This window comes from Dipodomys spectabilis, unplaced genomic scaffold (genome assembly GCF_019054845.1).
Source record: "Dipodomys spectabilis isolate Male_0828 unplaced genomic scaffold, ASM1905484v1 ptg000009l, whole genome shotgun sequence".
NCBI classification, from domain to species: domain Eukaryota; kingdom Metazoa; phylum Chordata; class Mammalia; order Rodentia; family Heteromyidae; genus Dipodomys; species Dipodomys spectabilis.
In genome coordinates, this window is record NW_024870686.1 from 9,026,984 (window position 1) to 9,137,393 (window position 110,410).

General features: G+C 40.3%; 1 protein-coding gene across 2 annotated transcripts; it reads left to right on the forward strand.

Annotated features, from left to right (window-relative positions):
- The first annotated feature begins 36,088 nt into the window (after positions 1-36,088).
- Positions 36,089-76,378, forward strand: Trmt9b (tRNA methyltransferase 9B (putative)). 2 transcript variants are annotated; one of them, XM_042699508.1, is made up of 5 exons: positions 36,089-36,148; positions 53,519-53,711; positions 61,459-61,613; positions 70,330-70,503; positions 74,861-76,378. In XM_042699508.1, the coding sequence occupies exons 3-5, from the start codon at positions 61,460-61,462 to the stop codon at positions 75,880-75,882; spliced, it is 1,350 nt and encodes a 449-aa protein (XP_042555442.1). In that variant the 5' UTR covers positions 36,089-36,148; positions 53,519-53,711; position 61,459; the 3' UTR covers positions 75,883-76,378. The 2 variants fall into 2 exon arrangements, with proteins under 2 accessions (XP_042555442.1, XP_042555448.1); XM_042699514.1 differs by lacking the exons at positions 36,089-36,148; positions 53,519-53,711; positions 61,459-61,613 and having other exon boundaries at positions 70,350-70,439.
- The last annotated feature ends 34,032 nt before the right edge of the window (positions 76,379-110,410 follow it).

Consider the following 110,410-nt stretch of genomic DNA (forward strand, 5'->3'; position numbering starts at 1 on the left):
CTACACTGGTATCAAAGGAAGACCACATATGATTTATCCTACATATCTCAAACTGACAACCTACCCATCAATAGAAAAATATAGGCTTTGGTATATTCATAAATTGAATCTAATAACACATTGATTAAAATGTGTGACATGGTTTAATCTCAGAGACAAAAATACTGAGGGAAAACATCTCGTCTAAACAACTATGTCCTATATGGTTCCACTTATATGGAGCTTGAACTTAGGCAGGAGGGTAAGAAAGAATCTCTTTCTGAAGCTCTGGAAATTTCCTTTACTTTTATCCAAAAACTAGTTAACTAAAAGTGTCCATCTGTTAAAATATAAGATGTTTATTAACTTAAGTACATTTAAGATTTGTGCAAATATGTACATTCTACCTGATGAAAGTATATATTTGAAAAGCAAGAATAGAAAACAAGGCAGAGTATCAAGTTGGAGGAACAATGGGAATATACTACATTATACAGACTGGAATAGTATTAATATCGAGGAAACTAATATTAAAACAGAGAATTAGAGTGGCTAAGAGTGTGGCTCACGTGTTGAAACACCTGCTTGGGAAAAAAAGTTTGAAATGTATGGTGCTAAATATGCCTCATCCAAACAGAAAATTACATAGCCTTGTAAGTTTCCAGTATTCAATTGTTCTTAACATATTTAAATAACATCCCCAATTCCCTTGCAAATTAAAAGGACTGCTTCACTTATGTAACTTGATTTCAGGAACGTTCTCACTTCCATAATGTCATTCCAAAATAAAATCTGCACCTCTTCCCTTCATAATTTTCACTTCATTAATTAACACCTAATTTATAGGCACATTGGCAACAGAAGCGTTCTCACATATAGGGCAAATGAAAATAAGTACAGAAAAATTTGAACATCTTGACATGTGAACAGTAGGCTTTCCCTGTCCATTTAATCATTTCAAAATCTCTTCCTCTGTGAAGACTTCAAGGCTTATGGAATCACAAGCAATCAGTCCATTCTTCATACTCCTGTAACATTTTGTTCTAACCTTTATCCTGGTACTTGCGTTTTAATAAATAGTACTTGTTAAACTGAGTTCGTTAAGGACAAAGAATGAACTTTATTAATGTGTGCTTGCCTTTTGCCTTGTATACTGTGAGCATTCAACAAATGTTTGTTGAAAGACTATATTAAAAAATACTTCTCAGAAATTCTATCTCAAAATTTAGGATATGCTCACCAACCTCGGAAACAAAGATTATACCACCTGGGCATTAGTGCCTAGAATCGGTTCCCAGTATCCCTTCTGTCTCAAATGTCTTTATTTACAAAGGCTTTCCTTCTGGTGTTCCCTTGGTTAAAGTCTCTTCAGAAGTTTAATTTACTGTTGGATTCATAAATTGAACAGACTAGGGAGAGGTGGTGGAAGGTAGCACCTACCTAGTTGGAGGCAGTGGATGGCTGTATGCACATTGTGGGCCACTTCCTGTACTTCGCTCTGCTTCCTGGCTACCTTGAGGTGAGTAGCTTTCCTTCACTATGGCTTGCCGCCATGATGTTTCTGCTTTGCCACAGGTAGAAATGAAGCCAGTGGGCTATGGACTGAGACTTCTAAAACAATGAGTCAAGATAAATCTTTTCTCCTTTAAATTGTTTTCTTCTGGTGTTTTGTCACAGTGACAAAGAAAACTAACACAGTCACCTACTTCTTAGGGGAGAATTGCTAGTGTAGCGTACCTTAACACAGGCTCATTTAGTACTGCATCTTCCTACTTATGCCCCTAGGGAAAAGAGACCCTCATGCCTCAGCTTTGGACCTCCTTGAGGTCAATGTAATGTAGACTATATTCCTTCACTCTGCCCACCCTTTGTGTCTGTTACACTAGCACAGGGCTTGAGCCTGTGACCTGAATCCAGGGCTCTGATCATCACTAGCAAGTTTCACAATTAGGTGGGAGACTGTCTCAGATAAAATGACAGGCTTCTCACAGATCTGTGACATGTTGTGGGTGCCAGAGTTAGTGAACAATCTTCGGACTGCCTCTTTGTTTACCACCCAGTACAAGCTAAGCTGTGGTACTGGTCCTGTGGGGAATAGATTCACCACTGTCCTAGGAGGGTTGGGGTGGTGGATGTGGACAATGGTTTGCAAAGTTACTGCAAAGCTGAAGACGAGGATGGTTATGTTCAAATGTTATCAAGCTTACTGCTTTGAATCATATACAGCCATTTTTCTTGAATAAAAGCCACCAAAGTTCCTGCAAGTCAATTCTGATCATTTTGCCAGTTTTCTCATTGTTTTTATGAAGAAGAAGAAATGGCATGGTGAATTGAAACTCTTTTGTACAGCTACTTAAAGATAGTGTTTTGAAAATTTAAAAGAGAACATTTGACAGCCTTTACTTTGTCCTTTCAACCTGGTCTTTGTTTTCATTTTTCCTTTCTTACCATTTTAAAGTTTAATGGTCAGTTTTTAAAAGAATACCACGGTAATGGCTATGTAATAGGAAAAAGGGGTTTAACTAGTTAAATCTTGGCTTTGGATGGGATCAAATATCTCTCTTTTATTTTGGGGGGCACTATGTAGGCCAGGCTGGCTTCGGCTCACAATCCTCTTGTCTCAGCCTCCTAAGTGCTAGGATTATAGTTGTATACCACCATACTCAGCTTCAATCTCTGTCTTGTTGAATCTGAGTGCTCTTAGGGTAGAAATCCTGGAGTGTGAAAACAGCCAGACAGAAGCTTGTTCAGATTTCATTCACCATTTGCCAACAGACCAGAGAAAGGTGGGCTCTTCTCCCAAGATCACACTGCAGGCTGGTGAGGGCCAACGCAAGAAAGCAGGCTTCTCACCCCCACTCACATCTTTTCCATGCTCTGTGTTATAGTTAGGGTTCATTATTTACATCAGGTTATTTGTAATGGGATGGCTGAAGTCATAAGAGTTGTCAACGAATATCCTTTTTTCAATAATTGTTCTTCCTTGGTAAGAAAATTCACTGATATTACCGACTCCTTCCAATATTGCTACCTGCTTGGCTTCATCAACCCTCATTGCAACTGGGTAAAAACTCCCAAAGGCATGAGGTAATATCAGTATGTGATATCTCTGCCATTCTACTCTTTCCTATAAGCTAATATGCTTTGAGGTAAGTGTAATTCTTAATCTAATTTTAAAATATGTTATGTTCAGACATGACTAGAAAATATTTCAGAGTGCTTTATTGTTGCCTATGTACAAGTCTTACTCTGCAAATGACTGACAAAGGAGAAATAAATAAACTTTGTGTACCTAGATGAATAGGTTAGCTCAACCAAATCAAATTAAATGGGTGACCATTTGTTGAACAGTTAATATAACCACGTCATATAGAAAAAATAAATTAAAAATGGAGAAATGCAAACCCATAAGCTACTTATGAATCTTGAGAATGTCCCTGCTTTTGGGCCTTTGGTTTCCTTAGGTCATCCTACTTTGATTTAAAAACTTGATCCTACCCCTAAATGAAAGAAATAGTAATTGGCCATATAAATAAACAAATTAAAACTCATCTTCTCTGTTGTCTGGAACAATCATCACATGATCTTACCAATGTCATGAGCTAGGGAAAGACCTTCCTAACTGCAGGAGGGGAAGAGGAGATGAAGTCTGGTTTTGCCAGGGAGCTGTTCTGGTGAACAGGCACGTGGGACCCTTGAAACTCTGCGCTCCATCCTTTTTGAACAGTGATTTTCCTGGGAAGGCAAAGCAATGGGCCTGGAGTGCAGCTCAGCCATCTCCTACCCTCCAGATACACAGGAGGCTCTAGGGATTTATGAAAGAAAGAGGCCAACCACTAGGCAAGAGAACTTTGCATGCCTCTCTTCCTCTCCAGCTGACCCACAGTGGGATTCATCTGCAGGACCTGTGAGTCAGAGAACCAAGCTCATTATTTTTGCTCTATAAAAATCTCTCCTGAATCCTGGTTATTTTTGTCAAGCTTTTGTACAGTCTAACATAAAATGTCTAAAGTGATCTAAACCTACGTAAGTTCTAAATGCTAAGTGGACTCACTTAATATACAAAAATTAGCAAGGCTACTTCATAGCTCAAGCCTATAATGAGAAGTTCAATGTCAAGGTCGAGAATGAGTAATTAAGGAAAACTAAATGTGTAAATTTAATTAGTATCATCAACAAATCCACCGTGTCCTAGGTAGCATAAACAAGAGAATAAATAAATCACAACCAAAACAGCCTATCAACCAGCCAACCAGTCAACAAAACAGAACACAAGAAAGGATCACAGCACTATTTTAACAGATAGTTGTTAGAGCCAGTGTTCTGTAACACAGTTATGAAATGAAGCTATTTGAAAAATATAATCCCCGCCTGTAAAAACATTTCTAACAGAATGGTTCAGGATGTAATGCTTGCAAATTTAATCAATAAAGTTGGTTATGAAATGCAAGTCGATACATTTTTCATATTCTCCTTAAAATTGCTAATTGATATTTTTCTTATTCTCTTTGAATTGCAGAGTTGAATTCTTTCTTCATTTAATGATGCCCTGGACAGCCCTTACTCGGAGTTCCTGATGAAGAAACCTGGCCATACTGTTCATGTAGAGCACTTAAAAATCAGAGTCCAATGCTTGAAATATGGATCTAGCTGTTCCATTAGTTGTAACTTTGAACTATTTATCTCACTTTTTTAAGCTTGGGTGCTTTCATCTGTAAAATTATAGGATGCTTTTAGAACATCTAAAGATAACCTTAAAATTACTCTCAAATAGCCTCATTCTGTGTTACACAGAGGTAACATCAAAACTCTCCATAATGATAGTATAATACTCTGGGCACTAGAGAAACTCTATTAATGGTCTTTGGACACCAGGCAACAATCTGGCACATCTCAATGACCAAATGCAGTCAATCAAACACATGAGTCTAAGTATCAGCAGTCACTACTAGTGATTATTATTTTGCCAAAATGTAGATATACAACCTAATTATTTCTAAAAAGTGATAATGATAACCATAAATATAAAGCTTGTAGGACTTTTCATTAACATTAAAAAAGGAAATAAGCTCTTTTTAGTATAGAAATATCAACACATTTTTTTCTGGCAAAATAATCATTCCTAGATGACACCTCTCAGCTTATTCCAAGTTAAATTGTCATGGCTAAGCTCAATATCTGCTCATTATAAAGTAAACAAAACCTACAAATTCATTTATAAATAATTATAAAATGAAATTAATATTTGAAAGTTGGTTATCTTTTAGGATCATTAACAGAATAAGTTTGAAGAAATTATATCTGACAGCATAAAAGTAATCCTCTTCTTTTTTTTTTTTTTTGCCAGTCGTGGGGCCTGGGTGCTTCAGCTCAAAGCCAGTGCTCTACCACTTGAGCCACAGTGCCACTTCCAGCTTTTTCTGCTTATGTGGTGCTGAGGAATCGAACCCAGGGCCTTATGCATGCAAGACAAACACTCTACCACTGAGCCACCTTCCCAGTCCCAGTAATTCTCTTATTAATATTTTCTTTAATAGGAACTTAAAAAATCACTTGAATAAGTAATATGTTAAGAATTACTTTCCTGTCAATGACTAACTTTGTGTTCAGAGGAACTTAGCGAAGATCTGATAATTCCCCATCTATGAATAACCTTAGGGGAAATACTCTCTTCCATGGGGTCTTTTCTATCCCTGCTCCTTTACCAGCGGCGGCAGACACTGCATCTCATTAGATGTCATGTCAACCTTCAGACAGAAATTTCAACTCATTTGAAAACATCCGAGATGCAAATGCATTCAACATCTATCTATGCTTTATTTTTACATATATAATAACTTATGTTACAGAGTATAGAAGTTCACAGATACCAGTCTGATAGAGACTTTGTAATTCTTTTTTGTTTAAGACCTAAGGAGCAAGAGCTAATTTATACCATCTGTGTTTACAATAGATGCTAAGGAAAAATATTCACTTTGGTAGCTTGTTTACACACCAAACACCACATCATGTGTGCCTTTTCTTTTTTCTTTTCTTTTCTTTTCGTCCTCAAGCTTGAACTCAGAGCCTGGGCGCTGTCCCTGGGTTCTTCAGCTCAAGGTTAACACTCTACCACTTTGAGCCACAGCCCACGTCTAGTTTTCTGGTGGTTATTTAGAGATAAGAGTCTCATAGACTTTTCTGCCTGGGGTGGCTTTGAACCGTGATCCTCAGATCTCAGCTTCCAGAATAGCTAGGATTACAGACGTGAGCTGCTCTTTGCTGTATAGGTAGACCATTCATAGATGTCCAGGAAGTCTATGAAGGCAGGAATGGTAAAGGACTGAGATTACAATGTAGCTCTCTTTGCCTCCCAAGCCCATTGAATGAATGCAACAGCTTCAGACCAGCAGGGGTGAATTTAATAATGCTGTACTGTGTTCCTTACTTAAATTATAATCAGCGATCCTTCCCAGTATTGATGAGTTATCTCATTACACTAATGATGGAAAGGAATGGGACGGAGCTCGTGTAGCAAAGGCTTATATTTAGAAGTAATTTCTGAGTTTTGGATTAAACATAAATCATAAAAGAGAAACCATCAACATATTAAAGTTGTCTTTTTTCAAAAATGCAAAAATGTGAGTAGGATTGAAAATTTCCTTTACTTCTTTTTGAAGCAAGTCCCAACTCTAATCTAAATCCTCGCTCCTTCTCTTCATCTCTCAGGCATTTCATATGAGCAAGAAATAGACTCCTATGAAACAACCCAATTTGAGGGTTGGTGTGTTGTGACAGCTATCCTTCCAAAATGAATATGGAAATTGGCATCTTCTAATGCATTGACAGAAACCAAAAAGTTTGACTTGGAGTTTAGACAGCATGAGGTGAAGACCTGAGAAGAGAGGCTGCCAGGCTAGAGATTCCTGTCACGCAGGCCCAAAACATCACAGGCGCTGCCTGTGATGACTTGGGAACAGTCTACCAGCCCACTGAGGCTGAGATTTGGAAAACCACATTGTTAGCACCAACTGTTGCTTGTTACAGGCTGCAATGAGCATCACAGTAGAAGAAAGAGGTGATTTGCTCATTTTTCTTTTTGGTCAGTCGTGGGGCTTGAACTCTGGGCCTGGGCGCTGTCCTTGCACTCTTCAGCTCAAGGTGAGTGCTCTACCACTTGAGCTCAAGCTCCGCTTACAGTTTTCTGGTGGTTAACTGGAGATAAGAGTCTCATGGACTTTACTGCCCCGGCTGGCTTTGAACTGTGATCCTCAGAGCTCAGCCTCCTGAGTAGCTAGGATTACAGGTGTGAGACATCGGCGCCTGGCATAAATTGCCAATTTTTAAAAAGGAATGAAAGAGAATAGTCTAGAAGTGTAGGGCCCTGCAGGAATGGAAAAGCTAAATGCTTCTAGGTTTCAAACAGAAAAAGCTGAAACTGAGAAAGAGTCTTCATTATAAAGGCTCAGTGATGCCTAAATCCTGGACTTTATTTTTAGTTTGTATTTAATTTTTATTTAATGAACCAGTAGCAGGATTTGAACTCATGGATTCATGTTTTTGCCCAACTTTCTTACTCACAGTTGGAGCAAGATGACGACATAAAGGCATTATTACCACAGAAAGTAAAGTAACTATGTAAGAAGATGACCCTGGTAATAATAATGCTGTGTAGGCATGTGTGTGTATATACTCCACACACATATATATACACACATCACATACATGTGTATATATGTGTATGTGTATCACATATGTATAATGCATAATTATACATATTATATTGTAAATAGGTATGTACATGTATATATCTCAAAACATCATGCCATATACTTTACATACAGATATTGTTGCTGTTTCAAAAAGTCACTTCCAATAGACCCCAATTTCCCTAGGAGGAAAAAGTACATTTGTCATATGATCCAAGGCATCCAGGCTGTATGTACTGTGTTTCTTAGCCTCTCAGATCTCCTACCTGTTGTCCTCTGAGGACATTCTTCCCCAGGGATCAATTGGGCTAACTCTCACCTCAAAGTCATGGCTCTTATTTTACCTCCACAATGCCTCCGCCAATTACTGGAGCTAAAATGCAGCTTAAGCTGGGCATCAGTGGCTCATTCTTGTAATCCTAGCTACTCAGGAAGCTGAGATCTGAGGATTATGATGGCTTAAAGCCACCCCAGTCAGGAAAGTCTCCAAAACTCTGATCTTCAAGTAACCACCAAAAAGCCAGAAATGGAGCTGTGGCTAGCTTTGAGGGAAAAAAAAAAAGCTCAGGGATAGACTTCAGGCTCTGAGTTCAAGCCCCAAGCCCAACACAATAAATAAATAAGAAAAATGTGAATTTTACCTCAATAAGTTATATTTTAGTTATATAAGTGAAATAGAACTAGATATTGAGAACATATTTAATGCAATGCTAAGGCCAGAAATCAGGTGCAAAGTTTACTTAAAATTTGTTCACATGTTTCAGCATGGCTTTTTCCATTCATTAGAATTATGTCAAGGAGAAATGGTTTAACCTATTTTAGTTGAGTGCTTTAAACACCAGGTACTTTAAAAGGAGGAAAAGAGGTCAATTTATTGGGTTAAGTGGATAGTGAAAGAAAAGAAGGAAGCTGGAGGAGAGGAGACTCATGCATTATCTATGTATTTTCCTATCCCTTTCCTAAAGAGGGCAGTGTGCATAGGCTCAGCTTGTTACTACAATGGTGAATGTGCTGGATATGATGAGACATTAGGGTGCCTTCTAGCAGGACTCCTATCTTACATTACATGTTACACACACACACACACACACACACACACACACACACACACACACACACACACACACACACACACACACACACACACACACACCACTCCTGTGTCATTTTGAAGTCATTTAAGGTCATTCCAATTAGTCCAAAGCCTTAAGACCAAGCTGGAGGTTTGCCAGGGAAAGAATATTGATTCCAGACTTCAATATAGAAAATCTGCCTGCATTTCCAGGCTTCAGACTAAAGATGATAATATTAACTCTTACCTGAATTTTCAGTTTCGGAGTTGACTAGAGAAACCCCACGGCAGACAGTTCTTGAAGACAAAAATCTCATGATGGCTTGCTAGTTAAATAGATACCCTAGTATGTCTCGATTCTGTGGATAACTCTGATCAACACAATCTCTTCATACTGCCTTCCTTACACTGATCTCGGTCACTGCTCCTGGATAATAAAAAAAAAAAAGGACCACTGATATCTTTTCGATAACTGTATCATAACACATTATCAGAAATAAAGGATTCTCCCTGAGATTGAATTACTCTCAGAGAAAGCTGCTTGCCCAGATAAAGTAAGAGTTCATTTGTCTCTCTCATTCACTTAGCAAGACATAGTTAAATAATATCAAAACTCACAGACCAACCCTCAAAAACAGAATGAAATGATGGTACACTATAATTTGATTTTCAATCAAATTATATTCCATGGCTAAACATATTCAATGTACATTCCTCAAAGAAAATAAAAACTACTGCAACATTTAGAAGGAAGACCTTGACAACCCTTCTCTTGTCATTATCTCTCGAGATGAGACAATAATCAGTTTTAATTATCCCACATTTAGCCCCAATGAAATGAATTTAGAAAAGGTCAGAGTTTCATTGAATCTTTTTTTCCAGGGAGACAGGGGATGTATCACATAAACATGGAGGACAAAGAGCAAATGAATCCTCATTAGAGAGCAAGAAGGTGAGGGATATGATTAGTTTAGTTCTCTGTGTGTGTGTGTGTGTGTGTGTGTGTGTGTGTATGCTGGTACTGGGGCTTGAATTTAGGGCCTCATTCTTATTTGGATTTTTTTAAATTTTTTGCTCAAGGCTGGCACTCTTATCATTTGAGTCACAATTCTACTTCAAATTTTTTTGTATTTCATTAGAGATAAGAGACTAGATTTTTTTTCTGCTCAGGCTGGCTTTAAACCACAATCCTCAGACATCAGCCCCCTGAGTAGCTAGGACTATAAGAACTACTGGCACTCAGTTTAGTTCTTATAAAATCTGACAGGGAATCATTTTGTCTGAGATGTTCATTGTTATTAGCCAAAGAAATAGAAATTGGAAGAATAATAAAATCATCACTCCTCAGATTTATCAAAATTAAAATATCATAATCCCCTCTACTAATGAATAATGAAGTGAAACTTGGTTGTATGACACTTTTGCACATTGCTGATATTAGTTTCAATAGCTGAAACATTTTTAAAAAGAAAGCTATCACATATATATCTATGTTAATAGATACATATGTTTGTATAAGATGTATGTTATATATCTATTAACATGCTATTTGCATAGATATATCAATCCCATTGGAAAATAACAACATAGGACCCCTTTACCTCATCTACAAGGATTCATATCAAGCATATGTCCAGTTATTTAAAGTAAAGCAACACATCTGAAAATAGCCACCATGTCTTCTGTAAAGGGAGAATGGTTGAATAGATTAGGACACTAGTCCTATAAAATATGAGTTATCTATTAAGAATGAAGATTATGTGTCATTTGCAGGGAAATGGATGGAATTAGAACAAATCATGCTAAGTGAAGTAAGCCAAGATCAGAGAGGTAAATGAAGCATGTTCTCTCTGGTATGTGAAAGTCAGATCTAAAACATACCGGGATATGACAAATTACACAGAATTCTAGATATTCACATACATGAGACCAAAAGAGAACAGTCTCAAGAGAGAATCACGAAGGTACAATGCCTAAGTGTCTCTTTGTGTTTATATTTAAGTGTGTGTGTGTGTGTGCGCGCGCGAGCGCGTGCGTGTGTGTACTCGAAGAAACTACTAAGATATGGAAACAAAACACTTTAAATTTTTTTCTCTATTTCTGATGATTGCCTTCTTTACCTTATTTATGATGTATTCACATGTATATCTTTGGGAGGGTATGGGGGAAGGTATGGAGGAGGGCACAGAACTTGAGGAAAAAGTGTGAAAAAATGCATCAGTGAAACACACTGAACATTGATGAAAGTGAACTATACAACCTGTGGATGGAGAAGGGAAGGAGGGATTGCGAGAGAATGAAGGACTAGATGACCGAGTACAAAAGGAAACGTACTCATCATCTGACTCATATAACCCCTCTGTACATCACCTCTATAATAACAACAAAGTAAACATTTTAAACTGTAGAGAAAGAATACAAGGAAGACGGGAGTTATAATTTAAACTTTATTGGAAAATGTTTAATCCTTCTGCACAGATCGAGGATATAGACATAAAAAGCAGGCTAGACACCAGGGTACTTCTCAGATTTCACAATGACAATCAAATCTACTGATGTGTCAAAAAAAAAAACAGTTGACTAAGAAGGAGTGACATTGTCCAAAAAGAAATGTACTCATTACCTTACTTATGTCACTGAAACCCCTCTATACAACACCTTGACAATAAAAAATGATTTAAAAAATATGACTAAAGACAAATGAAACAGCCCAGTGGATCCTTGTGGGGCCAACCACATATCACCATCATATCCTAACCCCAAGGCCAGTCTGAGAAGGGCCATTATCATCCTCATGGTCCTTATCCTATCATTCTCCACCACTGGCCCCTCCTATTTATATTTAGTCTTCTATGTCAGCTAATAGTCAAGACGAGTCAGAAACTCCTGTGATCTGTAACTCATCTGCAGGGCCATACACATTTTATTTCTTTTATTACTGCACAAATAAATCCTGATGTTTTGGACATGACGTGGAGGAACACAGTGAGAAAAAGACTGGAGAGCAAGGCACACCCATCCCTCCATCTGAGCGTAGAAAATGCTGGCTTTGCCTCAGTACTTAGGGGCACAGGTTTGAAACTACTACACGCTGTCTGTTCACATAGGCAGAAACACCAGTGTGTATGAAAGAAGGGAGAATAAGTCAGTGAGAGTAGCCACAGAAAACCATGGAGGCCTCTCCCAAGAATACTCACCACTCTGCTGGGTCCTCTTCACCAAGTCATTGACACATAACACTTTGATTAGAAGTGGGAGATGTGGGTGGCGATGTTTAATTTTAGCCTCTCAGACTTTACTTTTAATATGATTCAGCCTGTTTGCTTTTGAGCTTTTGGCTTCATTTTAGGAAGCAGATGTTTAACCTCCTGTTCCTTGAGCTAGTAATCTCTATAATTAAGAGTTTTGAGAGAATATTGGAAGTGGTACAACCCAGTTTTTGGAGAAATTTATATCTGTGCGTGGGAAATGTATTTCCTTCCGATTACTTTAATTATCATCTTAAGCATCTGTTGCATTTAAATTTTAACAACAGAACTTCCCTTGGAAAAGACTGGAGATTCTTGAATGACTTCTTTCAAATTAACCTTCTAATTTTACTTCCATAGTTGCAATAGTGAGTTTTCATGGACTATTTTCAAGTTTTCAATGCATAACTCATACTAAGCTTAGACTGACTTGGCTCTACTACATGAATGACTAAACCCTAAAATCTCAGTGGGTTTAAATCAATAACAGTTTCGTACAAAGTCAGGTAATCAGCTGGCTTTTCTCCATGTTGAAGTGATGCCATTTGGATCATGAGGTCTCACAAGTCACCTTGACAGGAAAACAGAATATACAAGGAGAATGGGGATCAGAATGTAGGGTAATATGTTGCATTTCCCCCTGTATTTTTATTTTTATTTTTTATTTTTTTGTGTCCAGTCATGGGGCCTGAACTCTGGGCCTGGGCGCTGTGCCTCAGCTCTTCAGCTCAAGGCTAGCGCTCTTCCATTTGAGCCACGGCGCCACTTCTGGCTTTTTTCTTTTTGCTTATGTGGTGCTGAGGAATCGAACCCAGGGCCTCAGGCATGCAAGGCAAGCGCTCTACCACTGAGCCACCTTCCCGGCCCCAACACCCTGTATTTTTATGGATAGAATAAAAACCACTGCCTGATGTAACTGTAGGAGAAGCTAGGGCAGGTAGAGAACTCGATGGGTATTTGGTAAGAACCATCACCTTCTGCACTAGACAGTTGTTTAAAACAAGTCCACAGAATAGAAAAACAAAGGAGCAAGAGAATTATTTTAATAGTGTGACTGTTCTGTTCCCTTGAAATGGCATTGGCACTGCAAACTAGAATCTACTAAGGACGCTGAAGGATGGACACAAAATGGGCAGTAGGGTTAGAGTATGAAAGAGAGAACAATACTAGAGTAGGTGGCATTTCTGAAAGGGACAGGAATGGCTAGATTTTTTGATGTCAGAAACTTTCCTTCACATATCAGTTCCTCCTTCATTCTCCTTATTTGGGATTACTTCAAAATTCCTTTTCCCAGTTACCTGCTTCCTCTACTTCTGCTAACATCACAATTGGAAAAAGAATTGAAAATTAAATACACAGGGGAAAATGACAACAACAAACAAGTCTTTGGATTCAAGGTAGACTAATCTTACCCTTTGTAAGGAGAAAATGAGTATGTCCAGAGACCTCAGAATGCCGAGCCTGAAGTTCACCTCTGTCATGAAGGATGTCAAGATAAATCAAGTATTTCCCCAAAGTAGCTCACAACTGGGAAAAAGGAAATGAAGTGTAAATGTTATATACTATGACATGGGACATAAAGGCTCTAAGTACAAAGTACAATGGAAAATTTAAATCACAGCAAGTATGATTGCCTCAGGGAGATGAGGAATGGATCACCGAAGTGATATTTGAATGTATCCCTCAAAACAAGACACATACAAAAATCAAAGAAAACTACATTTCCATTATGTGTTCAATGAATGGACAAGGTGTTGGTCAAAGTCAGTTCTTTGCTGGAGGCTTGGGGAAAATGCACTACAGTGCTCATGCTTTATTGTTGGTAGAATTCAGCTTATTTGTTGCTGCAAACTAAAATTCCCCTCTTCCTTTATGAGTGTCATCTCCTCGTTATCCCCTTCACTTAGTGGTCTTAAGGAGGGTTGTTCTCGGCCATGTTTGATCCTTTCCACGGAGTCTCACAGTATGAATTTGCTTTTTTCTAAAGCAGCCAGAGCACATCTCCACATTCCCTTTCATACCCTTAGCTTTTTAAAAGCTCAAGACTGGTATTCTACCACTTGAACCAAAGCATCACTTTCAATTTTTTGCTGGTTAATTGGAGATAAAAGTCTTACAGACTTTCCTGCCCCAGCAGGCTTAGAGTTGCAATCCTCAGATCTCATCTCCTCTTGTGTAGCTAGGATTACAGGCAAAACTTGGAAAATGGTAGCTATTGGTGGTGAAAAAGTCCCATCCACTCAAAGACACCAGAGATCCAAGATTTCATATTAGCCTGAATAAAATGTATTTCTGAGTTATTTATGAATCCTTTTCTAAACAAATTCAAAAAGGATAAAACGAATGTATATGCACTATAAATTTCAGAAAGATACACAGTTTTAAAAAAAAGGAAATTGAGGTTAGCATGGATCCTCACAAGTTGTTTTCTACATCCATCAAGGTAGAGTCAAATCACCAGGAACTTATTTTCCAAACTGGGAAAGTTTCTCAAGTGACACCAATCAAGATGCACTGTACTTATAAACTGCCATGTTGAATTTAAACACCTTTATACAACTATTTAAAGCCAAGAAAATAAATTTAGTGATAAATAAATAAAAATTAATATATCACATCAATAATCCCAGCTACTTAGGAGGCTGGGATCTGAGGGCCATGGGTCACAAAGGTAGCCCAAGCAAGAAAATCTGTGAGACTCTTATCTCTAATTTAACCACCAAAAACTCAATAGTGGAGCTGTGGCTTAAGAGGTAGAGTGCTATCCTTGAGCTAAAAAGCTTAAGGACAGCACCCAGACCCTCAGTCCAAGCCCCAGTACTGGCAACGAAAGATAATTCATTAAGTAATACACATAATTTTCTTAAATAAAAGAGGTACATGTCATAGTTGCACCTGGATAATGAGCACAAATCAAACTATTCTGACAAACCTAAAGGTAAGTCACTCTACATAGATACATGTCTTATTCTCAACACAAATTAGATAGGATCCAAATGTGCTGCTATTTTTCATCCGTTTCCCCATTTAGCCTTCCTCATCAGAACAGGGAAGTCTGTCTCACCTTACCCTTTCCAACGACTGTATATTTCATGGTGTACTGCATTCTATTTAAATAGTCTATTATTGACAAGAATGACTTTTTAAAATAACTTTAGCCTAGTTCTTTTGCATGCATCTAGTAGAAGTTTTTTTTTTAATCAAACCATTTAGAAGCCTCTGAAATGGGAAGCTAGAATGTCCTCATCTGGCTCCATCCTCTGAAATAATCAGTATTACCAGCTCCCAGTTGACAGTGCTTCTGGTAGTTAATTTCATAATCTAAAATAATATATCCATTTATTGATTTCCTGGACTAAAAATTTAGTGTCTACATGAAAGATGAGAAATATAATGCATTTAGACTACCTCCCACAAGCTCTTCCTGACTCCGAAACCTCATTATATGGAGAAATTAAAGTGATTAGAATAAGTCCCACTGATGCGTCAGTGACTACAGACTCTCAGAGCTCTCTGCACTTAAAATGTTTCCATGTAAACTAATTTCTACCTGGTAGAAAATTTTTAAAACTATCACATGGAATTTTTGGACAGATCGATATCCAATAGGGAAAGCCCTTTCTTTAGAGCCACCATGAAAACCTTTCTTTATCGTCCACCATGAAAACCATTTTTCCCGCCTTCCTCTAAGACCTCTCATCACAAGGTATCCTTTCTAAGATGTTCTCTCTAGCCTCAGTGGGCTACTGACTTATATGAATTTGTTTTGTTTGTCACTTGGGAACTCTCTTACTTATCAATGTTTATCAGCTTATCCAATTGCAGAGAGTATGAGGCGTGAGAAGGTAAGATTGTCTCTTCAGTTCTTACAGCTAATGTACACCTGTAGGTATTAACCTGCTTCTACAGCATCCACTTTGCTGCAGTCTAAACCTGAGAGCCCTATTGATGGCTTCTCATTCCCCAGGGGAGGACACTGCCTAAGGAAAAACTTCACTGTCAGGTAAGAATGACTCAGACCCTAAGCTTGTCACTGTAATTACATTTACAAATGAATGACTGCATTAAAAGGATTACAAGTCTTTTCAATTATCTTGATTTAATTTCTTCTATTAACTTAATAGAAATCTTGGTCAGATGTACCAACCAGGAATACTATATCATTTGCTAATGACAAAATTGCATCAAAGCAACAAGAAGGCTAGGACCCAGAATGTTCCTTGCACAGTTAAGTCTTATTACTTGTTTCCTATGGAAGGAAGGAAGGAAAGAAGGAAGGAAGGAAGGAAGGAAGGAAGGAAGGAAGGAAGGAAGGAAGGAAGGAAGGAAGGAAGGAAGGAAGGAAGGAAGGAAAGACCAATAACAGGATTTTTTGCTATCAAACTGCTGACTAGCACAATCCTCACTTAATCTACCTCTGTGTGTGCGTGTGTGCATGTGTGCATGTGTGTGTGTGTGTGTGTGTGTGTGTGTGTGTGTGTGTGTGTGCTTGAACCCAGGGCCTCTGGCTCTTGCTGGGCTTTTTCTACATAAGACTGGCACTCTACCACTTGAGCCACAACTCCACTTCCAGCTTTCTGATGGTTACTTGTAGATAAGTGTCTCAGGGATTATTCTGTCCCAGATGACTTCAAATCTTGATCTTCAGCCCTCCTTACTCAGTAGCTGGGATTACAGACATGAGCTACTAGGGCCTGTCTTAATCCAGTCTTTAGTTTAGTTTTTTAATGAAAGTGCATTACAGTGTAATATCCTAGACAATGTAAGACTTCACTGTCCAAACTCTATGACCCTATTGTTTATATCCTATTAGGCCTGTGTTCACATGTAGAATTTGAGTAATGGGCCAAAGAACATTTTACCCAGGCTGAGTTTCCTTACTGAGACAATGTTATCAGTTCATGTCCCTTGATCCAAAATGTGTAGATCCTGAACCCAGAGAGAAGTATTTTAATTTGGGTAAGCTGATGCTTAAGAAGCATAGTAGAGATCCCTGAAGATGAGGCCATGTTTAGAATTGATCAAACGAGTCTCCAAGGACACTTTGTTTTCCTAATGAGAAAACAAAATAGTTTAGGGGAAAATAATCCATGTATTGGTACTTGAAGAGCTTCAGTTTGCTTCCACAGACAAAAAACCTAAGTGCATTAGTATCTTTTCAAAGTTGTAAACAACTTCAGTAGACTCCAAATTCTAGATCAACAACTTTTTTCTACTATGTGTAAAGCATTGTGCTTTGCTTTATTGGGGTTAAGAAAATAGACATGGCAGAAGCCCCAAGTTCAAAGAGAGTGTTGAAAGAGATCTGACATGAAAGAAAGACAGCAACGTTTGGGGTAATTGCTGATGAGCCAGAGGTGTGCAGAGTGATGGCTGAATATGGCTTATCAAGCGAAACTTTCACTTGGAACTATAATAGGTGGGGACAGCTTTTAAATATCATCTCCTCATTTGATTCTTCATTGAGTGTTTTTCCCAGATCTAGGGGTAGAAGAGCAGATGAAGCGGTAAAGTTAATTTTTAAATCCATTGCAATGTCTGGCTTACATGCACCAAGTCCTGCCAAGAACTGTCAATCCCTTGAATCAATAGCTAACTTCCATCTCTGTGGCATATAAGTGCTCCAAATGTCAGAAATTAAAAGCTCAGGATGAATCTCTCCAATGACTAGTTTTCATTTCAAGGTCTTCTCAGACAGATGAGATAAATAGATTTTAATATGTCCTTGCTGGAAATCATTTGACAAAAGTTCTGTGAAATTCCTGGAACCATAGAGCAGTAGACTTAAATATTTTACTTTCCTCGGGCTGGAAAGCTCTTAGAACATTGAATTTAGGCTAGAACATTAAGCTTTTCAATATTTTAGGTATTGGGTGGAAACTGGTTGATAAGAACAGTGAGGTGGAAATAAAAATCCACCTAAGCCGTCTCCAGACCTTGTTCCATTGCGCTTTGATTCATCAGATGTTCCCTTTCGTTTGGCTCCCAAGGCAACCAATGTAAGTAATCAGAACACACTGTGCGTCTTTATGAACTGATATGAACTGACCACTACTCTGTGCCTGTGAACTGAGAGAGCCAGGGACACCAGGATGGGTAAGGATGCTGCTTATTTGGGAATGGCTTCCTTCATAATTAGCTGTTTTCCATGATTGTCTTTAAAGAAAGATTAATAAATCATAGAAACACAGAAATGGAGGGACAGAGGCTGAACCAACTGCAGCAGTGGTACTTACTAGACACTATGTTGAAAATGAACTATATGACTTGTAGGTAGGGATGGGAAGGAAAAACTGGAGGAGACCAAGGGAAGAAGTGACATTGTCCAAAAAAATATTTTACGTTTCAGGACCTAATTTGGGGCCATCTGGCGAAAACAGCAAGGTGAATATTTTTATGCTAAGGTATGTTTTCTGAAATCAGATTTATACTTTGGGTAGTGAGTGTATACTTAATTAATTCACTAGGTAATATTTTACCACTATACCTGCTTCCATGTTACAAATAATAGATAAGTATTTTATATTTACTTTTCTACTTATAGGATTAAAATTAATCCAGTAAAATAGAGTTAATTAACATTGTCAGCTCCAGAATTTCTTCCTAAATAATTATATACTGTTTTTCTACTTACATACAAGCATAAATTTGTGACTCATTATAGAAAGCAGAATGGCAAAGAACTATATGTAATATATTGTATAAGACCCTATCCTTCCAGAAATAATGCAGCAGTATCGGTTTAGAGCTGTTGAATTATGATCATCCCTTCTGTAAATACATCAAGCTGACAGAAATAGTTTCTTCCTGTTCCAAAGTGCTGTAGCTGTCGGGCGAATAAGAATCATAGAAGACATGAAATTGCTACAAAATAAATTTAGCTCAAATTTAAAGATAAATTTTTCATCTGTGGTAGTTTATAAATACTTGAAGAATCACAAAACCGTGATGAACATCTATCATTTAAAATAAAACAAAACCAAAAAACCCTCCATCACCACCAATAGCACATTAGTCCTTGCACAAATATTGTTTGAGTGTCTATCTTGTGCCAAATTATGTGCCTGCTGTTGGAAGTATAAAGATGAATGAGACATGATCGTTCACACAAGGAATTCATCAACCTGTGAGAGAAATAAAGTGTATCCATTCATTTATTCATTTGTTCAGTAAGTTGAGTATTATTGATTGCTCACAAATGCCTGTCATTCCACATCAGAGACACAATAGTAACCAACTCTCAACATGAAAGTGTAATAAGGGAATAACATTCTGTGCCTGGTCAGAGTGAAACAAGATAATCTACCTGTGGTATGAAACCTTCACACAAAGAGCATTTGTACTGCAATCCTTTGGTTGAAGGGATTGTAGAAGCAAAAGGAATATGGCAGTAGATGTGTGTTGGTGAAGTGCTTAATTCATAGCTAAAACTTCATACATAGCAAACATACACGGTGCTAGTTGCTGTAACAAACAAATCCTAGATTGCAATACCTCACATCATTGACAAATTTCATTTTCAGTAGGTAGTTTTTCACATAGAGTTTATAGGTCTATAAACCTAGTAATTCAGTTTTCTTTTCTAAATCTGTGTTCAGGGGGAGAGAGAGAGAGACAGACAGAAACAGAGAGACAGAGACACAGACACAAGACAGACAGACACAGACATAAACACAAAGACACAGAAATGCAGAGGGAATTAAGTTCCTACTACAGAAAGTCTGTGGGAAGTGATGGCCAGAATTGGAAGAACACATTCTATTCCTTCTCACAGTATCTTGGCCACACAAATTGTGTAGATATGGTCAAAGTGGCCTGTCTAGCATCCCAATATCCCAGGCCATGGAGACTCATGTACAGAGGAGCTAAGTGAACCTGATTTATTGATCACAGTATTATTTCTGTCACTAGGACAAGATCATCTAAAATGCTAGTTCACTTTGAATGACTATTTATTGCTTAATATTTAAATATTTAGCACAGAAGTATTGATGCATTGAACATAATCGCTGTTACATATTTTGCAAGCAAGAAATGCTGTAAGGTAGACTGAAGTATCTTTCACTTTGCAGAAGGACCAAGGCCTACATGAATTGAGAGAAATGATACTTTGTTGTGGCATATGTGCAAAATTCAGAACATTTATAGTTTGAAGTACAGAGACAAATATACAGCTGTACACAAATCAGAGCTGTGAAAAGAAAACTAAAGAAGCTGATAGTATATTTTGCTTTCTGGTGATTTTTCAATATGCCTCTGAAGGAAGTTCTTCTATCTCCCAATAACTTAAGTTTTTGTCTATTTACCTTTTTCATATAGAGATGGTTTATTATAATCCTTAAGGATATTGACATTAGAATGAAACACAATGCTTTTCAAATCATAGCTCAGTCATTTTTTATTCATAGCTTTGAGCAAGTTGCTAAAACTTACATTAACCTTAGTTTCTCAAGTTGTAAAAAAATTATAAAGGATAACAATAACACTAATTCTGCCTTGGACTTTCCTGAGGATTGCATGAGCTAGTGCATTGTTGAATTTTGTCTACCATCTGGCACATGATAGACATTTTTTAATTAAATATTGTGATGATATTAAAGCCAATGATTTTAGACTATTTAATGACATGCTATTTTGCCCAAAGATACAGCTTGAAATAAAATTAAATATAATGTAATCCCAATTTTGATTTAAAAATACTAAATAGAGACAAATAGGAAGGAGAAACAACATGTTTGTGAGGTACAATTGTGGGTTTTTAATCCCTCTGTCACCCAGTTAGGACTCTTCAGATGTTCTGAGAGTAAAGATTTGTTTTTGCATGCACTCTTTCCCTCTCTTTAGTAAGAGGAGAAACATTTATACGATCTGAAAAGAAACCAGAGTATTCTTTCCCTCTCTTAAACTTGGTTTGCACACATAATTGTTTTATTAACATGATATGACTTACATATTATTTTCTCATAAAGACAAGACTTCCCTAAGGAACCTTCGCTTTGCTCTTTCTTGGCTTAGAATAATTGGCCAGCAGCATTAAAAATTAATCTCCTGAGAAGCAAATAGTGTTCTTTTGCTCCTAGGTATTTTTTTTCACTCTTACTCATGAGTAGGAATCTGAAATATCTTTGTGAGACTTTGTTTCTCTCCTTTCTTATCTACATGTACTTGGGTCCTGAATCAATACATGGAACAATTACAAATAATTTCTAATGTAAGGTTTTTATCAACAGTTGAACATGATAACCAGTGAGTAAAACTCTAGACCCCCAAGTCACTCCAGATTTTCTTTGAAACTGAAGCTAAAATATACTCATTTGTACACTTATGGTGGTTTACAAATTTAGACATAATTGAAATTTTGAAAATATTTGTTTTTGTTTCTACATACCACATCTTTTCTTTGGTATGAACATATCTTGGATCAAGGTATGGAACAGTCTTCTTCTGAAGTGTATTCAGTTTGGAAACATGAAACTAGTACTTGGCATTTTTCTTGAATTGCTCACATCTGGTTATACTAGTTTGATTAATGTTGGGAAAAACTTGAGCTCCTGAGGGAAGGCTACCTATATGACTTTATACCTGTCTGTACATGGCCAGGGTCACAAATGTAACAAAGTTTTTTTTCTGTGGAGAATGGAAAAGCCAAATTAATGGATGAGTTCTCTCCTTCAATGTAAAAAATGTCTAGTTTATTGTTTTCTTACTGACACTTACTTTAACCTCTGCCATTTCACCTGAAGTCTTCCTTAAAAGATGTTATTCACTTCTGTCTTGTTATTTGTCTTGTCTGATGGCTATTTCTTTTCCTTTTGGGAAAAAAATTTTATCTGGCCTTTTCTGAGTGCTTTATTTGCTCCGTGAATTTTCATGCCTTTAATCATTTTCTTACTGGTTATCTTTATTTGCTTATTTAATTTCCTTTTTTCATGTTAAATGAGAAAAAAGGTGTACAACTTCCAGATCAATAGGTATAAACACAGTCTAATGCTAAAACTAGGATTCTGTTTCCCCCTGATTCTGTGTGTACAAGGTTCTTTATGCTTTTCAAGGAAGAATTCTTGATGTAGAATCAACAGAATCCCTTAAATAATGAGACAAACCCAATCTTGGCAACTTTTTTCTATTTAGCATCTACCTGATTACTGTTTACAAATATAACTAGTTTCTTTGGCACCATAGAAGATAATGACACTAGGGGCAAGAAAACAAAACAAGAGCTTCAAAAGTCACATTGTGAAATCATCAGACTTCTTCTCTGTCCAAATACTGAAGTGCATCTATCAATGTCCTTTGTCAGTATCACATCAAAGAAACTCAGCTGCATTCGTGAAGCTATTTTTTTTTTGGTCCCCACAAGTAAACACCTAAAATAAACAACTTAAAGGGAAAAGTTATCTAATATGGTTCACAGTTTCAGAGGTGTTAATCCATTATGGCCAGGAAGCAGTGGAGTAGAGCAGTTCACATCATAGCTGATGGGAAATAGAGTACAGCCCTCATAGAAAGGGTCTATGGAAAAACGGAGACCAAGGACCTACTTCCTGAAACTAGGCTCCAGCTCTGACTTCTAACCGCCTCCTAATAATGCTGTCATATGATGAATCTATCAAGAGATTAATCTGTTGATTAAGGTATCGCTCTCCAGACCAAATTATTTCCCCAAAACCCATTAGCAGCTAACTGTACCTTTAATACATTAGCCAGTGTGGGACATTTCATATTCAAATCATAATAAGCCCCAGAAAGGACATGGAGGTCTCTCATATGAGCTCCTCTCTGATGGATAGATTCTCTTTGAAAATATCAACAATGTGAATAGGCTCTGCTCATCCAAGAGACTTAGAGTCATATCTCTTAATGGCGTCCCCACTACCAGACACTTGGAGCTTTAAATATCTCTGTCTTCTTGAGTCTAAATGTCTTTCCTGATAATTTACATTCTCTGTCCAAGTCTGCCCTCTGGAGCCTCCAAAATTCCTCAAATTAATTAACCAGAAAGTACTACTGATTATTAGCTCAACGTCTAGTCCTCTGAATTCACATTGGCCAGCAGAAACTTTAAAATCAGTATGATGAAGGAATGGAGTTGGACTTGGCGCACATATATGCACCAAATACTAAGGAGCTATTTGGTAGAGTGAAGTATTCATATGGTACACTCAAATACTAAGGAAGTGAGGCAAGATTGGGCAAAGTTACTAATGAGACTCTATCTCATAAACAAAAGTGCCAAGGACATAGTTCAAGGGGGTCAACTACAGCATGAGGTCCTGAGTTCAACCTCTAGTACTACACACACACACACACACACACACACACACACACACACACACACACACAGAAGTACCAACTCTCCTCCTTTAAAAAATGGTTTTATAACTTACCAAGCCCAGCCAAAATGCTTTTAACTCTTAAGACCTGTGAGAGACCTCCGTGATTATCTAACTCATCTCTCACTTTTCAGAGAAATAACTTGAGACCCAGAGGTCAAACCTGAACTGAAGGTCATAGAGTGTTGATTTCTAGAACTCTGGCGTGACTGTAGTGGAGGAATTTTGCCTAATGTATTCTCAGAAGACACACTTCAATGACCATAGATCCATTCTCTAACAAAATGTTTTTATTATACAGTTTTCTGGAACCATATTGTGTGAGCTAACTTCCATTAGCACACATTAGTATCTAGTCTGGGATATTAACTTATTCTAACTTTTTCAAAAGTTATACCCTTAAAAATTCTAAAAATATCTTTGCGGGGGGGGGGGGTGGGGAGAAGACCTACTTTCTCAAAATTCTCTTCAGTTTTCCCTCAGAATAGAGTCTCTGAGTACAGCACGTGCTTATACACTTTTGAACACATAAGCAAGTGCACATACACACACACACATATACACACAAATGGCTGACTTTGCTATAGATCCAATATTACCATTACCAACAGATAATCAATATCTTTAGTGAGGATGTTTTCCAAGTGAAGTGACTTTACTTAGAAAACAGGATGTAAAGCTGTTATAATCCTGATGGTACATATGTGGTTGATAACATCCGCATTGCCATAAGTAGCTCCTCACAGAGAATGCTGGGGTAATTGTGACTGATGTACTTCAAAAAATGCTGTGGCCCTTGAGAGTCTAAGATAATAAAAAGGAACAAGATGACATGTTGACACTGCTTCTCACATGCTTGACGAGTCACAGAAGGAATGCAGTGTTAGGCAACTCCATGAGGAAAGAGTTATTGCTTATAAATCTGGAGTATGTTTTGCTCCAAAACTATGATTAGTCCTTCTTCCCTTAAAAATACAGCAAGAAGACAGGTGCTGGTGGCACATGCCTGTAATCCTAGCTACTCAGAAGACTGAGAATCACATTCAAAGCCAGTCCAGTCAGGAAAGTCCGTGAGACTCTTATTTCCAATAAACCACTCAGAAAACCAGAAGTGGCACTGTGGCTTAAGTGGTAGAGCACTCGCCTTGAGCTGAAGAGCTGGGGACAGCACCCAAGTCCAGAGTTCAATCCCCACGACTGACAACAACAACAAAAAATATGGAAAGAATACAAAAATTTTATCACTCAGAGAAAACTGCTAGTAATAGTTTGGTGTACTTGTCCAGAATTTTTCTTATATATACATGGAAACATACAATATTTTCAAGTCTTGAACCAAAATCCTTTTCACTTAACATTGTGGTATATTTCCAGGTCACTAAATTATCTGCACAATCATGGCTCTCTATTTTTCTCTGTGTAAACACTCCATTATTTATATAGCACATTCTCTACTGGAGGAATTTATTTTTCTGCAGTCATTCTTTCCCTATTATGTCACTTAAGGTCACCTTTCCCATGCCTTGTTCCTTCTAAGCTACAAATAAAACACATACAAAGCAGGCCAAAAATTCTGTCTCTCTGTGTGCTGCTTGAAAGAATTATGCAATGGCTCTGAAACAAAATAGAGCTAACATAAAGCAAGAGAGATGTGTCATTCATGATTTTAACAAAAAGCCTATTCCAGAAATTGCAGGACCACAAAAAAGTAGATGATGGAAAAGCAGCATGACAGAAAATAGGAGAGAAAGAATGTCAAAGTGATTACCAAACAGCTTCAGAGATGGACAGGAAGAGGGTGAATGACACAGAGGACAGCTGAAAGTTGACCCATTTTCCATATTAAAAAAAAGGTTGTTCTACATCAACAACATTGTGAACTTTGAGGAAGAGGGATCATGGGCTGGTGTTGGTGATAACAGCAATTTATTGAAGGGAACAACAGAACTTTTTACCATGAAGAATGTCCTCAATGATGAAACTGGGACAAAGAGCATCCCATGGGGTCATGCTGGCAAAGAAAACAGGGTAGATTTGGGGATAGTTGTTCCGTGGTAGTGAGGGGAACACAAACTAACAGCTTCAGTGGTGGAGTGCTGGGCTCTGCATTTGAGAACTGACCTGCTATAGATTTTATTGAATATTGTGCTGTATAGAAAAAGGTGAGGCAGGCACTTCTACGTCAGAGTAGAGGAATATGTTCCTTCAACCAAACTTCCTAATATCTCCACAGGCACAGATGTAGGTTGCACTTGGAGAACACAGAGAGAAGCATCAGCTGTCTCCTCATTAGATGACAGGCCAATCTCCCCTTCAAGGTATTTGTTTCAGCTTAAGGCCACACATTTCCATTGGGATCTGTGTGTTCTTGTTTATTATTCCAATGCTCTATGAGCACCATAGCCAGAAGGATTTTATATATTTTGCTCTCCATTGTTTTCCTACTACAGTCCCTGGCACATAGATGTCCAATGATTATTTGTTCAATGAAAGAATAAATAAGTGAATGAATGCTTTTAGGCATGAATGAATGCTTTTAGGGGTGATTAAAAAATGGATAAAAATAAAGAACAACTAGATTCTCAAGACAGATGAAATCAAGAAAATAAAGACTAAAAGGTTTTGTGGGAAAAAATAGCTTTAAAAATTGAGATGTAAGATTAAGCATAGAAAATGTACTCATTATCTTACTCATGTAACTGTAACCCCTCTGTACAGTATCTTTACAATAAGCTATATATTAAAAATAGTAAGCAAATGCTATAATCACTTAGCTGAGAAGTAATGGAACATACACAAATGAGGTAGAAACAAGTGAGTAAAGTAGGTAAATAAAATCATCACAGAGATAAAATTGGCAGGTGATGGTGTTGTTAAAGAAAAGGAAAGGGCAGGAAGAGAGGAATTCCTTAGAATCTCAGTTGCCAGGCAAATTACAGACTTGATATCCACTTGAGGGGAAAAAAGGTTAAAAAAAAAAAAGTGCTCCAGTGGAACTCACTGGACACTGGTGAAAGTGAACTATGGGTGGAGGTGTGAGTTAAGGCCTAGGAGAGAGTAATGGTAGGAAGACACTATAGGAAGGGAAATGTACTCATTACCTGACTCTTGTAATTGTAACCTCTCTGTACATCACCTTAATAATAACAATAAAGTAAAACACAAAGAACCCCACAGGTGCACTGAAGATACTGTGTAAAATTAACTTCAGGCTATGTATACAAGGTGAGTTTCAAATATAAATGAGGTTAATGATTAGACTTGGGTTCCAACCCCAACATATCTCCTTATGTATATGCAAAGACTCCAAATTTTTTTTTAAAAAAATCCAAACATCTGTAGAAGGATTTATTTACCCGTCTTGCTCTTTTTCTTGCTTCTCTCCTCCTGAATTAGGATGCATATATTAAAAAAAGGAGAAAAGAAAAGAAAGAAAGAAAAAGAAATCCACTCCAAAAAAAATACAACAACATTTTGAGCCAGGAACCAGTAAACCACTTGTCACACTTGTAAACCTAGCTACTTGGGAGGTAGAGTTTGGGAAGACAGAGGTTCGAAGCTAGTCCTGGCAAAACATTTGTAAGACTCATCTCAACTAATATGGTATCCTGATACTGTTATTCCAACCTTGTGAGAGGAGGAGATCAGAATCAAAGCAGTTTCAAACCAGCACAGGAACAAAAGAGTTTTCAAGAGTCTATCTCAACTGAAAAAGGCTGGGTGTGGTAATGTGCATCTGTCTGTTGTCCCAGTTACAGCAGAAAGTATATACACAAAGGTCACAGACCAATAGGTGTTTCACAAAAGGAGAGTCTCCCAAAGTAGTTTAGCAAAGACTTATTTTAGTATGTCATCAGGATAATGTAGGGAGAAACAACAAAGAAAAACAACTCTCTCTTTTTTTACAGGAGATGATGGACATTCAGAAGAGTGGTTATCTGTTGTAATTCTTTAATTTCTTGGCTAGATCCTGGTCACAGTATCCCATAACCCCTAGACATTTTGCTGTTTCCAAACCAACACAATGGGTTAGAATAGCATCCAAAACATAGTCAACAGGTCCTGTTCACTATTGAGAAGCATGGAGAAAAATGGTGTAGGCTTAACCAAACACCGGACAATAATTGTGTGAGTTTTGGAACTTACTGCCAGACATCAGACATGCCCTTTATTTTTTCTCTCTAGGGAGATAATTGGGAGGATAGCTTGCTGCCCTGAGTTTTCAGTTTGACTTCCTGGATCTGGTTTAATTCCTGACTTTACCCTTTTTGTTATTATTTGTTTTAATTTTTAATTCCTTGTCACCTCATCCATCTGTCCTGTCTCAGTGGCTACCAGTGGAATATAAAGAGCAAAGAGAAGCAATGTGCTGGTAACTTGGAGAACACAGATTCATAGAAGAGAGGCAACGGCTGTTCTCTGGGTTCGGTCCACAGAGAGCACTGGAGTTCAGTTTCCAATGCACTGAGTCGCCCTGATAGAGATGTCTCACAAGGCTTTGGCACTGTGGGTCTGTAGGTTTGTTGGTCTACTTCCAAGATACAGAGTTTTGAGGCATTTGCACAATCTCACTTTGCAGTGGATGAAGTTGTCCAGGGAAAGACTGTGAGAGGAGAGGAAAAAGCAGGGGATCAGGACAGGTGCCTCAGAGATGCTGAGGCTTGATGGGTCTCTGTTTCATATAATTCAGGAAGGCAGAGAGGCAACAGGTTGTTTCTCTTCTTGGCTTACAAAACCTTGTCAGATAAGAAATCCGTTTATCCTCCCCACTGGAAAACCCCACTGCTCACAGCAGCAGGCCTTCCAGCTTTCAAAGGTGTGGGGAACACCAGTTCCTTTGGGTCAAGGTAGCAGCCACAGACTCTCTGGAAATGAAAGAAGTGAAGGGCTCAGGTAGAGGGCACACTCCCAAATGCCAAGGTCATGTCTGGTCAGCGCTTGGATTTCTAACTTGTGCTGATTCACATTATAAACAGAAGAGAACGCTTTGATCCACAGACTGGTTCGACCAGTTCTGTTGTGAGGAACCCTTTAAAAGTAGGAGGCCCTGAAGGTTGAGCTTTGTCTATCTGCTCTGGGGAGGGAGAACAGTGGGGGGAGGGAGGTTCAGGACACCCCAGTTTCTTCCTGCCATTCCACCTAGTGAGAGGTTCCACTTCCTCAAGTACCATTATGGTATCTAGCTAAATTTACTCAAGAATGGGCAGTAGCTCTGAAAGGCAAAGATTGTGTCTAAATAATGTAACTTTAGTTTTTTTTTAAGTCTCCATCATATTAATAATAGAAAAGCATCCAAAGAGGCTAGTAGCTAGTTATTAGACCAGGGCCTTGAATACAGTAGGCTGTCAAAGAAAAATGATTAAATGGTGACTTACACACCATTTAGCCCATGTTTAGGGCTTATGGCAATCTATGCAAACAGGTAGTGAGGAAGAACCCCATTAGTAATGGTGGAGAGCTTTAGGACAAGAACTTGCATAAATTCCTTGCACAAATGCTATACTTCAAGAAGCTGGAGGTGTGGCACTTACAGCTCCAACGAATGCAGAAATTTCAAGATCTTTACTGGACTCAGGCATGTGGGGTGCTGCTTCCCTAGATGGAATTCGCCATGTCTGAAGAAGTGGTCATGAATCTGATGCAGAAAGGCAATAAAATAAGTTAGCTTTAATGTTTATTGATTACATTTGTATTCCATGTTTTCATTATATCAATGCTTTAAAATAATGGTGAAGGAAGAGTTCTAGGTTATGAGCCCAATCCCAGTACATCCATCTGTCAGGCCTAACCATTCACCCCCAAATGACAAAGCTATGAGGCAGAGAAAGGAGGTTTATCAGATAGTATGGGCAGCCACAAGAAGCCCACCTTCAGCCATCTTCTGGGGATGCAGACAGGAGCTTCAGGTATAAATAGGCAAAGAATTAGGCGGAGAGGGAGAATATACATAGTTAACCTGTTCCAATCACTGATGTAACCTGGTTGGCCTTTATCCTCAGACTCTTCCCTGGAGGTGTTCCAGGGAAGTTGTTGTCCTTTCTAACATTTAAAGGGAGAATTGGAGAAATCAGGTCAGGTTAAGTTAGTCCTCGTGGCTTGGTGGGTTGTCTGTCTTGGGAGGCTTTGCTATTCCTGTCCTTCCTAGAAGTTTCCTCCATTATTCTTTGTAAAGATGTTATTGATTAGTCTTGTCCTTCCTGGATTCCCAGGTAGCTACACAGGCAATGACTCACAAATGAAAAAAGATATGAAAATGGATGTGGAGATGCCAAGCTTATTCCTGCCTTTAGTTCATTCTAGGGCCCAAGCAAGCAGTTAGTACTTCTCAGTGAAAGCAGTTTAGGTACTGTAACAGTGCAATAGTTGCTAAATCCTGGATAAAATTTTTCATAATGATTCAGAAAGAAAAGTTTGTGGATACATATTTAGCTTACTAATTTTAAAAAGTCAATTGGAATACATTACTTGATTTGCAGGATTTTTTAAAAAATAACATCTCTAAGAAGAAGCTATGCTTTCTGTTTTTATGAAGGAAAGCAGTTAGGAATGGTAGAGCATACCTGTAATCACAGCTATCATGAGGTAGAAATTGGGAAGATTATAGTTCAACTCCAAGCCAGGCAAAAAGTTATTGAGATCCCATCTCAATTAATATACCAGACATGATAGTTCACGAATGTCATCTGCTAATGGGAGTGGTTATAGGTAGAAGGATCTTAGTCCTAACAACAAAGGAGATCCTATCTGAAAAATAGACTCAAGCAAAAAAAAATGGACTGAAGTTATGGATTAAATGGCACAGCATTTGTCTAGCAATGGGGAAGCCCCAGCTTCATCTCTAATAGAGTCCCTCATCAAAAGAAAAAGAAAGGAAAGGAGAGAGAGAGAGAGAGAGAGGAGGGAGAAAGAGAGGGAGAAAAAGGAGGAAGAGAAAGAGCGGGAGAGGGAGAAGAAGAGAGAGGGAGAGAGGGAGAAAGAGAGAGATCAACTACTACAAAGAATGAATCCATGAAGCCACAATCACAGCTCTATTTCCTGTTCTGACAGTATTATGGGCTATCAACAGATTATATGGTTGGGTCAGTGCAAGTCATAAAGAATAGAAACAGGCTATCTGCACTGATATTACTTCATTATTAAGCCACATGAGGAAGGAAGGAAGAACAAGCAATAGCTCCACAAGGTGAACAGCCATCTAGGAGGAAGCAGCTTTCCCCGGAAGCACAAGAGGGCTAGCCCTTCCATTGCCAAGGCACCCATGGTTTACTGCAGTGTGACCTAGTCACACACAAGTCTCAGTTTAACTTTGCCTCTGCTCTTCCTGAGGCAGAGAACAAAATGGTTAAGAGCACAGGCTCTGGCCCATTCCATGATGAAGTTTAAATCTCGGCCTTGTTTTGGAGGTTGCCATAGAAAAGAAGCCTGACCATTTTCATTGTCACACTCCAATATAGCGCACACCTTTGTGGTAAACTTCCAGGGTGATTGCCTCCTGTGCCACAGGGCAAGCTAGATGGTTCCTTTTGGTAAATACCAACCCTTGATTGAATTAGTCATGTAATGGATAGTCCAGTTCACTGTGGCTGACTTCTCAGTAAAGAGAAGCCAGCAAAGCTTAGAGGATCCTGGCACTGCTATCTGCTACCATGAAGTAGGTGGCAGACCCAAAGAGTCAATTAATCCAAATAAAAATGAGCTAATTAAACAATGTAATAATAATGAACATAATAATGTATCATAAACACGAGTCATTATATATATAGTATATCATATACAATTATTTAGTGTCCTAATAAAGGAATTTGGTTGAGAAAGCAATAGAACATGAAGTCAAGTTCAAGTCTAGAAAGAAATAGGAAACATTATGGCCAACACACATCATAATTCATTCTAAGAGAAAATCTGTTTATATAGTCTTTACTTATTAATAACAATGTTATGTGCAGGATCCACTGGCATCTTTATATCATTTTCTTTTTCCTTCCGTTTTTATATACATACTCTAACAATCCAAGCTAGGAAATTCTGCAGGATTGTTTACAGTTACCCAAGAGTAAAAATTCTTTAAAATCTTTTTCATAAAAATGTATCCATCATCACAAGCAATGACACAATGATACAATAGCCCTCCATGGACCCTCATCCATCTTTGGTAACTGTCAACATTTAAGCATTCCTATTTTGTCTGTCTCTTCTCTCTGTGGCTGTGATCCTCTAGCACAGAAAGAACATAAATTGGTTTTTTTTTTAAGTACAGCTGTATTTATCTGCTTGAAAAATTTTCTTTTTAGCACACTCTTCTTTTCATTTCTACAGCCATTGCACAAATTCTGCTGATGGCCAGAAAGTACTTGCTTCTTATCAACCGGAATAACCTCCTTTCCTTCCTACTCCGGAACAAGGCACTGGTCACTTAAACCCACACTCTGTATTCCATAGACCTGTTTCAACCAGTTTGTGAGCTGCCAGAAAACACATGAAAATATCATCACATTTGTTGGTTATTTATTTATGTATTTATGCAGTATTGAGGTTTGAATGCAGAGCACTTGTCAGGTATTAGCTCTACCACTTGAGTTACACCTTCATCCCTTTTTGCTTTAGTTTCCTTTGAATAGGGTCTCACTTATCTGGCCTGTGAGCCTCCTATTTATGTTTTCTGCTTAACAGGCCACCTCACCCAGCGTTTATTAGCTGAGATAGGGTCTTTCAAACATTTTGTGGAAGCTAGCCTTGAACCATAGTCCTCTCAAGTAGCTAGGGTTCAGGCGTGAACCACTGTGCCCAGCCTCTTTTACTTTAGGGACCTATTCCTTATACCAGATTAAGTACCTAGCAACTATGAATCTCAAAATCACATCAGACACACTCTCTCACTCCCATCCTTTTGCTAATTATTCATACCCAAGCCCTGTTCCTTCCACCGCAACTTTAGGATGCTTTCCTGCTTAAGTCACCTGTCACTGAGTTTTTCCATATTTACCTGCAAAATTTAGATCAGGCCACTTTCCTGTCACATTGTTGAGATCTCATTCACTCGACAGCTATTTATTAGGCATTGTGCCAGGCACGGTGCTATTTAGGTGTGCTTTGTCTGGGACTGTTAGAGGAGACAAGGAACACTACAATACCTAATACTATCTGGACAGTTACACTTGTAGGTCTCTTGAATGGAGACTAAAACGAATAGTCAATGGTCTTTCTGTGAAATGGCATTCAACTGAAGAACATGGAAAATCTGGCTTTTTTTTTTTTTTACACATTTACAGAGTAAAGAAATAAGGAAATGCTTATTTGCTTATGTTTGGCACAGTGATAGAGGCCCCAGCCAAAATTCCTCCTGACTCCATCCTAATATACGAAGCATTACTAGAACATGATTCCACAAGCTGATTTTCTTCAGCCTTTTTCATTAACACCCTAACTAGACCAGTGTCTATGCGAGACGCACAAGACCCTGGCTGCAAAACTAAGAAGTCAGATATGATGACCCCCGTCCTAGGAACAGTAGACAAAGGGCACTGGAACAGCTACAGCACGGGCTGTCTTTTCTCTGTTGAGACCATGCATTTTAAAAAAGCACGTAGATTCTTGACGCTGTTTACTGACAGAGGTTAAGATTATTAGCTAAGGGCCTGAGAGAAAGCAGCTAATCCTATTTATTACTCGTCATGACTGGGGTGAGTCTCATGTTAGGCAAAAACGTCTAAGTCCCATCCTATCCTCTTGCTACTTGCTACCTACCCAAGAGGGGGGGCTCGTTCTCACAAAACTCTTGAGAGTGAACCATGCTGTTAATTTGGTGAAGATTCCCAGCCAGCAGACATCCTGGATCCTGGAGTGAGATCTTGGGGTGGCCCCAGGATGAGATCTTGGGGTATCCCAAGCACTCAGGTACCCCAGTGGAGTCAGTTCCGCTGGCTGATGCTATAGGTAGGTGGCTGGCTGCAAGGATCAAAGGACGAGAGAGGGCATCATGGTGTTGCCGACCAGGTGCGCAGGACGGGGGAGAAGGAGAGGGGAGGAGGCAGGAAGGTCACCTCCATCCCCACGCTCCACTTCTCTGGCACGTTCGGGAGGGGCGATCCAGGAGGAGGAGGCCGGGGAAGTGATCTCCTCCGCACCCTGCGCCACCCCGCTGAGTCTACCCGCCCTCGGGGCCTCGGTTTCGGGAGAGGTGAGGGCGTGTCCAGGAGGCGAGGGTGGCCTTTGGGACCGGGATCGGGGGCGGGTCGGGAGCCCCCATTGTGGCACTGCCAGCGCAGGGCGCGCGGCGTCTAGGCTCGGTCGGAGCCTGGACTCAGGTGGTGGCAGGGGCCGGGAGGTGGCGGGAGGTGGCGGGAGGTCGGTACCCTGGCGAGGATCGGCGCCCGAGGCCTCCCGGCCGCGCTCCAACTTCTCGGCCGCCGGCCGCACTCCCGCCCGGCCGCGTGCGCGCGCGCTCCCCAAGGCCGCGCGCGCCCCCGCACCCCGCGCGCTCTGTCTACTCCCCCCACCGCCCCCCCCACCTCGCTCCTTCCACTCTCACGTTCCAAAATAGGTCGAAAGGGTGGAAGTTCCATCTCATACAGCCCACGTCCCCGACCCCCGGGCTCTGGTGCCAAAGAGCTTCTTCCACCTCCAGTTCCAGGCAGCACCGCAACTCCGAGGCTGTGCACGGCTTCCCGCCCGGGTTCCCGGAGGAAAGCGCGGCGACCCGAGTGCCGAGGATGGGCTGCAGCGGGGAGCGGCGGCGGCCAGCGTCGAGTCCGCCCTAGTTCTGCTGGCTCTGCACCGGCAGCGAGGACAGGGCGCGACAGGTCGCCCGGCGCGCGCTCCGGGCCCGCGGCCGGTGGGGGGGGCTGCTGCCTGGGTGAGTGCCCGTCCTTCCCCGGCCGGCGGAATGTTCTCGTCGCTCTGGGTGACTTGTTTACCTTGCAAACTTCAGATCAAAGCTGGGGAGCCCATCCTGAGATGGGGGCGGGCTGGGGGCTGCGGGACGGGCTTGGGGGGCGAGCCCTGACATCCTAGCTCAGGGCTGGATGGAGGCTGAGCGTGCTGCGGCGCAGAGGTGCCGCGGATTTGTATTCGGGTAGCGTGCACGTGTGGCTTTCCCCTTAACAGACATCACTTGGGAAATGATTATTTTTTTTGAACTAACGGGAGGCGGAGTCCTAAGATAACTTGAAGCCATAAAAGTTTTCAAAGCTGATGATGAGAATATAAAATTCTAGGAAGGAAAGCTAAAACAGCCTAGCAGGATTTGCAGAGGACATGCTCTGTGGGGTTTTTAAAAACAATTCTTTATAGGAATTGAGTTGTTTGTGAGTATATAAACACACCGTGCTTTTATATAGAAAGATGGTCAGACATCTGCGTGCAAAGCTTTGGGTCGGTGGGCGTGCATGCATTTAAATGTACATTGGGAATTTTGTAGGGGAAAGGAGTTGAGATATAATCGATGTCGTTTTGAGGCTAAAGTTATTGGCATTAGGGCAGGTAGCGGTTGGTATTTAACCCTTTAGTTCAGCAGCTAAAACCACTGCTATTCCTGTGACTTGTGGGCAAATCGAATCCTCCGTCCTCCAATGTCATGCATGATTCATCTGTTTGGAAGTTTAGTGAAAGGAGAGTTCTAGGTTTTCTGTTTGTGATGCCTGCAATGTAAAACAACAGTGGTGTTGTGCGGGTTCCTTAGGGTGCCTTGGAGATGCTCCCAGGGGAGGGTGGCTGGAGAGGAAGCCAGTCAGCCCTCTGATGCCTTTGTTGGCATGGAACTTTAAAGGAGACCTTTAAGAAGTATTTGGTCACTGAGGAAACTGCTCCGTCCGTTTGGTTAGGTTTGAAAAGCAAGCACTCTAAGGAAGCTTTTCCTAACTCAAAACCAGTAATATTGCTAGAAAGATTCAACTACTGTAATGGTGTGCTTTGGATCTAGTTTGGCCTTTAGTGTGTGTATCTTAACATAGCTAATGCACCATGGTATTAATAACATTTTCCTTACCAGGAGGATGTGACATGGACAGTGCTTTGTCTGTATAGTTAAGTGACCTAACAGTGCCTTCAATTGAAGAGGGAATTCCCCGGAAATCTTAAATCTGTTTTCATAAGCCATATTTTATTTGGGATTGAAAGGACCATAAGAAGAGGTTGTTATCATAAGTGTTATTATTGATAGATATGCAAATACTTAAAATGCATTTTATTTCTCATCAAAGAATGTATTATCTATACATATATGTATATAAACATATATATACACATATATGTATATATATATATATATGTACTCCTTTAAAGAACCAAGCTCTGACCTTTGAAGCACATGCTAGACCTGCTTGGCAAGACACTAGATCTTAACATTGAGAGAAAAAAAATGCAACTAAATCCTTGTTTTTGTTTCATGTTGACGGTCCAGTTTACATTTTTTCATGGGAGTTGAGTGAAAGCCGTCCCTCAGAGAAGCCCATGGTATAATGAATTGTTGAAACTAGACTGTCAGTCCTTGTCCGTGAGAACTTTTTTAAAACTCATAGATAAATTGGACAATGCTCTGTAAAGAGAGACATAAAAATATGGATATGACTGGAGGATGGACTAAAGACGGAAGAAGTTCATTATTGAGCCTGATTCTGGTTCAAAGAATAGTGATGCTAACATGGCCAGTTGAATGTCCTTGGCCTAATAGAAGACATTGCCAAGGAACTTGCTAGAGGCCTTAATGTCATTCATTTTGGGTATCTCTTACATGGAGAAAAGTCATTTTGAGCTTGAACAAGATCACTTGGAGTGATGCCCACCTGAAAGCCGCTTTTTCATCTGTGGAATGGGGACCATGATTCCCCCCAGGTGAGTGTGAGGAGCAACTGAACAATGTGTGTAAAGCTATATACTGCCTCAGTCATGAAAGATGGGTCCAATGGGAGGTGGAAAGAAGTATGTTGATTGGCCAGATCTCCAGAGATGTTGCTGCCTAGTTGACTCTCAGTTGACCATTTGAGTAAATGCATCTTAAGTGGTGTTTTTCCCCCGCACATGTGCCTTTATGCATTTTGTTTCTCTCTGTCCCTTCTCTCTTTGGGGGTGCCCATAAGCCATTGTCAGCCTTTATGATTAGGTTTTAGTCTCCTTGATGATTGAGCCTATGACTTGGTTCTCCTGTGTGTAACTCTATGTCAGAAGGACACACAGTCTTTCCCATTCACAGCGTTCCCAAGGCCTTCTTTATCATCTTGGCATGTCAGATGCTTTCATCTCTCCCTTCTCTTTCATGTGTCACCCAGAAAACTGGTCTCGTAGCTCTGAGCAGAAAGGAACTTAGGTTAGATGTTCACCAGAAGGTTAGGAAGGAAAGTTGCCCTGCAAGGGGAGGAATTTGTCTCTTTTGAGCCCAGGGAGATGACCCCAAGCAGTTCCATAGAACTGGCAACAGATTGATGCCATCACTGCCACAGGCTAGAGGTGGATCAGAAGAAAACAGAGCCACCACTATAGGAATGCTGCTAACATCAAGAACTCACCATCTGACTGTGTCCTAGTGATCAGAGTTGCTGCTACAAAGTGCTCTCCATCCCAGATAATTAGACACTGGACATTCTGGGAAATGTAGTTTATAGGTTTCTAATTTGTCAATCTATTGCATATATTTTCTTAAGCTGACTTCAGAGCCTTGTGCTTGGTAGGTAGGTACTATACCACTTGAGTCACAACATCAACCCTTTTGGGCTTCAGTTACTTTTTAGGTAAGGTCTCACATTTTTTGCCTGAGGTCTTAGACTCAGTCTTCCTACCTACAGCCTTTGATGTGTGTAGATGAAAACAAATCTACTGTTTTGCCATTTGTTTCGCCTTCATTCCTCCCTTTTTCTAACTTCAAGTGCCAGAGGCAAAACCAAGAGGATTTTATTCCATAATGGACTACTCCTAGATGTATTCATGTAGTTCCTAAGTACAAATAAACCCATAATTTATTACTTAGTAATAGAGGAAATCCAATCATATCTGCTTTCCTGGTTTGCAAAAAAAAAAAGGAGTCTGGTTAAGTGCCAGGGTCTAAAATCAGTGGTATAAGTTCAAGTGTACTCTAATTTTACAGTCTTTAAAAAGAGCACTTCGGAAGTTACAGAGCAAGGAAAGTTTCAGGAAAAATATAAGTGCACAGATAACTTAGCTAGTAAACAAACCAGCCAGTCACCGGGCTATCATTATAGTCAGCACTGAATTCTGAGCTTTCGGGGAAAGAACCATTTTAAAAATCATTGATTTTTCCTTTAAAAAAATGTGGTAAAATATAAAGTAGGAAATTTTAACCACTTTTGAGGTATCTGCCAACCACTATTGTACCTTCTTGACAAAAGAATTTAACTCTTCAGAGAATCTTATATGATTGAATCTTATGTGATTTCATATTGTGATGCCATATTGTGACATAATTCATTCAGCATAATGTCTTCACAATTCATTTATGATGTTCCAGACACCACATTAATGCCTGCATAAGGTGACTAACACTCTATTGTATGAATATGCCATATTTTTGTATGTGCATTCCTCTGGGGTTGGACACACCATTGATTTCCATCTTTTGGCTGTAGTACGAATTCATGAAATTGGGCATACAAATAGCTCTGATTTCAATTCATGTGGTGTTTTTTTGTTTTTTGTTTTTTTGTCGGTCGTGGGGCTTGAACTCTGGGCCTGGGCACTGTCCTTCAGCTCTTCAGCTCAAGGCGAGTGCTCTACCACTTGAGCTACAGCGCCACTTCCGGTTTTCTGGTGGTTTATTGGAGATAGGAGTCTCACAGTCTTTCCTGCCCAGGCTGGCTTTGAACCATGATCCGGAGATCTCAGCCTCCTGAGTAGCTAGGATTACAGGCGTGAGCCACCAGCGCCCGGCTTCATGTGGTGTTTTTGTTCCCTTGTTTTTAGTGGGTTTGAACTCAGGGCCTCAAACTTATAAATTTCCTGTCTGAGCTTCTCAGGGCTTTCAATTATTTTGATATATACTCACGGCATTAATTTTTATATGGAGAGATTAAAAATAGAGGGGAAAGGAAACATTCTCTTCGATGAGATCTTTCTGATCATAATCTTTAACATTAATGCTTCAAGGTAGCTGGAGTCCAGCTCTTCCTTTGTAGAATTCATCAGAAAACAAAACAGAACAACAGCAAAGCAGTTGATACAGCTAATCTAAAGAAAATACCCACTGAAAAGAGTACCCCATGCTCTCAAATGTTACACACACACACACACACACACACACACACACACACACACACACACACACACAAAGATATTTTTCTGTCACAATTACCATGATTTATTAATCATAGATGCTTCTGGGGATAGGGAATGTTACTGAGAATTTTAGATCTGAATGCAGACTTTAGCAATACAAAGAATCAGCAGAGCAGCTGCGGTGGGGGGGGAGACACGGGGGGGGGGGGGGGGGATGGGGCGGGGAATGGAAGACTGAATGACAGAATAATCTATATGGCCAGGATCTTTAAAGTCTTCATAGGGAACTATGAAATTCCTCAGAAAAGCAGAACAGAACTCTTTACTGAAATTGGAATTGAAATGAAAGAAGATAGACAAAAGAAAGAAAGAAGATAGATGAAAGAAGGTGGACCTTCTGGGTAGAGAAAAGTATTCTACCTTTGGCTATAGGTGTGGATATCACAATGCCAATGTCCAACACATTACTTCATCTGATCTCATTTTAGCCTATCCCTTTATGGAAGTAAAGGCCCCCAAATGGGAGGAAATACCAGTCCTGAAGCTTCAAAACTATCTGGTGTCATGTCCCCTCTAAACCTACTACTTTACCTACTGCAGAACTGGATTATATTCTCAGTGCAGCTTTCTTCTGCAGAAAGCTCTTCAGGTTCTGCATCTATCTGGCTGAACTATAGCCCTGTTTCTGCCCTATTTTGTCATTTTCCTAAGAAAGAATATTATTATTGCTACATAAGCATAGAAAGAGGCTAGATCATACATGTACCATTCTGTTAAAAAAAAAAGTTGTATAGACTCTCATGTTGAAACTTGTGAGCAGAATGTTGAAGTAGGTACTTACAAAGATCTTTTTCTCAGCCAAAGCAATTGATAATCTCTTGTCTGGGAGTTTGTCCATCCATTTTACAAACTATTTTTAACAAGTTAAAATATGGGCTGTTAAAATTATATTGGCAGAGCTCACAGAAGCTTTTATTCTCAGTGAGATGTTGTATTGGCTTTATGTGTAGTATATTCTGTAAGGATAAAAGTAATCTTCGAAACACGAAGGTCCTAGAAATCTAATACTGATAGTGCTGAAGCCGACTATTTCATACTGTGGCTGTGTTTTGCCATCAGCAAAACTCACCTTGCCAACTATATTGTCAAGTTACCAACACCGTAGTGTTGAGCTTTGAATTATTCCCACTGCTCGATGTATTATGATCCATCCATTAAAGCAGGAAATGGAAGACTTGTTGAATAATAAAAAATTGAAATTTGACTTGGAAACTTTTACTGCATGTAAATACGAATCACTGAAACATTTATACCAATTACTGGGTTCTTTGTGTAACATCTATTTTAGTTAAGAATGTGCCTGAAGACCACCCCTTTTTCTGTTGGATAAGTAGATATAGTCTTATCGAGTAAAAAACAAAAAAACATGGATTACAGTCCTTTGTCCTAAAGAAATTAGTCACTTAACTTTCATATATTAATTAATTCTCATTGGTTTTGACTGATTCTCATACTCATTGATTCTTATTGAATCTATATAATTTATAAATAATGCCAATTATATCCACTTTGATTTTACATTCATTTGCCTTTTTTTGTTTATTTTTGGCTTTTTTTGGTGCTGGTACTGAAGTTTATGTTCAGAGCCTGAGTGCTACCCCTGAGCTTTTTTTGCTCAAGGCTAGCACTATACTACTTGAGGCACACCTCCATTTCCAGCTTTTTAGTGATTAATTGGACGTTAGAGTTTCCTGCCCAAGCTGGCTTCAAGCCATGATCCTCATCAGATCTCAACCTCCTGAGTAGCATGAGCCACCAATCTGGTTCCATTTTCTTTTTTCAGGTCTGATTTTCTTTTTTCATGTGTCAGCTAACAATGACTCATTTTCTAACAATTTAAAGGACTATAAGGCTGTAGAAAGACTATAAGGCATTTCTAAACAAACTTTGAAAGACTCTCATCATTATTATATTATTTCTGTTAGTTTAAAGCTAGTTTTACAATAATTTATTCTATTATTAAAAATATTGCTTCACATCTCCACATTATTGGCATGGGGTTGGGGAAGCTCAAATTTGAAAGCCTTAGATGCCACTCTCTCAGCAGTAAATTAAACAATTGTGCAAGTAACAAAACAGATGGTATTCTAGCTGCTGTGAATGTATCTATGTTCCAAATGATTTTTTGTACGCCCCAAGAATTTCAGGTTGAATGTTTATTCATTAAAAAAATTAATTTAGAGCCAGAATTCTATCTTCTTATTTAATTTGTTTTTAGTTTTTAAAGTAGACTATGACGGAACCCATTGAGGGTTTAAAAAAATAAAATAATTTGTCATTATAAATTTGAAATAATAAACTGTATTCTAATACGTGGGTTTCTCTTTGAGGAAACAAATGCAATCATAAAATGGAACATAGAAAAAGAAAAAAAATATTAAACTTTCCAAAACAGTCTGGTTTATTCTGAGCACAGACTTAATAACTCCTGCTGCTAGGAGAAGTGCAATTTACAGTCACAGGAAAGCTTAAAATGTCAAACACATTCTTATAAAACACAATGCAAGCTGCCTGCAAATGAGACCCATTCTTTCAACTGGCGTCTTTCCTAGTCTGTGCAGCTTGCATAATTGCAGCATTTACTCAGAACTGAAAGTCTCTCTGTGTGATGTAAACATTCAGCGCGTGCCTCACACTGGTTTCCGCAGGTACGAAGTAGGTGTAGATTGCTGCAGACAGTGGAGCAAAGTAAAAGACCAGCTTTGGAAGGGCTGGGTATGAAGGTGAGAAGTAGCATGGAAGTGAATGAGAATACTGGAATCAGCCTGGAAGGCTGGCCGTCAGAGGGCCAGCACCCAAGGACTTGACACAGGTCACAGGTCCAGCCAACCTGTCCCTGCATCCCTATGACAATCCAGAGTCAAGGCAACTTGTGAGCAGTCAATACAGATGCCACCAAAGGTGACATCTCTGCTCACCTGAAAGTCTTTTTCTTTATATTTTAGATAGGATCCCAGCAGATGCTGTTATGTGTTTTGAGCCCAAAGCAGACAAAGGCAACAAGCTAGGGAGTGAAGGAGTTCACGAGGGACAACATAAAAAGCAAGAAGTGCTGACAACAAGGCAGGACTGAATGAAGATTGAGAAGTACAATTGTTTTTCAGTATCCAAGGCTCCTGCATCCATAGATGCAGCCAGTCAAGTACCAAAAGTAGATGAAAAAAATATTGTCTATCCAAGACATGTATAGACCTTTTTCTTTATCATTACAAAACCAGAGTTTTAGGTCCCAGGCCCAGACTCCCAGGGGTTCACATGGTAGATTTTTCTGTTTGTTCCAACATGCCACATAAAGAGCTGAGTAGTGATAAAAGCAGAGAAAGATTTATTATGAAATAAGGGCAGCTGCAGGAAGAAAGCATTTCAGCCCATCTTCAGCCATTTTTCATGATACAGGCATGAGCTTTCAGTTTAAACAGACAAAGAAATAGGGCAGGAGGTAAAAGGTATGCGTAAATAGTCCCAGCCACGGGTTTGGCCTGGTTGGTCTTTATCTCAGTCCTAGTTTGGGGAGGACTTCTGAAGAAATTATTATCCTTGTCTTCACTAAGGAAACCAATCTGCGCAGGTTAAACAGGTCATTGTTGTGTTGTGGGTGGTCTGTCCCACCAATTTGGGGGAGTTTTCTCCATTTCTTTTTGAAAACCTGTCATCAATAAATCCCATCTTCCCTGGCTACAAGGTGAAAGACTCAGCACAGAGATATAAACTGGAAGTGAGGATGCCAACCATTCTTGCTTTTATTTAATTCAAGGGGCTGCTGGTAGTTAGAACTTTTCAACACAGGCAGTTTAATTTTGGTACAAATATTCCTTAAATAATACAGTATAACAATTATTGACATGGCATTCGCATTGTTATTAGGCATTATAAATATCCTGGTGATGATTAAAGTGTATAGGAGAGTCATGCACATTATATAAATGATTTGAGCATCCTGTAGACTTTGATATCCAAAGATGGGGTGGGGGGTTGGAGTGAACCCTATGCAGATACCAAGATCCTACCCTTAAAACAGATGAAGGCCAAGTAAAAAGTCATTGAGCCAGGCACTGGTGGCTCATGCCTATAATCCTAGCTACACAGTAGGCTGAGATCTGAGGATTGTGGTTCGAAGCCAGCCCAGGTAGAAAAGTCTGTGAAGCTCCTATCTCCAATAACTCATAAAAAGCTGGAAGTGGCACAGAGAGACTCAAGGATAGTGCCCAGGTCCTGAGTTCAAGCCCCACGACTGGCAAACAATAGCAAAAAGCTAAAGCCATTTAATGGCTTTACTTAATGGTGAAAAGCTAAAGCCATTTTCTCTAAATTCAGGAATGAGACAAGGATGTCCGCTCTCTCCACTCCTCTTTGATATAGTATTAGAATGCCTTGCTAGAGCAATAAGGCAAGATGCAAATATAAAGGGGATCCAAATAGGGAAAGATGAAGTAAAACTCTCCCTCTTTGCAGATGACATAATCCTATAATTAAAGAAACACACGGACTCCATTCCCAAGTTACTCAAGCTGATCAGAAAGTTTGGCAAAGAATCAGGATATGAAATTAACCCTCAAAAATTAATGGCTTTTCTGTATGCCAATAATGAGAAGAGTGCAAATCAAAAAAGCAACTTCTTTTGTAATAGCCCAATAAAATACCTAGGCAGTAACTTAACCAAAGAAGTGAAGGACCTCTGTGATGGAAACTTTAAAAACCTGTAAAAGAAAATTAAAGCAGAACTAAGGAAGTGGAAAAACCTCCCATGCTCCTGGATTGAGAGAATTAACATCATGAAAATGGCAATACTTACCAAAGGCTATATACAAATTCAGTGCAATACCTGTCATTATCCCAACATCTTTCTTTAATGAAGGAAGCAAACCAAAGATTCATATGGAATAATAAAAGACCCTGACTAGCAAAAACAATCCTTAGCAGAAAGAACAATGCTGGAGGAATATCAATACCAAACTTTAAACTCTATTACAAAGCTATAGTAATGAAAACAGCTTGATACTAGCACTAGAACAGGCCTGAGGACCAATAGAATAGTTCTGAAGACCTAGATATGAACTTGCAGACCTATGGCCACCTTATCTTTGATAAGGGAGCCAAAAAAATAGGATGGAAGAATAGGATGGCAAAACTGGTTAAATGCCCATAGAAAACTAAAGTTAGATCCTTATATATCAGCTGTACCAAAATCAATTCCAAATGGATAAAAAGACCTCAAGGTAAAGCAGACACCCTGAAAACATTACAGGAAGGAAGAAACATGAGGGCACCTTGGCAAAGGTCAAAATTGTCTTAATAAAGACCCAGAAACACAACAAATCATAGAAAGATTAGACAAATGGGATTGCATGAAACTACAGATCTGCATGGCAAAGGACATAATTAGCAAGATCAATAGAAAGCCCACACATTGGGAGAAGATCTTCATTAGCTATACAACAGAGAAAGGGCCTCATATCTAAAATATACGTAGAACTCAAAAAATTAACCCCCCCCCGAAATAAATCCTCAAAGAAACAACCATCCATTAATAAGTGGGCTAAAGACTTCTCTGAAGAGGAAATAAGAATGGCTAATAGCTACATGAAGAAATACTCAATATCTATGGCCATAAAAGAAATGCAAATCAAACAACATTGAGATTCTACCTCACCCCAGTTAGAATGGCCATTATCAAGAAATTTAATAACCACAGATGCTGGTGGGGATGTGGCCAAAAGGGAATTCTATTACACTGTTGGTGGCAGTGTCAATGTGTTCAACCATTCTAGAAAGCAGGTTAAGCAGTGTTAAGGAGGTTCTTAAAAGACTACACATAGAGCTCCCATTGACCCACCCAGCAATCCTACTCCTGGACTTTTACCCAAATGACCACAAACAGGGCCATACTAAAGCTACCAGCACAACCATGTTTATTGCAGCATGATTTACCATACCTAAGAAATGGATCCAACCCAGATGTCCCTCAGTAGATGAATGGATCAAGAAACTGTGGTATTTATACACAATGGAATTCTATGCTTCCATCAGAAAGAATGGCATTGCCCCATTCATAGGGAATGGAAAGGCTTGGGAAAAATCATATTGAGTGAAGGAAGTCAGACCCAAAGAAACATAGATCCCATGGTTTCCCTCACTTGTAATAATTAGTGTATGCCTAGGATAATTTTAGCAGAAAGCAGAATAGCTCAATAGCTTTATACATGACTATATAAGATGCTGCTAAGCTAAATGAACTCCAAGACATGGAACAACATGTTTTTTCTTTGTGATTTTTGTTTTTAATGTACTATGTGATTTCTTTTTTCTTTTGTGTTTTTTTCCCCCTATGGTTTATACCCTGTGGCTAGTGTATTTGATTTTGGTACCCTGGGTATTGCAGATACATTTATCTGAATTAGGATAGGGAACAGGAACAACAAAATGGTGAAACAAAGGACAAAATGTGAACCAAGGGAACAGCGATACTCAAAAGACAGTATGTTGGACATGAACTGTACAACTTTCGGGGGAGGGGAGGTTCTAGAGGAAAGGGAAACTGAGAGAAAAATGAGGGAAGGGATAACAAGTTGGATAAGAAATGTACTCACTACCTTACATATGTAGCTGTAGCCCCGCTGCACATCACCTTGACAATAAAATTAAACATAAATAAATAAATAACTATTCACTGAACATTGTAGGAATGTTTATCAGTCTGGAACCTTGAGTCTCCTATTCTTAATTCTACTATATAGCTTCCACATAGAGTCCCAACCCATTAGACCTCAGTGGAGTTAGAGGGAAGGTGACAACTGTTGTTTTACCTGGAGTTTATGTGTGGGTGCACATGTGTTTACATGTATGTGCATTTGTGTATGTTAAAGGTGCCATTAAAAAGAGTTATTTATTCCTATTAGCATTTGATCAGCTCCCTTTCTCTCCATTCAGATTGTTTGGAACTTTTCCTCATCACTGTACTATAACTATAGACATCCTTTCTAATTAAAGCTGCTCTTTGAAAATGGCAAACCTCCTTCATTTTCCATGTTTCTTTTTAAGTAGCTATTCACTTTCCTACTGGAATTTCAATCACCGTTCCATTTAGAAAGCCAGGAGAATTATTAAAAAATATTTTTCACATCAGGCGCCAGTGGCTCACATCTGTAATCCTAGCTGCTCAGGAGGCTGAGATCTGAGGATCGTGGTTCAAAGCCAGCCCGAGCAGGAAAAGTCCGTGAGACTCTTATCTCCAATAAATCACTCAGGAAACTGGAAGTGGTGCTGTGGCTCAAGTGGTAGAGCACTAGTCTTGAGCTGAAGAGCTGAGGGACAGCACCCAGGCCCAGAGTTCAAGCCCCATGACCAACAAAAAATATATATTTTTTTCACAAGAAATCATTAAATATATTTTTCAGAACATTAGGGATCACATAATGTAATTGCCAATATTAGTGTAGTAATGAGCCTATGCCTGTAGTGTTGTTGTAATGTCGTTATTGTTTGTGCATAGACTGAATTGCCCTATTATATAGCTGCTCAAAAGGTAATATATACTATTTAAGTTCAAAATAAAATATGAATCATATTGTGAAAGATGTTCATAGCAAGGGACTGTAAATGTTTGTTCAAGTCCATGACTTTTCTCTGGGATTTGGCCTTTGGTAAGAATGAGGTTACCTTCCTTCCTTCCTTTTCCTTCCTCCTCTTCCTTCCTCTTCTTCCTTTCTTCCTTTCTTGCAAGGAATTGATCCTGTGGCTTTCTTCTACTGGGCTATATCCTCAAGCCTTGGCAGACTTTATTTTACAGTTTATTCTCCATTGGCAACGTGATGATAATGAGAATACCTTTCTGGCAATTACAGTCCACCTCTTACTGTCCCATGCTTTCAGTTCACGTTCACAGCCTGGCCTTGGCTTCAGAGCTCCCCTTAGGGAGCATGCGCTCCAATCTTGTGCAGCTGCCTCCTGCCTGTCTGATCCTTTTATGTGTCAATGAGATGACTCCCTGTCCGGGACTGAGCTTTTCATGTACTCCATTGTGTTTGATGGTTAATGCAGCTGTCACTATTGATACCACTCTACAGACTATGATCTTACAAATATCCAGACAGGTTTAAATTTTTTTGATGCAGAAAATTATAGTTTCTTTTACCAGTGGAAATCAGAATTTGCATGGAGGCTTTTTTATTGGACTGCTTACATCCTGTCAGTCACTTTGCTTTGCCTGTTCTCAGTCCCTAGGTCTGTGTGGAGAAGTGGGTTGTGAGGTAAAGAAATTGGAGTCTGTGTATTGGCTATCAATATTTATAAGTTGTTTTGTACACATGGGATGTTAAAGAACATGAAAAATCCATGTTTACAATGAGAAAGGAGGCAGGCACTGGTAGCTCACACCTGTAATCCAAACTACTAGGCTGAGATCTGAGGATTGTGGTTCAAGGACAACCTAGGCAGGCAAATCCAAGAGTCTTTTATGTTCCATACCAGAAGTGGAGGTGTGATTCAAGTGGTTGAATTCTAGCTTCAAGCAAAGTAAATAAGAGAAATGACTGAGAGTAAGTGGCTCGAAATTCAAGCCTAGTAACACGCACGCGCACACAGACACACAGACACAGAAGAGGACAGGCCCTTAAGAAATTACCTGTACTTCTTTATTTGTAAGAAGGTGAAGTAGCAGATAACCTAGGAAGGCTCGATGACTTTCCCAACATCACAGGTGAGCCACAAACCTGGCCTTACCACCTCTGGGTCATCCTAGCATAGCAGCTTTCCATCGTACTGAAATGTTGTGAGTTATACTTTGGAAATTGTGTGATTGTGTGTGTTTGTATGTATGTATGTGTTTATTTTCAAATTGTTTATTGGCTAAATTTACGACGAACTTATTTATTAGAGCATCTAGCACAATCATCAGTATGTGGTTGAGATTTACTATTGATTGGTAGTATTGATAATAGACCTTAATGAAAAAGAAAAATACAAAGAAATTCCCACTGACAAAAGTTATTGAACAAAAAATGGAAAAATAAAGATCAGAAAATGGCTTTTGCTAAGACATTTTGAAAACTTTTGTGCAGTTCAGCTACTTACCTTCATGCTATGTATAGTTTCATAATAATTCTTTTAAAGCTTTAAGCTAAACATGTCCTATTCATTTATTGGTGAATATGATTGAGCATTTGCTATGGCCAAACTCTGTTCCATGTGCTGGGTGGGTAAAAATGTAGATATATCTATATCTCTCTATATAGATGTGTATATATATATATATATGCACCAACAAAATAACAGGATACTAAATGTCATGGTGCTTATAGTGCTTATGGTTGAAAGATACAGGAAGTAAGTAACTGTTTCAGCATGCTGAAGGGGAGACTTCTTTTCCTTTATTTTTATTTTGATAGCATGAGGGAGTTCATTGTGTTAACTCCACATATGCATGCAATGAACTTTGGACAATTTCACCCCTCCTTCCTATTTCCTGCTTCCTCTTTTCCCCCATTATTAAAGGGGTTTTGGTAGGACTCATTATGCTGTAGATGAATATATAATATTGAAGCAAAATTCTTCTTTGCTTTCAGTAGTATCCAGAGCTTATTCAGGGAGATGGAATTTGTACTAGTTATGTAAACAGAGAGAATCTGATATAAGGAATTGGTTAAATAGCTATTTGAGGCTTAGATTAGGACAAAGCAACATAAATAGGTTGGGAAGCAAGAGTAACTGCAGGAAGCAGCTGGACTGATCAGCACCCAGAGGCTCTGAGGAAAGTCAGACTTTGGGATGTTGGAGGGACATCATGAGTCATGAGACCTCTCCAGGGAGGAGCCTGGGCCTGCTGGTGCTGTACTTGCAGATCTTAGAATGGGGAGCCTGTGGCCTAAGACATAGATCTCTTGGGAGGGATCCTGGTTGGCTGGTGCCAGCCCTCCTATGAGAGCAAAGAGGTTGATTCTGGGAGAGCAAATGCAAAAAGCTGGAACTCATCCACTACTCTAGAATCAAACACTGCTACAAGGAAGGGCTGTTGCTGGGCAACTGGCAGGAACAGGAAACCAACAGGGGCTGGTTGCTTCTGTGCCTTTTGCCCTCTAGGCTCCATATGGCTTTGATTGTGACAGAGTCACCTGGCAGGGAAGAAATGTTTGTAGAGTCCCCACCCTCACACCAAAGCTGTGGGCAGAAGGGAGAGGCTGAAGTGAAGAGACAGTTATTTGGTAACAACATTATTTCCTGTTAGGCCATGACTCCCACTGTCTGAGGCTGGTTGGTGTCAGATCATAGGGATGTTTATATGGCGTACCAAGATACTTGGGAGATTCTTGAAAGCAAGGGGAGGATCTTCAGGATGGTGAGGCAGAAGATGAACATCGGGACCTGGAGCTTTGAAGAAGGCAGAAAGCCTAGGGTATTTGAAGATCACAGTAGTAAGATTCTTCCTCAGACTCACTTCTTTATTCTTGTATTGTTTTGTGACAATGCTTTCATCAATTTATAGTGTGATCAGTTTTCATAAAGCTAAACTTTATTCCGTTTTAAAAGGTTCTCCTTTGAAATCATGGCCTTCCAACTTGTCCCTTTGTCTGTGCAATTCTGACAGGCTTTAAACCATCTACACTCATCTAATCTGATTCTATCTATCTGTCTATCTATCTATCTATCTATCTATCATCTATCATCTATCACCATCTATCTATCCTAGCTTTCAAATGAAGATGAAGAGAGCTATTCTTTCTTATTCTGCACCTTTGGTGTTTTTCTTTCTGTATTGTAAAACCCACAAAAATAAGAACAAGACCCCAGGCTGAGGAAGTAAATAGAAGAAGGAGAGACACAGAAGAGGAGCAAATCATACTATAACACCATTGGGTGATATACCAGACTGTCCACATTTATACTATGTACACATATGGCCTCTTCCTGAATCTCAAATACATCATCAGGCTATTTCTTTCAGCAACAAATCTCTGCAGTGCCTATCTTGGGATCAGTAAATATAAATGTAAATGTATATGTATTACATATTTATATTTGTTTATATATTTCATGTCAATACTACTCAGAGCCTTGGGCTCTCACTTGGATTTTTTTTTGTTCTACCACTTGAGCAATACTCTACTTCTGTTTTTTTTTCTGGTTAATTTGAGATAAGAGTCTCTTGGATTTGTCCAGCCAGGCTGGCTTAAAATCTTGAACCTCAGGTTTCAGCCTCCTAAGTAGCTAGGATTACAGGTGTGAGCCACCAACACTCAGCATACAAATATATTTTATGAAAGACACTAATGTATCATTCATCTTCATATTTCCTCCTTAATTTCTTCCTTAGTAAATCATTACTCCGTTTATAGTTTCGTTGAGCACAGTGACCTTTACTGAAAAGCCCTTTCTGGAACAGCTGTTTGCTGGCACAATGACTAGGGGATTCCTCCCCCTATCCTTCGCTGTCCTTCCTGAGAGGAAAGTGGAGGGATAATGAATGTTTTGCTCCTCCTCTGATATTGCCTTTTAGAATGTCAGAGTGTTCTCCTTGCTAGCAGCTGTTCAGATAGCCTATTCCTTTTATCTCATCACAGACGTAGAACTAGTTTTGTTAAATTGACACCAGCAGCGAATGCCTAGGGGAAGCCAGGTGCTGTATTTTCATTTCCTTAAATCTCATATTTGATTTTCATGGTTTTTTAACATCCTCTCTACTACCAAATCAAAATGACATACAGTTACAACAAAAACAGCCTAGTGATTGCCTGTGGAGGATACTGGTAGTGAACTGGTGATCAATATTACGTTGCGGGGTTTTGTTTTTTTATTTTTATGTCATTCTTCTTTAAAAACAGACCTGCACATGCGTACGGGCATGTGCAGACACACACACACACACACACACACACACACACACACACACACACACACACACACACACACACACACACACACACACACACTCAGTTTCCCATCCACATAGTATCAGATCCATTTCAATTTTGGGGATCATATCCTTCTCCAGCATGAAATACATTTGTGAAATTTTTCAAGAAAAGCAAACTGATCTTAGGGTGTATTAAGTCTCTCTCCCTTAAAAAAATCTGCTCCCTCTTGTTGTCTATTTTCTTTCCACTTATTGTTCACACAATTGTTTACAATATTGTTTACTTACAGTCTCTCTCAGAGCCATGGAATTCTCAGAGCCATTCGCTCAGTGCTCTGTTGCTTTGAAGTCCTGAGTTTGTTTTGCTCATAGGATTTCAATTACGAATGCCAGTTGTTCTCTTCCTGTTCATTTCCACTGTGATCTCCCTGGCAGATCATTGAGGAGTTCTGTGTAGAATGGAGAATATTAATGGGCCTGTTTTGCTTGTCTCATTATTTAGGAGTCACAAAGTGTGACTTCAAACTGCCAAAGAGAATATTGCTTGCTGTCTGCCCTTTTCTGTCCATTGGTTACATGCTTGCTCTCTCCTATTATCTCTCTGACTTTATTCTGTATTACTCTCTATTAGACTGGAGTCTAGATAGTGGAGAATCCCATTCCCCTCTTCTTGTGCTCTCCTTACAGTTTCCAATGAAAGGATGTTGTAGGGTGCCACAGTCAATATTTGAATCCAATTTAATTATGATAGCATAACCACCAAGTGCTAGGGTGATGATTTTTGTGTGATCTCTGATCCAGTCTGTTCTCAGGGTGCTCTTATTTATGTGTCCTTCAAATACTACACAAACATATCCAAACCTGAGCCCTCACCTCCTCTGTGTTCTCCATGATGATCAGTCCCATTGTCATTGCTTTCATCTTCCCTTTCTTTTCTTCACCTAGTTATCTGATAGTTCATTGAATATATATGTTACAATGCCAAATAAAGATGGTGGCGCTCATAAGAGACATTGTTCCTTTCTGAAAGGTGTTGCAGTCAATCACAAAACATAAAAATATTTGTAAATAACCTATATCCTAATATAAAGCATAATGTGTTGCCAATCACCTAAGCATCTGAAAACCTGTTAACTTGTATTTCCTTTTTATCCTATCTCCCGCAGTGGCAGAAATCTGTAAATACAGGTTTTTTATATGTTCACAGGTATTTTGAAATAAGGGCTTATCTGTTTTGTTTTGTTTCTCTTTTGTGTGTGTGTGCATGTGTGTGTGTGTGTGTGTGTGTGTGTGTGTGTGTGTGTGTGTGTGTGTGTTGGTTCTACAGCTTGAACTCAAGTCCTAGGCACTGTCCTTGAGTTTCTGTGCTCAAGGCTAGTGCTCTATCACTTGAGGGACAGCTCTACTTTCTGGCTCTTTGGTGACTAATTGGACATAAGATTCTCACAGACTTTCCTGCCCAAACTTTGAACCTTGATCCTCAGATCTCAGCCTCCTGGGTAGCTAGGATTACAGGCGTGAGCCACCAGCACCCGACAGTTTTGATATGATGGCTACCAAACTTTTCATCTGTTTATCTTGCACATTCTGTCTTCTACCTTACTTTAGTATGGTGGTGGTAACAGTTACTGTCAGCCCTATTATTACCACAGCTTCATCTTCAGCCTGTTTGTTTCCTAAATTCTTCATTGTTGGTTACCATATCCTATCAATTTGCCCCTTCCTTAGGATCCTGGATTCCATTCTTTGTCTAATGTGTTTCTCCGTTTCCACCTGGACCCATCCAGGCAATGCTCAGCTATCCTATTGCCAGAGGAGATTTCTAAAACCCAAGTCATACTTTGCCATTGCTCATTGTTAAAACATTCAGTAGATCCCCACTGTATTCAAAAGAAGAACTGGGCACCTTAGGATGGCAAACCAAGACTGCATTATCTGACTACTACTAGTACTGCAGACTTTTCTTTTGCTATCTCCCTCCTTTCCTCCCCACCAGTTAGAGAGGAGGAGGGCTGGGAACTCTGGAGTCAAGGTGTTCAGATCCAGACTCTACCATTCACTAGCTGTGTTCATTGGTCACTATGTTCTCTGGGCTTCTGCTTCCCTTTCTGAAAAATGGGAGAAATGATGGTTCCTCTTTCATATAGTTTTTGGAAAAATTCAGCTACTTAATATATGGTAAAGGCTTCCAACAGAGCCTGGCCCATAGTAAGTAATTATGATTATTAGTTCACTTGAAGCTCATCAAAGAGGTTATCATTGATTTTATTTCTTGCTTTTGTATATGCTGTTTCCTGTGCCTATGATCATCATCTTTAGCAGTGATCTTACTCATTTTCTGAGCTTCCGTTTAGTTGTCAACCCCTTTGGGAACGCTTTTCCTTCCTTACGCTGCTCTAGAAGGTTTTTTGTTTGTTTTGTTTTGTTTTTGACAGTCGTGGGGCCTGAACTCTGGGCCTGGGTGCTGTCCCTGAGCTCTTCAGCTCAAGGCTAGCGCTCTACCACTTGAGCCACAGTGCTACTTCTGGTTTTCTGGTGGTTAATTGGAGATCAGAGTCTCAACTGACTTTCCTGCCTTGGCTGGCTTCAAAGTGCAATCCTCAGATCTCAGCCTCCTGAGTAGCTAGGATTATAGGCATGAGCTCTAGAAGTTCGAGGTACATTTTTTAAAATTCATTTCATGATAAAATGAAAAAGAAAAAAATGTGAGTAACATGTAGTGATAATCTGAATATTGAAGAGTCCACCTATATCACAATGCATTAATTTAATTTAGTAATATTGTCTTCAATCATATATACTTAATTAAGCCATGCTTACAATTTTTCCAGGAACAAGGTGAAACCATTCAATGTAATTTGAGGAGAAGGAATTGTGTGTTTTACTGAAATCATAAGAATTGATTTATAAATCACTATTGGAATTGTGATCCATTCTGCATCTTAACTGTTCTTCTAGTCCTTCCTTTTTGGGTAATTTATGTGTAGTTCAGGAGGTCACCCTGGCTATGGCAGATTCAGTATTTTTTTTTTTATGTAACATGACATTTAGTATTTGTTTTTATTTCCTTCTAGGGCCTGAATTCCCTTTAAAGATTCCTACAGAGTGTTCGTCATGTGAAGGATGGTGCTATTTGATTTCGCTCCTACTTCTCATTGACAGTACACACTAGGAGTCGTGAGAAATAACTGTCACTCTCTGAGGGTGGAAGCTGCCATGATTTACAAAGACAAGAAGTAATTTTCATGTAATCACAAGATGACTCAGGTTAGTAGCTTTCAGCTATTTCTGCAATCTAAATACACAAAGAGTTTTTGGCAATATGATCTTCTAAACCTAATTAGTCCCAATTCCTAAAATTTGTCATTTATGACAGTGTAATATAAAGTTGGAATTTGTTTTCTTTGCACCAGGTAGATAAATTATTTGCAAATCATTGCACAGGATAAGTAAAAACATACAATTGCATTTAGTATTTTAAGATGCTTTTCTAAGGTATAAACTCATTTTTAAACAATGGTTTTTCAGAATAATGTGTGGATAAGTTTGAAGTGCCAGGTTCTAAGAAGCACAAAGCTAGCTAGTCTTTAAAATTAGTGTATGATAATTGTATAAATAATGAGCTTTCATTATGACATTTTGATATGTGATGTAACAATACTTTAAACATATTCATCCTTCCGATCTTCTCTTGTTTCCACAAAGGCTACTTTACAATTTAGTCTTACAATAAAGTCTTATAATAATCAACTTTTATTTTCACCTTGGAATTACAGATTGGGCATATCTTTGAAATTTAAAATAGAGTTTTATACAATATCTTTTTAAAAATATTGTGTCTTTTGTTTCATTTACAAAAGAAGAGCAATTTATAATATGTGTGTCCTATTGTATAAAAATGTGACATTTATTGCCTAGAGAATGTCTATAAAATGGGCCTCTGCTAGGAAAAGGGAGCATAAACATAAGACATAGCCAGGGGAACTCAGTCATTGCCTTGCATTTCTCTGAGTGCCAACTGGTTATGAAACCAGTGTTCACAATTTATGACTGAAGAGTTGAGGACCAGCTTGCCTAGTAAAATACTGCTGTCTTCAAGAAGGAGTTAAAGAAATAGCCCATTGATACTTTTGCTTACTCAGTTAATCACTGAATAATGCTCGGTCTTCAGCAGTATAATATATATCACGTGCATATGGATCACATAGATAGGTAGATAAGATATATATATAGAGAGAGAGAAAGAGAGAGAGAGAGACATACACAGACAGATTATACATATATCAAATTTCACTACCTATTCTCCAAGGGCTTATACTCTAGTTGAGAGTATACACAGAAGTGGAAGTGCACAATGATATTCGGAGAAATGACCTAAGAGTGCTGGAGATGAGCAATTTTCAATGTATAGAAGCACTGGGAACAGTTATTTCTATCTATAGTTATTCAGGAAGCCTTTTTGGAGGAGGACAATGCAGTGCTAACCTGTGAAGGCCACATAAGATTTTGCTAGAGGACAATAAGAGGACATTGCAGATGACAAAGAACAGATTGCTGCCTTTGCCAAAGAACTAAGGAACTTTGTCCAATATCCACAGGAAAGAAATGAGTAAACATGTTATTCTATTTTCTGTTGCTCTACAAAATACCTGGGGCCAGAGACTGGCACTGGTGGCTCATACCTGAAATCCTAGCTACTTAGGAGGCTAAGATATAAGAATCACAATCTAAAACCAGACCAATAGACAAATTGAAAAGACTCTTTTTTTTTTTCTGTCGGTCATGGAGCTTGAACTCTGGGCCTGGGCGCTTTCCCTGCTCTCTTCAGCTCAAGGTGAGTGTTCTACTGCTTGAGCCACAGCACCACTTCCGGTTTTCTAGTGACTTACTGAAGATAAGAGTCTCACAGAGTTTCCTCCCTGGCTGGCTTTGAACCGTGATCCACAGATCTTAGCCTCCCGAGTAGCTAGGATTACAGGCGTGAGCCACCGGTGTCTGGCAAAGAGACTCAATCTCTCCAGTTAATCACCAAAAAGCCAAAAGTGAGGAATAGCTTTGAGTGAAAAAGCAAGCAAGAATCAAGGCTCTGAGTTCAAGTCCCAGTACACATACACACACACACTCTCTCTCTCTTTCTCTCTCTCTCTCTCTCTCTTCCATGTGATCCTGGTGTTGGTAATTTACAATTGTAATCCTAGCTACTCAAAAGGCTAAGATTCGAGGATCATGGTTCAAAACCAGCCTGGGGAAGGAAAGTCCCTGTTAATCTCCAATTAACCACTCAAAAACCAAAAGCAAAGCTGTGGCTTTAAGTGGTAGAGCACTAGCCTTGAGTAAAAAGAGCTCAGTGGGGGATGAGAAGGTAACTCTGTGGTAGAATGCTTGCCTTGCATGTATGAGGCCCTAGGTCCAATTCCTTAGTACCACATAAGCAGAAAAAGCTGGAAATGGTACTGTAGCTTAAGTGGTAGAGCACTTGCCTTGAACTGAAGAGCTGAGGGACATTGCCCAGGCCCAGAGTTCAGTCCCCATGACCGACAACAAAAAAAAAAGAGAGAGAGAGAGCTCAGGGATAGTGCCCAGGCCCTGAGTTCAAGCCCCATGACTGATTAAAAAACAACACAAAACAAAAAGTACCAGAGGCTAGAAGTGTATAAGGGAGAATTTATTTAGCTGGTATTTTTGGGTTGAGTAGCTGTATTAGTTGGGCCCCTGCTGACAGCCTGCCTGTGAATCACCACATAGCAAACGACCTATGACAGGAGCCTGCACCTGAGGGGAAGACAGTCACAGTCACATGGGAAGGCAGGAAGCCAGAGGAATAGAAGGGTCATGCTTATTCTTTTTATAACAACTCTTGCAAGAACTAACTCACTCAGGAAACCAGCATTTATTCCTCTCAAGGGTGATATCCGTGAACTAACTACCAAGCGAGGTACATAAAGTTCCTGCCTCACCACTTCAATGTTGCTCACCACACTGAGACCAAATTTCCAGCCTATGAGCCTTGGGTGGCACACTCAAACCACATCCACACCAGAGCAGAGATTTCTTTGAGTGTCTCTGAGATTATTACAGTCATGGAGCCCACAGTGCATAAAGCTGGAAAAGTAGACTGGGGTCAAGCTGACCTTTGGAAGAATCTAAGACCTTTGAAGAACCTAAGTTTATCCTTTTTTTTTTTTTTTAAATTTAATTTAATTTTATTTGTGAACATACTGTACAGAGGAGTTACAGTTACATGGGCAGGATAATGCGTACATTTCTTACCAAGCATTGCAGCCTCCTTCTTTTGTTTACCCTTCACATCTCTTCCCAGCCTCCCCCCTCCCCCCCAATCCCAATCCTTCTCCTTCCCCCCCCCCCGCCCCCCCCCCAAGTTTATCCTTTAGGCAACAGAAGACCTGCTAAAACTTTCCTACAGGGAGAGGAACTATTAAAAGTATATTTATGCACTAGCAAGAACTAGAGGTTCTTAGCTGCTGTTAATGGATTTATGGAGGGAAAATGACAAATTATCATCAACAAACCAGGAATGAAGTAAATGCTATATTATTTCTGGGGGACAGAGGCTACCCTTGGGGACAAATCAAAGCCTTCTTGGAGTTCCTTATATCTCTGTGGATCAAATGCAGTGTCTCTCTTCACCTTGATGGACACAGTAGCAAAACTTCCCCTGGGAGCTTTTATAGCTCCTCTGAATATCCTTACTCCTCACACACGTATGTGAGTATGTGTGTACTTCACAAAAATCATTAGGGCATTATAGACCTGGAAAAAGACCTCTTTTTTCATTTTATTTAATTTGTAGGCACGCCATACATTCAAAGTTGCCCGTAAAATTGTAACTGTTGAATGTCTGAATGGTCACAATGTACACCCTTCCTTTCTTCCTTCCTTCCTTCCTTCCTTCCTTTCTTCCTTTCTTTCTTTCCTTCTTTTTTCTTTTTGTTAGACCTGGGGCTTGAACTCAAGGCTTGAGCACTGTCCTTGAGCTTCTTTTTTTGCTCAAGGCTAGCACTCTATTGCTTGGGCCACAGTACCACTTCTGGCTTTTTCTGTTTATGTGGTACTAAGGAATCAAACCCAGCGCTTCATGTATGCTAGGCAAGCACTCTACCACTAAGCCACCTTCCCAGCCTAAACACCCACCTTTCTGTTTTTGACCAGAAGTGTTGCATTAGGAAAAATTGCTCAGGGTGAAGACAGATGGGGATAGGAGGAAGATTTGGGGTGATGAATATGTTCATTGTTTTTATGGAATTGGTGATTTCCTGGGTGTCTACATATGTCCAAACATCTGCACTTCAATTATGAGTAGGTTGTAACATGTTGATCATAATTACACTAAACTGTTGAAAATAGAATTCAAAAAGAACTATTGCTCAATGAGATGGAGTTTGTTGTTTGATTATTCATTTATTGTTCTGTGTCTAAAAGGTGGTATACAAGTATCCTAGCTGCTCATTTTTCTCTCCTTTTCTCTCTCACCCCTGCTGGCTTTGCCCGGTCGCATTCTGTGTACCTGGACTCAGGTCCTTTCCATCTGGTAGGCATGATGCTGCCAACAGTTGGCCTTTACCTCTTTCCAGCTCTGTGTTGCCATGTCTTGTTTATCACACTGAGATGTCTCAGAGGACTCTGCTGAGCTCAACTTCCATCACCTGCCCATCCTTGACAGATGACTGTCCAGCAATGAGGGCTATACCATGCATGAACAGCAAGCTTGAGTCACATGCCCATTTGGGAACCCAAGATGTTGGGGGGACGGTGAGCCTTGAACTGAGCTGTACAAATTAAAACAATACATACATTATCTACCTAGAGCTCGATATGCCTAGATCAACAATTTTTATTGTAAATTCAATCATGTTGCCTTCCCCATGCCCACCAACTTAAAACCACCTTCCCCCAGCACTTAGCATAAAATCCAGACTCGTTTTTCTGATTTTTAATGCATACCTGACATGACTTCTCTCTCTCTTTCGGGTTCCCTATCTCTCTCTCCCTTCCCCCCCCCCCCCACCTTACACATTATTTTTTCTTCTCCCATGACTCACTAGTAAGGCATGCCTGGGCTATCATTCCTCAAGCAAATTTATGCCTTAGTGCATTTAAACTAGCTATTCTCTCTCATTTTTCACATGCCTGGTTTTCTTTCTTTTTCTTTTTCTCTCTTTTTTTCCATTCTTTTCTTTACGATGCTAATGGAGCTAAACCTTGCACTCTTGCTAAGATTTCTTTTTTGCATCTGGCACTCTACCACTTGAACCATGTCTCTTTTCTGATATTTGGATGGATAATTGGTGATGGAATCTCATAGACTTTTCTGCCTGGACTGGCTTTGACCTGCAGTCCTCCTTGGTAGCTTGGATTAGGGACATGAACCACCAATGCCTGGCTTCATGCTTGTGAGCAGAAAGCAAACAGATAATTTAATGTCGTGGGTCTCCCTTTCATGAGCACAGTCTCCCCTGCAAAGTTAGTTGCTTTTTTCTCTGCTTAATTTTGTTTGTATTTACAATTGCTTTGGATTGGTAGCATTTAATTCTTACTTGTTTCAAGGTTACATCTTAAGTGTTATAGACTGCTTGACTAGTAGCAATAAAGGTAAAAATGCTGTATGTCTGCACTCTTGAGCACTAATTAATTGGAGTGTAAAATAATTGTTTCAAAATGTTCTTTTCTGAAAGAAGCAATTTGCCTGCCTCTAGAAGGATGTGGTTTTGAGAAACAGAAAGAGTTCAAGTGAAGAATATGTTAAAGCTAAAAAAAATGCAACTGAGATTCAAGGTTAGAAAATGAAGTATATCATAACTAAGGCCAGTACTGTCAAATGAGTGGATTTCTTAGAGTTGACTGAGTCTGACGCTCTGTCTAATCCACACAGAGCAACAAGCACCCTCTGTCTTTCCCACTTTCATGGTTTTATAGAACAACACAATCTTTCATGCTTTTCTCCCCAATTGCTATTTTCATCTTGCAGCACTATTTTCTCTTGCTTCACCTATATGTGCATGGCCTAAAATGGGCTCCCAAGCACAAACTCCAAGTGACTGCACCCAGCTACCTGCAGTTATCTGTGCTTTAAGTCACTTGGTTGAGATGTTCAAGGTTATAAGGGCTAGCTGTGGACTGGTTCTTTGTTGCCCCAGTTTTCACCCTGGGTTCAATCAGGGTTGCTGGGATGTAAGCAAGGGACCCCAAAGCAGTTCCTTTCAGATAATCAGCAACGAGCAACTCTATTATGTTTCCATCTTTCTAGTCATCTTGTACTTTTCATTTGCATCAACAGGATACTCAGAGAAAATACTCTTTTGTTTTGGAGAGTTTGTTGAGTAGAGATCATTAAAGTAAAAATTTCAAATATGTCTAATGTAGAATAGTATTTTCTGGGAAAGCAAATGGTATTAAAGAAAGAAAAGATTGTCATAGGCCCAATAACTTTTAGGAAAAACAAACTTAGAAAATTAGTTGGTATTGGTGGCTCATACCTATAATTCTATCTACACAGGAGTCTAAGATTTGAGGATCATGGTTCAAAGCTATCCCTGGCAGGAAAGTCCATGAGACTTATTTCCAATTAACTCCCCCCAAAACTGAAAGTAGAACTGTGGCTCAAGTGGTAAAGTGCTAGCCTTGTGCAAATAGTTCAGGGAGAGTACCCAGGCCTTGAGTTCAAACCCCAGAATAGGAAAGAAGGAAGGAAGGAAGAAGAAAAGAAAAGGAGCAGGAAGAAAGGAAAATGAAAAGAAGAGGAAGGGAGAAAGGAAGAAAAGGGAAGGAAAGGAACAGGAAGGAAGGAGAAAATAGATAAACAAGAAGAGTGGTGCATGCCTATAATTCCACTTAGAGACTGGAAGATCAAGAGTCCTTGGATACTACAAGGCCAGCCTAATCTATACAATGACATCAAAAATGTCTCAAAAACAAAGTCATATGAGACTTCTGTAGAATTTCTCAAAACAGTGATATGTTGTGTGCATTTTGGATGTCAAGGGAGAAACACAATATGAGGCTTTGACTGCTGACCTTTTTTAAAAATCCAGAGTATTTTACAAGCCTATACTTTGATAGCAGCCTGGATAATTTCCCTCTCGCCCTGTGTCGCCATTTTGTTAGTAGTAGTCTTATAAGATTAATCAGGCTACTGAACACATAAAGAATTTGTTTCTATAGTACGCATGAAATGTTATAGGAATTTTTTTTTAATTTTTTTCTCCAGTCATGGGGCCAGAACTCTGGGCCTGGGTACTATCCCTCAGCTCAAGGTTAGCGTTCTACCGCTTGAGCCACAGCGCCACTTGTGGCTTTTTCTGCTTATGTGATGCTGAGGAATCAAACCCAGTGCCTCATGCATGCAAGGCAAGCCCTCCTCCACTGAGCCACCTTCCCAGCCCCTGTTGTAGGAAATTTAAACCTACAGAGTTTCAAAAATGTCATACTGCAAGTACAATAAAGTAAAAATGTATTTGTTGTAGGGTTCTCTGAATTATATAGCCCGACTGATTCCTTGGGAAGGATATTTAAAGACTTCAATCTACTGAGATTTTGGCTTAAAAGAAAAGCATGCAGTGTTTGACTATTTAAAATGGACAGCTAACCATATGTCTGCTTTGTAAGTTCCAGTTGAGAGTATCATATAAACTGTTTCAACTTAAGTAGAAATATGTCAGACTGTACCGATCAGATAGAACAGTTTTCTCCAAGGAGAGACATTTGGTAAGAATAATAGCTGTGCTTCCAAAATAAAGAATTGATCTTGTCTAGAAAGTTAAGATGATTTAGGGCTATTCTTAAACCATAATCTTTGCTGAAGATTAGCAGATAACAACTCTATATTTGTAAGTCTTTGGGCAGTCAGTGGGCTAACAGTGAGGTTCTGTTGTGGACTTAAAAAAACACGTAAGAATAACACAAGCTGTAGGGCCAACTTTAAGAAGTCTGTGCCCCCTGCAGCCAGATCTGGTGCATTCTGTGACCTACTTGCCTTGGGTTGGTCTACCTTCCCCAGGATGGATCCTGAAGCTGCTAGGCTGGAGAAGCAGCATGTACATGATGTATATGAGAGCACAGCCCCGTATTTTAGTGATCTGCAGAGCAAAGCCTGGCCACGAGTCCGCCAGTTTCTCCAGGACCAGAAGCCAGGCAGCCTCGTCGCTGACATTGGTAAGCCAAGCTTTTGCCATAGGTGGCAAAAATGAAATGAAATATCCTCTTTCTACATCTCTCTCTTTCTTTCTCTCTCTCTCTCTCAACAAGAAGTCTGAAATTGTGTCCTTAACATTTAGACTATTCACTTTATAAAAGAAATGTATAGCCTCAAATCAGCTGGCCAAGAGCATCCTCACACCTACATTCAGACAGTGAGGATCTCTTCTAGATTTTTGTGCACATCTTCCACCAAAGTTGATCTAACATTGATCAAGTCAGGATAGAAATGATGGTGACACTGATGGTTTTGTACTGGTGGGTCACTTTGAATGGTCCTCATGCAATCTAAATGGGAGCCATAATTTGGGATTGTGGAAGAAGTCCTATATCCTCCTCTTACTAATCCCATGGGTTCCATCCCTTATATATACACATTGCACTATTAGAACATTAACATAATTAGATAAAAAATTTATAATAATTCATTCGTCTGGAGGACTTTAGCTCAGTAGATCTAAGACTCAGATTTAGGGGAAATTTGGATTGCCTTTCAGGCATGCCTACCCTAAAACTGCTTTGCATCAAATTATATTTTGACCGTGCCCATAAGAATCAAAAGTCTGTAGGTGAAAACTAACCTAGTGTGACATCACTCTTAATACTGGTGTGTTTGTAGGGGGAAGAAGAAGGGGAAGAAGAGAAAGAGAGAAAGAGAAAGGTCAAGGGAAGTCCAGAGCTTTGAATTTGTTCGGAATGGTATGAACAGGGAGGAAGTTTGGAGTGATATATGTCACATTGAAATTAGAAGTCTGAGAAATATCTTTATCATGCCAGATTCTAAAAATAAGCTTGGCTTTAGGCTTTGGAGCTGTGGTTTAGTGGCGAAGCACATACTTCAGAGGAGCTGTCAGTTTGGTCCCTATCACCACAAAATTGGGAGGGGGCAGCAGCTGACTTCAAGAAGATGCAGTGAACTCTTTCTTCTCATAACCTATATAAGGCAGCAGTATCTTAAACTAGTAAAGAGAAAAAGAACTCAGTACATAGCTAGGGGATAAAAGCACATAGAATAACAGAGCTAGTTTTTGTCACATCTTACACAGAAATAACTTCCAAACGAAGCAAAGATTGAATTGTAAGAACATGACATTAGTGAAGGACTATGTGAAAATTTGGTCATTTCTAAAACATTCTTAAGAACAAGGGTCTCTTTATTTAGTGCACAAACCCACACAGAGACTCCTAAGAGAATCTAGAACTTATTGTCATCACTCATTGGACCTGTGATTTATAAAATGGTAGTAAACATTGAATTAACAATATATGAGGTAATTATCCTGGTGAGAATTATAGGACAGGTTTCTGTGTTTGGTCATATGTCTTTGTCAACCTATCAATATGTAACCTGTCTCATTGTTCTTCTGTTTAAAGACCTCTTATTTGCTATGTATTGTTGACTGTCAATGTTAAACTCATGGCCAACACACTGTAACTCATGCTAGAACAAAGCTCATCGTTCATGTATTTTGTCCTTAGCAATGCTACAGCCTTTAGTTCAGGTGCTAAAATGCTTAAGGACCATTTTAAAAAGCAAAATCACCATTAAAAATGCAAACAAAAAAAAGAGGGATGGGAAGGTGGCCTAGTGGTAGAGTGCTTGCCTCGCATGCATGAGGCTCTGGGTTCGATTCCTCAGCACCACAGAAGCAGAAAAAAGCTAGAACTAGTGCTGTGGTTCAAGTGGTAGGGTACTAGCCTTGAGCTGAAGAGCTGAGGAACCGCACCCAGGCCCAGAGTTCAGCACCCACGTCCACCACCAACAACAACAACAAAAAAGAGTGACACCAAATATATTGCGGAAAAGAATACTTGTTTTTTTACAGTGTTGACTGAGATTATAACCAACCTAGTTGAGAATAAAAACCTGTATTTTGGGATGCTTACTGGGATTGAAATCCAGGAGACAGTACATTTAAGTAGCTTTGAGAATGTGCTCTGTTCCATAAAACAATGGCTATTTTGATAGCTTAACTACAGTGAGGGTGTTGACTATACTACTTGTTTGTCAGGATTATGACTGATGTTTCAGGGATTTGAAGCAAAGAATTGGGCTCAGTCTCAATCTCTGGGCAGTTTAGAGAGGCAAAAGGGGAGGATATTTCCACAAACTGTTACAAAGGCTGATTAAGTCTCAGTTCCAGAAAACTACAATTGACTCCGCTCACCAAGTCATCATATATTTGGGTTGGTGCTCAGACAATTCAGCTCAAAGTTCATTTGTTGGCCCATGCCTGTAATCCTAGCTACTCAGGAGGTGAGATCAGAAAGCCCGTGAGACTCTTACCTCCAATTAACAACTGGAAAACCAGAAGTGATGCTGTGGTTCAAGTGGTACAGTGTTCGCCTTAAACTGAAGAGCTCAGAGACAGTGCCCAGACCCAGAGTTCAATCCCTGAGACTGACCAAAAAAAAAAAAAAGTTCATCTATGATGAGCCTGACATCTGCCATAAGAAGGTCTCAACTCACTTCATTGCCCAGAAGCAAATGCTTCACTTTGATTATTTTTCTTGACATACATGAGAGCTGAGAAAAGAACGCTACGTGAGGCATCTCAGAATGAGATGCAAATACTGAGACTTGGGTTACTTCGACTTAGGGTTGATAGCAAATACATAATGAGGATAGACTGTATTGATAACTTTGGCTCAATAAAATGGAGAAAGTCTAGCTAAACCTAGCTAAATATATAATGGTACTTAAAAAAAATCAAGATACCAGCAGCCTGTTAAAACATAAATACTATGTGATTCACTTATATGTGAGATCTAAAAAGATTTGAACTCACAGAAGCAGAGAAGTTGCTCCCAGGAATTGGGGCTCAATCTGAGACATGCAGCCCCAGTAGGTCTACTGGGAACTCACCTCTGCCTGGAAGAAATGGTGAATAGGTGAGCAGAAACTTCCAGTGATCTCAAATTCTTCTCCCATTTGTTGTCTTTTTTATTTTTATGTTTTAACCCTTAACAGTGCTGCAGAGACAGCCAGTAGCAGTACCTCAAACCCTCTGGTGTTAGCCCTGCAGGAACAAGTTCTACAACTCCCATGTCTTAGGTGTCAAGGGATCCATGGAACTTGACAACAGCAAACACATTCCAGTTCCCACCACCACCAGCTCCATGGTCTCAGCTTCTGCTGCCAGTTCTGCTGCTTCTCCTGACACTGCCAGCACCTATCAGCTGCTGATGCCAGCTCCTCTGCTCCTGTCTGGGTGCTCTTGCTGCTCCTGCCACCATTGCTGCCCACCCCCTCCCCCTTGCATTACCAGCTCAATGAGGAAAATCAAAAGTAGACAAGAAAACCAGTAGGGAGAAGCCTTATTAGGCCTAATGTGGCAACATCAAAGAGATGTCTTTTGGCTGATCCTCAAAATAAGCAAAACAGCTTGTCTATATAGCTAGAAAGGTGGTATGATGAAGGTCTCTGCACCAATCAGGGTAGTTTATGCAAATGAAGAGTTGTGTTGCCACCAATCAGAGCACACTCCCTTACATCAGTAGATATGTCAATATATAAATGAGGACTGTGTTTGCATCAGTCACTGGCCTTCTGCTGTGCCATCAGAGGAAATGCCTTCCCTATGACCTGGATTTAAGTGGTCTCAGTCTCCTAAACTTCACTGAAGCTTGTGCTGGCAAAAAGAACAGTGTAAGCTGTTTGCTGGGGCAGCACCTTCAGCAGCCAGCTGAAGTTGTATTTCTGTAGCAAGCTGTGGTTGTTGTTTAGTGTCCTCAAGGTGTTCAAGCAGCCTGTACTAGAGTGAGGACAGTCCAGCCGCCTATCTGACAGTCCTTTGATCAAAGCCCTTAGGGCCTCTAGGAAGAATCTAACTAGGTGTCAATCAGGGAGTCAGATCTTCCCTCAGCTCCTATATCTCATTATATCCAAAGGGTGTAATAGGCCGAGTGCTGGTCTCACACCTGTTATCCTAGCTACTTAGAAGGCTGAGACTGAGGATCTGACTGAAAGCCAGCCCAAGCAGGAAAGTCTGTGAGATTCTTTTCTCTAAATAACCACCAAAAAAGCTGGAAGAACTGCAGTGGCTCAAGAGATAGAGCACTAACCTTGCACCAGAAAGCTACGGGACACCACCCAGGCCCTGAGTTCAAGCCCCAGTACTGAACAACAACAGTAACAACAACAAAATAATCAAAGATTGCAGTATAGATTTACCATTAATACTAGAAGCAACTCAACAGTATTTAAAAATAATCTAACAATGCTTGACTCCTGCCCAAGGCAGGATACTTTTTTAAAAATAAGATTAAAATTTAAAAATAAATGAAAAGGAAAGAAGTCCAAAAGAATGGGTAGAGAAAAAGATACATTAGTAATATTGTAACTAGACTATTTCCACTACCATGTGACAAAACCAATAAATAGAGACAGATTTATTAGAAAGGGAAGAAGTTTATTGGCAACATGCCAGCAAGTTGGAAAATGGGAACTTTTGTCCCAAAAAAGGTCATCTCTCTAGGGGTTGCAGGCACCGTATTTTATAAGGACTTTAGAGAAAGCATATGAGGTAGGAGGATGCTGGGGAAGTTTTAATGTTCCAGTGGTCTGCTTTTAACTGGGTGACATCTGTAGGCCACTGGATATTGGGCTAAAGAAAACTTCCGTTAGAAACTGATCTTTTCGGTTCCTTTTCCCAAGAGTAGCTAACACTATAGGTAATTGAGGTACAAAAGGTGTCGTTTTCAGGGAGAACAGAATAAGATAGTTAAAACGCTTTTTTCCAGTCTAGAACAAGAGGAAAAAGAGAAAAAAACATCTTTTCTCCCTAGAGGACATTTGTTGGAGAGTAGTTGTTTTGCTTTTCTAAACTGGTCAGTTAAGTCCAGTATGATATCTCCCTGAGGAAATGTTTCTAGGTGGCCTGCTTAGTTAAAATCACAGTTGTACTTTTCATTTGACTGCTTAGCAGTTTATAATGAATTATGGCTAACTACTAATAAAACATGCTAGTGATTAAAAAATATCAAGAAGTAACCAAGTTCTAGTTACCCAGACAGGACTTCTCTAGGCAGTTTTACTAATTTAGTAAGGAAACTTACAATTGTCTGAAATGCTATCATATCATATCAGTCATGCTCCAACCATGCTTATTTGCCGAGGTATGTGATAATGGCTTTAGGATGGAAACCAAGCCTTAAGAGGGACTAAGGGAACAGGAAAAGTAGCAGGAAAAAAAAAAAAAGAACTACAGTGATTCAAAGAAGAAAAATGATGTTAACAGTGACCTGTACAATTACAACAGCACCTTTACCTGAAATGGGATTGTCAATTTTAAATCCATTAGGTGTCACAGGGAGGGCATTGGATGCTTTGAAGCCTTTCTTTGGAATCAGTTTAGAAATTAGGAGAATGTACAGACCTAGAATGTTATTTGCTAAGATTCTTTATGCATCTGATCCCAGACAGAATGTTCAGTTGTGCTGAAAACGTTATCTTTGTGTACATAATACAACAAATTAATTTCTCAATAACTAAGATTCCACTTTTTAAGGCTCAGTGTGTTTGTTTTCAGTGTGTATTTTTAACTGGCTAAATCATTTGGTAGTGATCATTCCTTCAATGCGGAAATAAAATTAGAACACCCACTAGAGGGGGAGAGGAGGAAGGCAGAGAGCAAGCCTCATGTCTGCAGACTAAAATATATTTCCTCATCTTTGTAGTCAAGAAATGTATATAAAATATATAACATTTATCCTTCCCCATAGAAACAGGGAATGCTCTTTCAAGAAAGGTTTTATCTTAGCAAAGCTCTCCTAATTTTGAAAACGCAGTTCCAGGCTCCGGTGGCTCACACCTGTAATCCTGGCTGAGATCTGAGGATCCCGGTTCAAAGCCAACCCTGGAAGAAAAGTCTCTGTGAGACTCTTATCTCCAATTAACCACCCCAAAACTGGAAGTGGCACTGTGGCTCAAGTGGTAGATTGCTTGCTTTGAGCTGAAGAGCTCAGGGACAGTGCTCAGGCCCAGAGTTCCAGCCCCATGACCGACCCCCACCCCCAAATGCAGCTGTTTCTACAGACTTTGGGGAGAACATTCATATTAGTGACTTGCACCATAAACTCTTCATCGTCTCAGCTGGCATTTTGGTTTTGTGTCTCATAATTCTGAAAAACACCTATTAAGAATGAGTGGCTAAAGGCTGTCATATGTCTTTTAGAAGCAAACAATTGCCTTTGGATATTGGTAATATTTTTCTCAGAAAAATCTATAGGTTAGTCATGCCAGTAAATACAGATATCAGAGCTCATGACTTTTTTTTAGTGCTAATGACTTTTAAACATTGTAGAAGTGAATCAGATTCCATATCTATCATAGAATATATGTATCTATGCATATATATATTCTTTTGAGAGAGGTATCAACATGGTGCCAAGGCTAGTCTTAAATTCATGGGCTCAAGTGAACTTTCTGCTTCAGCCTCTAAGTAGTTGTGACTCCAGGAACATGCCATCACACATGGTATTATGATGATGATGATAGATAAATAGATAGATAGATAGACAGACAGACAGAAAGACATAGATAGGGATGCTAGATGTTTCAAAATGGTTATTTATCAGGTTACGAACTCTTTAGCACACTTTTAGTTATATCTATTGATTTAAATCTTTGGGTTGTACAAATCCTGAATGATTTGCTCTTTGCCACTAGACAACAATGTCAAAAATAGGTTTTTTTTGTCAGTTGTAAGGCTTGAAAAAAAAGTCTTTTTGTTAAGTTCTTCATTAGAACAGAGTCAGTAGATGTCATTTACAATTTAGCACTCACAGTAGATAAGGTTAAAAGATGTGAGATTTTGTATTTTCATTCACATTCAAGTTTTTTTAAAAACTTAAAAGCCATCAACTTTTAGGACAAACACAAGATTTTATTGCACAAATTAGTTATAGTATTGGAATGTCATTGGCAGAAGTTTGTCAGCAAGTGGTCAGAACCTTTGAAGATGTCAGGAGAGCAGCAGGCTTAACACACAGTCATACACAAGGAAATACATCTGTGACAGCAAAGTGGTCACATGTCTGTGCCTCGTTCCAGGTCATTCTTCTCAGTGCACTAGCTAGTGTGTTTTAGTTGTGCAAGTATACGAGGATTCACTACATAATCTCAGGCAGGAGTTGTAACTCAAATGGAAGGGTCCTGGTTCAAACCCCAGCACTGAAACAGACTATATCACATTCTTTCTTTTTCTCATTCTCTGTTCCCTTATATACAAAAGTATATAGAATTTTCTGAAAGCCTTTCCTCTGCTTTTGGGAATACCTTCACAGTTGTATACTGTCTTGGTTATTTAATATAAGACTTATATTGATTGTTGTAAGACAAAACTATTTTCTGTCTTCCATTAAGAATAACATGTTCTAACATTGAGATACCACCTCACCCCAGCTAGAATGGCAAAAATCAAGAACTCTAATAACAACAGATGCTGGAGAGGATGTGGACAGAAGGGAACCTTATTGCATTGTTGGTGGGAGTGTAAACTTGTTCAACCACTTTGGAAAGTAGTATGGAGGTTCCTCAAAAGACTCCACATAGAGCTCCCCTATGACCCAGCAATCCTACTTTTGGGCATTTACCCAAATGTTTACAAACAAGACCACACTAAAGCTACCAGCACGACTATGTTTATTGCAGCATTATTTACCATAGTTAAGATATGGAACCAACCCAGATGCCCTTCAGTAGATGAATGGATCAAGAAAATGTGGTATATATACACAATGGAATTCTATGCCTCCATCAGAAAGAATGACATTGCCCCATTTGTTAGGAAATGGAAAGACTTGGAAAAAATCATGTTAAGTGAAGTAAGCCAGGCCCAAAGAAACATAGGTCCCATGTTTTCCCTTATTTGCAATATCTAGTATATATATGAGTCAACCAGAAAAGGTCAGATAAGGTGATGTTAGGAAAATGAACCTTAAGATATGTATTTAAATGTTTTTTTTCTTTCATGCATTTGTTTCTAAAGCATTTATAAGATTATTTCTTTGTTGCTTTGTATGTCCCTCCCCCACAATATAATCCCTGCTTTCACTGTATTTGATGTCGGTATAATTTGTGGAGGAGATGGGGAAAAACAAGTCGTTTAAATAAGGATACAGGCAGACCCGTTGCAACAATGAGAAGTACAAGTTGTCATGTCGAAAACGAACTTTACAACTTTGGTGGCGGGGGGGGGGGGGGGGGGGGGGGGGGGAGGCGGGGGGGGAGGAATAGGTGGGGGGGGCAGGGGGAGGCTGGGAAGGGATGGGAAGGGTAAACAAAGGAGGAGGCTACAATGCTTGATAAGAAATGTACTCACTATCTTGCCCATGTAATTGTAACCCCTCTATACAGTATTTTCACAATAAAAAAAATAAAGGAACTTTAAAAAAAAAGAATAACATGTTCTAGATTCTGAAATGCTTGCTACTCAGGAGACTGAGATCTGCAGATCATAGATCAAAGCCAGCCTGGGCAAAAAAGACTGAGACTCTTATCTCCAATAAACCACCAAAAAGCTGAAAAGGGAGCTGTGGCTCAAATAGTAGACTGATAGCCTTTAGCAAAAAAAGCTCAGGGGCAGTGCCCAGGCCCTGATTTCAAGCCCCAGGACTTGGCAAAAATAAAAATAATAAAGAATAACATGTAACACAGGTTTTTCTCTTATAGGCTGTGGAACTGGAAAATATCTTAAAGTAAACAGCCAGATACATATCCTGGGCTGTGACTACTGTAAGCCCTTGGTAGAGATTGCCCGGAATGGAGGAAGTGAAGTCATGGTATGTGACAACCTTAATCTCCCCTTTAGGGACCAGGGCTTCGATGCTGTCATCTCCATAGGAGGTAAGACAGTTAGTCACACATTCACACTTTAATACGAGAATAACTTACATGGTTCAAGCCACTCTCATAATTCAACATCCATTCTGTTGTAAACAGGTCTATGTGATTTGTTTTATCTAATACTAGAAAAAGAAAATACTTCAGCTGTTTGAGTTACTTGACTAATCTCAAATGCTCTTTTGATGTAAATAATTGTTTAATTTATTTAAGCCTTCAAACTGTTATTGTATTCTTTTTGATGATTCATTCCTATTCCTTTTATTTATAAGGGGGAAAACGGTGCTAGAGTAATCTTACTCACTGAAGATAGTGCTTGGTTAGACTAAATAAATCTGATTCTTTCAACATGAAGGTTTTAGGTGTTATATTAACTTTTCTAGGACACTATCGTACCCTATACTAACAGAGAATTTGAGAAGTAATGAACTTGTCACCTGGATCAGTGTGCCGCTCACTGGCACTCAAGTTCCTGGAACACTTCGGATCACACCTAGTTTTAGAGTGCAGTGTGGGTTTTTGGTTTTCTGTTTGTTTTTATGTATACTGTTCTTAGGGCTTAAACTCAAGGCCTGGGAACTGTTCCTGAGCTTTTGTGTTTAAGGCTAGTGTGCTACCACTTGGAGCCACAGCTCTATTTCTGACTTTGTGGTAATTATTTGAAGCTATGAGTCTCATGGACTTTCCTGCCTGGCTGGCCTTGAGCCACAATCCTCAGGTATCAGTCTCCTGAGTAGCTAGGATTACAGGTGTGAGCCACCAGTTCCTGACAAGAGTGTTTTGTTCTTATAATGCTGTTCTGCCCTTTTTTGTCCGAGACTGTTCATGAGTATAAGAAATGTGTTCATCATATTTCTCAAAAAAAGTATGCCTGGAAAACACACATGTATCCCCCTAAAAATCCATGCACCTATGGCTTATTTTACCCAATATATGTATTCTAGATACCTATTATGTTAGTCTTATTTAAGTTAGGTAGGAAATTTGTATTTAAGGGAATCCTAAATTTTGCAAAGCAAATTACTTTAAGAAGCTACTCTGAGTATACAAAGCTTTACCAAAGCAAAGTTATCTTACATAAAACTATTATTCATATATAATATGAGTTGTTTTTTGTGAAATAGATGAGAGAACATTTTTTTCAATGAGATGGGAATTATATATTTGCCTTCTGAAGAGGTGCAAGCCTGGATGCCATAACCTTGAATTGGTTAGGACTGGCAAGAACTGGTGTTCATGGAAACCTGCCTTATGACATCTTAGTTCTGTGCACTTTAAACTAGGACATCTGTTTTCATTGTAAGCATGGTAAGAGGCATTCTTAATCTCTTCAGGCCGCTATAACAAAAATCTCAGACTGGGGGAATTGGGCAGTAGACATTTATTTCTCATGGTTCTAGAGGCTGGAAAGTCTAAGATTGAGTTTATCAACAGGGTGAGATGCTTGAGAAGGCTTGCAGACATCTGCTACTTTCTCCCCTGTTGCTGTGTCTTTGTGCAGTAGCAAATCTGTTCCTGCTTCCTAAAATCATTACCCACCTTGTTTGGGGATAAGGCTTGGGTCTATATTTTAGGGGCACTCAACCATAACAAAGAAGGGTCGTTGTTGAACTAGACAACATTACATAGTGCTTTCAGTCTCCATTGAAAGATATTTGGATTTGCTTATCCCACCTAAAGAAGTTGAAATCTGGTAAAGTCAGAAAAGTATATAACTAGAGTCAGACCTGGGGTTGTGTGCGTATAGTCCTTAGATTTTGAAGAAAGGTAGGAATATAAGTCTAATGTGCAGGAAACAGGCAAGATGGTTGAGAGTTCAAGACTAGTTTGGACTGCATAACATTGTCTCTGTCTCAGATGAAGAAATGGGGAAAAGGAGGAAGGAGAGAAGGAGAAGGAAGAAGAGGAGGAGGAAGAGAACAAGGAGGAGGAGGAAGAGGAGAAGGACAAAGAGAAGGAGAAGGAGAAGAAGGAGGAGGAGGAGGAGGAGGAGGAGGAGGAGGAGGAGGAGGAGGAGGAGAAGAAGAAGAAGAAGAAGAAGGAGAGAGGAGGAGGAGGAGGAGATGGAGGAGGAGGGATGGAGGAGGAGGAGGAGGAGGAGGGATGGAGGAGGAGGAGGAGAAAAAGAAAGATGTTGTTCTAGAGTGGTTTAAGAACAAGTTAATGACCCTCAAAGCACTTGGTAATAGAACATCAGTATTGTGTTGGTTCTGTCTCAATCCTCACTTCATGCCTAATCTAGATCAGCGACCGATGCATGAATTCTATGAACGGGGGTTGCAATCTTCCTAGGAAGATGGAGTGATTGGTCAAAGATCACAAGGTTAATTCCTGATAAATCAGAGGTTAAATATGCCAGTGGTGGCTTGTTCTTCAATCCCTGCTTACCTTCCTGTCTCTAGCTTTCCCACACTGCTGCATAATAAAGATAGCATGGTTTGTACAATGTTGATAGGAATGCAAACCTAATATATAGTAATGTAAAGCGTTCCTGTTGAATTCTCTTCTTCACTTATTCTTAAACAGCCAGATTTGCTCAGTTTTGCTTGGGACCAGTTTCTTCCCTGAAATATGTAGTAGCCTCTGTTTGGACAAACAATTTCATGTTTTCTCTTGACACAGTACTGGAATTAAACTTCTGGGAACTAAAAGACTAGCCATTTCTATACACTGTTGGATTAATAATATATCCAACAAGGCAGGGGATGTAGATCAGTAGTAGAGCATTTGCTTAGCAGGCACAAGACCCTAGGTTTGATTCCCAGATCAATAAATCAATAAAATTATATAAATATATATCATATAGTATTATATATGTTTAATTATATACATACCTAAAAACACACAACTATAAAAGCAGTCTTACTTGAATCTCACTGCAACTTTATAGACATTTGAAGTAAAATGATGACCTATAAATATATATTTTTTTAATATACACAATTACAGATGGGCACTGGTGGCTCAGATCTGTAATCTTCGTTGTGCAAGGGACTGAGATCTTAGAATCCTGGTTCAAGAAAAGTCCTTGAGACTCTTATCCAATTAACCATAAAAAGAAAAGCCTGAAGTAAAGCTCAAGTGGTAGAGCACTAGTCTTAAGCAAAAAAGCTGAAGGACAGCACCTTCATCTTTAGTTCAAGTCCCAGGACCAGCACATACATGCGCGCACGCACACACACACACACACACACACACACACAGACCACAATTATATTAACATTTAAACACATCATCATTTGAACTTCTACAGACTCATTCTTTAATTATCTAATCAGAAAAAAAAAACATTTTTAACATTACCTCTACTTCTATTTGCTTTATTAACACTAATGATTGGTGGTGTTCATCTTTAGTTTCTATAAAAAGCACCAATTATGCCAGGCATTAATGGCTCAGGCTTACAATCCTAGCTTCTAGGTACTCAGAAGGCTGAGATCTGAGGATCTTGGTTTGAAGCCAGCCTGGGCAGAAAAGTCCTGTGAGACTCTTATCTCCAATTTGCCACTCAAAAACTGTAAGTAGAGCTGTAGCTCAAACTCATAGGGTACTAACCTTGAGCAAAAGAGCTTATAAACAGTATCCAGGCCCTGAGCTCAAGTCCTATAACTGCCCAAACAAACCCACCAATTGGTGGGTTTTATATTAGCATAATTTAATTATACATAAGGATTTCATTGTGTTATTTACATATGTGTGCATAAACTGAATTCTTTCATAAAATCCTACTGGGAAACACATACTGACCTTAGTCAGTATGTTTTAAGTTTTAGTGACTCATGCTTGTCTTCCTTTTGCTTAACAGGATTCACAGGAGTTTGGAATGGGGCAAGCCCTCACAGATTACTTATTCTAGGTTTCTTACTATAACCAAGAAAGTTAAAATTTATACAACTTAAATAATTTATCCAAGATCAGCTGTCTAATAAGTAAGGAAAATGAAGCCAAAAAATCGTATTCTTTCCTAAAAGTCGACCTATGTTGTTCCTCCCACCTGCCTGGCAGTATAGAAGGAGGTTTTGCTCTGTCAAAATTTCATCATTGTTGGGCTGGGAAAGTAGCTCAGTGGTAGAGTGCTAACCTAGCATGAAGCCCTAGGATCAATTCCTCAGCACCACACAAGCAGAAAAGGCTGGAAGTGGTGCTGTGGTTCAAATGGTAGAGTGCTAGCTTTGAGCTGAAGAGCTGAGGTACAGCACCCAGGCCCAGAGTTCAGGCCCCACAATGGACAAAATAAATAAATAAAATGAAATAAAATTCATCATTGATCCATGAAACACTAGTATATAAATGTGTGTGTTTCTGTGTGTGTATTCACATTAAGATCTAGTTTCTTTCTTTCTTTCTTTCTTTTTTGCAGTCATACATCATTTTTCCACAAAACAAAGAAGAATCAGAGCAATCAAAGAAATGGCCAGGGTCTTAGTCCCAGGAGGTCAGCTGATGATTTATGTCTGGGCAATGGAACAAAAGAATCGCCACTTTGAAAAGCAAGACGTGCTTGTTCCATGGAATAGGGCCTTCTGTTCCCGGCTCTTCTCAGAATCCAGACCGTCTGGGAAAAATCAGCAGTGTGGACATCCAGAAAGCAGCCAGGCCTGCCATCCTGAGGGTACATGTTCTGTTTGTTTCAAGGAGCGCTGTGACTCCAAACGATCCCACAGCATGGACTATGGGTCTGTCATCTCCAGAGCCTGCTGTGGAAATACATCAAAGGAAGGGGAGCAGGAAAATGGCTTCTATAACACATTAGGAAAGTCTTTCCGTTCCTGGTTTTTCTCCAGGTCTTTGGATGAATCGACTCTGAGGAAGCAGGTTGAAAGAGGGAGACCATTGAGAACAGCAGATGGCTGGACCAGGAATACTATATCTATCCAGCCTTCTAGACACTCAAGTTTAGATTTGGATCCCCGAGAGCCATTTCCAGCCAAAGGGCCAAACTTGGATGAGGAAGTATTTGTGGAGAATTCTTCTCAAAAACTGTTGGCGTGGCCGAGAACACCAAGCACTCCGATGCACTTCCAGGGAGACCGTGGAGGAGAAAGTAAGCGAAATGGAGGGGGGGATTTTCTAACCAACACTTACAGTGAGAATTGTATGGATGCAGGGAACTTAGAAGAAAGTGTCCCTTCTGCCAGTCAAATATTGAAAAGGATTTCTGCAGTCAGCTCCACAGATTCCAACCCAGATGGCCCAGTACCCGTTGATGAACAGCCTGACCTGCTGGATTCCAAGGCCTTTATGCGCTACTACCATGTGTTTCGAGAGGGTGAGCTTTCTGACCTGCTGCTGAAGAACGCAAGGGAGCTCAGTATTCTGAGCTCTGGGAATGATCATGGCAACTGGTGTATCATCGCAGAGAAAAAGGAAAGTTGTGATTAAATGGACCATTTCGGGCAACTTTTTCAAAAGATCAACCATGAGCTTCCCTGTAGCATTGGTATGGTTACCTGAATTTTATAATAGTTAAATCCCTGTATAGCACATAAAGCATTTAGTGCAAGATATTGTCAATACAAAGATCTGAAAAGGCAATAGAAAATACCCTTCAGTAATTTAAGTTTTATTCCCAGCCCCAAGGATGAAACTCTTATAAGAATACATATATATACATATATATATAGTTTTTTCAGTATTATACTTTAATCCTTTAGGATTCTGCTGTTAATAGACCTTTCAAGTAGTATTTTTATATAAAGTAAAAGGGTAATGTTCTACATCTACATGCGAGAAAACAAGGAAACATATCCTGATGCTCAGATGTATAAAATGTTGGATCACATGATGGCCTATTTCATCATGAAGCTTCTACTTAAGTCTTCCAACAAATGGAAGACAACGGAGAGATACAGAAAGTGTTATGGCACTTGCCAAAATTCCAAATCAACTTCCTTCATGCTGAGTTCTGCATGAGTTATACCCAGTGTTGCTCAAGAGATTTTTAAAGGAACTATTAGCAGGATCTGGTGGTGTAACTCAGAGGCAGAGCACATGCTTAGCATGCTTAAGGCCTAGACTTTGATTCCCCAGCACCACTAGTTACTTAGAATAAAAACACCATATAGCAGGTAGAGAGCGCAGTCCACGGGTATGGGAAGTTATTGTTAGTATTCTGGTGGCATTTTTCAAACATCTGAGGAAAAAAAGAGAGTGGCCAGTTAAGGTAACATCAAGATTAAATACGATCATCTAGAATTGTGCTTTTCATATGAATTGAAAGAATATGTTGAAGAGTCTAATTGGAGCACTGTTTTCTTTTGCTCTGGGGATTAATATGTTGGCAAAATGCCAGGTAGATATTTGTTGGAGATATATGAGTGAGATTTCTTGTTTTAAAATTCATTTTAAAACTAGTATCTAGGCATTACTTTTCTGTGTACAAAATTAACTGCTATCACTTTATAGAGAAATGAAGAGCTTAGGCATTGTGTAATTACTGTATTTCAATTTACTCATGCATCTGCTTAAATCTATAGCTTGAATCCTAAGACATAAATTAAGCTAAAATGAGAGATTTAAGAAGATAAATGAGTTGACTAAGAATATGGTCCAAGACAGTTCCTTAATGAGTAGAATTTTTTTTTTAAAGACTTTAGTTTATGGACCCCTGCAATCCAAAAAGAAGCCTGATTTTTGTTTTGTTTTTCAACAACACAACAAAAATAATGGAGTAATGGATATTAAAAGGGGGGTACTCGTTTCTTCATTGATTGTACTGTGTACTTAAATTCATGGTGTTGTTTTGAAGAACTTGAAGTCTTCTATATCAAAGTATAACTGGAAAATGCTGGCATTTAAAACTCATTTGGCTTCGACCTAAGATTGGGTCATTCCTGGTTTGGTAGACCAAGTTGTCTGGTGGAAATGTTACATTAAGATTTGTGTTGTTCAATGCACATTTTGCATTAGAGAAACAATGGAAACACAAGTAAACCTAGAGTTTAAAATAAATTTTAATTTAGTTTGTCATCGATTTATCAAATTAGGACATTAAGTCATGAGTGTAAGTGGTTTTTGTCCTTGTGGAAAAAAATCTCTAATGGCCTTTTTTTATTATGGATAGACTGCTTTACTTCTCTCTGAAATTTATTCTCACTCTTTAATTCTAGGCTTTCTGCTAGAATTATGTGCTTGAGGTCATCTGTGCCTGATAGTAGCCTACAATGTAAAGGTCATGACATGGAATTCAGTTCATAAGTCATGCCAGAATAGTTCTGGAGCTCGTCTGTATGAGCAACACACACACACACACACACAGCCCACTTTGTAAAAGACGTGGGAGATAGTTTCATGTAATTTTGACAGAGCTGTAACTAAAATACCACTAGTAATAGCAGTCTTTTGATCTTTAAGTGTACAGCATAAAATTATATACATTAGATCTTATTTTGTATAACAAACATTAAACCCTATGGTCACTATCCTCTGAGGGATAGCCTTGTGAAAAGCACTCTTTCATTTAACTTTTGCCTTTGGATTAAAAACAAAGCCTTTGAACAGCTGAACTAATGTAGACATCTTGATCACTTAAAAAGCTTACTCATTTTTAGAGTTGTCCTCAAAGGAAAATGTAAGTCATAAATGAGTATATATATAGACAATTTATTTGTGAAGGTTCCATTAGTCTTAATTGGCTTGTTTACAGATTTTACTGATCTATTGGAAGTAATTTAAATTTTACTTCATTGTTAATATGGTGTTAAATAGCATCTTTGTAGTTCCTTCTTTTAGATTGGAATCAACAGTGAGTCCTACAGTCTGATGTGGAAGGCAAAGGGAAAGGTTTGGGGGATTATTGGAGAATCCTCAAAAACATTTGCTGATATCTCAATGTTTCACTGGCTTATATGAAGAACAATTTGGGGAGAAATGCACTACCATGGGCAAAGAGTCTTTTATCTATAGCCCCAGCTACTCAGGTGGCAGAGACAGGAAGATTACAGGCCAAGGCTGAGAAAAAAAAAAAAAAATGTGAGCTACTATCTGGGGGCAGGGGGTAGGGGAGGGAAGCTAAACTAAAAGGGCTGGGCTTCCTGCAAGTGGTAGAGTGCTTATCCAACAGGCACAAGCTCCTTAGTTCAATCCCTAACACACACAAAACAAAACCAACCCACCAGCCAACAAACAAAAAACAGGACAAAGAATGCAATCAAAACATACTAAAAATGTACTAAAAGCCCAATGATAGGTTCACCTTCAGTATCAGCAATGATGAAATACATCAGCACATCATAGGACTTAACAAACTAGTTGCTGAAGTACCTTAGAATATTATATTGAGACTGCCATATTGGTTGCCCCTCCTTTTACATCACCCATTCCTGTGAGCTGCAGTATAGCATTCATTCTTGTTTCTAGCTCATCTTTATGTATCTTCCGAATTCTAGATGCCAAGAATCCCTGTGTATTTTAACTGACCTTCAATTGAACTGGTGAAAATTGGAGGTAAAGACAGAAAATAACCCAGATATAAATCAGCCAGGAATGTTCATGCATTTGCAAGTTATTGGTTATAAAAGAATTAGCACCGGACGATTCTTTTTAAATATATGGATTGAGAGAATAGTAAGTTTAGCTGAGTAGTTGACCTGGGTAGAAGAGGATACTCCTTAAAACTGAGTTGTGGAGCTGGGCTCGGGTGGCTCACATTTATAATCCTAGCTACTCAGGAGACTGGGATTTGAAAATCACAAATCAAAGCCAGCCCAGGCAGAAAAGTCCATGAAACTCTTATCTCCAATTAACCAACAAAAAAAAACAGGAAGTAGAGCTGTGGGTCAAGTGATAAGGTGATAGCCTTGAGCAAAAATAACTCAGGGTCAGCTCCCAGGCCCTGAGTTCATGCTCTAGAACTGGCATACAAAAAATAAATTTTCTAATAACTGTGAGCACCAGTTGGGGAAGAAGGTTAAAATAGAGTCCAACCACAGCTATGAAACTGCAGCTTAGAAAATAAATGAACACAAACTTTGCCTTTCATTTTTCTACTATATAAAATCCAACATTTATTATTTTATTTGTAATCCTTCACACAGCTCTCAGAGAGAAATATACTTGTGTTCCCATTCTGCTGATGAGGAAAATCGAGGTAGAAATAAATTGCCTTAGTAGGCATCACACATTAGTCAGAGGCAGAGCTGAGATTCAGACAAGCCTGAGTCTATAACCATAATACCATACTTTTTCCCCCGCTGTGACCCTGTCACTGTGCTTAGCAGGTTTTAAGATTCTTTCAAGGTTTGGTCTGGTTGTTCCTTTTGCACAGATTAAGTAAAAATCACACAGTGAGACAATAATTAGATAGTAGTCCCTTGCCTATTTCCCCTACCTTTTTTTATTTTTTATATCTATAAATCTATCTCGATTTGATTTGAATACAAAGGAGCTGTTAGAGGCAAATACCCTATAATCACTTTTCTTCAACGCTTTAATCCTTTTAAAATTTGTGTAGCTGTTTTCTCATTTTGTAACTGAGAGAATTAAACACTATTCAAATAGTTCATTCTATTTGTCCATAGAGCCCTGTGGTGTGCTAGATACAGAAGACAGAAGACCATGAATTGTCTGAAGTCTTCACTGTACACTGAATACTAGAATTAAATGACATATCAGTTTGGGGTATTTTTCATATTGGTTATATGCCTGTTACCCTATCATATTGTTGAGTTTGAGAAATCCAATATATAAAATACCCTGTAAGAGTAACAGTGCATATTCACATATTCATGGTCTGTCTTAAGCAAATCTAATTTTTTGGAGGGGAGGGGTCAGTCATGAGGCTTGAACTCTCGGCTTGGGCTCTGTCCCTGCACTCTTCAGCTCACGGCGAGTACTCTACTGCTTGAGCCACAGCGCCACTTCCAATTTTCTAGTGGTTTATTGGAGATAAGAGTCGCACAGACTTCCCTACCTGGGCTGGCTTTGAACCGCAATCCTCAGATCTCAGCCTCCTGAGTAGCTAGGATTACAGGCATGAACCACTGACACCCAGTGCAAATCTAGGTTTCACCGAACTTGTCCTAGACATATTGGCATCCTCTAGTACAAGTGCTCTGTAGAATTTCAGAAAATAATGTGTACTGCCCTATCAAGTGAATGGCATTCACACCCTTCATAAATAGACACATTTCCCTCAGCCTCATTTCCTGAGATTGCATCAGTGTTTCCTGTTCTGCAATCTGCTATTTTAAACAGTGTTATTAGAACTTATATAATGTCAAGTAATTAACCCACCTCATGGATATATACTTGGATATAAAAATGCCATGTGTATAAGCCTTTTCCATAGAAGGCTTATTATATTCATATAAGCCTATTCCATCCAATGACAGTCTCAGGAAGACCATCAGTGGACCCCGAAATAGAACGCTCCCTTCTTTCTAGTCCTGACTTACAGCAGAATTATGATTGCTGCTTTGAAAGTACAATAAACTCAATATCTGTAGCCCATGTTACTTGAGAATGTTTAAAAGAACTCTCACCAGCCTAGGGTTGAAATGACAATACAGAAAATGCATTTGGCATGAGAACTAGACAAAAACATAAGAAAACTAATCAAAGAGGAAATACTGTAAGTTGTCTTTTTTTTTAATTAATCAGGGCACCCATAGTTGGGGACTCACTAATAGGACTATGAATCATTTTGGTTGTAGTCGATGTTCTCATTTCTTGATGATGGTCTTTTGAAATTGATATTACATGGATAATGAATTGCTTTATCTGGAAGAAATCAGAACTCTAATGGCATCTCTCTGGCCAATCTGAGGGACCACTATGAGAGCCAAGTGGCCAATTGGATTCTCAGCTGGAAAAATAAGTACATACTTGATCTTTCTTTCAATTAGAGCTGGGGAGATCGATCTAAGTCCAGCCTAATCAACTAATTCACATGAAACAATATATTTTCTCCACATGGGATATCTACTGTCTATAGATATTACCATAATATAAAAGGAAGATATTGAAGTTCATCTGTCCCCAGTGTAACTGAATGATGAATTGACTGAACAAACTGAAATTAATTTATGTTCACTCAGGAGGGAGTCTAAATGAAGGATAAGCCTTTTTAAATATGAGTTTTATGTCACTTCCACTTTGATTTCTATTAATGTATAGAGTAGCACTCGATTAGTAAAGACTTGTGGTTCTACTCTGCTTATTTCTACAAAATACTGGCAGAACTTAATATCCACAGGAGTGGAATTTGTGAGACATTCTGAATATGTATGTGAAATTGTCTCATTTTTTATAAGATACTTTTAAATATGTATGTATTTAAATATATATTCCCAGACATCTGGTGTTTGCTGTCATTACCGACCAAGAAAAAGTAGCTTTCTTGTGCACTCAAGAAAACATAAAATTAACAATTACCATAGAAATATGTTTCATTGAAGAGACTTTTTTCAGGGTCATTTAAAGGTGATTGTCAGATTTTGTAATGTCTCTTTTTGGTGGTGTATTTGTGTCAAAAATGTAAAAAAAAATCCTCTTTTCTATAATATACAGTTATTATAGTTTTTCCTAGTGGAATCTAGCAATACTCTCAAAAGCATGTAAAATGTCTTGACTCTTGGAATAACTTGAAGGTCTTTTATTTGAGTGAGTGAACCAGTAACAGAATCCTTTTTTGTAGTAAGTATTATTAAAACTGGTACAATCTGTTTGCTTGTGATATGTTTCTGCTTAGGTTATATAGTGATGTACTTTCTAAAAATGGTCTTGGATGAACAGAACTGCGTGCTTTCCTTCATGCTGAGTGTTACAGAACAAGTGTTAATTCAGTTCACAAAGGCCAACTTTCCTTACACTTCAACAGAACTGGACTGGTTTGAACTTGACTTGTGTTTTTCCAAAGAAAACCAAATTAACCATTTAATAGCAGTGTCTCTTTAGTGAGTTAAAGAATTGTATTGACTTTTAAAAAGACATGCTTTATGACAAATAAAGATGTATAGACTATCCCAAAGTGGGTGTGTTTGAAAACATGATGCTTAATGTTGGAAGACCGCCCTTCTTTCACGTTGCTAGGAATATAATCACCTTTGACCTACCCCCATCTGCAGATTGTCAGATTGCTCTCCACATAGGGATGTGGTGTGGTGAGAGGCCCTGAGCCCAGCTCTGCTGTGCCAGCTCCAAAGAGATGCGATCTAGTAACACAGGATGCCCTGCCACTCTGCAGCTGACAGCCCCTCACTTGCGATGTCAGAAGCAACTCTGTCTCTCAAAGCATTGGTTTGGCCTCCCACTATTTGCACCACCAAAAAATGATCACAAATGAAAAATACACGGCGTACTGCCATTTCATCAAGAGCCAATCAGCTGCATATGTAATTTCAGTTCTTTGGAGGCTGAAACAGAAGGATGAGAAGTTCAAGGCCAGCATAGGCTACACAGAGACTGTGCCTCAGAAAAGAGGGGTAGGTAAGAAAGAGAAGAGAGAAGAAGGAAGGAAGGAAGGAAGGAAGAGAACAAGGGAGGAAGGGAGGGAGGAAGGAAGGATCGGGGATACCTTTAATTTTGGGCTTTGTGGTCTTTCACAGAAGTTTCCCAGTTTTAACACCCCCCCCCCCATTACAGTTCTGGTCTGTAGAAGCTGTCCTTTGCACTCATCTTCCATTTTGAAATATTTAAGTATCAATTGAACTTGCCAGGTGCTGGTGGCTCACACCTGTAAGCCTAGCTACTCAGGAAGCTGAGCTCTAAGGATTGCAGTTTGAAGCCAGCTCAGGCAGGAGAAGCTGTGGGATTCTTATCTCCACTTAAGCAGCTTGAGCTATGGATCAAGTGGTAGGCTCCAGTCTTAAATGAAAAAGCCAGGGGACAGGTTATAGTTTGATTTTTGTGGGTCTTGAATGCCACATGAACAAAGGGAATGGTTTAGGGTCTATCCTAGTCTTATGTGTTTATTTCTTGATTTCTAGAGAGCCTTTGAAGATTACTGAGCAGATGCTCCAAAACTATCCTTCTGGCTAGAAGAGAATCTGACCTACGGAGGGAAGGAAAGGGCAGGTCTGAGATTTCAAAGTATTGGCAGTAGAGGCCAGGAGATAAAGGAAGAGCTGGGACAGTGGGTTTAGAAATAGAAATAACGCCCAAAATGAAGATGGAATTAGCTAGAATATGGATAGAGACCCAGCGAAAAGAAAAGGAGAGAAGGGGGGGAAAGTAGATTCTCAGTTTCCCCCTGGCTGTAGAAAAGGCTGAGCTGTTCATAGAAGAGAAGCTGTTGGCAGGAGATGCCTAATGCAATATGGAGCAACATCGCCCTCTTCCGGACAATGAAAGCCAGCTGCAGAATTTCTTAGAAGTCCAATTAAATGCTGTTTCAGAACCTACTAGTGAAGCAGAGCCCCATATTCATAGGTTTTTAAGCACATGCTGACCAACCCATGAGTAAACAGGAGATGATTCAGACAAATACAGCTGTGCAAACAACAGAAGAGTCTTTCCAATCAACTTGATATAGCTTCTCATTCGCACTAGCAGACTCAGAATTCCATTAGTAGTAGAATGCCACTTAAGGGAAAGTAGGAAAGAAAGTTAGCTGTGGAGGAACCCATGAAGACAAATCATTTGGGAGGATTGATATATTCAGAGACAGTAAAAGACTGATAGCAGGGGCTGGGGGTTTAGCCCAGCGGAAGGGCGCCCGCCTGGTGCGCGCAAGGCCCCGGGTTCGATTCTCAGCCCTGGTAAAAAATAAAATAAAAAAGACTGATAGCAGAACATTTGATTGCTAATTTACTATGTAAAGATATCAGTTATTGAAATATGGAGGGTTTGAACAAGTTAATATATTATACATGTGCAGTGTGGCAAACAGAAAAGGAATTATGGGCTGAATTAGTGGGCCCTGGCTAACTAGCCAAGGATCTTCCCTCCCACAGCCCAGTACTAGCCAATTGCCCTGTCATGGTACCTTCCTGTGGAATCTACGTTCTGGTCCATAGGAAGGTGTAGTCTGTACAGGAAGTGTCAGATGGTGGGTATGTCATCCCTAGAGCTTGGACAGGGTGACCTCTCTCACCTGCCTGCTGTGAGAAAACAATTGGCCTGGCCTTCCAAAGCCTACAGCTCTGGCCATTAATCTTGTCTCATATTTCTTTGTTTCTCAGCTCTAGTCTCTCCACTGCTCCTCAAACACCTTACACTCCAGAAACTGCATTTTCTGATCCCTTACTAGAATTGCTTTCTCCTTAAAATAAAAGCATTATTCTCCTCTTTTCCTAAATGTCTCCTTCTCAAAGTGGTCTCCCTGATCAAGTCTTTCAAAATTGCATGTTGCGTTCTTCCTTGCCCACATTCCTATTCTCATTCCCTGTATTTTTCTGTGTAAGCACTATAGATTTGCCTGTCTCTGTTACTTTCTGCTTTCCTTAAAGAGAAAGGGCTTCCTGAGGACAGGGATGTTTTTTCTAGTTCACAGTTTCATGCTCCACACACAGAATGATGTTTGGCCCATGGTATTCTCTCACTAAGTAGTTGATGGGTGAAAGTAAGTTCTCAGCTCGGGCAATGTTCCATGTTGGCCCACATCTAGCCTTGGGAGGGCCAAGTAGTATGCTTGCAGTCCCAAACCACCTCCTGAGATCACCAGAAGTGACTGATCTGGCACTGTACCTTCCCCTTTCCCACACTTAGCAAGTCGAGGTGCAAAAAGAACCACACTTTGGCTTCCACATGGACAGGAGTTTTGGAATGGAAAAACCAAGCACTGTTTTGTCTTCACTGTCTGGTTTTAAAGGTACTCCTTTCTAACAGGTGAGAGGGATTCCCCCCAGGCTTTTTGGTCCATTTGGCCTGAGGACAAAGCCCCCAGGCTGTGGTAAACTCAGACCAGGAGACAGGCAACGAAAACAAATGGCTCACTTTATTTAGAATCCAGATTGAGTACTGAACCCTAAAACCCAAAACCTGAAAGTCCATCAAATCTGAAACTTCTTAAATTTTTTTTTTTTTTTTTTGCGATCCTGGGGTTTGAACTCAGAACCTGGGCTCTGTACCTGAGCTTCTCTGTGCTAAGGGCTAGCACTCTACCACTTGAGCCACAGCACCACTTCCAGCTTCTCCTGTTTATGTGGTTCTGAGGAATTGAACCCAGAGCTTCATGCATGCTAGACAAGCACTCTACCACTGAGCCACCTTCCCAGCCCAAATCTGAAACCTCTTGAGTATTGGCATGATACCATAAATGGAAAACTTCACATCAAGAAACTTTGTTTTGTGCTCCGAATTATTTTAAATATATAGAAGTTATAAAATACATTTAAGCTATACAGCACAACATATAAAATTGTCTTCATATAAAAATCTATAGTGGTATAAGGTGTGTAAAAAATGTGAATAAATTTCAAGTTTCAGCTTGGGTCCTATCCTGAAATATCTCATTGTGCATATGCAACATTCCAAATTCTAAAATATGAAGCAGTTTTGTTTCAAAGCACTTTGGGTGAGAAATCCTGAACTGATACTACCTCTCCCCCACTCCCAGCATCTGTTTCTAACTCCTATAAATAGAATACTTACTAGCTTAACTAAATTGCTTGAACCCTCCAGCCCTCCAGAACCTCCATCTTCTCTTCTATACAATTTCTTCACCTGTAAAATCAGATTAATAATCACAGTCGAGTTAATCAAATAAGACACAACCTGGTCTGGCCATTCAAAGCCTTAAGGAAAGAAACAGCTGTCAAGTGTCCCTGTCGCATCCTTAACTGTGATCCCTATCCAGATGTATGGCTCAGAAGGTACACTTTCAGAAGCAAACAGGACAAGAAGTATTGGCAAAAAAAAAAAACCTCCCAGCTTTGTGGCATTTGTTCTTTTCCTTTCTAGGTGGCAAAAGAAAAAAAACTATTTTACTTCTAAGTTAGCTAGGAAAAACAAACTTCAAATTGAAAGACTATAGAAGTTCCCATTAAAGTGTCAAATGCTGGCCAGGGGTTGGTGGCTCCTACCTGTAGTCTTAGCCACTCAAGAAGCTGAGATCTGAGGCTCATAGTTCAAAGCCAGTCAGGGCAGGGAAGTCTCTGAGACTTCTTACATCCAGTTAACCACAGAAAACTGGAAGCAGAGCTGTAGCTTGAAGTGGTAGAGTGCTAGCCTTGAGCAAAAGAGTTCAGAGACACACTCAGGACCTGAGTTCAATCTCCATGACTTACAACAAAATTTAAATAAAATGAATTCAGATTCAGAAGTTATTTATTTATTTGTTTATTTAATTCTGGTACTGAGACTTGAACTCAGAGTCTCAAGCTCTCCCTTAGCTTTTCTGTTCAAGGCTGGTGCTCTGCCATTGAGCCACACCTTCCCTTCTCTGAACTCTAAATGACACAAAAGCATTCTTCCAGTAGCATATCCAAGTGGGAACTACATTAACAATGTTAGGTCTAGATTAGGGCTGGGTCAGAGGTAGGCCTAGGCAACCTGAGAAAATGCCCACTGATTGTCAGCCCTTATCCCTTCCCGGCGCTGTCTCCTGGTTGTCCTGAGGATTCGCCATCTGTGGTCCCATGCTGCTCCCAGAAGCCCAAGGTCTTGAGAATACTCTGTTCTTCTTCCCTGAAGCCTAGCTTTAGATCTATGTTCATTCCACTGCAAAAGAATTTCCCAGAATTCTCCTCTCAGTTGAACTCTGGTTGCCTCTTATGCAACAGTATCCACTGCAGCTTTGTATGGCTGACAGAGTCACCTGTTTTGAAAACCATTCTGAGACTCCCTTTTCCACGTAGAAATGGTTCTTGGCCCTAGCTACAATGAGAAATAACAATGTATATTTCAAAACCATGTAGAAGAGAGGATTTTGTATGTTCTCACCACCAAGATAAGGCCTATTATCCTCATTTGATTGGTATATGATGCACACATCACTGTTAAATGCATGCACATTGTTTTGTTTGAATTCAAAAGTACTGAGGCTTGGATTCAAAACCTGGCCCTTTCCTTTAGCTTTTTTTTGCTAGAGATTGGTGCTTTACCCTGGGAGCCACACCTCCATTTCTGGCTTTTTGCTGGTTAACTGGAGATAAAAGTCTCATGGACGTTTTCCACCCAAGCTAGTTTTGAAGAATGATCTTCATATTTCAGCTAGGATTGCAGGTATGCCCCCTAGGCATTACACATCACATTGTATCCCAAATTTATATATGAAAAGTGATCATGTGATCAAAAATAAAGATGAAATACATGAACAAGAAAAAGACATATTCTCAGAACTTTTAATGAGCAGGATCAATGAACAGGATCCTCTCAGAAGCTGCTGGTTCATGTCTAGTGAGTCAGGCCATTCCAATGTCCAGTCATACTGGGAGCTCTGGCTTTCTGAGTCTCACCTCTTGTCTGGGCACCTCAGGTCCCTTGGTAGAGATGAGCTCCTCATTCTTCACTGCACCAAACTCTCAACACATACTTGACAGTGTATGCATAAAACACCTTAACGGTCCCTGAATAGACTTGGTCATTTCATTTCTGGAAGTTTTTGCACAATCTTATTGGTCTAGTACTTCCATATATGGTCTCTGGATCCATCATATCAACCTCATGCCCAGAATCCAGAACCCCAGAATCAGAATCAATGTTTGGGATTGACCCATAGTCTTTTCCAGTTTATGTCTCTGGAGATTCACTTTCAGGCTCGGATCTCAGACTCAGGGCAACTTAATCTTTTGCAAAACTTTGTCATCCTCACTCTCAGTACTTCCTCAACACAAAACAACAGATTCTGGAATTAAATAATTAATTTTACTTCAGAATAGAATAGCACTGAAGTAGAAATATACAGGCCCTAGTAAGCTACTCGATTTTTAAATTTTTTTAAGAGGTTGAATGAGAAGTTCTTAAAGGTGAAATGAGAAAGCTTACAAAAAAATTATTTTGAAACAGCTGAACTGTCAGTGGTTCACACCTGTAATCCTGACTATGCAGGAGAATGAGATCTGAGGACTGAGGACCATGGTTCAAAGCCAGCTGGGACAGGAAGGTCCCTGAGATTCTTATCTCCAAAGAGCCACCAAACATACACAGTGGTGGAGCTGTGGCTCAAGTGGTATAGTGCTAACCTCAAGCTAAACAGCCCGGGCCCTGAGTTAAGGCCTCAGAACCAACACACACACACACACACACACACACACACACACACACACACACACATTTACAAATATCCTTGGCCACAATGATTAAAAACAACGATGGTGGTGGTGTGGTTGAACCATTGAAAAATGCTTATATCTTGATAGAAGTGTTTTTGTCAAGATCCTAAGGGCCTTTGTATGAGACTGTGTTTGTGGCAGAGTCTTTTGGGGCAGTTATTATCTGGCCATCATGTGGAAGAATCTATTACTGGTTGTAGTGGGGTACAGGTGGTATGGTGCAGCAATGACTTCAGTCCCTAAACCTAGACTACTGTCTTAATGATGGGGAAAAAGAAAATAAACAGGCCAAGTACAGTAGAGGAAAAAAGAGATTTTTATTGTGAAAAGAAAGAGGCTTTTATTAGAAGTGACCATCTTCCCCTGAAGTAATTCCTTGGAAATTTGGAGACCTTGATGTCTAAACTAAAGGCCCCAGTTACCTTGAGTGGGGAGATGACCCATCCCCTGCGTTACCATCTTTCAGGTCTTCTATGGATAAGGGGAATCTGATGGTGCCAGAATGGACCAGGACATGTGCACATGGTGTTCGGTTGGGGCCTCTTTGGGAGGGCATTTGTTAATAATAATCAGAGAGTGCTTGTTCCATTTGGAGTATATCCGATATAGACAGTGGAGACCTACTCCCTTTGACGCTATTATTTGGCTACTTGCTTACTCTAACTAGCTCTTCCTTCACAAATTCCTGGCATCATGCATATATTTTTTTGTCATTTGCTTGACAACTTCCACATAACCTTTTCCTTGAAGGAATGAATTCTTTCTCTTTTGCTTGACAATTGCAGCCAAAGTACTTCCCTGTGCCTTTGTTAAGTAATAATAGAACTAAACAAAAATAACCCAATTGCCAGCTCCAGGAAATACATGAACCAAAGAAACAGTCATCAAGACTTATCACTTGCATCCAGGGTAATATTGAGACTCTGATTGCACTCAGCCAAGCTATTATTTTTGCGACACTACTTAGAAGTTATGGTCTCCTTCTTGTTACAGAAAATCAATAAATTCAGCTTCTTTCAAATAACACAATTCTTAGGCAGTACACAGTCAAACTCAACAGAGAATATTGTGATTATTCACTCCCATTCGTCCCTCTCCCCCCTTCCTCTCTCTTTCTCTCTCTCTCTCTCACACACACACACACATACAAACACACACACACACACATACACAACCATGTATCCACATAGTGCCTTGTCCCTTACAATATAAGGGACACTTCAGAAAGTAATCTGCATGAGAAGGCATCTTTGTAGCCTGTATCATAAAAGCTTGGTAAATATCAGGAGGAAGAAGCAAGCAACTGTCTTGTCGTAGGGCCCCACTAAGGCCACATCAAGGAAAAACATCTGTTTTATATTCTTTCCCTCCTTCTGCAGGGTTCAACATGGCCCCAAACACCATCACCGCCCAACCCCAAATACATGGCCTAGACTCCCACACAGATCACCCAAACAACAGAACTCAAAGAATGAAAACTGGAGCTGGAGGCAAGAGGAGAGGGGAAAAACGGCGAAAACAGGAAAGTCCAGGGAGTGGTGGACAAGGAAGAATGGGCCTTAGGGGAGCCCGTTTCCATCATAAGGAAAAAAACAATCCAGTACACAAGGCAGCTTCCACCCCTCCCTCCACTCTTTCTCTACTTCCTTCTCCCCCAAGGAGCTAAAGACAAAGAGCTTGATTGTACAGAGGACCCATGTTTAAATGCGGATGACCCATGACATTTTGAGGAAGGAGTGTAAAACTTGAACTGAAAGCTGAGGAGTATTTTGTCCATCTGGAGTGTGTACTTGGAGTTTTATCACTTGTATGTGCCCCCCTCCAATGTCAATACAAACATTTATGTTGTGTGAGCATGGTCTATTCATAAGCCAGCTTCGCTACTTTGTCACTGGTTTCATCCTTCGCATCTCTCTCTTTCGATTTCTGTGAGGGTTTGTAAACACAGAGAAAGCTGAGGTAAACATTAAATCTGAAATACTCAGGATTGTCAAGTACAAACATTATCAAATGTCGCAGATGTGACAAGCTTTCATAGGATGTACTGCAGGCACCTGGCAAAAGACACAGAAAAGGACAAAGTGCTCTGGCTCAATTACTCCCCCAACAGCACCTATAATGGGGAATTCCACTACCAGGTGCTGGAACAGATAAAGGGAGTCATGTGACCAGAAGATATGGACATGAGTGATCTCAGTGGCACTGTTATTATAGCCAGCCCATGCCTGGAAATAATCCACATTAGCTATCAGTAGTTGCAAGGACAAATAACTTAAGTCTATTCATATAGTTTAATGTAGAAGAGCTTCATTAATTTACTGTCACCCGGAATACTAAGAAGAGAGAGGAAAGGCACGAATAGAGGAGGGATGGGCGAGAATGTTGAAGGGGTGACATTGCTGGGTGCTGGTGGCTCACGCTTGTAATCCCAGCTACTCAGGAGGCTGAGATCTGAGGATTAGGGTTCAAAGCCAGTCCAGGCAGGAAAGTCCATGAGACTCTTCTCTCCAATTAACCACCAGAAAACCAGAAGTGGTGCTGTGGCTCAAGTGATAGAGTGCTCGCCCTGAGCTGAAGAGCTGAGGGACAGCGCCCAGGCCCAGAGTTCAAACCCCACAACCGACAGAAAAAAAGGGGGGGTGACATTGATCAAAATATATTGTATTCATAGTGCTTTGTTGATCAGCAACTCCTTTGTACAACTACTTAAAGATAATTTTTTTTAAAGAATAAAGCTCACAAACATTCTTTGGGTGAAAGTAGCCAGCTTAAGCTCATTGAATTATGTTCACATTCACATGTTTTACTGTGTTTCTTTTTTGTCTTTTTTTTTGGTACTAGGAATCAACCTATGATGTTGCACTTGCTAGGCAAGTGCTTTGCCACTAAGCTACATCCCAGCCTTCACATTCACAAATTTTAGAAAGTGACAAATATAGCAGTCAGTGATAAAAGTCAGAATATTGGCTCCTTGAACAATGTACTACCTCTCAAACTGATGGTGGTCATGTAAGCATACCATTGTGAGTTCAGGAGTCAACTTCGTGCATGTACTTTTGTGTATACTTTGATAAAATGTACTTAAAACTTAGAAAAACATCCAGGGGAAAGGGTTAAATTGAAAAGACAAAAGCAAAAGAATAACAGTTTAATTTATATGGACATTAATTAGTTGGTATTGTAATATATAGAATATTACTCTTTTCTGATTATTTTATACTCCATAAACAAACCTCACATGACAAGAGCTATATGCACTTCATCCATATTTACATTATCTGAACACCCAGAACAGTCTAAGTCATAGAATGGCTATCCAGAAACTTGTTATTTGAACGAATAAGAGAAAAGGAATTTCTGGGCTAATGTTGGATATATAGGAGGAAAAATAAAGGCAAATCCAGATATAACAATATTACCAGGTAATTTTTCTGCAGTGCCATGTTAATCATCTATTGCTACCAAAAGTATTTATTTTCTGACAGTTTCTGAGAATCACCCATCTGAAAGTGGTTTAGCTGGGAGCTTCTGGCTCTAGGCCTGGGGGTGGGGGAGGGTTAGTCAAGTTGTTGGGGCTTAGATCCTCTGAAGGCCTGATTGAGCCTGGCGCTTGGTCACTGTTAGAAGGCCTCAGTTCCTCACCATATGAGTCTCTTTGAGATGCATGAGACAGCTCATAATGTTCCTACAGCAGCAATTTAAGGACAAGAGCAAGCCCCAAACTCACCCACCCTGTCCCTTCTTTATTCTGTTCATTAGAAGTAAGCCACAAAGTCCAACCCACACTCAAGAGGAGGAGATTTAGGCTCTATCTTTGGACAAGAATGTTATTCATCTATGGATATGTATACACACACATGCATACATACGTGTGTGTGTGTGTGTGTGTGTGTGTGTGTGTGTGTGCCATTCCTGGGGCGTGAACTCAGAGCCTGGGCATGGTCCCTGAGCTTCTTTTGCTCAAGGCCAGCACTCTACCATGTGAGCCACAGCTCCACTTCTGGCTATGAGTCTCATGAACTTACCTGCTGGGGCAGGCTTCAAACTGGGATCCTCAGATCTCAGTCTCCTGAGTAGCTAGGATTGCAGGCATAAGCCACCAACTCCTAGTTTATCTGTGGATATTTTAAACCATTACAATCTCTACTTCTAGCCACAAGTACTTATACATTCCTCCCACATGTAAAATTCTCTCATCCTTCTCAAAGTCTCCCCATGTTTCAACCCCCTAAAGTATCAATGTCAAGTCTGGCAGGTCATCATCTAAGATAAACCCAATGCAGATGAACCTTCTCTCATGTAGTTCTTCAGGTAAAGACCAGCAAGCTGAATTCCTGTCTGTCTGAAGTCCTGTGAACTAGTTATCTAAAACGGCCATCAGGTTTTCTGTCACGGTGTAACTACTCCCACAAACCTATGGCTAAAGAAGCAAGCATTTGTCATTTGTTTCTATTATTTAAAATTTACTTAAACTCTTATTTAAATTTATTTTTTACTTTTTAAAAAATTTTTCTTGTAAAGGTAATGTACAGAGGGACTGCAGTTCTGTTAGTCAGGTAATGTATACATTTCTTTTTGAACAGGCTCACCTCTTTGTTCTTTGTGTTTCTTTGGGTTAGGAATGCTGCGGTTCTGCTGGGTGAATCTGACTCAGTCTCCATGAGGGTGCAGTCAACATGTCATGAGACTCCTGTCATCTGAGGGCCTGACTGGGGCTAGAGGATCTGCTTCTAAAATTGACTCATCAGCAAGACTGATGGCCTTGGTTCCTTGTGCTGATCTCCGTATGCAACAGCTGAAAGGTTCTGATGACAAAGTAGTTGGTTTCCTCCAGAGAAGGTCATCCAAAAGCAAGCAAGCAGGATGGGAACCATGAAGCTTTTCAAGTGCTAGGCTCAGTAATGAATGTTATCATCTCGGCTGTTTTCTATGGGTCACATATTACAAGGTGGAATTCAAGGGCTGAAATCCAGGAGTCAGCACTCAGTACAGGCCATATGAGAGTGTGCTAATGAACTCAGGTTAGAAGATGGTCCCAGGAGCACCAGCAGAGACTGTAGATTCAGTCAGCTACTATTTCTGCCATTCTTTGTATGCTCTTCCTAGAGCAGCAAAATTTCTGAGTGTCCCAAAAATAGAAATGGAGGCGTGATGATTGAATGATCGTAGTCAGTTGATAAACTGAGAGGATTTTGGTGAAAGCATTCCACAGAAATTAAGGCATTACCAATTTAACAGAGAGGGCAATGTGAAATCACATGCATTCCCCACTCAATATGGTCTTGGATAAATCACTAGGTTTCTCTAAGCCTTGGGTTCCTCAACTTTGAAAACAGCATAAGAATAGCTGCTGTAGTGTTTATGGCGATTCAACTGTAAACACATATAGATACTGCTTATAAGACATGCTATATAATGTATAAATACATGTATATTTTTATTTATGTGTGTGTATTTATGTACAAAATGTACCTAGCTGGGCTCCAGATGTTCATGCCTATAAATCCTGGCTATTTAGGAAGCTAAGATCTGAGGATCCTAGTTGAAATCGAAGAGACTCTTATCTCTAACCAACAAAAAAATAAAAGCTGGAAGTAGAGGTGTGGCTCAAGTAATAGAGCTCCAACCATAAGCAAAAAAGCTGCCCATGAAGATAAGGCCCTGAGACCAAGCCTTAGCACTGGTACTAAAAAGAAGAGAGCCGGGCGCTGGTGGCTCATGCCTGTAATCCTAGCTACTCAGGAGGCTGAGATCTGAGGATTGCGGTTCAAAGCCAGCCCGGGCAGGAGAGACCGTGAGACTCCTATCTCCAATAAACCACCAGAAAAAAAAAACCGGAAGTGGCGCTGTAGCTCAAGTGGTAGAGCGCTCGCCTTGAGCTGAAGAGCTGAGGGACAGCGCCCAGGCCCAGTTCAAGCCCCACGACCGACAAAAATAAAATAAAATAAAATAAAAAGAAGAGAAAGCGAGAGAAAACTACCCAGCAGTACCATTTATTTTTTTTTCTTTTTTCAGTTGTCAAGGTGATGCACAGAGGGGTTACAGTTAAATATGTAAGGCAGTGAGTACATTTCTTGTCAATCTTGTTACCTGTCCTCATTTTCCTCCCACGTCCCCTCCTCCCAACCCCCCAAGTTGTACAGTTCATTTCCAACATGCAGTTTATTTTCGAATGTGTGTATGTGTGTGTGTGAGACCTCTTGCTAAACCAGAGCTGTACCACTTGAGTGCTGTCCCTAGCCCACTCCCTTTCTTAAAATTTTGTTTATGTGAGAGGGTCTGGCTACCTTTGCCTAGACTGTCCTCCAATTTCTGACCTCCTGTCCCTATCATCCCAGTAGCTGGATTACAGTCCTGCTTCACCATCTCTGATACAATCATAAAACAACTGATAAGTGATAACCATCGAAAAGGTAGTGATATTGAGGATAATGCTCTGAGTGGATTGGCCTATTTCCATTTGGGAAAAGAACTTTTAAATTAATATTTAAAAAGGAGAATCTACTTCTTTTGACAACTAATATAATCATATCACAGAAAAGCAAAAAAAGTAGAAAACTGAAGAAAAACATGTGACCCTACAACTCCAATGTAATCTCCTCACCCTCTACCTTTCCTTCTAGCCTTCTTTTCTATGCAGGGCTCATAAGTAAAGTCCAAGTGTACACAGAAGTTGTCCTTTCCCTCATGGGCCTTGAACTCAGGGCCTGGCTGTTGTCCCTGAGCTCTTTTATTTAAGGCTAGCACTCTATCACCTTAAGCCACAGTTCCACTTGTGGTTTTCTGGTGGTTCATTGGAGAAAAGAGTCTCACAAACTTTTCTGGCTGGGCTGGCTTTGAACTGCAATCCTCAGATCTCAGCCTCCAGAGTAGCTAGGATTACAGGCGTGAGCCACCAGCACCCAGCTCCTTTATGTCTTACTATGGCCCTCTTAGGATCTGACACAAGCACCTAATCCAGGGAGAGATGCTTGGGGTGGTGACCCAAGGTTACCAATAAAAAGAAGGATTCTGGGTCAGCCAGCTGGCTGAGTCAGGATCAGCTGAAGTTCTGAGAAATAGTTCTCCTGGAGGCAATCACAGTTTACTGAGGGGAAACATAAGATCTCAGAAGACTCTGGAATTTGCACTATAGAAAAGAGGCTTGCTAAACTACTAGCTAAGATCTTCACATATAAAATGAAACTGCCATATGCACCTGTTTTTATAGGATTTCTGGGAAAAATTAATTGAGTTAGGGTAGTACTGGACATATAAAAATGTTACAAAAATGGTAGGAATCAGTGAATCAGGAAATAGGATTTCCTAAGTAAATGTTTTTCAGCATAGAAATTCTTAATAGACCTCTTTTAAAAAAGTTTGCCATATGTTAATTTTACAAAATGAAAGGTTTCATTATGACATTTCCGAACATGCATACAATGTACTTATAGCCACCTCTCTATTAATATTTCTCTTTGTATGTGTGTGCTAGTATTCTGCTCATGACTAGCACTCTACTACTTGAGTCATGCTTCCATTTCCAGCTTTTTGCTGCTTAACTGGAGGCAAGAGTCTGGAGGACATTTTTGCCCAGGCTCACCTTGAACCTTGATCCTCAGAGCTCAGCCTTCTTAGTAGGCAAGATTCCAGGCATAAGCCACTATTGCCAGACATTTGTCGATGCTTTTCAAAGGGTGGGTAGGTTCTTGGACTTTATCTTTTACCTATTAAAAAAAGAGAAACTGAGGCTGATATAAAAACTAAGTAACTTACTCATGCTTTGCACAGCAGCATAAATTACCAACTGATAACAATCAGAACAGAAAACTCATTGAAAAGTTAAAAACCAAACATTACTCATATCTCAGGTTCACACACCCATAAATCTTCACTTGTTATAATCTTGGGGATTTTGTAACTTAATCAAATTTGTATATTTATAACAAAATTTCTCGATACTAAGTAATTCATTGTGAATGTGTCCTAGAATTTTGTTCAAATCCCTGTTTGCTTGTAGTTGATAGCCAAGAGAAAGTTTTCTCCATGAAGCCTTGTACTCATCAGACAGCGGCGGCATCAACCCATTTGGTCACTAGGTGGCGCTAAACCCACTTGTGGAGAATTTGAGGAAGCCCTCTGGGTAAAATGAGAAATTTCATGTTCTGGTTCCAAATTAAATATTAATATTCAGAAATAAAAGCAGATGAGTAAAATATGCCATTCTTCTACATATAGTAAGTTAATTGAATTTAATAAAAATAGAACTGAGCAAGAGAAGTGGATGCCAGCCCAGCACCTCTGGGTCATCTTATAGACTTAGGAAGGTTTGCTGAGGAAATCCAATCTCAGCCCTAACTCCTCCATGAGCAAAACAGGAAGTGAACACATTCTGGACCTTCTTTTGCAGATAAGGCTGACCCTTTGTGATATTTACACAGAGACAATGGGAACTGACTTAAAGGAGCTAGTGGAGAAGGAACTTTTGTACGACCTCAGTGTGGGACGCTAAGATATAGACATAATTGAACTGTAAGAAGACTAAGAAAGCTGGGAAAGGTAAAATCAGAAGGAAGAAAAGAACATATTTTGGAACAGCAAAGCATAAGAAGTGAACGTAGCTTAATGGTGGAGTGCTTGCCTTGCATTCTTGAAGCCTTGGGTTTGATTCCCCTGTGCCATATAAGTAGAAAAAGCCAGATGTGGCGCTGCGGCTCAAGTGATAGAGTGCTAGCATTGAGCAAAAGAAGCTCGGGGACAGTGCCCAGGCCCTGAGTTCAAGCCCCAGGACTGGCAAAAAAAAAAAAAAAGAAGCTTTGAATAGAAGCCAAAATGTTAAAGTTGTAGAGCTAGAAGGAGCCTTATATGGAAGTAGAATTGGGCCTGAAAATGAAATAATATTCCAAAAACTATGCAGATAATTAGTGACAGACAAGCCATGGCCCTCATTTTTGCTCACTGGTGTCCTTCTCATTCATGCATATGATTTTTTTCGTGTGCTGTATGACTGAAAAAATCTCTCACGAAAATCAATGTCAGTTCCTGGAGAAACCTCCCCGCCCTGCCTCCACTCTTCTCTCTGTCCAACAGGAGCACATGTGCACACACATTCACCATTACAACAATGCAGGAAATTGAAGGAAGCCATCTGAAACTTCAACAGCGGGCACAGCCGCCCCAGATAACATATCAAACGAAAGGCTGGAAATGAGCCCTGCCCGCATTCACACAGGAAGCCCTGACTCAAGCTGTTTGACCCTATTTAGTAATCAGTTCCATACTCACAAAAGAATGCCAGACCAAACACATAAGGGGGGGGGGGGGGGGGAAAGCAAAAACCTTTTCCTTAGGAAGAGGAATGATTGCAAGAAGTTTAAAGAGAGGCCCAGCTGGCTTACAGGTTTGCAGGAAATTTGGTAGTGTGTGTGTATGTGTGTGTGTGTGTTATTGTCCTCAGCCCAGAAAAATAGCATTGGAAGGCAGTTTTTGGAGGCCAACCAATCAAAGCCATACTTAACCACAGCTGTGCTGATATTTTAGGTGAAAGTACTGTTAGGGACCTAAACCTTTCTGATAATGGTCCAGTGTGTTCTGATCTGATGGAAATAGCTCCAGGCAAGGTTCCTAGCTCTTCTGAGGCTTTCTTCCATCAAAATGGGATGGATTCACCACTGCCTCACAGTTCAGTCAGGAACGAAAAGCCCAGGGCATCAATGGTAACTCCTGTAATCCTAGCTAAGGGTGAGATCTGAGGATCAAGGTTCAAAGCCAGTTGGGGGCAGGAAAGTTTGTGAAACTCTCAACTCCAATTAACCACCACTAAAGCCAGAAGTAGAGCTATGGCTCAAGTGATAGAGCACTAGACTTGAGTAAAAGAACTAAAGGACAGTACCCAGGCCCTGAGCTCAAGACTCAGATCCACATAGCTAACTAATTCACTAACTGACTAAATAAATAGTCAAGAATCAAAGCTGCAAACTGGGTGCCAATGGCTCACACCTGTAATCCCAGCTACTCAGGAGGCTGAGATCTGAGGACCGTGGTTCAAAGCCAGCCAGGGCAGGAAAGTCCATGAGACTCTTACCTCCAATTAACCAGAAATGGCACTGTGGCTCAAGTGGTAGAGTACTCGCCCTGAGCTGAAAAGCTGAGACACAGTGCCCAGGCCCAGAGTTCAAGCCCCATGACTAATAAAAAAAAAAGAACTAAAACCACAAAGGCACATCAGTTATTATACTCTTTCAATTGTGTAGTTTTTCTATTAGTGGAGACTTGGCTTTTAGTAGAAAGAACAATGAGAAGAAAATGTCTCTTGTTTGGGAACCACTTGGGAGTTCTCTTAGGCTGAATGAAAATCAGAGGTCTTGGTACATTTTGATCTCAGCTCTTAAAAATGAAGATGTCAAATCATTTTTTTTATTTTTCAGATTGACACTTTTCCCCAACCCCTGTTCACTGGGGATGTACTCCAAGACCCTCTCAAGAACATATAAAACCACAGTGCATGAAAGTGTGTGTGTGTGTGTGTGTGTGTGTGTGTGTGTGTGTATCTCTGATGCTGTTTAACTTTACTGTCATGTGAGTATGAATTAAAGGCTAAAAAATTTGTATGCTACTTGGGATTGAACTCAGGGCCTTGTGTTTGCTAAAAAGGCACTCTACCACTTGAGCCATGCTTCCAAGACCATTTTTGAATTGGTAATTTCAGAGAAGAAGTCTTCATTTATGCCTAGGCCAGTCTAGGCTAAAAAGTCCTACTTATGCTTCACCGTGTCACTGGGGATAACAGGCCTGCACCATAATAGTTAACCATTGTGCTTCTCCTTAGCTGGGATTACAGGTGTGCACAACTTTGCCTAGTCATTGAATTTCCTTGTTGTCCTGGCTGGGCTTGAACCACGATTTCCTAATCTCCATCTGCCAAGTAGCTAGGATTACTGGTTTGAGCCACTGAGCCTGGCTAAAAAGTTCAAATTTAATTTTCCATTTCATAAGGAATACCCCCAAATTACAATAATATCCATAATAAATCAATTAAAAGAGTGTGCAGAACATTTTGGGCACAAAACACATTTTGTTCAAATACTTAAACTTCAAAACCATAGATTTATAAAAACGTGTGTGTGTACACGTGCGTGTATGTTGCACGTGAGTGTGTGCCACTCACTTGAAATCAGGTACTTACGCTCTCACTTGCTTTTTTTTACTCAAGGCTAGTGCTTTACCATTTGAGCGACACTTCCACTTCTGGCTTTTTGCTGGTTAATTGAAGATAAGAGTTTCTTGGATTTGTCTGGCTGGTCTGGTGTTGAGCCAAGATCCTCAGATCTCAACCTCCTGAATAGTTAGGATTATAGGAATGAGCTTAAAAATGATTTTCATATAGCTCTTCGTAATGTTGACTAGGCTAAAAAATTAAATAGACACTCTGCTAATTACCAGATCTCAGCCCTGTGAGTAGTTTGGATTATAGACCTGAGCTACTAACACTCTGTTCTGTCACTAAACTAACATGCTAAATAGTTTTGCTTTTATACTATGTTAGAAATATGCTCTCCAAGAACCATTAGAGTCACAAACTATAGATACAAGAATTGTCTCAGCAAGGCAAAATTTACTTCTGTGTTTGCATAAGGTGATTTTGAAATAAAAGTAATAGCACACAAGTAATCTCAAAAATCTGGCAAGCAAGCAAACACACAGAGCACACATACTGCCCCACATTTACCCTCATGTGGCAGGCCCCACCCCTTTGCTCAGATTGGTTGAGCTCAGGTTCATTTCTAGGTCTAGCTAAGCTCCCCTACATACTGCAGGACTTGGTGGCATGTCCTATTTCCCCTCACTCTCCAATTTAAGATTGACCCTAAGCCGTGGGCTGGTGGCTCATGCCTGCCCTGTAATCCTAGTTACTCAGGAGCCTGACATCTGAGGATTGAGATTCAAAGCCAGACCAAGTAGGAAAGTCTGTGAGACTCTTATCTCCAAATAACTACCAGAAAAGCAGAAGTGGAGCTATGGCTCAAAGTGAGAGCTCTGGCCTTGTGCAGAAAAGCTCAGGGACAGTACCCAAGGCCCTGAGTTCAAGACTCATGACCAAAATAAAAAAAAAAATGACCCTATTCTCAATAATTATATATACATATATTTATATATGCATACATACATATATGATATCATAGTAAGAATGTTAGCAAACCTGATTAGAAAGACTCCTGCCCTAGCTTTTTTTCTCCTGTCCCCAAAGACAATTGAAGGTACAGTATCGGTGAGAAGGGAAAGGGAACATAGATTTCTTTCTCGTCTCTATATCAAGAGCAACAGTTCTGGCTGGGTTCAGGGGTTCACACCTGTTATTCCAGGTTTGGGAGAGGCTGATACTGGGGAGATTAACATTCAAAGCCAGCTCAGACATAAAGTAATCAAGAATCGATCTCAATTAACAGCTGGGCATGTAGTCACCTACCTGTGATCCCAGTTCTACATGAGGAAGGTGGAAAGATGAGTATCTCTGGTCAATAAATAACTAAAGCAAAAAGGGCTTTGGGGGTGATAATGTGTCTGCTTGACAAGCTAAAGGCCCTGATTTCTTTCTTGCTTTTTTTCCCCTTTTTTGGCAATAGTAGGACCACGTCTCCAGCATGAGGCCCCAAACTCAAACCCTGGTACTGACCACCCCTTCCCCCAAAAGCAATATAACAGGTCTTCCATGATCATCACCCATCCACCAGTCTTGGAAGTTATTACACCTTCCCCTTTCAGATTGGCTCCCAAATGAGTGAAGGCAAATTGATACCCTGCTTTTAGAAAGTCCACAGCATCTTAGCAGAATCCTCTGATGACCACAACACATGGACTTCACCTTAGTTTCTCAATTTTTTAAGTGCCATTTATCCTGACTTACACACCTTCATCTTCTGCCTTGTCTTCCCTTTGGAACGTGTACATGATCTTGGATATAGTTTGTCCCCTAAAATATAGAGCCCATGTAAACTTTAACAAGTACATCTTGATTTACCCTCACAAGGACATGTCTCACATTTTTAAGTAATGTGAATCTTCTGGGCAGTAATGGCTCACACCTGTAATCCTAGCTAATCAGGAGGCTGAGATGTGAGAATCATCGTTTGAAGGCAGTCCGTGAAACTCTTATTGCTAATCACCATCAAGCCAGAAGTGGAGCTGTGGCTCAAGTGGTAGAGCACCACTCAAGAATGAAAAAGTTAAGGGATGGTGCCCAGGCACTGCTTTCTGTATCCTTGGGTTTGCTAAACCCCTTGGTTTTCACCCCCTTACCCCACCCCCACTGAGCCAGTAGCTAGTGGGACAAGGAAACAGGACCACAGTCAGAAAGGTCCCATTAAAACCATGCTGTTTAAAATCACCAGTAAGCGGAGACAGTGAATGATGTAAATAGCCCAAACCTTAAATCTTCAACTACTTCCCTTCAACTTTCTCAACAATGTATAGTATCAGCTCCTTTGTTTTGTAGGGGAAAAAAATGCCTTTTGTTTTATAACTCATAAGGGATGTCCAGAGACACAAGTTCCTATTAGACAGGCAAAAAATTGAGATTGTTCATGTCCTTCTCCTCTGAACGGCAAAGACTCGCCAGAAAACACAAGTAAGTATTCTCCATCTGCTTCTGTGGCTGTGACAGAAGAGAAAGGCCACCTCGGCTTAACTCTCTGAACAGACAGGGACACTGTGTGGGCGGGTCCAAGTGGACTGTCCAAGAGACAGCAGCTGGATCTCTTCAGCAATGCACTGCCTACATGTGGTGAAGACACTTCCCCTATAAGAACCCTGTGTGACACAGCTCACTGCAGAAAACAGAACATTCTAAGAACTTAGTTTTGGTGTTGCCTTCTGGTGCTTTAAGAATTGTCCACTCCTAAACAAAAAGTGTCAGGAAATGCAATGCTTCCCAAGCAATGCTATGAATTCCATGTCTGCGAAAGGAACAACTGGTCTGGCCCCTCTCAGTCTGGTAAGTGCTCACAAAAACAGTCCAAGTACCCCAGAGCCTAATGTTCATCACCTGTACACCCCCACTGGGTCCTTCCTACAGCGTTAGCCAGGGTTATGATAAGGAATCTGCTTATACGATTGAGGGGTCTGGCAATTCCAAAATCTGCAAGACAGGCCGGCAGGATGAAAATTTGGCGAGAGTTGATACTGCAGGCCTGAGTCTGCAGGCGATCTGAAAACAGAACTTCCTCTTCCTGTGCCTCAGTCTTATCTCTCAAGGCCTTCAGCAGATTGTATGAGGCCCGCCCTCATTCTTCTAATTTTAGATGAGCTAAAGGAGGGCTCCTTCTTTTTGGTGCTGGTCCTGGGGCTTGAACACGAAGGCTGGACACTGAGTGGTAGGCTAGCACTCTGCCATTTGAGCCTTTTTTTGGTGCTTAACGGGAGATAAGAGTCTCATGGACTTTCCAGCCCAGGCTGGCTTCAAAACTATGATCCTCAGATCTGTGCCTCCTGATTATAGGCATGAGCCACCAGCACTTGACTTGGTCTTCAGCCTTTCCTGGGTTAGAATTAGAGGTATGTATCATATACCAGTCTAAAACAAAGATATTCTTAAGGAGTTCCAATCACCAATTACTACAGAAAGAAGGAAAGAAGGAAGGAAGGAAGGAAGGAAGGAAGGAAGGAAGGAAGGAAGGAAGGAAGGAAGGAAGGAAGGAAGGAAGGAAGGAAGGAAGGAAGACACATATCATCTACACAAAATTGGAGAAATCCATTCTAGCTCATAGACACAATGGATGGAAATAAGCCTCTATATAATTCCAGACTATCAAAGAAGCTGTGTGGGTCAGAACCAAGGGACATCTCCATAGCTAAGGCCCTTTGACCCTATGTCCTTCCTGGAAATAATCAGTGTCAAACCTGTGACATTATGAGGAAAAACCACTTCCATTAAACACACGTATGCAGCATAAATCTCAGCTAAGAGGTTCCGAAATTCTGTATCTTCGATTCAGTTCCTAAGCTCATATCATTGATGTGAAGGTCTGTTTTAGGCAACACCAGATTTCCAACTCATAGGCTTGTTCTTTGACTGATGGATTTGCTCAATTCTTCAGTGTAGCCACTAAGCATTTCCTGAATGTGCCTGAAAGTCTCATATCAATCACTAGTTTCCCCCTTCCCTCCCCCCCCCCCCCACTGCAGCCACAGAGTGGCCTTCCCAGGCAGAATGTGCCCCCCCAAACTCACCTCCCTTGCAGCCTTCTATGTCTCCACCAATGGCCACACAATCCTTTCAGGTACTTAGGCCAAAAACTTGGAAGGCATCCCTGACTCCTTTTCTTCTTCCCACATATCACCTCCAGCCCATCAGCAAACCTATCAGCTTTCTCTTTAAAATATATCCAGAATCAGACCAGTTGTCACCACCCCCCAATAATCCACAGTGCTCCCCCTCACTGCCTTGGGGCTGATAGCTGGATCATCTTTTCTGTACCCCCCCCCCCCCACTCCATACCTCATTCCATTCGCTGCTATGCCCCACCCCCATCCCTCTTCTGTTACATTGTTCTCCACTGTGGCGAACCATTATATGCTAGGTCCCTTACTTGTCTGTCTTGTTTATTGTCTGTCTTCCCCTTCCTCTCTTAAGTCTATTCCCAGCCTCCTGCAACTCAAAGTGCTCTTTACACATCAGCTAAACATTGCAATAATAAGACTCAGTTCCTGTTTTCCAGGGACTGGGATTAGATGGGGAAAACTGAGCTCAAACAATAGTATGACTGCTGCTCCCTCCAAGGGTGCTTCTAAGTACTTGGAGAAAGCACCAAGGAAGGGATGGTGGAGGTAGTGGCTTTTGTGTAGAGCTGTGAAGGGGAAATCTAGGAAGTGGCCCCTGGGTGCCCTATGCTGGGCCATGATAGGGAGCAGGGAGTAGCGGTGAGTCTGGAAAGGTTTGTGGCCTGATTATAAACAGGCTCCTAATTAATGAGCCTTAGCTTTAACTAGAAGGATAGTGATTTCTCCACCCAGGGCTCCCGAGACACACGTGGCCTGCACCCCTGCCACCGCACTATGATGTATGGAGAATTGGGGGATCCCCACACAACCCTGTTCCCAACCTGCTGAATTCAGCAGTGACTTTTTCACATACTGTGCTTTTGATCTGTCCTCTGCAAGGCTGAATGTTGTGGCCAGAAGTCTGAAAAACACCCACCCATTGGGATGGAAGCTGTGTCCTCAAAATATTCCCAAAGTCTGGGGCTGGGAATGTGGCTCAGTGGTAGAGTGCTTGCCTAGCATGCATGAAGTCCTGGGTTTGATTAGTCAGTACCACATACACAGAGCAGGCTGGAAGTGGTGCTGTGGCTCACGTGGTAGAGTGCTAGCCTTGAGCAAAAAGAAGCTCAAGGAACAGTGCCCGGGCCCTGGGTTTAAGCCTCAGAACTGGCAAAAAAGAAAAAAAAATTCCTAAAGTCCGAGTGCATTCTTGCCACTGAGTGGAGGCTGGCAGGCCTGGAGGTGACTGTGTAAAGTTTGCTGGAGTCTCTCGCTGGGAATGGGATACAAATCAGCTTTGGGACTTGATCTGTTGATTTATTTTTGGTGCCAGTCTTGGGGCTTGAATAAGGGTTTGGGTGCTGTCCCTGGGTTTCTTTTGGTCAAAGCTAGTGCTTTACCACTTGAGTCACAGCTCCACTTCTAGCTTTGGGGGAGGGAGGCAATTTATTGGAGGTAAGAGTCTCACAGACACCCTCCCCCCCAACACACACACACACACACACACACACACAAACACACACAGAGCACATGCATGGAGGCAGGGCTGGTGGGATGGGGCCGGGGTGGGAAGCCTCTGAGCCCTGATCTGCCCGACAAGGTTGAAATTCAGGCTCCGCGCCCCGGGCAGCCTCTCAGTAACACCTGTGATTTGCACAAATGGACCAGATTCCCGCGTCCTTTCCATGTCTAGCAAGTTGCAGATAAGGTAAGGAGAGGTAAAGCTGGCTCCCGCCTAGCTCATTAATCGCCGGGATTGCGCGTCCCGCCGCCCTGGAGCGCCTTGGGCTCGGGGCTACGTGACTGCGCGCTCGCTGCGCGCCCCGGGATTGGAGAGGGGCCCGGGGCGCACCTCCGCGCGGCCCCGCCCCTTCCCGGGCTGAGGGCGCCCCGCGCTGGGGGGCCCGGGGCTGCAGCGGGCACATCCACGTGCGTAGAATTCCTTCTCCTTTCGCCGTGCGGGACGTGCCGGCTCGCGCTGCGTCCCGGACCTTGGGTAACTCCCTCTCGATTCCGATCTGCCTTGGAAGCTCCCGGGTGGCCTCCCGCGCCGAGATCTCAGCCTGTGCCTTCCAGAAGCTGCGTTTCCGCCCCAAGTCCGCGTCTGTTCAGTGCCACGTTCTCCGGTGGTGGTTTTGCCGCCCCTGATTGATGCGTTCTCAGAGAGGGCAATGTAAGCAAACAGACAGCAGTGCTTACCGACACGGAATAGCAAGACACTTTTCCTGCCTTTTACCCGCAACACCCATCGGATTTTACAGATGGGAAAATTCACATGATCACCTATAATATTCATCTTGTTTTTTAACTGGAAGTAATCCGCAAATGTGTTAGAGGGGGGGAAAAACTATTTGCCAAACTTAAGCAATGGAGCAGGAGGGGCCAAAGAGATGTTATCTTTTAGGTCAGGATAATAAACAGTTTTCTGTTTTCCTCCCTCTTTTGTAAGCAGTGACATCTGAGAAGCTTCTCACCAGCACGTTCCTGTCCCTGGCCTGAACATTGTCCCCTAGGTCTAAACAAGAGAAGGCCAGGGAAGGAGGGAGAAGAAGGGGGGGAGAAGAACTGAGGAGGGAGGATTCCCTGAGCACCTCAAAACTGTGTTTTGAGCCAGACAGAAACAGGAGAACTACTCTGAACAACTACTTAAAGATAGTAACAGCAACAATAGAAATGGGCCACTATTGGTGTGTGTGTGTGTGTGTGTGTGTGTGTGTGTGTGTGTGTGCATGCGTAGTGCTTGCATTGTTTTGCTTTCAGTTCAATTGCACAGCAACCCAGCCCCCTGAAAATGGTAAGGTGGGTAGAAAGGAGTTAGATTTGTTAGCGTCTGCTTGTTTTCCTTTGGGGCTTGGACAATAGGCTTGCACAATATCCAAGGATATTGGGTAGATAGTGTCACAGTGCTTCTTTGGGCCAGGTAGACCTGAAAGGTGTTTCTCTCTCATCTGGAGAATTCTTCCTTGTTGGTCAGGCTAACCTGCACTGTAGCCCTGGAAGGTTTGCTGGTTTCCTTTTGTTTGACAGGGTCACGTGTGTCATAAGGGGAGGTGTTTTCATCAACAGCAGTTCACACATGTAACTGTGATCCCATAAGATTATAATAGAACTAAGGAATTCCCATCACCATTGATATCATACCTCTCATGACATCACAGCCAAGGAAGTACGATGACTGAATGATGTAAGCAAACCTACTGCATTGCTATTTGTATGAAAACTGTACACCTACAGTGATATGCAGTTCAAAATGTTTGATGAGGATAGCATGACCACAGGGCTGGTTTTGTGTGTGTGTGTGCACGTGTGTGTGTGTGCGCACGTGCGTGCACGCGTGTATTAGGTCTTGAACTCAGAGCCTTGCACTCTTCTTTAGCTTTTCTGCACAAGGCTGATGCTCTACCATTTGAGCCATTTCTACTTCTAGCTTTTTGCAGGTTAGTTGGGGATAAGAGGTTTTGAATTTGTCCTCTTAGGCTGGCTTCAAACTCTTGATTCTCAGATCTCAGCTTCCTGAATAGCTAGGACTATGGACCTAAAAGTGGTATGTATTGATAAGAGGCAAAATAGTAGAGCTTGACAAACCATGGGCCGGATGACTAATCTAGCCCATTATTGTTCTATTTCATTTGTTGTTTTATTTTATTTTGCTTGTTTGCTTGTTTGTTTTTTTGGCAGTGCTAGAGTTTGAATTCAGTGTCTTTATTTCCCTTGGCTTGCTTTCTTGTTTGGTGCTCTGCCACTTTTACCATTCCTCCAGCCTGGCTTTTGGCTGTTCAATGAAGATGGAGTCTGTCAGGCTTTTTTTTTTGCCCAGGCTGGCTTCAAACCTCAATCCTTCAGCTCTCAGCCTCCTGAGTAGCTAGGATAATAGGTGTGAGCCCCTGGCACATGACTCCAATCAGTAGTTATAATACGGCCAATGAGTCAAACTTAGTAGTTAATTTTTAAATGATTTGCGTGTGTAGGGGATGCAATGATGAAATCAAAATAAAAATCATTTGTAATACATAAAAATTACATGATGCTTAAGTTTCAGAATCCACAAATAAAGTTTTATTAGACTTTTGCCATCCTCATTTACATACAGTTTACAGTTGCTTTCCACTATACCTAGAGTTTAATCCAGCCAGTTCTTGTTACTCAAGGTGTTTTTGTCCTGAGAAGTCACCATGTATTAACAAATACTGAATTAGGGGCTGGGAAGGTGGCTCAGTGGTAGAGCGCTTGCCTTGCATGCCTGAGGCCCTGGGTTTGATTCCTCAGCACCACATAAGCAAAAAGAAAAAAGCCGGAAGTGGCGCTGTGGCTCAAGTGGTGAGTGCTAGCCTTGAGCTGAAGAGCTGAGGGACAGTGCCCAGGCCCAGAGTTCAGGCCCCACAACTGGACCAAAAAAAAAAAAAAAATACTGAATTAGCAACAACCATTGTTCCCAAGGAAAATATAAGTATCATCCTTTGGGCCTGTGGTCACCACCTTTTTGCCAACCAACTGACCAACCAATACATACCTATATTTTATGCATGTTTCTGTTTAAAGACACCTTGTTAACACGTGTTGTGGCTTTATTAACAGGGAACTCTCTGACTGCCAGCAGCCACAAATGCCTAAAGGAAGCTTTTCTACTGCAAGTGCTTTAGCCCTGAGATTCTTTCCCAGTCTTCTTTTCCTTACAGATTTTAGAGAACATTTTAGAAGCATGGGGAATATTTAAACAGCCCCAGATAGTTTTAAATGCAAAACAACAACAACAAACTAAGTAGGTCATGAAAATGGCACTCTGCAGTATGAGAGTTGAAACAGAAAGAACAGTGCTCTCTCCCTGACCACCATCCCTGGAGACATGAGTGTCATTTGTCACCAAGGAGATCTCCATCCTGCTCTGCACTAAGCACTACAAAGGCACCTCAAGTATTAATTTGGAGATTACAAATATATTCTAGCAGCTGGGTATGGGGGAACGTACCTATATTCCCAACCCTCAGGAAGCTGAAGTTAGGAGGATTGTAAATTTGAGGCCAGCCTGAGCTACAGAGTGCAATCCTGTCACTAAACAAAATCAGAATTTAGAGTGCAGGAAGGTTTGCAAACACAGAATGAGAATGGCTGGACACTCAATAGAGACCATATGGATGCAAAAAACCCTATTTCTTGCAAAAAAGAAAAATTTGCTGTGTGGCCCCTTAAAAATGTCCACCAACCTTGGCTCCCCCAACCCCCCTCCCCCCAAGGAGAGTAAAACAAGTCCAAGAAGCTCACTCCCTCCCATCAGTGCCCAAATAGAGGCAGCTTCCAAGGAAAAGCAAGATGCCATCGGTAACTGGGCTCAGGAAACTGGGAACTCAGATAATGAAGGAAAGGAAATCTCTACATTCTAAGGGTAAAAAACAAGTTTCCTCTCTTTGCAGATCTTCTCTGTTACTCATTCAACAAACATCCAATACCCTTTCACTTACGTGAAGCTGTGTGTGAGCTCTGGTCATTGAGAGCTATGCATTGAACCGACATTATGACTTGGTCAGGATATTGAGGCCTGAAACTGTAAAGAGAGAGAAAGGGCCGATAGAAGAAGACAAGTCAAAGAGCCTGGCCAATTTATGACATGAATATTTTACACACGTTGCTTGTCATGGCTTGGCTTTAAAATTTCTTGAAAGGATTAAAAAAAACAAATAACCAAACCACACACAAATCAGAAGGAGGGAGGACATCAGAGTAGGCGAGGTCTCAGAAGTAATGGAATACAAGGCAAGGCAGACTTTAGAATGGCGTGTGTGTGTGTGTGTGTGTGTGTGTGTGTGTGTGTGTGTGTGTGTGTGTGGTATGAAGGGGGGAGGGGGACAATGTCACTTCTGAAAGCAAACTTGTAGGAGGAGAGACTCCAAAGGGGTGGGCAACGCTTTCTGATACCTTGATAAGTACCGGCTTTGGGTTTCTGACTAGAACTTTCTTAAGGGAAACCCAGGAGGTAGAGAGGCCCCCAGCTCCACAAATGGCCACAGCAGCAAATCCAAACCAAATGCTTAATGAACTGCTTCCTGCTTGACTCTTAGAACTTCTCTCATGAAAACACAACTCTGTATTTTCATTTGGAACCCAAGTCATAAGTGACCCGGTATTTACTTTGCTGATGTCGGACTGTATCCAGAGAAAGAATTTAAAGTCCCATAAAGAGAGAAAGGACTGAATCATTTTGGGAAGAGCCCTCTTAGAGACCTCTTTCTCACCCATTTCAGGGCTTACACAGACAGTATTTTGTCCCTTTCATTAAAGGGGTGGTCCACACACTTTAGAAATATTAGGCTGTTGTGGAGAAGGAGGGACTTCCATAAAAAAAAAGAGAGAACCAAGCCAGGAATTTTTGCAGGAAATAGTCGGGGTCCACCCAAGCCATGAACAAGTGAGAACTTTATTCTACAGAGAGGGCTAGAGGTGATTTCATTTGGGAAGACTTTCAAAGCATATGTCCACCACCCAGCCCACAAAAAAATTCCAGCAATGCTCACATTTGCAGTCAAAATCTT

Excerpts from the sequence above, each read along its gene's own strand:
- Trmt9b (XM_042699508.1), top strand. The coding sequence starts at position 61,460 with ATGGATCCTGAAGCTGCTAGGCTGGAGAAGCAGCATGTACATGATGTA. Across the intron at positions 61,614-70,329 it reads CAGCCTCGTCGCTGACATTG|GCTGTGGAACTGGAAAATAT; the intron begins GTAAGCCAAGCT and ends TTTCTCTTATAG. Across the intron at positions 70,504-74,860 it reads TGCTGTCATCTCCATAGGAG|TCATACATCATTTTTCCACA; the intron begins GTAAGACAGTTA and ends TCTTTTTTGCAG.